Source organism: Pimephales promelas, chromosome 3, assembly GCF_988280905.1.
Source record: "Pimephales promelas chromosome 3, fPimPro1.hap1.1, whole genome shotgun sequence".
Taxonomy (NCBI): domain Eukaryota; kingdom Metazoa; phylum Chordata; class Actinopteri; order Cypriniformes; family Leuciscidae; genus Pimephales; species Pimephales promelas.
The window spans coordinates 32,906,814-33,050,992 of NC_142771.1; the positions used below are offsets into that span (position 1 = coordinate 32,906,814).

The 144,179-nt window shown below is 38.5% G+C and overlaps 5 protein-coding genes and 2 long non-coding RNA genes across 11 annotated transcripts; 4 read left to right on the forward strand and 3 right to left on the reverse strand.

Moving 5' to 3' along the window:
* Nucleotides 1-12,253: 12,253 nt before the first annotated feature.
* Nucleotides 12,254-20,824, forward strand: gper1 (G protein-coupled estrogen receptor 1). Its single transcript, XM_039686043.2, has 2 exons — nucleotides 12,254-12,426; nucleotides 17,802-20,824. Exon 2 carries the CDS (start codon nucleotides 18,186-18,188, stop codon nucleotides 19,245-19,247), a length of 1,062 nt encoding a protein of 353 aa, XP_039541977.1. The 5' UTR covers nucleotides 12,254-12,426; nucleotides 17,802-18,185; the 3' UTR covers nucleotides 19,248-20,824.
* Nucleotides 20,825-24,227: 3,403 nt separating this feature from the next.
* h3f3a (H3 histone, family 3A) lies at nucleotides 24,228-26,048 on the reverse strand. The gene is made up of 4 exons (XM_039687668.2): nucleotides 25,948-26,048; nucleotides 24,944-25,086; nucleotides 24,686-24,839; nucleotides 24,228-24,605 (listed from the first exon to the last, which is right to left on the reverse strand). The coding sequence occupies exons 2-4, from the start codon at nucleotides 25,069-25,071 to the stop codon at nucleotides 24,477-24,479; spliced, it is 411 nt and encodes a 136-aa protein (XP_039543602.1). The 5' UTR covers nucleotides 25,072-25,086; nucleotides 25,948-26,048; the 3' UTR covers nucleotides 24,228-24,476.
* Nucleotides 26,049-26,591: 543 nt separating this feature from the next.
* On the forward strand, nucleotides 26,592-57,068 carry unkl (unk like zinc finger). 3 transcript variants are annotated; one of them, XR_016155174.1, is made up of 18 exons: nucleotides 26,592-26,736; nucleotides 27,602-27,811; nucleotides 34,279-34,455; nucleotides 35,358-35,491; nucleotides 35,653-35,788; nucleotides 37,148-37,265; nucleotides 37,374-37,458; nucleotides 38,813-38,979; nucleotides 39,327-39,515; nucleotides 40,089-40,151; nucleotides 42,093-42,270; nucleotides 42,793-42,885; nucleotides 42,969-43,202; nucleotides 45,575-45,771; nucleotides 48,168-48,425; nucleotides 48,629-48,800; nucleotides 53,869-53,946; nucleotides 56,957-57,068. XR_016155174.1 is itself a non-coding variant. In XM_039687701.2 (16 exons), the coding sequence occupies exons 1-16, from the start codon at nucleotides 26,672-26,674 to the stop codon at nucleotides 48,782-48,784; spliced, it is 2,460 nt and encodes an 819-aa protein (XP_039543635.2). In that variant the 5' UTR covers nucleotides 26,592-26,671; the 3' UTR covers nucleotides 48,785-53,601. The 3 variants fall into 3 exon arrangements, 2 of the variants coding, with proteins under 2 accessions (XP_039543635.2, XP_039543636.2); XM_039687701.2 differs by lacking the exons at nucleotides 53,869-53,946; nucleotides 56,957-57,068 and having other exon boundaries at nucleotides 48,629-53,601; XM_039687702.2 differs by lacking the exons at nucleotides 39,327-39,515; nucleotides 53,869-53,946; nucleotides 56,957-57,068 and having other exon boundaries at nucleotides 48,629-53,601.
* Nucleotides 53,090-67,811, reverse strand: LOC120490257 (dynein axonemal assembly factor 8). Of its 3 annotated transcripts, none has more exons than XM_089128755.1 (29): nucleotides 67,728-67,811; nucleotides 67,428-67,544; nucleotides 66,849-67,037; nucleotides 66,690-66,771; nucleotides 66,484-66,619; nucleotides 65,726-65,923; nucleotides 65,364-65,618; nucleotides 65,179-65,290; nucleotides 64,913-65,104; nucleotides 64,678-64,830; nucleotides 64,372-64,554; nucleotides 63,533-63,646; nucleotides 63,292-63,436; nucleotides 62,958-63,216; nucleotides 61,888-61,973; nucleotides 61,638-61,792; nucleotides 61,391-61,517; nucleotides 61,169-61,294; nucleotides 60,916-61,083; nucleotides 58,898-59,191; nucleotides 58,748-58,804; nucleotides 58,622-58,660; nucleotides 58,366-58,535; nucleotides 57,766-57,958; nucleotides 57,593-57,687; nucleotides 57,422-57,524; nucleotides 56,971-57,259; nucleotides 56,800-56,869; nucleotides 53,090-53,967 (listed from the first exon to the last, which is right to left on the reverse strand). In XM_089128755.1, the coding sequence occupies exons 1-29, from the start codon at nucleotides 67,797-67,799 to the stop codon at nucleotides 53,905-53,907; spliced, it is 4,242 nt and encodes a 1,413-aa protein (XP_088984881.1). In that variant the 5' UTR covers nucleotides 67,800-67,811; the 3' UTR covers nucleotides 53,090-53,904. The 3 variants fall into 3 exon arrangements, with proteins under 3 accessions (XP_088984881.1, XP_039543634.2, XP_088984882.1); XM_039687700.2 differs by having other exon boundaries at nucleotides 61,888-61,976; XM_089128756.1 differs by lacking the exon at nucleotides 53,090-53,967 and adding an exon at nucleotides 55,534-56,669 and having other exon boundaries at nucleotides 61,888-61,976.
* On the forward strand, nucleotides 64,281-71,589 carry LOC148982048 (uncharacterized). The gene is made up of 2 exons (XR_016155175.1): nucleotides 64,281-64,844; nucleotides 65,005-71,589. It is a non-coding gene; the product is annotated as an uncharacterized LOC148982048 (long non-coding RNA).
* igfals (insulin-like growth factor binding protein, acid labile subunit) lies at nucleotides 69,999-72,936 on the reverse strand. The gene is made up of 2 exons (XM_039687703.2): nucleotides 72,852-72,936; nucleotides 69,999-72,639 (listed from the first exon to the last, which is right to left on the reverse strand). Exon 2 carries the CDS (start codon nucleotides 72,632-72,634, stop codon nucleotides 70,781-70,783), a length of 1,854 nt encoding a protein of 617 aa, XP_039543637.2. The 5' UTR covers nucleotides 72,635-72,639; nucleotides 72,852-72,936; the 3' UTR covers nucleotides 69,999-70,780.
* Nucleotides 72,937-73,044: 108 nt separating this feature from the next.
* LOC120475227 (uncharacterized) lies at nucleotides 73,045-81,870 on the forward strand. Its single transcript, XR_016155176.1, has 2 exons — nucleotides 73,045-74,091; nucleotides 74,207-81,870. It is a non-coding gene; the product is annotated as an uncharacterized LOC120475227 (long non-coding RNA).
* Nucleotides 81,871-144,179: the final 62,309 nt, after the last annotated feature.

The following is a 144,179-nucleotide window of genomic DNA, read 5'->3' on the forward strand; positions in this document are numbered from 1 at the left end:
GCCATTGGCTGTCATGAGGCCATTATAAGTGTGTCATGAATATTTTTTGTGACCTCAACTACAGTGATACTAATTGAATTTATCATTAAAAAGTTATAATGGCTTCATGAGAGCCAATGTCAAAACCAACCACCTGTCAGTTTAATGTAATGTAAACCAATAAAGCTAAGTTTGATAATTAATCTGCTATGTCATGTTTATGACAGGTTGTGTTGTCTTAGTATGTCAAGTTGGCATGACAAAGACACTGACAGGTTATGATTTACTGGTTTATGTCAAGGTGTCATACCAAAGACATCTCAAACAATGTCATATTTGCATTAAAAAAAAGTCATAACTGAGCGAATGACACTTAAAGGTGCATTGCGCAACTTTTCATGTTAAAAATAGCCGTTTTCTAACCCATACATGCTTAAACAATCGCCTGATGGGCTGAATGAGCCCTTCTTTGATCACTGCGATCGCCTCTATAACCCTGTACAGTGAAATATATAAGAGGGATTCGGGCTCGAATCTGAGACTGGGCGTGACGTCATGCGCGTTCACGCTCGCCTGGCTATGTCTGGCAGGTTCGTGTAGCTATTCGCCGCCGTTCTCCGTATCAGAGAAGACAACTCGAGCGACACAACTCTAGTCAGCTTTCCACAAAAGTAAACGATGGATTCAAAGGGGCTGTTTAGCCTACACCTGGTCACTTCATGTGTCTTCTGTGATCGGATAGCTATTCGATCGTGAAAAGACCAGGGTGTAAATACCCTCCGAAACGCATTCGAGACGGATTTGAATTCGATCGCTCAAACCACTTGAGGACGTGGTCTGTGCCGTATTCCAGACGAAACTGGACAAGTGTAAATGCATCTGGTTGTTGAAACCAAGCTATATGTCATGATATTTTAGTCATATATGACGACGCGCATCACCTGAGCAGCTGAGCTGAGCCCCTTCATCAAGCGCCGCAATCTATCGCAAATCAAAGTGAATTAGTGAAAGTAAGTCGCAGACGCTTAACACTACCATCTTCATTAAAAGTAAAGAAATGAAATGATCTTACCAGGCCTGTTGCCGATCTCTCTTATTGCTGTCTTTGCTGATTTTGAAATTAGCCGATGATTAATAAAATCCAGCTCATATCTGTTGCTTTCGGTGACGTGCACTTCATTAAATCTGTATATGGCGCGGAAAGAGACCGGCTTGTAGCTCATTACAAACCCCAACGCAAACTCCACGTGAGACTCCACGTCTGTCCAGTGCCATGCGTCGGAATAAGACGAGAGTCAACATCGGGAAGATTTCAACAAACGGAGAGATCTCCGGTCGGCTCTAGGGCTCAAACGAGTCATAGCCTATACAAAGTGATAACTGAACGTGTTTCCATAATAATTCAATCATAAGTGGATACAGTAAGCACAGGGAGATAGATGGAAACAAAAACCGAAGTTTTCTACTACCCCCGTTTCCCCCTCTCACACAAGTGTGTAATTTACTCGAATGCCTTTCCTTTCATATATTTTAAATGACTTGCAGATTTATTACTGTATTACCTCATTATGACTGTAACAAAAGATGTGTGCCGCACAGTGTGCGGCTGATGCTCCTTAGTTATGAACAGCTCGTGCAAACGTGCGTATGTGTGTGTGTGTTCCTCCATGAACGCGCACAGCTCTGGTTGCAGTTTCGCTTGTCGCCAGAGGGGGCGTAGTTCTGCAAAAACTCAGAGACTTGCGTTTAGCTCCTTTAATGACAGTTGTCATAAACATGAATAAAACATGAATAATGTCATGATTTTGAAGGTGTCATGCTAGTCTTATGCACACCCCTTCAGAAAGTACCTTTCATTTCCATGCTAATTGTTGTGCTGATAATATAAAGAATTTTCACCAGTTGTCTCAGAATTTTAGACATCATTTTGACACATTATCACACTATGGAACAAGTTAGATTGCATCACATTTTGTGGGACAGTGAGTCATTGATTTCAAGTAAAGCGGAAGGCTGATGGTATTGTGTTCCTCTCTGTATGCATAACGTTACACCTCTTGTGTTTGCTTTCTTTACTCTATTCACAGGAGTACCGGCGAATTATCAAACTACAGGGGATAGCAGTGAACACTGGAAACGCGAAATATATAAATAAATACATTTATCATCATCATCATCAAAAAAAAAAATAGCAGCTTTCACTTGAGCCAAGCGGAAGAGGTCACAAAAGGTTTTTACTTGTCATCCTCATCCCAGGGGTGTTGCGGTCGGGTGAGGCAGCGGGGTGTCGTGCGTTGTGTTTTGCTGCCTGTTATTGAGCAGACAGCTGGAGCATAATGCTGTGCTCACCCCTCGGCTCATTCCCACAGGTGCAGGAATCTGTCACAACAATCACAACACTGACTCGCTCAAGGCCACTGACCTCGAACATGTCTGCCTTTGAGAAAGTTGCAGCTCTCTTGTCTTGACCAGTGAAAATAGCATTTGACTAAACCATTCAGAGCATTTGACGGTATGATGTTACAGCTGCATTCCCAGAGCTCTTTTTTCTCTTTCACCGACATTAAAAAACCACACACATACACACACACACAAAAAAAACATTTAGAAAAGATAAAAACAAAGCTTTTGTGAGAAGAAAGAAGAAGAAATCCATAATTTATACTTTGACTCCACCCTGTGTTCAAAAAGAGTAGTGCAACAGGACCAACTCCGTTAAATGGACATTGAGAGAGATTACAGTGTCTTTTCGAAATTCATCCACGAATTTGGAAGGGTCACGATGGACATTAAATCGTTGTGCACTTCCCATGCTGACTCTCATTCCCTGATTAACTCTTACACAGCATACATTACCAGAGGAATTCACTGCAAAAGAAGGAAGGGGAAAGTATCGTTTCAGAATGCTATTAGCTACAATATAATGCGTGTTCTGGACCTTGTCAGTGTCATAGCTAAGGCTGTTTTACAGCCTATACTGGACAGAGCTTTTTATGCTCTTTGACGCATTGCTTTAATCTTTGTGTTAGCCACGTTTCCTGTGTTATGAATTCATTTCGTCCTGGGACTGGATCCCATCACACCTGAACTCAGTATCTATCATGTCAGTTTATGCTGCACTGGGCTGTCCATTGATTAAGCCTATAAATTGAAAATGTTATTTTATTGATTTCATGATTAGTCCATTTAATGAATCGCAGTTTTGTATCAATATTTGAAATAATGCTGTGAATGTGAGCAAATTCACTGAACCGAATGATTCAAAGATGCTAATTCATTCAGGAAGGAAACATCACAAGTTGATTGTTTACTCGGAAAACGCTGCAGTTAATTAGTTTTGACTTTGTTTGGTGCTATATTCACCGGATCAAAATTAGACAAATAGGCTAACTGTCAATGTGTGTAAATGTAGCCTAAGTTGACTTATTGAACTGCTATAGGCCATACAAGCAAAATCATCCAGGCAACAGTGCTGTTGGTATTCATAAAAATTGCACTCTCGCTCGAGTGATAGTATGCCATGAACTGCATTCATCATAAAGATATGTAGTCTGTTTGTCTGTCTACTCACCTGTCTGTATATTGCTCTTTCTGTCGGTTTCAGCCAAACCTCATTGGAAAAAACGTGTGGAAACATTCGGCAAAATGGTTGGATCTTCAGTTCAGAAATTAAATGTAAACCTATATTAAATGGGTCATTTATGTAGAAGAAATGTGAAATTAGTTTTGAATTAGGAGCTTTCTTGACTGAGAAAAGCTAGAAAATGTATTTTTGGCTTGTGGATGAAAGACAACAACTCCCAGAATGCACTTGCTTCGCTGCCCTAGTAGGCCACGCCTACCGGTAACGGAGCGCAGTAGTTAAACAACAAGTCCGTGATGAGTCTAACGAATATGTGCTTCGAGATCGCCCAAAATGTCCGGGATTCGGCTTTTGCGCTCTACAGTCGCTATTCATCATGTTTACTGTGGCAAGCAGGACGCGCGAGGTCGGTGGCGTGAGTACCGATGAAAGACACCTGTGAGATGTACCGGTCTTGTATCTTTCACGGAGGAGCGGTAATTTTCTTAGCAATGTTAAAACGCACATCAAGCGATCACTTGATAAGCATTCATGTCAAGTCAAGTCAAGTCACATTTATTTATATAGCGCTTTTCACAATACAGATTGTATCAAAGCAGCTTCACAGTGATAACATGAAAGTAGCACAACACAGATCAACAACATTGCTAAACACTAAATAACCCCAACTGAGCAAGCTCAAAGCAAGCCAAAAGCAAGGCGACAGTGGCAAGGAACCAAACTCCATCAGATTGGATGGAGAAAAAACCTTGGGAGAACCCAGGCTCAGTCGGGGGCCAGTTCTCCTCTGGCTTACATTCATATTGTTTAAATATAAATATTAAATATAAATATTGTTTATGAATCAAACGGCGCCATAACATATCGCAGGCGTTGAGTCGTCTCATCACAGGCGTTGAGTCGTCTCATCACAGGCGTTGGGGCATCCGAAATCCCCGTGAGAGGCTGGACACAAAACTGGACCTGACGAACGCCATTTTTAACAGCAGAAAGGCAGATGGGAAATAATTAGCATAGCTGATGTTCATAATGATTTCCGTTATAACTCACAAACTCTCCGTAACCCGAACTCTCCGCAACCCAACCATACGCGCCGACCCGTTTGTCTAAAAGGCTGTCGAGCCCCACTGGTGCGTTAAGCAGTTTCAGTGGCAAACGGTTCCGTATGGCATAACAGAGGACTATAAGGTAAGCATTATGTGAATGCTTGACTAAAGAGATGCGTCTTTAATCTAGTTTTAAACTGTGTCAGCGAGTCAGAGGCTCGGACCGTATCGGGAAGGCCATTCCAGAGTTTTGGAGCTAAATGCGAGAACGCCCTCCCTCCTTTAGTGGACTTCGATATCCTAGGAATGACCAGAAGTCTTGAATTTAGTGATCTTAAGGAACGCGGTGGATTGTAGGGCGAAAGAAGGTCCGTTAAGTACATAGGTGCTAAACCATTTAGGGCTTTATAGGTCAGTAGTAGTATTTTGTAGTTGATGCGGAACTTAATAGGTAACCAGTGTAGAGATGATAAAATCGGTGTTATATGATCATATTTTCTTGACCTAGTAAGAACTCTAGCAGCTGCATTTTGTACTAACTGTAGCTTGTTTATTGAGGATGCAGGACAACCAGCTAATAAAGCATTACAGTAATCTAGTCTCGAGGTCATGAATGCGTGAACTAATTTTTCAGCATCAGAAACAGATAGCATGTTACGTAGCTTAGCAATGTTTCTAAGGTGGAAAAAGGCTGTTCTTGTAACATATGAAATATGATTTTCGAATGACAAGTTGCGGTCTAGTATAACACCCAGGTCTTTTACTGTTGTGGATAAAGTAACAGGACATCCGTCTATATTAAAGTTGTATTGTGAGAGGTTTTGTGAGTAGTTTTTTGAACCAATAAGTAATACCTCCGTTTTATCTGAATTTAATAGCAGGAAATTACGCGTCATCCAGCATTTTATATCTTTGAGACACTCTGTCATTTTAGATGAGTTAGTGTTTTCATCTGGTCGTGATGAAATATATAATTGAGTGTCGTCAGCGTAACAGTGGAAATTAATTCCATGTTTTCTTATAATATTACCAAGTGGCAGCATATATATTGAGAATAGCAGAGGGCCTAAAACCGATCCTTGCGGTACTCCATAGTCTACTGACGTTATCTTTGATTTTTTCCCATTTAAACAGACAAAATGAGAACGGTCCGATAAGTACGATCTAAACCAGCTTAATGCCTGTCCCTGGACACCGGTGAAGTTTTGTAGTCGATCCAAGAGTATTATATGATCTATAGTGTCGAACGCAGCGCTAAGATCAAGTAGGACTAGTATTGAGATACAGCCTTGGTCAGAAGCTAAAAGTAAATCATTTGTAATTTTAACTAGCGCAGTTTCTGTACTATGATGCGGTCTGAATCCTGACTGGAATTTTTCATAGATATCATTTTCTTGCAAAAAAGAGCACAATTGAGCGGACACTACTTTTTCAAGTATTTTGGACATAAATGGAAGATTTGAAATGGGTCTGTAATTTGCCAAGTTATTTGGATCTAATTGCGGTTTCTTAATGAGCGGTTTTATTACAGCCAGCTTGTATATTTTTGGGACATGACCTAAAGATAAAGACGAGTTAATAATATTGAGGAGAGGCTCTTCCACTACAGGTAATAGTTCTTTCAGTAGTTTAGTGGGTATTGGATCTAATAAACAAGTTGTTGGTTTAGATGCAATGATAAGTTTATTTAGCTCCTCCTGTCCTATCGTTGTAAAGCGGTTTAGTTGTTCTAGAGGGTCCATAATTGAAGCTGAATCATAAGACACCATAGCGGATTGTACATTTATAATTTTGTTTCGGATGCTTTCTATTTTCGCATTGAAGTAATTCATAAAATCATTACTACTAAACTGTAACGGTATATTTTGCTCTGGTGATGTCTGTTTATTTGTTAATCTAGCCACGGTGTTAAATAAAAACCTTGGATTATTTTGGTTATTTTCGATTAGTTTGCGGAGATGCTCAGCCCTGGCTGTTTTTAGTGTCTTTTTATAACGTGACATACTGTCTTTCCACGCGATTCTAAAGACCTCTAAATTAGTTTGTTTCCATTTACGCTCTAAGTTGCGAGTTTCTCTCTTGATAGCATGCGTAGCACTGTTGTACCATGGTGCTTTAATTTTCTCTCGAACCTTTTTTAATCTAATTGGCGCAACAATATCTAATGTACTAGTAAGAATGGTGCTTAAACTGCTAGTCATTTCCTCTAATTCATCTGTTTGTTTGGGTTCACTTTGCAGCTTAGATAGATCAGGTAAGCTATTTGAAAATCCATCTATAGTGGTTGGAAGGATTGTTCTGCCTGGTCTATAACGTGGCGCAACATGACATATTTCAGCAGTACGTATGTAAACACTACGTTCAGATTCACCAATCAGAATGAATTCAGTTAGACTGAAACAAAAGCTCTGCATGTAAACAATGAAAAGCGACTGCAGAAAGCTAAAGCTGAATCCCGGACATCGACGACCAGACATGTCCGGGAAAAAGAGGATGCTAACCGCTACTACTCAGCTTTCTCCACAGAACAAGAGCCTGCTAGCTTCCAGAAAAAGATGGCTGACACTATACATTCTGTGACTGCAGATCCCACCCTCTATGGGCGGGTTGAAAACATGTCGGACAGCGCCTCCTACTGACTGTAGTCTTTAGCCTCTGGACAAAAAATCCTCCGGTGACGCAAAATTACGATTTTTTTTCCAGAAAAAAATTACATAAATCTCTCGTCTCAGGGGGATATAAGGGGGGAAAACATGGTAATTTGAAAATACTACAGGTTTTCTACAAATACAAAGCTTAATGCTAAATCCTGAATTATCCCTTTAAGCAAACATCGGACAAAAACACATTTTCTGAGGCAACCACGCCATTTTAGAGTGTTTCTAGAAGAGTTTGAGGTTTTCTAGTGCAATACATGCAGTATGTGAACCTTTGCTAGTTTACTACTTTAAAAAAAAAAGCATCACGCATCAAAATGTATTAGTTTACAAATCATGCACGGTGGTAAAAAAATGTTTGAAGGTCATAACATAATATTGGGAAACAGTTTGAAAATAAGTCTATTAATCGATAATCGCCGTCTAGAATTACAATTGGAGTGAACAACAGTAATAAACTTTGTTGGTGTTTACTGCCAGTTATGTTTGATTTCAGCTGGGAATGCCACACACACAGCAGAGCAGCTGTTATATTTTCCGGTCATGAATCTGTTATCCCTTACCTTTGCTGTGTTGCTATGGTGATTCTTATAAGACAGACCAGTTTAGTCCAAGAATTATGTTGCACTCTTCAGGATTATAAGCCACTAGCTCACTTTTGTGAGAATCCAAGATGTCCCATAGGGGTCCTTTCAGTTATAAAATGTTAACTTCGCATCCTTTAAGTCAATTTGTGAGCTCAAATGACATGATTTATTAGTGCTCTGTCTCCAAAAAGATAAGTGTATCATCAACTCATTTTATGGATCTTCAGAGCTCACAGTAGGACAGTATTTTCAGAAAGAGCACGATTCCTAGAATGTCACGCCATGCCATTAAGGCATAACCGTGTTAGGAAGATCGTGCCTCTCAGTTTAACACTTTTAACACATGCAGGTTGTAGAGCATCAGGCTTCCACCACATACCCACCACATGTAGCAGAGAGACACGGACAGGCATGAGAAAAGCAGTTTCATGCTGTCTGTAACTCATCAGTTGTTCCCGGCATCATAATTAATCTTTTCCCTTCAGATTGGTCTACGAGTCTCTGTTAAAATTGAATTGATAGAGAGTTTAATAGAGGGAGACAAACAACAGCCGCCATTTAAGAGCTGTGCCTCTGGGAAAATGATACTTGGGAATAGGTGACTGTAATTAAAAGCATAATATTTTCATTCTTCGGGATTGCCAGGTGGCACTTTTCACGGATAGGGTGCAAATTGGTGTCATGCTACCTTTAACATTATTTTAAAAAAGAGCAATAACACAAAACACAAATCTCATGTTCCATGAGGACTATCAGACAATTCAAACAATTCTTCAGTTGAAAAGAAATCAAGGTTTTTGATGAAAACATTCCAGGATTTTCTCCATATAATGGACTTCAATGGGAACCAAACGGTTTAAGGTCCAAAAGAGAGTTTCAGTGCAGCTTCAAAGGGTTTTAAACAACACCAGGCGATGAATAAGGGTCTTATGAAGCAAAACAATCGTCCATTTAAAAAATAAATAAAAAAGTTTAAGTTTTATAAGCTCAAATGCTCGCCTTGCTCTGTTCTGTGATGATCGTTCGTGACTCTCCTGTTCAAACTCGTTCATCAAAATGAACAAATCATTTTTCGAGTAATGACTCGAAGGGTCCTGGATAAGACCCTCATTCATCGTCTGGTGTCGTTTGAAAAAAAGCCCTTTGAAGCTGCACTGAAACTCTCTTTTGGACCTTGAACCGCTTGGTTCCCATTGAAGTCCATAAAATCCTGGAACGTTTTCATCAAAAACCTTAATTTCTTTTCAACTGAAGAAAGAAAGAGGTGGACATCTTGGATATGACATGGGGGTGAGTAATTTATCAGCAAAAGTTCTGTTAAAAGTGAATCCTTTAACTAAAAACTTGAAAATAGTTTTTGGTTATTGAAATTGAGACACAATAAGATAAAATATAATTATTAAATGAAGAAAACAAATCACTGTTTACCCCATTTTGCATTAGCTCACTGTAAAAACAACAACAACCTTAAGTTCAGTTGATGCCTTTTAAGTTAAAAAGTAATCATCTTGGCTGTATATCTCATTTCAACTTCAATTATATTGAACTGACTTAAAAAGGAATTGAATCTTGTATAATATGTTGTCATGACATACATATATATATATATATATATATATATATATATATATATATTAACCCATTAAAAAAGCTACTAACTAGCGAACAAACTAACTAGCTCCTTTCAGTGACAGGATAATTTAGGCTAAATGTTGGTTGGTTGATTGGTAATATTTTGATATTTGTCATTACAATGGCAGGCCATTTTAGCCTGGCTCCACCCTTCTACGTATACTTCTGCTCAATTTGAAAAAAATTGACTGGAGAAAACCAAAGAATACACCTCAAATCCAGACGTAGTACTGAATGAAATTGAAATGTAGAGTTTGCCCAGCACAATTACTACCATTTCTGAACACAGAGGAATGCCAAAATCCCTAAGCAGCAACAGCAGTTTATTTTTGTAGCAATGTGTTAAATATAAACTGAAAATACACAGTTGCTTGACTTGGAAGAGCAAGATATGTAAGAATGTGTGGTTCAAAGGGAAGACATAGAAAAGGTCAAATGAACAAGTCTCTGTGAATTTTCCGTTAACATGTAACACATTTCTTCAAAAATGTGCTGAATAAATAAAAATGTTTGGTACCACTTTGTGTGTCTTTATCTACTAACATTTATATATATATATATATATATACCAATATATACCATTTTGTAGACATGCAATATACTTCTGTTCCAGCAAACAGTTGTGACAATTAAACTTGCAGTTAAGAGATTGTTAAGACTGTTTAAAAAAATGTGCCAAAGCGATTGAGAAAAACCTTAATTATAATGTGCCAGTTCATTTGGCATTGTGCCAGTTGTCAGTGGAATTACACAAATGTTTGGCTGAGCTCCGCTGGAATGCAGCACTCAAATTGGATGGATGGTGGGGTTGGGTGAATGGGTGAGTGGTTGGATGGACGGATGGATGGATGGACGGATGGATGGATGGATGGATGGATGGATGGATGGATGGATATATGGATGGATGGATGGTGGAGTTAGGTGAATGTGTGGGTGGATGGATGGATGGTGGGGTTGGGTGAGTGGATGGATGGATGGATGGTGGGGTTGGGTTAATGGGTGAGTAGGTGGAGGATGGATGGATGGATGTTAGGGTTGGATGGATGGATGGTGGGGTTGGGTGAATGGGTGAGTGGATGGATGGATGGATGGATGGTGGGGTTGGGTGAATGGGTGAGTAGATGGATGGATGGTGGGGTTGGGTGAATGGGTGAGTGGATGGATGGATGGATGGTGGGGTTGGGTGAATGGGTGAGTGGATGGATGGATGGTGGGGTTGGGTGAATGGGTGAGTGGATGGATGGATGGATGGTGGGGTTGGGTGAATGGGTGAGTAGATGGATGGATGGTGGGGTTGGGTGAATGGGTGAGTGGATGGATGGATGGATGGATGGATGGTGGGGTTGGGTGAATGGGTGAGTAGATGGATGGATGGTGGGGTTGGGTGAATGGGTGAGTGGATGGATGGATGGATGGATGGATGGATGGTGGAGTTAGGTGAATGTGTGGGTGGATGGATGGATGGTGGGGTTGGGTGAATGGATGGATGGTGGGGTTGGGTGAATGGGTGAGTGGATGGATGGATGGATGTTAGGGTTGGTTGGATGGATGGATGGTGGGGTTAGGTGAATGTGTGGGTGGATGGGTGGAAGGTGGGGTTGGGTGAATGGGTGAGTGGATAAATAGATATTAGATAGATAGATAGATAGATAGATAGATAGATAGATAGATAGATAGATAGATAGATAGATAGATAGATAGATAGATAGATAGATAGATAGATAGATAGATAGATTGGGTTTTGTGTATTTATTATTATTCTAATTATTAATTACTCATTTTATTATATTATATTAAATTATGAATAAAACGGTATAAGCTGTCCTGATCTAAATCACTTTTATAAGTTTCTATTGTTCTGTATTTGTTGATTTTCTAGTCTAAAATGTTCTCTCTGTGATAGCAAAGAGGATGCATCACAGTCTGACAGGGATTCTCTACAAACCATTGACTTCAGGATGTTCAACACAAAACTCTTTGAAGACGCACATAAAAGAGCCCTCAAGCTTTCTGTAAACCCGCCCTGGCACAGAGGGACTGATAAGGTGAACAGAATCCATCCATGTTCAGAAAATCGAATTACAAGCACAATAGTTTGTGGCTCAGTAACCCCTTGGCCGACAAAAGCTTAGGAATAAAGGGTCATATTGGTTCTCTCCTCCCAACATTGTACTGCATCTCACTTATGATCTTATTATGCATATTTTGCATTCTCTGAATATTCTCAGAGATATTTTAACATACTATACACAGTAGTGAAACCATCTCTTCAAATTTAGCACTGCGCAATTCAGAATAGTCCAGTTACTAAGAGAAAGAGACTTTTACAGTGGGAGCGTTTGTTTAGCACGCCATTATTTGAACAAGTGTTTTATCGAAGTAAATGACATTTATTTGCGTCACACTCGGATAAGAGCGCTTTACATCATGTTAAATGCTCAAAACCTGACCAAGTGCATTAATGGTCCTCGATTATTCATCATCAGAGTCCTCAATGAAGTCATGCATCAGGGACGTCTCGTCCCAGGTCTGGAGCATTTAAAACAACCTGGCCTGGTTATTTCTCCATCGTTCTTTGAACTAGATGAGCGCTAGTGTCATGGATGTGACAGCAGCCATATGTGCTAGTAACTGTCGTTGGTGGGTTTCCTGCTATTGATGCTGTCCACGTGCATGTGGCCGTGCTGGGGGAAGTCAGAGCAGAGAGAGAGAGAGAGAGAGAGAGAGAGAGAGAGAGAGAGATAGGAGGTAGAGGGGTGGCTAGTGAACAAGTGGCCAGAAAAGAAGGACGCTGTTGTGATATTCTTCTCTGGACGTCTCACTGACAGAAGCGAGTTGTCTTATAACAGTAGGTGGCGCAGACGGTGGATCTTGACCTGGTAAAGGGATTACAAATCTGCAGAAACTCTACACTGACTGCATCGCAAGCCCTCGTGAATAAAGTAAGTGACTTTTTGACTATTATTTTCACTGCATGCACTCTTAGAAGAAAAGGTTCTATAGAGAACCATAAAAGGTTCTATCAGCGCTACGTATTTGGAACCCCTAAAAGGTTCTATACGGAACCCTTTTTAAGGGTTCAACAATAAGAACCCTTTAGGGTTCTTTGGAACCAGGAAAAGGTTCTATATGGAACATTTTGGGTTCATTTATTATCATTTGTTTTGTCCTTTCCGGATTAAATATTTCATATTATTGACAAACATAAAGACCCTAAAATATTTATGAATGTATGTGAATGATCACAAAATTCAAGATATGGGGGTTAGAAAATATATTTATATCATTTTACAATGTAAAAATGATTGTGATTTTACCAGTAAATGACTGTAAAAATGCGACAGTGAAAAACTGTTAATTGGTTAACAGAAAGTTTCCTTACTATATACGGTAAATAACTGTGATATATATAATGGTACATTTAATGTAATTTTACTGTAAAATACTGATAAATATATAGTTTTTGGAAGTAAAAAAGAAGTCATTGTATAATTTACGGTGAAAAAAATGTAAATTGATATTCCCACAATTGCCTGCGTGACACTTGACATTTAATGTATTTTAACTGTTTCTTTGTAATTTTCTTAGTTTTTTTCTAATCAGTTATGTACATTAGGGTTTTATGTTACATTTATTGTTTGTTAAATTGAAACTTATTGCATTTTTTAAATTTCAACATGTTACCATGATGGTGTTTAATGTTTGTGTGAATCACACTGTGCAGCTTCCTTAGTAGTATGAACTTTCTTGTGGAAGAGCTGATGATGATGAGCTTTGATTGATCATTTGACTCTCATTGCGGCTGTGATTGATGGCTGTCAGTGTATTGCAATTGAGCAAAACAGATATTATTACTTCAATAGGTCAGTAAATTAACATTATATTAGATAATGAAATAGAGTTTATTGCTGTAAAATTAAACACGGTTGAAAGTCTGTAAAACCTAAAATTTTGCTACCGTATTTTTAACAGGAAAACTCTGATAACCACAGCTGCCAGGGTTTTCCCGTAAATTTAACAGATTTTTTTTTTACAGTGTATAGTTGATTAATATCACACAAAGAGTGCCATTTCAGTTTTTCTCCTCCAAAAATCAGCATGCTTAAAATGTGATATTAATAATTTTTCAGAAAATGTTATTATGAAAGTCATTCAGAATTACCTGATAATTGAATGTTAAAGGGTTAGTTCACCCAAAAATGAAAATTCTGTCAGTATTTACTCACCCTCATGTTGTTCCAACCCCGTAAGACCTTCGTTCATCTTCGGAACACAAATTAAGATATTTAGGATATTAAAATCGCTCCTGCATACAGTCCATAGGCTTCTTGAGGGACTGGCTCTTGCTGTCCTCGAAAAGTAATTGAAGATATCGTTAAAATAGTCCAAGTGACTACAGGGGCTCAATCTTAAGTTTATCAAACGACGAGAACACTTTTGTGCGCAAAAAAACAACAAAAATAACGACTTTATTTCAACTATTCACTTCCTTCTCCATAAGCCTATAGTCTGTTAACGTAGTGTGATTGCGTAGAGCTACGTCACACGTAGGCTCACTATTGGTCGACGCTGGTCATGTGTGTGTGATGCGTGTGACGTACAATAACAGAAGCTTACGCTATTAAACTAGTTAGCTGACTCGCGCAGAGGGAGAAATAAACGAATAGTTGAAATTTAGTCGTTATTTTTGTTGTTTTTTTGCGCACAAAAGTGTTCTCGTCGTTTGATAAACTTAAGATTGAGCCCCTGTAGTCACTTGGACTATTTTAACGATGTCTTTTATGACTTTTCGGGGACGGCAAGAGCCAGTCCCTCAAGAAGCCTATGGACTGTATGCAGGAGCGATTTTAATATCTTAAATATCTTAATTCGTTTTCCGAAGATGAACGAAGGTCTTACGGGGTTGGAACAACATGAGGGTGAGTAAATACTGACAGAATTTTCATTTTTGGGTGAACTAACCCTTTAAGTATGTTTTGTTTACCATTGAAATGTTCTATGCAACAGGAGGAAAACATATTGTTGGTTTAACTTTAAAAAAATGAAGTAACATGGTTGCCTTAAAATGTTAAGTTCATTGAAATGGAAATACAAAGTTAATACAAAGAAGGAGACTGATTTAATCATCAGAAACTCAAAATATTATGTTATCTGAACCACATAAATTAAGTTGATTTGACTAAAGAATTACAAATTACAAATCATGAACATATATATATATATATATATATATATATATATTACAGTGCAGATTATTTATCTTCCCTAAAGACTGTGCTGGTGGACTGTCTACCCCTGTTTATAGTTGAACACACTCTAAAAATGTTGGGTTGTTTCAACCCAAGTTTGGGTCAAAAAACCCATTGGGTCTAAAATGTAATTTAAAAATTGTGTTTGTCCATATTCGACTCCATCATGGGTGGACCAACACTATCTCACGACCAATTCGTACGAATTCGACGCATGATTAAAAAGTGTCTAATTCGTACTAATTCGTACGACCTCACTCGTACTAATTGTATGATTTGTCTAAACCCACGTGATGGTTAAGTTTAGGGGCGGGGTAAGGGGTAGGTCATTCGTATGAATTCATACGAATTGGCCAATTCGTAAAATATGTACGATTTAGCAAAATCGTATTAATTCGTACGAGTGAGGTCGTATGAATTGTTACGAATTAGCCACTTTTTAATCATTCGTCGAATTCGTACGAATTGGTCGTGAGATCGGTACGACTTGGTCGTGAGATCGGGTTGGGGTGGACACAACCCAGCATCTCTTTAAGAGTGTAGCTTGGCTTTGTTTTTGCACCTGTTAGACCAGCAACAAACCAAAGCATCACGAACCAGCATAAACCAGCCTGGAACATCATGGAAATTCATGCTAGCGTATGGTCTTTTCAACAAGGGAAAACAAATCTGAAGTCTTCTATTGCAGCTTAATTTCACAGATGCACAGAGATTTCAAATAATTGATGAAGCAGCGCAGTCATTCTTCTCTCTGTCTCTCCAAACGAGCCCTTCAATTATCTGGGTGCTTGTGTGCTTGTCTTGTGTTACTCCATTTCTAATATCCTGATAAATTGTTCATGTCATCTTGCAGCTGTGAGTAAATATGGGAAAGGATTATATTGTCCTGGGTCTTTTGGAGAAGATGTAATTTTAGGCAATGACAAATGTTCCTTCATCTATTATGCAGTGAGGAACTCTGAATGGGTCTGCTGTTGAGAATTACAATTATAGGATCAGGCTCAGACTTTCACAGTTGTGTTTGTTATGGTAATTCTGAAATGAAAGCAAAAGTTTATAGCAGTAGTTTAATGACCTCTAATGTGCACTGTGATTATATATCCAAGATTAAGAAAACTTTAAAGTTACATATTTTTCTAAATACATTTATCTCTATTTTTATCGAGACAGATATTGCAAACTGTCCATCAAAGTAAAGGCTGCATTTGATTGCACTGCACATGGGATAGTCCAAATATCCAAACCTTTATGCTCTTAAAAGGAGTAGTTCACTTTAAAAAAAAAAAAAAAAAAAACTTTTGCTGATAATTTACTCACCCCCATGTCATCCAAGATGTCCATGTCTTTCTTTCTTCAGTCGAAAAGAAATTAAGGTTTTTGATGAAAACATTCCAGCATTTTTCTCCATATAATGCAGTTCAGTGGGAACCAAACAGTTCAAGGTCCAAAAGAAACTTTCAGTGCAAACTGCAAACTGTTCAAGGGGCTTTTAACAATTCCAGACGATGAATAAGGGTCTTATCAAGCGAAACGATCGCTCATTTAAAAAAAAAAATAACAAAGTTTAAGTTTTATAAGCTCAAATGGTCGCCTTGCTCTGTACTGAGCACGGTCGTGACTCCACTGTTCAAACTCGTTCATCAAAATAAACGAATCTTGTTCTGAGTCAATTCGTTCATTTCGCTCGTTGAATGAACCAAATGATACGAAAAAATATTTGTTCATTTTGATAAACGAGTGTCGAACAGGATTGTTATCCGAGTTTGCACTGAAACTGTCTTTTGGACCTTGAACCGTTTGGTTACCAGTGAAATCTCACGGGTAACCAAACGGTCAAAATTAAACTGCGCAACAGTTCTGTGTTGCACATAGGCTCACTATTGGCCAATACTGGTCATATGTGACGCACATCCTAGAAGCTTTGCGCAGTTTCACTACGTGAAATCTCGAGGCCCACAGAAAAGGAAATTAATAGTTGGATAAAGTCTTTATTTTTGTTTGTTTGTTTTTTTTTGCGCACAAAAAAGTATTCTTGTTGCTTGATTAAATTAAGATTGAGCCACTGTAGTCACTCGGACTATTTTAATAACTTTAATAACTTCTGGGGTGGCCAGTTTCCATCCCTTCAGAAGCCAATGGAGGAGTGATTCAAAAATATCTTAATTTGTGTTCTGAAGATGAACAAAAGTCTTACAGGGTTGGAACAACATGAGGGTTTAAATTTTGGGGTGAACTATCCCTTTAAGACACTTCCTGCATATGATTTGTTTACCCAATTTATTTGGATTAATACAGATACCTATATTGAAATATCTACATTTCTGTTTCAAAGATATGGTAGTTGTTGCATAATTTAAATAGCATGGAATATTAAATTTATCTTTACACATCATTATTCATGATATACATTGTCCTTTGGGGGGGGGGGGGTAAACCCATTAACTCCATGTCTCTCTAAAATGGCAATACATAGGTGTAGTCAAAATCAGTTATTATCATGATGTTATGTAGTCCAGTTGGCCTCCCGTGAAGAAAATCTACTCGGACCGTATCTATTCCTATGAAGCAGTTGTACAGCTCGTCTTTTAGCTGTTTAATAATTGTGAGTTTAGCACATGGGTCTGGCAGCTCAGAGTGCTTCAATGCATCTGTTTAAGACATCGCTTTGCATTTTAATAAACTTGTAGACACTCAATCCTTAAGGAGAATCGATTAAAAACTGTTATGAGAGCTGCCATCAAGTGCAAAAGCAGATATTTAACATGATATTTTCATTAAAGGGATGGAATGAGTTACCATCCGAAGCAGACTGACTTTAAATCAGATATTATGAAAAATATTGCTGTTTTAGACCCCAGATACATTCAGTGTATGCAAAAAAAATAAATAAAAAAACGATTAAAATTGTGTTCCTCAAGAAGGACAGTCATACAGGTTTGGAATGAGTAAATGATTTTTGTGGTGGACTATCCATGTAATTGTTTATGTCAATTAATTATGTCAATGAAAAAGATGCCACTTTAGTCTTCAGATATTATTTTCCTTCTCTCTCTCTCTCTCTCGATCAGGTGTCAAAGTGGTGGTACATTGGTGGACTAAAAAAATCATGCTTACGGACTGGAGGAGAGCAGACTGCACTGGATCAAACACGTGTAAAGAGCAAAGTGTGCTAAAGAAAAAAAAGAAGCACAATCCCTAAGGAGAAACTCTTGGTGTTGGTGCAATGGATCACACAAGTCCAGGCAGACTCCATAGCTGAGAGACTGCCCTGAAAATGGAGGTCTGCATCTCTTTCTGGATGGCATCTACCAAACTTTGAGGCGTGTTAAGCACCGCTCGTCATCAGAATGCAAATGAAGCATGAAGGATCCTCTCTGCAAAGTGAACTGGGCACTGACACAAATGAAGTATGTAGCACCATTCAAAGCATCTAAAACAGAGACTTGGCCAGTATGGAAGAGCAGACTACCACTGTGATAACGATTTACGTGAATGGCACTGAGCAGTTCAATGCTTCGTATCAATTCAACCTAACGGATGTGAACGAAAGCATAGACACCTATGAGTTTTACGTCATCGGCCTGTTCCTCTCCTGCCTGTACACCATATTCCTGTTCCCCATCGGCTTCATCGGGAACATCCTCATTTTGGTGGTCAACCTCAACCACAGGGACAAGATGACCATCCCTGATCTGTACTTCGTCAACCTGGCCGTGGCGGACCTCATTCTAGTGGCGGACTCGCTCATCGAGGTCTTCAATCTCAACGAGAAGTACTACGACTATGCCGTCCTCTGTACCTTCATGTCGCTTTTCCTCCAGGTGAACATGTACAGCAGCATCTTCTTCCTGACATGGATGAGTTTCGACCGCTACGTCGCTCTCGCCAGCTCCGTTAGCAGCAGTCCGCTGCGAACTATGCAGCACGCCAAGCTCAGCTGCAGCCTCATCTGGATGGCCTCCATCTTGGCGACTCTGCTTCCCTTCACCATCGTGCAGACGCAACACACCGGCGAGGTGCACTTCTGCTTCGCCAACGTCTTCGAGATCCAGTGGCTGGAGGTGACGATTGGATTCCTGGTGCCCTTCTCAATCATTGGCCTGTGCTACTCCCTAATCGTCCGCATCCTCATGCGCGCCCAGAAGCACAAGGGACTGTGGCCTCGCCGGCAGAAGGCCCTGCGCATGATCGTGGTGGTCGTGCTGGTGTTCTTCATTTGCTGGCTGCCCGAGAACGTCTTCATTAGCATCCAGCTGCTCCAGGGCACGGCCGACCCGTCGAAACGCAGCGACGCCACGCTGTGGCACGACTACCCGTTGACCGGGCACATCGTCAACCTGGCTGCGTTCTCCAACAGCTGCCTGAACCCCATCATATACAGCTTCCTCGGGGAGACTTTCAGGGACAAGCTACGGCTCTTCATCAAGCGGAAAGCCAGCTGGTCCGTGGTCTACCGCTTCTGTAATCACACTCTGGACTTGCGCATCCCTGTCAGGGGCGAGTCCGAAGTGTAGCGCGGGTCGAAGCTCCAGAAGTTGTCATCTGCCTTGTCTTGCTTTCCAGAACTTGATCAAGAAGTGACATGTGGGTTGGCGTAACGAACACTGCTTCATGTTTAAGTCAGCTGGGTGAAAGAAGGGTTATTACAAGGCACGGATGCAGAGCTTGGCCTTTACAGATCATGGCATGTCAAAAACAAAGACTTTTATTGGACTATAATCTCTGTGAGCCCATTCTAAAGTAACAAATAAAGTCATCGAAGTGCCTGCGACCCATTTCCTGTCGTGAGTCATTGTGAAATATATTCTCCTGTTCATATGTTGACGTGACTGAAACCGATGCAATCAACGACTTGGTCTGTTCTGCTTCAAGACTGAATAAATGCATATTTTGTAGGATTTCGTTTTTCACTGGGGGATTCTGAAAATGGGAGAATTTAGACAATTTCAAGTGTGAGCTTTACTTCCAGACACTTTTAGGGATTCCGTAAACGGTAGTGTTGTTTGACAAGGTGAAGTTCATGTGCAAGGTTTACCTGAAAAACATCATTAGGGAGACAATAAAGTAAATACGGCTCTATGCACACATATTTGGTGGATTACTGCTCATTTGGACAAGTGTTAGCGACACTAAAGCCAGGTGTCGGGTTTCCCTGAAGTTGGAGTCAGTGGGCAGGTGGTGTGCAGAGCGGGATATAAACACATTATCCAAGACTTCAGATGTGCGGCGTCCAACGCTGCTTTTTAATTTATTTAGAAACAGTAAGACCTGAAATAATTTGGTTTCACTGTTTGTCAAGAATGTGTTAAGTTGATTTGGGTACCACTTGAATATTTTTGTGTACAGAAATGATAACAAGAGTGTCAGTCTTGATAACAGGAAGCTGATGTTCTCCCCTAGAGAGAGCCCTCTCATGCCACGGGCTAAAACAATATATGACCAGAGTTAATCATAAACACAGTGGCAGTCTGAGGGCTCCTTCCCAAGTAAGATAGAACAAAGATAAACAAATAAAAGGAAAATGAGGATTTCAAAAATAATCCCAAGGTTGCTCTCTGGGGGATTTTTATCAGTCCAGTTGAGGAGTGCATCGCACAGAATGACGTTTAATCAATACAGCGGTCTGGGTGAAGCATGATGTAATGCATTCGAGCCTGAAAGAGCTGATTTTATGAACGGTTGACTAACCCCATTTTCAAATTGAAGTAATAAAATGATCTCATTTTGTAATGTTTAGGTTTTCACTTATTAGAAACCTGTCTGCTAAACTATAGAAAGGCGAAGCGATATTGATGCATACTTGATTTATTCTCTTCTCAGATGGGAAATACAGTACTGCAGTACAGCACAGTAAAATGGGGTGGTTTTACTTCACAGGTAAATCACTTAGGCTACTGTTTATTATCTATGGAAAATGTCACAGGGAATTGACTGGCCTGCACAAACAGCTAATCGAGACCAATATAGGGAACATTTTAGTGCCTGTCATTTTATGGAAGAGTAGACATCTTTTGTAATTAGACACATTTTGGCCAATAAAAGTGTGTGTTATGTCTCCTGTCTGGAGACAAGCTGCTGTGATTTTGTTTTTATTCTCATTTAATTATAATGAGAATCTCATGAGAATCATGAGACTAATGGGATTATTATATATTTTTTTTAAAACATCAAGTAACATGCCTGGACTTCTTATGGTAATGAATTTTTGTGATTTTTGGTCATGAAAATAATGTCAGTATCTTAAAAACAGAAAGAAAGTACAATTTCTGATCAATTGAGATCATTTTTAAAAAAATCACTTCTCACTTCTCAGGGTGTCCTGCCATCTTTGCTTTTGAGCCGCAGTTTTGGTCACAGACTATTTTTAGTCAATCATTTAAGCCATATAAAAAAAATCGATGAAAATTTTGCTTTAAAATATAGCAATGCATTGGCAATTTACTGAAAAAAAAATAAATAGAAATAAGCTGAAGTACTAAAATAACTTTGCGACTACATGTCAACTAACTCCTTGTGTCAGTAGAATAAGTTGACATGTACATGCAAAGTTACTTATCGTCAGAATATCTGTTGAGGTTCTCTGTAAAAATGAAAATGCTAAATCTAAGCAATAAAATTGTGGCAACAGATTACAAGCAATATTAATTAAATTTAACAAATTAGAATTGAGTACTAATTAATCAAATTAATTCCTTAAAAGTTAACCAGCCAAATATAATGTTAAAACATAATCAACACCATCAGAGAATCTTTTCTATTTGTTCATCTGACTGTTATAACTCAGGTATATCAGCCAAACAAAACAAAAGGGTCAAGAGCCCAACTACAACAAACATTGATCACCATAATGGTGACTTAAAATGATGGCTTTCTCCTTCAGTGATTCTGCTTGTTAACATCAGGTGTCTTCAATATTGGCAATTTAAAAGAAAGAGTTCTTCATTCATCTTTGACGTCTAGGCTATCTGTTATTCAGATATTTGGTGTAAATTCTAGTCATTTTAAATGGTTAAATTTTAAGGAGTTAATTTGATTAATTATTACTCAGTTCTAATTTGTTAAATTTAATTTATAATATTGCTTGCAATCTGTTGTCACGATTTTATTGATTAGATATAGCGTATTCATTTTTACAGTGCACAGAGCATACAGTCTTCTAATATTTTAATGAGAGTTAGTTAAAATGTAGTTGGAAAATTACTACAAGAATGTCTAAAGTGGACTATCAGAATAAAGTTTTATTAAAACTTAAACTAAAAGTATAATGAAAGCTTATATATATATATATATATATATATACAGTTCATTCAAAATAAAACATATTGGGAAATAATATAATAGTAAATCATTCTAAAATAACACTGCTCTGGATTTAATGACAACTCTGTTTGTGGATCATTTGGAGAAAGCTGCTTTTTGATAGTAAAATCTATTTGTTGAGACGGTTTAAATGCAATACAACTATTAGTCAAAATAATGAGTGCATGTTTCAGTATATGGAGTGTTAAAGAGATACAGCCTGGCAAAACCCATGAAATGTTTTTCCAGCTGTGACAGTCCAGCCTGGGAAAAATATGTAAGCATTGTTTGAATAACTACTCATGACATCATCATAGTATATAGTGTTATATGGTAAAATATCACAAACAAACAAAAACATTTACATTCAAACATGAACTATAGTGACTTGGGGAAACTTGTGTCTCAGGCAGACCTATAGGGCATGGGTAAGGTTGTGTGCCTCTAACAGAGATGTGAGAATCCATGATGAGAACAGCCTTAGGATGTGAGCATCCCAGAAAGATACAGAAAAGTGAAATAACGACAGACAGGCTCATTAGACAACAGCTCCGAAACCCGGATCCCCACAGTCCATCCCCTGGGAAAGAGCCAAAGCGAGACATGTAGTTAATTTCATATCTGTATAAATACAAATAAATAGACACGGGACGACTCTGAGAAAGACAAAGAGCAAGAGGTGACGGACAGAGACTGTGAGAAGAGTGTGTGTCTGCAGCTGGGACCGGAGTAGGGCTCAGGGTTGAAGGATCTGACGTCATCGCGTCCTATTTGTCTGAGATTTCTCTTTTGATGTGGTAAATGAATCTGTTTATCAAACTCATGCAGTCTTGGTTTTCAATGCTCATATGCTTACTGTCTGTATTCACACAAACATTTGAGAACAAAGAGTTCTTCATATTTGAATTGATCCAAAAAATTTTTGTCGCTTGGAGGAAGAGAATGATAAGCTGAAAGCTAATGAAACACAAGACGTACAACACCGAAGCGCGCCTTTTGTCAGGTAATTAAAGTAGTGAGAATTAATGCATATGCTTGGGGAATATGAGTTTGAATAAAAGATCTGATTCACAATTACATTTGCATATTATAATCTTCTCTAAGAAAAAAAAAAAAAAAAAAACAGGCAATTTAGGTAACATCAAGAGGGTCTATTAGAGGATTGCACAAGTGTCTCAGTTTAGAAGTTAGCTCTTGTAACGCCTCAAAAAAAAAAAAAAAAAAAAAAAAAACAACATAACATATGAGCTAAAGAAGAATATTAAGATACTTAAAAAAAAAAAAAAAAAAATAGAAGCGCAAAGTCACCACTAGCCACGAGAGGGCGCCAAAAAAACGAGCAAGTTCAGGAAGATAATCGAGTCTGAGAATTAGAAAAAAAGTTTGCAGGTGCAGAGTGATGGCATTTTTTTTTTTTTAATAAAAATAAAATACACAATGTAATGGCACCTCAGAGTTTTAGACGAGTTAAACAGGGTGAAATGTTTGATATTATCCAGTGAAAGCCTACTAAATGTGCAAATTTTCTGCTAAAAGAAAAGTTGCTGCCTTAAAGACAGTACAATCACAACGTACAATCAGACAGTTTAGACATTTAACCATAAAAAACAAAACCTAACATATCTCGATTCTTGTAGAATTTAAGTTGGAGAATGATCAAACTTATTTTGATGAGTTTGACAACATATAAACACAGTCATAATAGCTACAAACTTTTTTTTTTATCCAGCAGGGTCTGCAAGTTGACAAAGCCAAACATGCCAACCAGGTTATTTTTCAAGTGAAACAAGTGCATTAGACACTGCACACTCCTATGCGAACTATTTAATCATTATACTAGTTTATGCTATTGAGGTCATTGCAGGTTTAATTGTGACTTTAAATATAATTTTTCATTGCCATAAATATGGTGAATTCTATGCATAACATAAATAGCATGAACATCCCCAACCACCAAAATAGAAGAAAATAAGTATTTCTGCTTTGATGGAAAGGCTGTGCAAAAAAAAAAAACCCTGATATGATCCTGCCCTCTTGTGGTGGAAAGAATAGAGTCTACATGCCACAAATCAGGCAGCTTTCAACTAATAAAACATAACATTAGCACTGTCGTACAAGTCTGCAGTAGCAGTCAAAATATAATAAAGCCTCAATCAACCCATTAAAGTACATAAAAAGAAAACACAACAGCACAATTTTGAGGTAGAGTAATTTTATTTACAACCCAATGATCAATGAAAAAGATACGTGATAAATATATTACGCATGCAACTAAAGCCACTTCACAATGAGCTCTACAATGGTTAATCTAGACACTCACTTTAAAAACCTGAGTCTGTAAGGAATGCTTTACAAAATGACTCCAATGTACAAATCCATTGCTTTTACTTTGAGTGTTTCTCAATAAAAGTAAAAAATAAAATAAAACGATAATAAAATAAAAATTAGGCCCTCTCTCCTCTGATTCGCCTTGCAAGCTGGATATCCTTGGGCATGATTGTGACTCTCTTGGCATGAATGGCGCACAAGTTAGTGTCCTCAAACAGGCCGACAAGATAGGCCTCGCTTGCTTCCTGTAACATGACAAGCTAAAGTTAATACTGGATATAAAGTTTAAGTATAAAGTAAAATGAAAAAGTAATAAGTTGCGCACCTGAAGAGCACCAATGGCTGCACTCTGGAACCTCAGGTCAGTTTTGAAGTCCTGTGCAATCTCCCTGACCAGACGCTGAAATGGCAACTTGCGGATCAGCAACTCTGTTGACTTCTGATAACGACGAATCTCTCTCAGAGCAACAGTTCCAGGCCTAAAGCGAGGAAGAAAAACATTAGTTACCCGTTATAGTAAGTAACCTGCATTAAGGATGCGTGTTCAGTTAAAAAAAAAAAAAGCAGCCTCTCTCAGACCCACCTGTATCTGTGGGGCTTCTTGACGCCACCAGTGGAGGGCGCGCTCTTCCTCGCGGCTTTAGTTGCCAGCTGCTTTCTTGGCGCCTTTCCTCCAGTGGATTTACGCGCGGTCTGCTTGGTACGAGCCATTTTCTCTCACAATCTCTAGAATTAAAAACAAAGATTTTTTAAATCCTAAATTCCAGTTTTTTAAAAAAAATGGTAATGGTTACTTAAAATGGCGGCATTATCCGGGTCCTGTGGCTTGCGTTTACCACTTCCGCTCAAGAGCTGCAGCTAACCTGATCTAAAAATGTCTCGTTTTAAATATGTACAACGTTAAGTGCCTAAATATAATATGGGAACCTAAACAAACCAGCTAAAACCGGTGCGAAATTTGTAATGCGTGAACACAGCCAAGCGAGCATCGCAGATGCATTAGTCGACAGGAGATGCGGTTGTTGTTAAACAGTCGCCCGGTATATGAGCCTCCATCTGCAGCAGGCACCGGGTACAAAGCAGATTAAACATCAGCCCACCGCGAAACTCGCGTTCATCTAGGAATACACCAAATGCGTAATGTAGAAAGAGCGGGAAAATGTTCATAGGCACGGGGGAAAGTCAATTTAATGCAGCATTGAACAACCGGTTACTCGCGGTTACTCGACCTCTTCAGGAACATCTGAACAAACCATTGTCCAAAATGGCGGGCAAAAAGGTAGATCGACAAACCAGCACATAATTATTAGATATAACGTATACTTCCAAAGCCCGCCAAAACGACGAATTTATCATGTATAAAACGCCACATAATGTTTAAGTTAACTATGTTCAAGGACAAGAGTGTTTAAAATAAATCCAAACAAACAGATTAGCCAGAAAATTATCCATTAATAAGCACGATAAACTGAAAACCCGATCAACTCTGTACATTTCTTATCGATTTGTTATAAACTAGCAATAGTGGAATAATATGCTTACGATCTAATGTCGACATAGCTACCAAATAATTTAAAGTTTACTCACAAAAACCTAGTTGAACAACGATCTATCTCCCACGGTGTGTCTCGTATTTGAAAAAGAGAGGGTTGGACATCTATTTATATAGATCTGTGGCTTGCCGCGTAGACACGCCCATATATGACGTTTTATTTTCTCATTGGTTCAACCTAAAACAAACTCCCCCTTTCCTCGTTTCGCTTTATTTACCGTACATTGTTTACACTTTTAAATAATTTTGAATATATGTAATTATAAAAAAAAAAATCATTTTGAGTAAAAGAAATAAAAAAGAATTCCAATAGATAAAACAGGCTACTTATGACGTTTCCAAACCCACATTTAGGGGTTTACGTATTTTTCTAAACATAAACTTATTTTAATCGCAGCTCAAATTACAGCGAAATAGTCATAAATAATAAAAAAAAAACAGTTAATATCAAAAGCATCAACACTGCACGCCTAAGAAATATTAATAAATATAAACGCCTACTAGATAAATAATCAGCAATATGGTATTTTGTGTTTTTAATGTATTTCATTGTTTTGTTATATTTCTAAATAATTTTGACGCCACGTTGCAGTCTACATAAACACTTGTTTTGTATTATGGCACTGCTGCCATGCAGCATGGCCATTGTCTCCTATTTGTTTGTCCCGCCAGTTGCTCATATTGGCCTTGCAGCGGCGCGCGAGAGCATGAGTAGACGAGAGGCTCCCCGCGCACGCGCTATTATTGTTTTGACTGAAAATGCCGTCGGTTTCGAAAACGGCGGCGAGCGCTTCTCCTCAAACCGAGAAACCAACCCACTATACGTAAGTAAATAAACATTAAATGGGCTAAAAGACGTTTCTGTGGATGGTGGTGACTATTCGACAATCTACTGTCGGATTTGTTTTTGTAACGCGTGCTGTTTCCTCTCCCTCTGTGCGTTTTAAAATGGAGCTTTTCCTTTTGTAAATTCCTCCGAATGCACGCGCCTCTCAAATCTCAATATTGATCAAATCAACAATCTCATCTCCACCAAATATCGCAGTTATTTCCCTATTAACGCGCCGGTCGCGCTGTGTGTCATTTAAAACTTAAGAAAGTGCTCTACGCTTATTTGCTCAAAGCCTGCTTGTGTGAAAATGCTTGAAGACATGTAAACTGCACAACAGCTAAGCGAGCGAGCCGAGACGCTCGCTAGATGTAGCTAACAGGCTGGTTTGTTAGCTGCATCCGCCTCCTTCCTCGGGCCGTGTTTCTTACTCTACGCACTTTTCCCTCCGTACGCACCGTTGGTTTGAATGGAACGTACGTCGAAGATTCTACGTAACTCTGAACGCTAATCGCGGAGTATTTGGCGTAAGCGTCATGTTGTAGTGGAGAGCCTTGATAAATGGCTTTTTTTACGCTATAAAACACATTCCGTTCCCATTTAGCGGTTTATAAGTCACACAAACTGAATATGATATGTTTATAGTTTCTGAAAAGGTGGTTTATCATGTAATATATGTCTCAAAGGCTGGTTTTGTTGTGGAATGGTCGCGTATAAAAAACTGCGCAGTGTAACAACAACCACCACAGCTCCAAACTTTGAACGTAGTTTGACATGACTGCTTTGTTTACATCAGTTAGGCGTAGTGTGTGGTGCGGAGGTATGACGCTTTTGACCGTGCCTTTTCATTTTAATTCTAGATATTTGAAGGAGTTCAGGACCGAGCAGTGCCCACTGTTTTTGCAGCACAAATGCACACAGCATAGACCCTTTACCTGTTTCCACTGGCATTTTCTAAACCAGCGAAGACGGAGACCCATACGGAGAAGAGACGGGACTTTTAATTACAGCCCAGATGTGTATTGCACGAAGTATGATGAAACAACAGGAATATGCCCCGATGGAGACGAGTAAGTAATTTGTTTTTATTATTATTCACTGAAGTTGAGAAATCATTTTGCAGTCATATAGTAGTAAAATTGCGCGCCAATGCGCACGTTAAGTCGTGTTTATTTTGCATAATAGACAATGTGACGGTTTGTGCATTTTGTGTAACAGTTAGCACACGCCCTCTTCATGAAATATGTTGAGCAGATCGTTGTCGTCTTAATTCACTATATGGTTTACTTTATGTTAATGTTTTACTCCCCATCATGTTGCCTAATAACTTTGTCCTGTATAGTTGTCGTTCGCTCAACTCAAAACAACGTGTGTGTGTGTATTTATCTTGAGTTTCACTTCCACTTTTTACTGGTGACTCATCTCTCAGTTCCCAGTTTGCCCTGTGTGTAACTTGAAGTAACTGGAAGTGTTTCTAGCCATCCTTGTGTGTTGAGGGAGCCCAAAGACACGCCCCCTGTTCTCTGGTTTGTGATTGGCTATCTCGCTGCACGTACTCTTTTTTTGATTGGTTCATTGCTGTCACAGCGTTCAAGATTCCCTCTCTTTATAAAAACTCATGTGTTTACAAAGCACGTTGTATTAGTTGGGACTGGGAGGATATTTCAACTCCGACTTTAACGACTCTCATGTCTAAATTTACTCTAGTCAGTTATATATTTTGTTCTCCCTTCATTTGTTTGAAGTAAACACATGATCCCTTGTGGGGAATTATGTTCTATATTTATATATTAGCATTATTGTGGGTTGTTTTAATCTTTGGTTGTGGTTTGTGTTTGTTGGTTTCTTATTTACTCGTTGAAACTGTATTTAAACTTTGCTGAGGTAGTACTACTGGACAGTTCAAGGGCTCTGTGAATTATGAGATCATAACTACAGTATTCAACATTTGAAGTGTGGATCAAAAAATTTAACCAAAGTTGGCCTAAAACGAGACCGGCTGTTGTTAAAAATTCATGTATAACTTTGAAAGGTTTTGATCCACTTCAAATGTCCACGGGACACTACTATTAGCCAGGTGTCATGTGGATTGTTTTCAAGTTTTTTCATGATTAAGTTTGTATTGTAATGGTTTGGAAACTTTGTTCTGATTTTGTGAATGACATGATATAGTATTTCTGATATCACTTTGAGACATCCATGTCAACATTGTGATGGTATATAGATTATATCAGTAATTAAATCTAACGTTACTTTTTACTAATTATTTTACACCCTTAGTCATTCTATCATGAGATGTTTTTATTGGTGTTACACTATATGCAAGAACCATATGGGTTATCTGCCAATATTAGAGACTTAAAGGAGTAGTTCACTCCAGAATTACATTTTTCCTGATAATTTACTCACCCTCATATCATACAAGATATTCATGTCTTTCTTACTTAAGTCGAAAAGAAATTAAGGATTTTGAGTAGAACATTCCAGTGGATTTCAATGGAAACCAATGGTTTGAAGACCCAAATTGCAGTTTCAATGAAGCTTCAAAGGGCTCTACACAATCCCAGCCGGGGAATAGCGAAACGATTGGTCATTTTCAAACCATAAATGCTTGTCTTGCACTAGCTCTGTGATGCGCCATGCGTTACGTAACCATCTTGAAAGGTCACGGAAGGTGGCGGAAGTACAGTCCTAGTGTTTACGAAGGGAACTTGCAAAGACTAAGTCAAATGCCCTTTTCAAAAAAGGAGTTTTTCACCCTACCCTACCCTACCTTCCTCATACGCTAGATAAGACCCTTATTCCTCAGCTGGGATCGTGTAGAGCCATTTGAAGCTGCATGAAACGGCAATTTGGACCTTCAATCCCGTTGGGTTTTTGAAAGGGCAGTAAAAAAAAAAAACGAACAACACATGAAATTCGTTTTTTTTTTTTTTTTCATTTTTATTTATTTATTTATTTTTTTAAATCTGATTCAAACCATATTTTGAGAAGGTTTGAAATGTGATTCCAATCAGATTTTTACAGATGTGTCTCAGTCTGGACACTGGACACTCTCAAATCATATTTAAAATTGTTTTTTAATGCGACACACAATGATAACCGTGACCGAATGATAAGGGTCCCTCCCTATGCAGTGTTCTCTGCTCCCTACTCCTGAGCACGGGATTGAAGTGTACATTAATCTGACAATAATCTGAAATCTGTCATCAGATTGTGATATAACATGTATAAATAGTGTAATTTACTTTACTTTCACATTTAAAATGCATAGAAAATATATAAAAAACACAAGTAATAAATGTAATCAAAATTAATAATAACGTTTTAATTTAATTTAATGTAATGTCCAATTTTTTTCTGCATCCGTTTTGAAGACCTTGTTACATATGTGTGTGTGCCTACGTTGTCACCAAAGAAACCCACACAGACAGGTTGGTTATGTCGACACACAAATCTTATTTGATCACTTACAATTAATAGTGCGGACAGTCTGCCTGAAAAGATGGGATTTGCCCGCAGTTTGAACATAGCCGAAGCTTAAAGTCCCCGTGAAATCAAAATTGAACCTATTTACTTTGTTAGCGCATATTACTAGTCTTGTGGTAAACGATTAATCTGTGCAAGTGAATATATATAAAAAAAATGTTTTACCTTAGTAATCTTTAATCAAAATCTGAAAAGTTACTTCCGGTCTGGAACGGTTTCTTTTTCTGATGACGTAGGTTTCACAGTTTGGGTGGGGAAACGCGTAACCACTCCCCTCAAACCGTTAGTTTACTATGAGCGAGAGATGGAGAGGAGGAGCGCTAGAGTAAAACCCTGCCCTCTGTTCAATATTCCGTTTCACTTGGAAATACGTCACAGCACTGGAGAAAAATCGTTTGCAACTTCCGGTTCATGGGGACTTTAATAGAGGAGCCACAGCCACAGATATTTACAACCATTTAGGTGTTTATTTTAGTAATTTTTGTGTTTTTTTTATTTTTAGGACAATATTTTTTGTTTGTTTTGTCCATTTACTAGTTATCCACCATAACATGCAAATAATGATAGATAGACACCAGTGCTAGTGTGCAAGCATTTCATTTCATTTAATGTATTTTTTTCTTTATTTACACCTGAACTGAAGGTTATTGGATTATTATTATTGTTTGTCTTATGACACACTTTATGCTCTGACTGACTGGCTCAAATTAAGCTCTAATGTAAATGGTTAAATACTTACAAAAAATAAATGTTTTCCCTTGTCTCTGCCAAATTGAAATGGATGTCACATAGTTTGTGTATGCATAGATCACACACATTCATTCATCCAGTAGCAGCAGTCCTATGGTGACATCATTGCTGTTGCCATAGTTACTGTTGCTACCTGAACAAGATGCAGTTGCTATATTTGAGGAGATTATTGAGTATGTAACATTTTCAGGATAAAGCTGCTCTCCTTCAGGCTGCTGTTTGGATTACCACAGCCCCATTTTCTGTGTGCCTTAAATCCTGTCTTAAAAATTAATTGCAGATTTCTCATAAATATCTGCTTCTCCTAATCTGATCATTTGCTTTGTGTTGTCATGTATCAGTAGTATGCATTACTCCTTTTGTACAGTTTGTCAATTTGAATGCATTTTAAAACTAAACAGCACCTGTGAACAGCACCAAGAATATACATCAGTGTTTCCGCTACATTCATTCTCCCGTGGCGGGCCGCCACACTTAAAATCCTCCCGCCACGGCTGCAGCTTTTCAGTGACGTCTGATATTCTGCATATTGTGTTATTTTGTTAAGCCCCACTAAAGGCACAAAAAACTTTGTAAAGCACAATCAAGTTTTCACACTATCTTCCAAGACTTCTAAAGTCATTCAATAGCATAATGTGTGGCAAAATTAATATTTTAGTCTCTAAATTAAAGTTAACGGAAAGTCATCTCGCCTCAGTCAATCTCTATGCATTCAGCATTCGCGCGCGTCGCGTTCGGTTGCGACAGTAACACGACGACACTCTCTTCAAGATCAATGTTCCCGATATTATACTTTATTTTGTAGATAAAGCATAAAGGTCTGTGATTTGCATAAAATGACTATCTTGCTGGAGTGGAGTTTATTGCCCTTTAGAATACACTAAGCATTAGTGCTGCACGATTAATCATATTACAGTCGTAATAGCGATCTCAAACCTATGCAATTATAACGCAAAATGCCGCGATTTTATATGAGAAAATCTCTTCTTTTTTGTCATCCTTTGACTAGTGTTACAAGATCCCCCTCTTGTGCAAATGCCTTTTCGCATTTTGCACGACAAGAAGTGAAAAGCTGCCTGTGAGTGCCCTAGATTAGAATAGATGAGACTCGCATAATGCGCATGCACTGACCGCGTGCCAGAATAAACAGTTCTCGTTCGAGCTTGAACGAACAATAGCACACACAATTATGCCAAAATGTCGTTTTGTCTAGTATCTTCATAACATAAGAAAAGTCTGTGGATGAAAAGAGTTGTGCTATGAGGCGCGTGTGAGATGCGCGCCTCGGCAACGGGTTCTCTTAAAGGGCCAGCAGCGAATAAAGCGTTCTGTCAGTAAAGTTAAAAGAACATTAGGGAAATTAGAAAATTACTCACTGATCTTGACTAAAGAACTTTTGTAGCTTTAATAAGGATTATTCTATATATAATTTATGATTCATGCAGCGCAGACTGTTTGATAACTTTATTCAATTTCTGTACCTGTTAAGACAGGAAGGGCACAGGTAAATATGTTTTTTATTATGGGTTTATGTGGGGATTGTTTGAAGTTCACTTAATTTAAAAGCTGTTATATATATTTTTTTAAGCCTAATAATTTTTTTAAAAGTTGATAGCTTTCAATTGTAATGATGGAATCACTGTAATGTTGGTTTGGTTGATGGTTTATTGATCATTATAGGTGTTATCAATCATTTATTGTTGTTGTTGTTGTTTTTAGTTTGAGTTGAGAAATAAACATTAATCTGTGTGTGCATTTTACTTTAGAACCAAGCAAGTTGGACTCATGAAACCATTTTATTATATCGGAGTCGCAAATCGCAATTGCAATATTGGCTCAATAATGGCAATATGACATTTTTCCCAAATCGTGCAGCCCTACTAAGCATAGATTATAGATATCATCCCTTCGCTATGTTCTTTTCAATGTGAAGCGTTGCGTGCTGTGACTTGGTGTTGCTTCAAGTGCATCGTTCTGCACACGGGATGCGCATGATCGCTTATAATACTTTGGGGAGACAAGGGGGCGTGGCCTAAGGGAATATCACCCTTGGGCCACGCCCCATGGGCCTGCCCCCACAGCTTGAAAAAATCCTAGAGGAAACACTGTACATACATTTCATAATTGCATGTAATATAATGTAAATCCACTGTACTTCAACATATCTTGCAAAACAACTTCCAGCTGGGAAGTATTAGTATTTCACAAGTGTTTGACTGTTTTAAAGTTGTGAAAGAGGTTTGCTGTGACAATGGTGCTTGTTGCTCGTCTTGTCTCTTTATTTTGCATGGTACATATTACACACACACACACACACACACACACACACATATATATATATATATATATATATATATATATATATATATATATATATATTTAAGTGACAAAAATATATATATTTGTTGATGAATTAAAAAAGATAATTTGAACAGGCCTAGTTATAATTATTGATAATATAGTCGCAGTAATTATTTTAAAACAGTGTGCATATCTTCCCAAGTGGAAGCAAGCCGTAATTTAACTACACATTTTAACAGCGACATCAAATGTACTTCCTTTAGTCTAATCAAACTCATTTTGCCTCTGGAAATAGTAGATTTAGTACTATTTATAGTGTTTGCAATTGTAGCGCTGGGAATAAAAGGAGTTCTTGCACACATTTTTCCCACCCTGTCATAGCAATGAAAATGTTTTGTTGTCTGTTTGGTGACACTTTAGTTTCAGGTCCAGTACTCACTATAGTACTCACTATGAGTAGAACTACTCAAAAAAAAAAAAAAAAAAAAAAAAAAAACTTTTGTTGATAATCCACTCACCCCCATGTCATCCAAGATGTTCATGTCTTTCTTTCTTCAGTCGAAAAGAAATTAAGGTTTTTGATGAAAACATTCCAGGATTTTTCTCCATATAATGGACTTCAATGGGAACCAAACGGTTCAAGGTCCAAAAGACAGTTTCAGTGCAAACTGCAAGCTGTTCAAAGGGCTTTAAACGATTCCAGACGAAGAATAAGGGTCTTATCAAGCGAAACGATCACGCATTTAAAAAAAATATATAACAAAGTTTAAGGTTTATAAGCTCAAATGGTCACCTTGCTCTGTTCTGTGATGCACTTTCGTGACTCTCCTGTTCGAACTCGTTCATCAAAATGAACAAATCTTGATAAATAACCGCGATCCCTTATTCATTGTCTGGAATCGTTTGAAGCCGATTCTATTTTATTATCTTTTTAGATTACTTATTATTGTTTATTGTATAAGCATTTGTACTGATGAGCTGGTGTTTTTCTCCTCAGTTGCCCATACTTACACCGGACCACCGGTGACACGGAGCGCAAGTACCATTTACGCTACTATAAGACCGGCACCTGCATCCATGAGACAGATGCCCGTGGACATTGTGTGAAGAACGGCCTCCACTGCGCCTTCGCTCATGGACCACATGACCTGCGGCCACCCGTTTATGATATCAGGTATCATTTTTTCCCTTTGTGTCCTTAGCAAAGGTGCATAAAGGTGCATTTTCGTCTCTCTGAGACGCGAGTCATTTATGATGGAGCCACTGTGGTGTCAATTTAGTTCTCTGTTCTATATTTTATGCGATATTCCAGTTTTGTGCATAAGTTAAATTTGCAACTCTGTGCATGTGACCAATAGCGTGAATCTGATTGGTCTGTCAGTGTTATTCGTAGTGCGATGAGAAAGTGATCAGTCTAAATAGACTCATTAACAGCCGTTCATTCAAATTACAATGTTTATTGCACCAAATTTCCACACCGAACATTCGTCTTGGGCTGAACAGAGAACCTTTAGAGAATGAGGAATCATCACACTGAAGGGCAGGAGGAAGTTCCCTATCTTGTGGCACTCAAATTCCTGTTTTTCATCGGCGGGAGGATTCCCAACCCCCAACTAAAGTAAAAGCTGTGAATCCCCAAATAACAGCACAGTTTGCACTAGACATTGTTTTGTTATGACAATTGCTTTCAGTTGCTAAAAGCTGTCGGAGGCTGCACACATTTTCAGTTGATTAGCAGGTCATTTGCATATGTATTCAATGCATGAGCGAGCAGTCAGAGTGCTTATTAGTGTGCTTAATCTAATTTGCAAAAATGTACCTCATTCGTTGTTTTGCAAATTACATTAATTAGACTTGCATTGCCATGCAGTCTGCGCAGCATAGCCACAAATGGTTAGATACTGGCCTGGAAATGTGGCTTACCAGTGATTGAATAACAAGAAATATGCCATCTCAGCAGTTGCCTAGCAACGAGTTTGTGGAAATAACTGTGGCATCAAGACCAATCTTTGAGGGATTTTTTTTTTTGGTGTTGTGTCTGAATGGGTGGGCTGACTTTTATAATCATGTTCACAGAGAGATCCAGGCACAGGAAGCTCTGCAGAACGGCCAGTTGGGATCCGGGGAGGGAATTCCTGACCTGCAGCCGGGTGTGCTGGCCAGCCAGGCCATGATTGAGAAGACCTTAAATGAGGACCCACGCTGGCAAGGTGACGCAAAACGTGCCCACATTAATGCAAGCCCAGTATGAAAAATAAGTAAAAAACTCATCTCGGTGGGAATGGTTACAGATTTCAGTGGCAGTGGGTACAAAATGGCACTGTATTTAATCAGGTCACTCGTATTCAGTTTCTGTTCCCCTTTTTTGCAGACACCAATTTTGTTTTGGCCAACTATAAAACTGAGCAGTGCACCAAGCCTCCACGTCTATGCAGGCAAGGCTATGCCTGTCCACACTATCACAACAGCAGAGATAGAAGAAGAAACCCCAGAAAGTTCAAATACAGGTGAGCAAAATATTCTCAAACAAAACAGAAGTCGACACACTGTGGCACCTAAAACACATCAGAGAGTAGAAGTGACACTATTAAGGAATATTTGCTTTTGTAGCTTTATTTTTTCTGTTTAAGTAATATATATATATATATATATATAGATGGGGTGGTGATGCATTGCGCAGTGGATAAGACGCATGCATTTGGTGTGAGAGACCCCGGTTCGAATATGAATATATATATTGCTTGTGTCTCTGAGGCAAGAATAAGCTGAATTTAGGTTAATTTAGGCCCCGTCCACACTACTGAGTTTAAAACGGAGACCTTTTGCTACGTTTGCACCTCCCTATCCAGACTAAAATGGAAAAACGAAGACCTAAAACCCATCAAGTAGCTAACGTTACTCTCTTCTTCATCAAATCTGAGGAATAGTCAATCCGCTTCCGGTTTACACCGTCATGCGCATGCCCAGTGTTGGTGAATGGTCACGTGATCTGCGTTTCAGTCGTTTTAATGTGGACGGAGATCAATTCTAACACGCAGACAAAACACTGGTGTGGACGGAGATCGTATTCGTTTTAATTCTCCGTTTTTTAAAAGAAAACGCGGTAGTGTGGACGGGACCTTAGACACACTCCAGTTGACGGAAAGAAAGCGCATCATGTTTGTTTTCTTTATTTTACAAACGCACAATGTTTTGTTTTTATTGTGAGTTTACACAAATAAAAGTAGACCCCTTTAGACCCGTTTGGAACGATGTTTTACTTTTATCTGTATGACCAAAAATGAAACAGTTTCCGCTGTTGTCAGGAAAAATGCAAGTGATCGTGCCGGCGCCTCCATGAAAGCGTGCTAAGCGCGCTAATACTTTAGCTTCCACACTCCACACAAACACTTGGATATGCACCTAAACCTATTATTATCTATTTATAGGTTAACTTTAGAGCAAGCATCCATGTAAAGTTGCTACTTGCATGTTTCAAATGATAAGCCATATTTGAGGTCAATGGCGACGGTTTGGATTTCCTGCACAACATACTGTAATTACCACAAATTTCTTTCTAATTTTCAGCGACTAACCTATTTATACAATTTTGGCTGATTAAGCCTCCTCTAGTCCACTAATGTGGAGTCGAGTATTAGGGAGCAGCTCTACAGGACAAACTTCACTGTGACCAAACATTATGTTAGAGTAGTGATATGTATAGTTTGCCTGGTATATCAAGAGGAGAACTTTACTACGACTAGTCTATTTAAAAAGTTTTAATTTTGGTTACAGGAAGAAAACATTTTTTTGTCTATCACTATTTTTGATTAACATAACACTCAATCTTAGTTGAATTCAACATAAAACTGAATCCCTCGTTGCAGGTCGACGCCCTGCCCGAGTGTAAAGCACGGCGATGAATGGGGCGAACCCTCCAAGTGTGAGAGTGGGGACAGCTGTCAGTACTGCCACTCTCGCACCGAACAGCAGTTCCACCCCGAGGTGAGACCGACACACCTATACAACATTGAACTTGACTGATTGACTTGAGTTTATTTGATTTACATTATTTTATTTATCTCACCAACTTCTATGTTTCTCTGTTTCAAGATTTATAAATCTACGAAATGCAACGACATGAGGCAAACTGGATACTGTCCAAGGGGACCATTCTGTGCTTTCGCACATGTGGAAAGTAAGCATGATTATAAAAATGACTGTTTGCAATGTGTTGTAGTCATTAAAGAGTAACTAAACACTAAACCAACTTTTTTTAGTTAATGATCTGTAAGAATGGATCTTTATTAATACCAGTCATTGATTCGAGTAACTTTTTTGACATTTGTTTTATAAAGTGTTTTATTTCTACAATATATGGTGTAAAAGCGTCTTAGTGCTGCCCTCTTCAGGTTGAACGGTGGCTACTGCAGTTGAATTTTCCTATTGGATGTTCCGCACTTCGTGACGTACGCAGGTTTCAGCTCACCACGCGAGCTACGCCCTTGGCAGTATAAAAACCATCTTGTGTCGTCAAAACCACTGTAGGGAGTCAGGAATTGGAATCGAGAGTATTGAAAACGACCGGGATAGAGTGTTTTAGCATCTATTTCGTCCCCTCTATCTCCGCTGGGGTCTGCCCACTTTTTCAGCATTTTCAAATATTGCCAGTGGGTGGAGTCAGGCTCTGACCAGGGGTTTAGTTACCCTTTAAACACCTGAAAAGCAGTGATTTCATTTAGTTCAGTCATGGTTGCAACTGCAAGATTGCAGAAGTGAAATTAAATAGCTTAGTGACGTGTGATTTATCAAATCGCATAGACTGTGATTTAATTAAATAATTAGGTAAAAGTGTCCTTGTTACATGTACTTGCTCTGGTAATAACAGTAAATTATGCATAATGACATGCAGCTAACTGTAAACAATAAGCTAATCTCATCCCTTACCATATAGTAAATGCTTGTTGTTGGTTAATATTACTCAGTATAATTACACTATAACAAGGACACCTTAAAATAACGTGTGCTGCATGTTTCAGAGCCATGCCAACATGCCAACAGCTCACGATCCAGTGTTTTCTTTGTCTCGGAGCGCCTCGGTTTGCATCATGCATTTGGGAACGTGAAATGCGCCAACCAAACTTGTAATGATAAGCGCTGATGAACCAGCTGTTGGGGTTTGCACATACATATAACCTTGGTGGTTTAATCTTTGAAAATTAAGAAATTAAGCCATAATTATTATCATTGTCATTTTGCGGAATGTAAAATAAAGATGATTAATATTATTATATTTTTCTTAAACTCTTCTTTTATTCTAAAGGGAAATATTAAAATAGTAATATTTTGATTTTTTTTTATAGGAATATTGGTATGTAAACAAGTATGCAAACCAAAAACAACTTTTTTTTTTTTTTCAAATTCCATTTTAAATCACAATCGATGTTTTTATCAGAAAAATCATTTTATTTTATTTATTTTTTTATTGTGCTTCCCTAAGTTGATGACTCAAAGCAAAATTTGTGTGTGTGTGTGTGTGTGTGTGTCTGAAGGAATTCCTTCCACAGAGGAGACCATGAGCACGTTTCTCACGGCAATGCAGTCGGGTTCTCAGTCCAAGCTCGGCTCCCAGCAATATCCAGAGTGTCCAATCAGCGAGTGGAGCGCCAACATGAATTCCCTCACCAGCAGCGCGAGTAACAACGGACAGACCGGAAACGTATGTTTGCACACCTGTCTTGCATCTGTGGTAGAGAAAAGGTCCTTAACTTAGGAAGAAGTTGATTTTTTTTGTTGTTAGAGCTACTGTTTTTCTTTTTCATTTCCTCAGTGTTTCATTTTGTTTTCTTTGCATCCATTTCTACTTATTGCAGTCTGTGTTGGAAAGCGAGAATACCTCAAATTCAAATCAGAGCTTTCTATTTAAATGCATTACACCAAAAATTAGACCTGATTGAGCTACTCTTCTATTATTGTGAGCGAAATCCTCTCACATCTGCATCCACCTATTTGGCTGGCTCCAAAACCACATTTTTTTTTAAGCTCATTTGTGCTTTTCTCCTTTAGGTATCATGCTCTAATAGTCCGACTGTAACACCAAGCTCAGGGAGCCACAGTTCTTTGTCCCCAATTGGACCCATCGGCAGGCCAAAATGCTTTACTAATGGTAGCTTATGTTCAGAGTCCACCACATCCAGTGTTTCCTCTCCGACGTCTAACTATCCCAAAGCTCCGGGTTTTGAACGGGAGGATCAGGTACACATGACCGTTTTCTCTAGCCCTTTCTAAAGGGATCTCCTGCAAGATTGCAGGCATGACACACACTGCAAGCTTCACTTTGATTTATTTGCCCCTGGGTCATTTTCATTTCACCACTTTTCTCTTTTGTGTCTTTTAGTGATCTGTTGTCAATTGAAAGTCACTTGTCTTTAGTTGTCAATATTCATTTGCTGTTGTTGAAACTTTCACGTCAGTCTTTGAGATTGAGGGTGTGGTATCATTGTGTGCAAAGGTATTAACACTTTGACTTTGAAATGCCACATGAACTTATCATTCATGTTCTGATGTCTAAAATAATCATTTAAATGCTGTAATAATCTGAGAACGACACCCAGAGGCCACATAATCATGTTGTGGTGGTCATCATAAAAATATCAAAATGAAGCACGTTGTAAAGGTATACTGTAATGAACATCTTTAAACCACAGAAGGGCGTTTCACTTTTCTTTTTTTTTCTTTTTTTTTCTGAGCAGGTAGCAATTCCTTACATAATACCTGGTTGCCTTGACAACATCAGGTCACATGATAGGATGTATTATCTGATTTCAGGCAAAGAACCAGAAGAGCCAGTCTGGGGAACATAATCAAAAGTTAATGGACCAAGACAAACAGGTAAAGCAACGAAGTCCTCATATTCGCTCATTTTACAACCTTGCAAGGAAAGACATAAAGTGGTTAGAGCAGTGGATTAGGTTATCATCTATGTTTTCATCCTCATTTACAAGAAACCATATAGCATTACATATCATCTGACATAAAAAAAAAAAACATACAAATATAAAAGTTTTTTATGACAATGTTTAAAACATTATCACTAACTAAAACTTAAATCATTTTAGATAATTGAAATACATCTGAAATAAAATAAACTCTAAATATTAGATGAAAAGCTTAAAAAAAACGTTAACGAAAATTAGAAATGTTGTTGGCAATAAACTAGTGTGAGTTATAAAACTACTAAAACAGAAATATAAATAAAATAAATGGAAGCTAAATTGACTAATATTATATATAACTAAAGCTAGATAATACTAAACTTACACTTTTTGCAGTGTAATTATACTTTTAAATACTGAGGAAAATTAACTATTTGTACTTTCTACATAATTTGGGGTTGTTTTAGGGTTAGTTGCTAGTAATTATGCATCATTTACTATTATTACTATTGTAAGTACATGCAAGATGTGTAACCGGGACACTGTAAAAAAAAAAAGTTCTCAAATGTTAAACCTGAAAGTTAAAAATAAATAGACAAAAATAGGTAAAATGGTAAATAAAAACAAAACAAAACTCATTAAAGGTACAATATGTAAGATTTTTGTAATAAAATATCCAAAAAATCACTTGCACAGTGTGAAATATTTCCTGCAGTTGTGTATTTATAATATCCCAAAATTTCCAAAAGATTTTTAATTTCAGAGAAATTTCAATTTTAAATAATGGCTCGTCCCTTATCATTGTCGCCTGACGTGATATCCGGGTTATCCCTGGTTTCTGCTCGTGCTGCCATAGTAACCATGACGACAGACGTGGACAACTGCGTTACGTTTAGCGGCACACTCACGCTGATGTTGTTTCGTTCAAACATTATGTACAAGCAGACTTTGGGACAAAAGAAGAACTAAAACGAGGATCTCGTTTTACGAGATGCTGAGAGCTCCACGTCCGCAACTAACTTCGACTTGCTTCTCGAGTCACGACTTGACAGGGGTGCCGCTCTTGCATGTACTTTATTAGACAGGTGAGCAAATGTATATAAAACTAATCAATGTTATATAGCTCAACATGATGAAATGTCAGAATATGAATAGATCTAGCTTACTGCTAGTTAAGCCAATACACTAACACATAGAATAACAGTATAACTTTCAACACGCTCAAATGCAGTTTAGTGTGATAGTGTAGATACTGTCCTGAACAATAAAAAAAAAAAGCCTTATGTCAAGTAGTTTCGTTTGGATTTTTTTTTTTTTTTTTTTAAATTATTATTATACTTGAAAAGTTTTTCAAAACCTTATTAAACCAACGTGAATACAAAAAGTACATTTCCAAGAACTTGCCACTTGTGTTTTAAACTAGATTTTTCCTACTCTTCATCGTGGACCGTCTTATTTGAAATTGACCCATGTCGCCACAGATTTTTTTAATTTCTGTTATTTCTTTTAAAGGTACAGTGTCCATTAATAAATCAATGAGGAATTTATATAGCCGCTTTCATATACTACTGTACACACAATGTGCTGTACAATCATATCAGGGGATCTCTCCTCAACCTCTCTCCTAAACATTAATGAATATTCATAGATGTGAATGTTCCCAAATTAGCCAGATGTTATTAGACCTAAAAAGTAGAGAAAAGAAAAGAAAAACAACAATAAGAGTAATACAACCCGAAATTGTAAACAACTTTATAAAATACAATTAAACAACATAATATACAAAAAGACAAAGGAATTTTTTAAAGGGAAAGTGTTATGGTTGATTTATGAAGAAGCCATTTCTTAGAATTATACTATTGCTTTTTAAAAATGATTATATTGCTTCCTTTCACAGGCTCATGGTGGCGTTTTCTCGGTGGTGAACCCTCTAGCGTCCAGCATAACATCAAGCATCACATCCAGCTTGGCCTCCAGTATCGGATCTGACAGTTCGTCACCCACCACATTGTCAACCATGAATGCAAAAGCCACGCCTTTCTATCCAGGCAGCAATACTGTGGAGTCGGTAATAGGTAAGGTCCATTGCAGCACTCTTTCGTCTTAGAGCCGTCTAGCCAAGTGCTATATCCAAGAGAAAAAGTACACGAGACAGACTCAGCCCAGATAAGGCAGTGCAGATAAATGCAGAGTGTTTAGTGAAGTCGGAAGTGTATTTGTGGCAATGCATCAGCCATAATTCAGTGAGTCCACTAAAGATCACTAGTAGAAGCAGCAATGACTCAGCAGCACAGAGCTCAGTGGATGGTAAGTGCTTTTGCCTTTACGTCTGCCTTTTCTTTGAGCTAATTCAAAGTTGCCCGAACACAGCTTTTGATGTATGTTATTACTCACTGTGATTGGATATGAGCTGAAATGAATCGTATTGCGGGATGGATAACTAAATTATCATGCCTTTTTTCACTTTTTTTTTCTATTTTAGAAAACATATTAAAACGTCATTAATAGCCGCCCTCATGCAATATTGTCTCCAAGTAGCTGCTTCTTTATATCCACTTTGCAAAAATATTGAATCGCACCACTTTCCTTGCTCTTAGGATCTGCACTTGACCTAAATTTTAGTGACATCAATGTTGCCTCCCTCGACAAAGAGCTAGAGGACCAAGACAACAACGGCCTTGGTTTAACAAGTAAGACTTTATTGTTGTTGCTAGTTTCAGCTTGTTCTGGGTATATGATGCAGTTAATATTTAAACACTTGTTTTCACCATAGGTCAGAGGTTATTGGGAGGCTCTGCTCCTGTTAATATTCCTGGCTCTCTGGCTCGGTCTTCCTCTCTGCATTCCTCGTCGTCTCTGTCTGCCTCCCCGCTCAGCTCGCTGTCTCAATCCCTGTCCCAGTCTCTCCTCACTGGAATGGCGTCCCAGCAGAGCCAGCAACAGGCACCACCTGTAAAACCTGAACACGGCCTTCTAGGAACACCAACGTCTACACAGAACTCCTTAGGTAAGGACTGTACGGTTTGGAGATTGTCACATTCAGGATAAAAATGGACAGAAACTACTACAGAAGATTATTAGCTGAATAATGAATGAATCTGCCATAAAGAGATACAATTACTGCCATACAGTAATTCAATCGTAGGCTCCAAAATGTTATATCAGCTATGCATTCCATTTAATTTTGTGAGTTGGTAAGTTTCGTTGGGGCGTGAAGAAATATAGAGCTGAGTGTCATCAGCATAACAGTGAAATCGAATGATAGGGTAGCATGTACAGAGTTAACAGCAATGGTCCTAGTACTGAGCCTTGTGGTACTCCATACTTAACTTGTGATCGATAAGACATCTGTTTACTGCTGCAAACTGATAACGGGTCAGATAAGTATGATTTGAACCATGCTAGTGCAATTCCACTAATGCCAATATCATTTCCGAGTCTATTTAAAGAATGTTGTGGTCATTAGTATTAAATGCAACACTAAGATCGAGTAACACTAATAGAGAGATACAACCACGATCGGATGATAAGAGCAAATCATTTGTGACTCTAATGAGAGCAGTCTCAGTATGGTATGGTCTAAATCCTGACTGGAAATTCTGACAGATACCATTTCTTTCTAAAAATGAACATAGTTGTGAGGATACTCCCTTTTCTATTAATTTTGACAGAAAAGGCAGATTCAAGATCCTGTAATTGTCTAATTCTGTAGGATCAAGTTGTGTTTTTTTAATCATAGTTTAATCATAGCCAGCTTAAACGTTTTTCTTTGGTACATATCCTTATGACAGAGATGAATTAAGGATATTGAGAAGAGGATCTATGACCTCTGGAAGCATCTCATTCCATATCTTAGTCGGTATAGGGTCTAACATACATGTTGTCGATTTAGATGATTTAGCGAGTTTAGAAAATTATTCCTCTCCCTATAGTAATGAATCAATTTTTTCGCATCACTGTCTGATGCGATACTGTTGTAGATGCTTGCAGAGTTATAATTTTCTCCCTGATATAATCAATCTTGTAAGTAAAGAAATTCATAAAGTCATTACTGCTGTGCTGCTTTGAAATATCTGGGGTTGAGGCTTTATTTTTCGTTAAAGGGTTAGTTCACCCAAAAATGAAAATTAAGTGATTAATTACTCACCCCCATGCTGTACCAATCCCATAAGACCTTCGTTCGTCTTCAGAACACAAATGAAGATATTTTTGATTGAATTTGAGAGGTGGATCACTGCTACATAGGCTGCCTAATGTGTACACCAAAAGATAATCGGGCTGATTTAGGGCCGATTTTCCCCCCTTCCGACAATCCTAGCCATGTCTCGATTATCTTGATGGTTCTACATATTATCTTATCAGATTCCCCTTGGTGTGAGGTGTGTTAAGAGTGTCCGAAGCTGCTCTGAAGAACGTCTGAGCCGCTCCGATCGCAAATCGTAAATATCCAACATGTTGAATATTTATGATTAGAAATCCTGATGTGTGGGGGGAACCCCAAGGACAAATGCATGTGCGCTCGGGCGATTATCACATGAAACGAAACAATATCCCATCAGAAAGCGAGATGATGGAAGTCGGAAGCATAACAAACAGGGAGGCAGCACAACGTGAAACTGATGTGGACAGTGGTTATGGAGGATCAGCTTGTTGATTTGTGGCTCAGAAAATGTAATTAGCTCAGTTTAAAAACCATTCCATATTAGGATATGTGTACCAGTACATATGATGTGTGTGTGAGTGAGAGAGAGATTGTTTTATTATCGGTGTATTGAACATTTCTATAACTAAATAAATTCTATAGTTAGAATTCTTTTAGCAAAACTATGGTTAATTTGTCGTTATCATGGTTTAACTACAATATCCATGTTTTATTTTTTATTTGTAGTAAAACCATTTTAAATTTTCGTAAGGGGAGAGAGACAGGGCCAGCGTATGCATTACTACAACCTTTATCTGAGAAGTTTACATAATTCCCGCCATCTCCACGACTTCACCCAAACCCTTATTTTTTCTCGTGAATTTTCTGTGAAAATCATTCCTAACACTGTCATCCCAATTTTTTTCCTGCATAACCTTCGCCATGCTTATTCTGAAGTCTCGCGAGATTTCGAGAGATTTCTTGTGTTCACAGTCGAGACTCTGGTTGAAAATCTGTTAGTGTGTGGTGTGCTGTCTTTGTCACACCATGGCACGCCACACACTTATAGGAGCAAAACGCTTAAATCAAGGATTTTCTGTCTTCGTGTGTGTGGTCTATCACATTTTGAAAATCTTATAAGATGTAAAAAATCTTTTGGTGTGTACCCAGTAAAAGTCTATCATTTTCCTAAACTTTCTCATGAATATTTGAGCTGATGTAATAATGTGTTGGCCTAGGTCTGAATGGCGGAACAGGGAGTATATGGGACTTCATGAGTGGCAGCTTCTCTCCCAGCCCATCTCCAGTGTTCAGCAGCCTTACTTCCAGCACGGTCAGCTCCAGCAGCGCTGACATCGGCCGGCTCCTTCGAGAACTGGATGAAGCCAAGCGCAAGATAAAGCAATGGGAGGATGCCTGGCACCAAGTCAAACAGGTAAGATGTGCTTGCTTTTTTTGCGGGCCTTATGAGATGGGTGACGCTTAAAACAAACTTGTCTAGCAGCCATTTAGATTCTCCTGTAGGTTGTCTCTGAGATTCTTCATGTCTAGTTTTATTGTAGAAAATAAAGTCTGACACTGCTTTACTTTGCTTATTGATGCTCATTGTCGTCCAGTGTCACCTCAATCTATTGAGTGCTGCAGTGATGATGTGTTTTTGTAGGCCCTGGTTCCCTCAAGAAAAACAGGATTTTCCATTGGCTTGATTATTACAGAAAAAAAGTTTAACAAAAGTGTATGACTCTTATCTGCTTTGTTCATCACGATAATCTTCACAAATAGGCACCACTTTTATGAATTTTGAAGCCTAAATACAATAGGCGGAAGTTAAAAGCTGAAATGTAGACTATAAACAAAATACTCACATGGCTTCAACATCACCGCCATTAAAGGGTTAGTTCACTCGAAAATGAAAATGATCCCATAATTTACTCGCCCTCGAGCCATCCTAGGTGTATATGAGTTTCATCTTTAAGACAAACACAATCAGTGTTTGAATGGTAACTTGAGATTTTGAAGCCCAAAAAAAGCGCATCCATCCATCCATCTTCTTCCGCTCATCTGGGGCCGGGTCACGGGGGCAGCAGTCTAAGCAGAGATGCCCAGACTTCCCTCTCCCTAGACACTTCCTCCAGCTCTTCTGGGGGGACACTGAGGCGTTCCCAGGCCAGCTGGGAGACATAGTCTTTCCAGCATGTCCTAGGTCTTCCCTGGGGCCTCCGCCCAGTGGGACGTGTCCGGAACACCTCCCCAGGGAGGCGTCCAGGAGGCATCCAGAACAGATGCTGAGGAGATGAGGAGGAGCAGCGGCTCTACTCTGAGCTTCTTCCGAGTGGCCGAGCTTCTCACTCTATCTTTAACGGATCGCCCAGCCACCCTGTGGAGAAAGCTCATTTCGGCTGCCTGTATCCGGGATCTTGTCCTTTTGGTCATGACCCAAAGCTCATGACCATAAATGTGAGTAGGAACGTAGATTGACCGGTAAATCGAGAGCTTTGCCTTACGGCTCAGCTCCTTCTTCACCACAACAGACCGGTACATCGACCGCGTTACTGCAGATACTGCACCGATCCGTCTGTCAATCTCCCGTTCCATCCTTCCCTCACTCGTGAACAAAACCCCAAGATACTTAAACTCCTCCACTTGAGGAAGGATTTCTCCACCAACCTGAAGTGAGCAAGCCTCCCTTTTCCGACTGAGGACCATGGCCTCGGATTTGGAGGTGCTGATTTTCATCCCAGCCGCTTCACCCTTTGGCTGCAAACCGTCCCAGTGCATGCTGAAGGTCCTGGTGGAAAGGGGCCAACACGACAACTTCATCCGCAAAGAGCAGAGACGAAATCACGTGGTCCCCAAACCTGACACCCTCCGGCCCCTGGCTGCGCCTAGAAATTCTGTCCATAAAAAATATGAACAGAACCGGCGACAAAGGGCAGCCCTGCCGGAGTCCAACATGCACCGGGAAGAAGTCTGACCTACTACCGGCAATGCGAACCAAGCTCCTGCTTCGGTCATACAGGGACCGGACAGCCCTTAGCAAAGGACCCCATATTCCTGGAGCACCCTCCACAGGCCGCCTCGGGGGACACAGTCGAATGCCTTCTCCAAATCCACAAAACACATGTGGACTGGTTGGGCAAACTCCCATGAACACTCCAGCACCCTGTAGAGAGTATAGAGCTGGCCCAGTGTTCCACGGCCCGGACGAAAACCGCACTGTTCCTCCTGAATCCGAGGTTCCACCCATCCATCCCACCCAGCGCATCCATCCATCATAAAAGTAATCCATACGGCTCCAGGGTTTTAATTAATGCCTACTGAAGCGAAGCGATAGGTATTTGTAAGAAAAACGTCCATAATTAAAACTCTTATTTTGTTTGTCTGAAAGAAGAAAGTCATGTGCACCTTGGATGGCTTGAGGGTGAGTCAATTATGGGTGAACTATCCATTTAAGCTTCCAACAACTCTTTCAGTCTTTATTTAAGAACATTTTCCCTGAGTTAGAACAGTTGCAAGAGCTTGATTAGAAACACAGTTTCTAAAAGCAGACCAGTGGTTTGATGAGTTTACCTGCTCGGTGTGATAACGTTTAATGTCCCCGACAACCTTTAAAGCTTAAATTGCATTAGCAAACCTGAAAATATCTGGAGCTTGTGTTGACCACAAACCTTATTTCAGGCATTTAACCAAAAACCCATAAAAAAACCCTTGACTTTGGGGGCGAAGTGACCTCGTTTCCACGTTTTGACCTATAGATATATGTCATACCTGCAGCACTGCTTTAGCTTGGCATCATCACCAGAACGTCTCATTAAAACGCACCTCTCATAGGCCTGTGAAGCGTGGCAGAAAGACGCTCACAAAGCGAAAGAACAAGCTAAATCGGCGGAGGCAGAGCGCCAGCTTGCGGAGCAGAAGCGAGAGGACACCGAGCTCAAACTGAAGGAACTGCAAGGAGACTTTGACGTTTTGTGTCGCTCCCCCAGCACGCCTCTTCTGCGCAGCTACGGCGAGCTGGACCAGCTCCCTCTGCCAAAGCTGCGCTCCATCCAGAGCCAGCTGCGCTCTGACCTAGACCTCATAGACGGGGTAAGAAGGACCAGGTCCCAACACACATACGTCACCATGTCACATTTACACACACTCTAAGTAAGACCATTGCACTCTTCGCATCAAGTAGACGTAAGCGGGGGAAGAGTGGGGCAACATCCACATGAGTCAGTCATGCATGACGCACCGCATTGAATCTGTCAGAGTGTGACTGATGTTAACTCTTCTTTTTCTCAACACAGGTAATATATCAGCTTCAGTCAAAGAAATGTATAGTTTGCCAAAAGCATGATCGTTCCATTGTCCTGCAGCCTTGCCAACATTATGTACTTTGTCAGAAGTGTGCGTCTGGTAAAACGGAATGTCCTTGCTGTAAGACGAAAATATTGAAGTGGTGATGTACAGCTATCCAAGGTACTATTTAATGATTTAGCCCTTTGAAGAACTACTAATACATAATATTATTATGCTTACAGTTTCTAAATAGCATTCTCTTTTTTTGTGTTTCAGTATTTCATATAGTTATTCAATTGATTGTTTTATTGGAATCTAAGTGGTGTTTGACTGATACAAATCAAGTACTTGAATGCAATACCTGTTTTGTACAAGCTAGATTATCCATTTTCGGAAAGCATTAAACAATTTCCCCTTAATAACTGCTTTAGGTATTTATAGTCAGTTGGCCCTGATTTGACTGTTAGCAACAAAATCATCGGTCCGACGTCATTGTTGCTACTAGCTGTGTGAAGAGGATTTCTTTGAGGTTTCTTGTTAAAAGCACTTTGTTGTTCTTGAGGGTATTTTTTTTTAGGCATTTTGCTTTAAGCTGCTTGTAGGTTTAATTTTCTTAGATTTATATATTTTTTTCTCCCAAATATGCTAAAGTATGAAGCTTTTGTGTGTACTGTGAAACATTAATAGAATATTTCATTTTTTTTCTTACTGTTAAATCATGGTATAGTGTATATAACTTGTTAGTTTTCATATAAAATAGTACTAGTTAATATTACATTTATTGTTACTTAAATTTTTCAATCAAATAAGTGCAAACTTTGAATGCATTTTAGGCATAACCAGCAGCTGTAATATCAGTAAGGCACATACTGTATGCTAAGGCATTTAGTAAATCGTTTTCTCCGTCTTATAGTGACTATTTAGATATACACTAGTTGTTAGATGAGCACACGTGTTCTGAAGTCCTCATCGACACAGTAATTCATTTTTTTATTTTTATTTTTTTTTTGGACTTTAGCCTTTCAGATGTGTCAGAACATATATCTGATTCCTGGCCACTCCCTCTTAAGTGCCTTGCCTTAAAAACATTCAAAGCATCTGTGAAGAGTTTAGGATTGTAGTACAAATCTCATCCGCTTGCAAGTACACGAGTATGTATTTTTCCAGTAGTACCATCTTATCAGAGGATTCGCCGGCCTCATATTAACGTATTTCCGAGAGACTTCACCCTGGTCGGTGCCTGAGCTCTTGAGGTTCGGCTAAAGAATCGTTCCCTCTTCTTCATTAACGATGGTGCTTTTTGGGTGCAGCTTCATTATCGTTAGAAATGTTGAATCGTCCTTAATTTAAATGTGTAGGGATATTCAAATCAGGAAATGTGTGTTTCTTTGATTGCAAAAACTAAACTGGCTTAGTACATTTCTGTTTATTGAAATGTGTAGAACTGTAGTGCTCTGTAGTGTTTACAGACGGACATCATTGGTGTTTTTTCGTATCCAAATTCGACAGTGTAATGTGCTTTAGGTAATCTAATTGAAATGACCTGCTACTGTGTTATCTGAAACTTTTTTTTTTTTCTTATTTCTGGTTCCTTTCATTTTTACAGCAACAAGTTTGTGCGGTAAATTGTCAGGTACACAAAGGTGCAAGTTTCTTTTTGTCTTTTGAAATCGGGATAAACGGTTTACTTCAAAAGGGATGGTTATTGAGGATCTAATTGTCCAGACCCTCTTTGTTTTTAGTTTTTCTTCGTTCAGCTTCACGAGGCAAAGACGGTGTATATATGATTTCTCTGCTTTCTTTCTTGCATTGCATCTAAATCCACAAGGTCTGTATGTAGCTCATTTGGACTGATTTGTCACTGCATGTGTCGGTGTGTAACTTTTGTTAACCAGCTGAAGCTCTAGATCACACTGCCAAATGTTATTGAGCAGACCTATCCCGTCGTTTGGTCAGGCATCGCAGTCGATCGCTCAAAGTATTCCGAAATATTTTTGTGCAGTGCTTCAGATGCATTGACTGTGCGTATCTTTTCTAGATCGATTAGCAAAAACACGTTCTCGTTCGTACAATGGTTGACGTAGATAGGTTGAAATGGATCAAAGCAGCTCTGGGTGTGTCATGAGCTTTGCAGACGTGTCACTTTGTTGAGGGATTAGTTCCATTATTTGGGTATTGGACCATAAGATAGGGGTTTGTTGGACTATAAAATGTGGTTGATTTCTCAAAGTAAGAGTGCGGTCGAATCAAATGTGGACTTTACTCAAACGAACCAAAGTGGTATTGTAGTTTCTACTTGTTTCAAAGTTCAATTGAAGTGGTGTACAATTACTATGTCAGTTTTTCAATGTTTAATTTGACAGGACAACTATGCCAACTGTTTTTGCTGACAATATTAATGGACTAAATGCCCATTTTTGTAGTTTCTACCAAAGACCTTTACTATTCTTTTTTTTCTCACTGCAATTTTATAACTGCATTTTCATTTTAACATTTTGGGGAAATAGTTAGAAAAAATGACCGAACCTAGTACCTTATTTACATTTATATGTGCATTCAAAAAATCCTAATGAATCACAATTCTTTATTAACTAAAAAAAAAATAAATAAATAAAAGGAATGTTTTTTTTTTCTTCAATTTCTCAGTAGAAACAATGACATAGTATTGAATATTAAATTGGCTGTAATTTACAGTGAAGGAATGTCATAGTAATGAATGAATATTTGTGTTGATATTCTTAAGTGGCCATATTATGGATTAGTGCTTATTTGAAGTATATATATATTTCTTTTTATACAAATAATACTCGTAAAATTCTGAAATCAGTTTTGAAACATTAGTTGTTGTGTGCACTACTTGTATGCTGTCAGGAATTTAAAAGAGTATCTCGTAAGGTGCTTTCTTTGACTTTCTGTTTCCATTTGACTGGTGTTTGTTTTTTCTGTCTGTTCTTCAGAATTTGGATATGAAATAAGACAATTTTTTAACTTATTTTTTTTTTTTTTAACCTTGAAGTCTATTATTGTATTGTCAAATGTTGTCTAATTTGATTGTGATGTAAAATGGGTCCCTTGCTCAAGCTAGTTGAAATGGCTGAGACAGACATTGGGTTACATTTATGAAAACTGTTAAATATCTACATTTCCTAGCCTTAAACCTCACTTTTTGGCCTAGATACGTTTGCCTGTTATAGTATTGAGCAAGTGAAATAATATAATTGTCCTGCAATTCACAAACAGCCATTCTGCTTCATGATATTGTTAAATCTTGGAAGGATCAAGTCTCTTTGGAACAAATTTGTGCCTTTAATAAAACCACATTGAAAGTATTTTTCATTGAACAAATGGGTAAGCCCAGCTTACCGAATGAGCTGATTTTTAGTGCCTTGGGACATTTCTCAATGCACAGACTTTCTAAAGACCAGTGTATTAATATAATACACAATTACTCTGCCATGCCTTTGAACGTTTCACTTATTTGAAAGAGAAATATTTATTGATGTTGAAAGTCAGCATGTACTGCAGTCAAATGAACCGTTAAGGTGTTTTGCAATTGTATTCTCTACCAATGGCGTGTTAAAAGTAGCAGCTCATCTGAACAGTTTATGAAGCATGACAATTAATTTTGAGTCATTGTGAGTTTGGGCTTCCAAATAATTTTTCTGTGTATTTTTTGCTCTACAGTGCTTTTTTGTACACAGTCCATAATAATGACATATACATTTATATTTTAGAGCAAATGAATCTTAACCACAGCATGAAAAGTTTTGATTTCACACACATGAAACACCTCTGTCTGCATCAGCCATTTTAATACCAACTGTAATCTAAAATGACCGTTTAACATAAATGTACGACCAGGCATCTGTAATTTAAGAAGCACCAAGGACTCTTGTTTAGCAATGTGTAAATTAATGTATTGGACATTTACCATAATGCTCTGCAGTGGAAATAATAATTTCTTTATTTCTTTCTTTTTTGCATACTTGTGGATTTCTTTTGTCCATTTGTTTGTTTTTCTAATTGTGTTCTCTATCAGTAGTGTGATTTATTGAACCTAAGGTTTTATGCAATCTTGTATATACATATTACATATGAAACTGGTTAAATTTAGCAAACTAGCCAGCCAGGGGGAAAAACCTATTACAATAGTAAACTTTTATAAGAGGCTAAAATAACAATAATACAAAAAGTGACGCTTTTTTTTTTTGAAACCACTGTTCCCTATAATTAATGTTATGAATAATCGAACATTAAATCCCTGAATATTGAATGTACCATTCAAATTAGATATAAAATGGGTCACTGGAATAACTTGGAGAACAGTTCATCTATAATGATGTAGCACTAGTTTTGTGAATTGCGATACATTACAAATAAATTTATAAGTTAAACAATTGCAGTTTTCAAGTTTGTGTATTTATCTGTGTAACAATTTGATGGAATTATGAGATGTATTTTTCTCAGGGTTTTACAGGAGAACTGTAGAATAGAGAGAGATGTCCAATTTTCAAAGGAAACTGCAACTCACAGATTTATTAGCTCAAAAGTCAAAATGAGGACAACATTTATATTGCGAGGAAGAAACATATCCCTTATTTTGGTACATTATGCATCAATATATAGAACAGCTTATATTCTAATTAGTGTTGAAATACTATACAATTTTCTGTCAATATAATATGTTTGTGTATTTGTTGTCAACACAAGACCTTAAAACATTTCCTGGGAGTTATGCGTTTAAGTTATGGAGGCTTCTCTATGGAATAGTTGTATGTTTTGATGCCGTATAAGGCCAGAGAGGTTTCTCTTCACTAGAATTACTTAAGATGGTATTATTTATAATGCATAATTTTTCTCTTGTAGTGTATCATTTTAAAATTGTTAACACTTGTCTACACTACAGCAGTTATGCAATGGTTTACAGAATTCATGGAATTATTTTTGTCATCATGGGAATTAAATAATTTTTGATCTTTAACCTGGCTCGAGTTGTTTGTCTTATTCCCCTCACGTCCTTCTGAATCAGTTGCTGAGTAGACTGATGACTTCTTTATTTTGTTCTAGTGTGGTAAGGGTTACAACATGACTACTCTTGACTTAATATGCAATTTAGGAACACTAAGTGTTTTGTGCACAAGTAAGATTAAAACAATCTTTTCATTTCTTTCAACAATGTAAAAAAAAAAGTCAGTAAATCAAATGGATGTGGATTATAGAAAATAATTATGTAATTATTCACCACTAGGTACATATTATGGAATAAATCCTGGTTATTGTGGTGCTATGCGGTGAAGACAGACTCGAGACTGCGATCATCAAACAGGTAACGCAGCAATTTCACTGCCTGCACACAGAAAAGGTTCAGGGAAATCAAATGGGGAAACAGTTAAAAGTACTCTTAACAATATCAGTACTTTATTGGCATATATGATTCAATGCAGAAACTTTAACATCAGTGGAATCTTTCCATTACACAGTAGGTTCCTTATAGTGGAAAGTAGTTCTTTTAAAAAAAAGAGGCTTTCGCACCAGGTAGTTATTACGTCAGACTTCGTACTTCCGCTCTATTTATTTTCGCTTCTGTACTCAGTCTGAGACCGCGACATGTCTCTTCGTTTTCCTCCCACCTGAAAACAGCCAGCCCAATCAACGAAAAGAGGGCGGGCTGAGAGACGTGACGTAGACGCTAAGCGCCGAGTTCAAGAACGACCGTGGACGTGGAGACACGGGATGCAATCCGCTCTGTTGTGGAGAATATTCCCGGCATTTGCAAACTGAAGCCTGACCAAGAAGAGTGTTTGTTCAACATTTTGAATGGAGGTGATGTTGTGGCCGTACTCCCGACAGAGGGAGTATCTCGGCCTCTTTTATCTGTCGAGCTTGAACTAGCACCCTTTTGACAGGCCAGTGTCTCCTTTCTTTTCCAGTTCTTAAATATCGCCATGTCACGCTGTAATCTTGCAAATAAGTTGCAGCATTTCCGACAGACTCGAAATGAACAAAGAGCTGTGTTTAACAGAACTAATCCTAACTTTGACAGTTGGCTGCAAATATTTTCCTGTTTCTCTCTACTGTCAAATATTAGTTTAGAGGCCCCGATTGTGCCGTGGATGCGTAGATTTACTTCACATAATCTACAAAAGTTATTCACAGCCATGTGCACTCTGGTATTTCGCTCAATGGTTTCGTTTTCACATCATATAACTTGTGTGTTTACAGCTTTAGTTTGATGCGGCTGAGCTGGCGCATAACCAATGTTATGTGATTGGCTTACGGGTAACCAATGATTTTATACTTCAGACAAACGCCCCCTCGCGATAAAGAAAACACTTTTTAAAGATGCCACTCCAGACTCTATCAATGAAGCAAAGCAAAGTAGCAGAGTTTGGTATTACCAGATCCCCCGAGAACTAAAATTTCAAGAGCCATTTTCCTGGTTATGTTCGCACTACCAGTAGGAACTCTGAACCTGGCTGACTGCTGCGTAATCTAAGTGTGACATTCAACAACTCCATAGCGTAAAGGTTGAGAAGTGCCTGAACTTTGGCGTCGGCCCATCACTTTTTTTCGTTTGCCGAATATATATTTAATAACGGTGGGTGCCGGTGTTTTGTATGGCGTGCGTTCGGCCAATCAACGTACACTTTTGTCACTGGTAGTTCCAATTGTGCTTGGTTAGACCATACTCTAGCTAATTTAGTAGCCTTTAGTAAAAGGTGTTCCTATTACTGATACTGAAATCATTCCCAGTTCCTGCAGTGCGAAAAAAAAAACGGTACTTCTTCCACCAATAGTTACAGGAACTATGAAAACTTTCCTCTGGTGCGAAGGCCTCGTTGAAATTAATATATATATATATATATATATATATATATATATATATATATATACACACACACACACACTCACCTGAAGGATTATTAGGAACACCTATTCAATTTCTCATTAATGCAATCTTATCAACCAATTACATGGCAGTTCCTTCAATGCATTTAGGGGTGTGTTCCTGGTCAAGACAATCTCCTGAACTCTAAACTGAATGTCAGATTGGAAAAGAAAGGCGATTTAAGCTATTTTTGAGCATGGCATGGTTGTTGGTGCCAGACGGGCCAGTCTGAGTATTAAACAATCTGCTCAATTACTGTGATTTTCACACGCAACCATTTCTAGGGTTTACAAAGAATGGTGTGAAAAGGGAAGAACATCCAGTATGCGGCAGTCCTGTGGGCAAAAATGCCTTGTTGATGCTAGAGGTCAGAGGAGAATGGGCCGACTGATTCAAGCTGATAGAAGAGCAACTTTGACTGAAATAACCACTCGTTACAACCGAGGTATGCAGCAAAGCATTTGTGAAGCCACAACATACACAACCTTAAGGCGGATGGGCTACAACAGCAGAAGACCCCACCGGGACCACTCATCTCCACTACAAATAGGAAAAAGAGGCTACAATTTGCAAGAGCTCACCAAAATTGGACAGTTGAAGACTGGAAAAATGTTGCCTGGTCTGATGAGTCTCAATTTCTGTTGAGACATTCAGTTGGTAGATGGTACGCCAGAATTGTGGCGTAAACAGAATGAGAACATGGACCCATCATGCCTTGTTACCGCTGTGCAGGCTGATGGTGGTGGTGTAATGGTGTGGGGGATGTTTGTTTTTTTTTGGCACACTTTAGGCCCCTTAGTGCCAATTGGGCATCGTTTAAATGCCACGGCCTACCTGAGGATTGTTTCTGACCATGTACCCATCCTCTGATGGCTACTTCCAGCAGGATAAAGCACCATATGTCACAAAGCTTGAATCATTTCAAACTGGTTCTTGAACATGACAATGAGTTCATTGTACTAAAATGGCCCCCACAGTCACCAGATCTCAACCCAATAGAGCATATTTGGGATGTGGTGGAACGGGAGCTTCGTGCCCTGGATGTACATCCCACAAATCACCATCAATTGCAAGATGCTATCCTATCAATATGGACCAACATTTCTAAAGAATGCTTTCAGCACCTTGTTGAATCAATGCCACATAGAATTCAGGCAGTTCTGAAGGCAAAAGGAGGTCAAACACAGTATTAGTATGGTGTTCCTAATAATCCTTTAGGTGAGTGTATATAAATATATATTGGAACCTCTGTTTTTTAACAGTGTAAGATAAATGTTACTGTAGACTCACCGCACTTTCAGAGTTTGGGTAAAGAAGTTTCATGGTAACTCTCCTGAAGTCTGGTCTCGCCTGACAAACACTACAGCAGAAGGAAAATACATAATTGTGTTGAATTACATATGATTTGTATTACAGTCTGCTGAAACCTTTTACATTTTTCTTTCAGCTTTGCTTACATACCTCTCAAGAATAATATCAAAGCATGTGACAGCATTGTCTGCTTGCAAAGCAATGATAAGGCAGGGACCCTCAAGTAGAAGTGCTCCACCAGCAGAGGACCTCAGTAACTCAGACATGTGCTGCCTTTGTTTTTCATTTGGTGCGCAGAGCTTTCCAGCCACCAGGTGGCAGCCTGTCCTCAGCAGCCGATGCAGTAGCTCCGAGTACAGAGGAGGCTGACTCTGTTGCAGGAGGTTGGAAGGTATCAACAAGCAGGTGGTCTGACAAAGAGCACTGCAGACCAAAGGCCCTACTGGCACCAAAACACAAATAAACAACAACCATTCCCATCCTCATTACAAAGGTCAATCGGAGCTAGTGAAACATCTACAGGTTTTGGTTTATGTTTGTGTCATTGACTCTGTTTTCTGATGTGATGTTAGTGGAGTGAGAAAGAGGAAGAACGCCTTGCCTTGACCAAATCCTGATTCAAATGTGTTCTTGACAGCGGTTCTAAGGGTGGTAAACTGTTCACGGTCCAAACTAGCATCAGGATCTGAACGTAAGCAGGATATCTGAAATAAGACAGAAGAGATGTTTAACTATAGCACCAACATAATTCTGGGAAGGAAAAAAAAAGTACCTTCTCGTGTTGCATAACTGAAGTTTCAGTCCAGCACACGCCCTCTGGAAATACCAATTTTATGTCTTCTACAGCCTTCCGATAAGATGGAGATCCTGTACAAGAATGTACAAATAGTGTTAGTAAGCTCTGACCAGACTTTAATGTCTGATTATTTTTGTCCGAGTGCTGACCATAGATGCCATTATGCAGTCTGTCAGAGCCATACTGTGCTCTCCATAGAGTCTGATCTATAGTACGGGCTTCAATAGGGTCCTCAGGACCCATCAGCTCCAACAGCCTCATTACCGCATTCACTCCCAGTAAACCCAAAGCCAGCGAGGGGCCGGATCTCAAGTACTTCAACTCCAGCTCCTCGGTGGGATCCTGGACATCAAATAAACATGAACATTTGATTTTATGCTCTTAAAAAAAGTACATTTTATTTTGATGTTTGACTAATGCAAGTTGGCTAACCATAAATGCTTGTTGGTAAATTTGGCAGGACAATTTACGTAATTATAAAAATTATATTTATGAAGTCCTACTTAAGTGGGCCAAAAAAACTCTCGAAATTAAAGCTGTATTGTATTTACTTGCAATTATTATGCTATTAATTGTCTGAAAGCATTACGTTCAGTTTGCACTCAAGTATAATCTTAAAGTATATTATTACATATAATACTAATTTTAAAAGTATGCTAAAGTGTACTACTTTTTTTTTTACAATGGTCTAGAATAAATGTGATTATTTGCTCTTTTTAGGATATTTAGGAAGAAGAGAGCAGAGTGACCTGTTGCTTCGACGGATGTATCAGTGCATTTGCCATGTTTGAGTCCAGTAGAAGCACACGTAAGCCCACTAGAGTATATCCATTCTGTTTGATTATGGTGAGAATTTTACCAAAGCAGTGTCTCCAGACTCCAGGCTTGAACAGAGCTAGAGTCAAAAGTGGCTCTGGGCCTGTAGAGTACAGAGGGAGGGAGCTGAAAGAAAAAGCTGTGAAAGACAGCTTCTAAAAGGACATCTTCTAAGAAGACATCACTTACCCACTGTCATGTAACTGTAAAGCGACTGACTTCTGAGACCTGAGAGTTGTCGGAGATTGACAGTCAGTTCCCAGAGTACATTGGAGGGTAAAATAGATTTTGGCTCTGTTTTGTTTCTGTACATACCAGGAGTGTCAATGTGATGAAGTGGTAGAAATTTCAATGATGGACGACTGCTGTGATCTGAAGATGAAGAAGCTTAAGTTAAGCAAACTGCTTTTGGCATAAAAGTAAAAAGATCATCCCTACCAAACTATTATCTAGTCGAATCCTCACCAGGGACCAATTCTGCCTCAGAGAAGAAGAGGCAGGTCTGTCTGAAAGCTGTCTCGGGAGTAGGGGACATCAATACATGCAGGTTTCCTGGGTAATTTTGTGGTAAAAGTCTACGTAGGGTGATGAATGCCCTCACCCTCCTCAGAGCCAGGACCAGGGCAGGAGTGGATGTTAAGCTATGCACACTGCTCAGCCACTCTCTATCCCCGATCTCAAAAGGACTCAACTCTTGTGCCTGCCACTTAGACAGCTTGGACACCCACTTCAATGCCAGCAACTCGAATCCATCTAGCCCTGCTTGTACAAGAGAAAGTAGATTCAGTAGCCAGACACTGAAACGTACTTACTCTAAATTACTCAAACAAGTACAAAGGATAGTTTTGCGAAGGATAGTTTTAGGTCAGGGATGTCCAGTCCTGCTTCTAGAAGTCTAGTTTCCTGTGAAACTTGGCTCTAACACACCTGCCTGGATGTTTCTAGTGATACTGAAGATCTTGATTAGCTGCTCCAGGTGTTTTTAATTAGGATTGGAGCTAAACTCTTCAAGAAGGTGGCCCTCCACGAGCAGGATTGGAACATGTGTTTTAGGCCTTGTCCACACAGACACAGGTAATTTTGTAACCGTGACGTTTTTTACGAGGTTCGGCTGTATCAGATCACTGAAACCGAACATTTTTGAAAAGCCCTGCCGGAGTGAGGATGTTCAGAAACGCCGGTTACAGTGTTGTCATGTAGATAGTAAAAGGCAGGTTTTTCCTTGCGACGTCAGATTGTGCGCCGTTATCCGCCTACCGGAACCTGTAATGACTTTTTGTTATGGTACGTTCACACCGGACGCGAATAGCGTGTCAGGCGCGAATGATTTCAATGTTAAGTCAATGGAAAGACGCATTATGTACGTGAAAAATTCCTGCGGCGCGAATGAGGCGTGGAGCGCAGAAGACGCGAATACCGCAAGTTGAGCGTCTGGCGCGTTAAGCGCGAATGATTTAGTTCTCTATTTATCATCAAAACAAAAATAAATGACAGCTAGATTAGGTGGATGAGGGCGAGGGTGATCCTCGTTCCGATGCGGGACAACAGGTCATCAAACTGGGCGTGGGTCAGGCGGAAGTACCGCTGACAGCGACCGTCATCTAGCGCAGCTCCTGGAGCGAGCAAATGGTAAAACTAGCCAAACGGTTCGCCTCCGAAGGGTCCGGTGGACACAAATACGGCGACGATGATCCCCCACGCCACTGTTCTAGCTCTCCAGAGCAAAAACAGTGCGGTGAATCTCTCGATGAATGCTCGATCAACATACCCAGATAGCAAACTGACATTGAATCAACGTGGAAACGTCTCTCATGACATTGAAACAACGTTGATTTTGCTCATCGAATTAACGTTGAACCAACGTCAGACGCGGCATTCTTCAAAGCTAAATGAAAATCGAAAATTGGTTTGCATTCATAACGTTGAAACAACGCGTTGATTTCAAGTTGATTTTCCGTTAGTTTTGAAAGAATGACGCGTCTGACGTTGGTTCAACGTTAATTCGATGAGCAAAACAATGTCAGATCAACGTTGTTTCGATGTCATATTTCCACGTTGATTCAATGTCAGTTTGCTATCTGGGTAAACAAAGATGGCCGTCAACGGGTTTTGGTTTTGATTTTGATGCACGAGACGCTTCAAACTTTTGCTTCAAACTTTTTATTTTACCCGCGTCAGTTTCGCTTTTGACGCGCCAATTAACACAAAGTGGTCAAGCGTCAAACTAGACACGGTAGACGCGAATTTGACGTGCTATTCGCGTCCGGTGTGAACGTAGCATTAGGCTTCTGATTTGCCAACGTGGCTTTACAGTCAGGGTTATATCGCCGCTTTCTGGTGTGGCATGCTCTTGACAGTGCTTGATAATCATGTTTTTGTGTTTTCATTTGGACAGGATTTTTTTTTTAAACGCAAGAGGAAAAACTCTGGTTAGAAAAACACTCATGTCCGTGTGGACAAGGCCTTAGGTAGAGTTGATGTACCTGCTGCATCTCCCCTGAGAACTTTATGAAGAAAGCCCATTTCATTCTGCATGATGTTTTGACCAGTCAACGTGAGAATCACCACCTGCTCTACATCTGGCCAAGAGGGATACGTGTGTTTGGACAGGACCATGTGGCTATACTCTGGTACTGTCCACATGAGCCCACCTGTAGGATAACATATAAATGCCAAAATACTCTTGTGCGGTAATTGAGTAATTTATGAAAATGCATTGTAATGTACAGTATGTACCCAGAACATTGTGGTGGTTTTTAGAGTAGGGTACAGTGTGAAAGCAGATGTGTGGATCAACAACATCTGTGAATCTTGCACGGATTGATCCAATAAGGCCTTGGGCAGCAAGCTCATTCATACAACCTTCACCAGGCAAAGAAACAGGACATTTAATTTTTGGAGCATCAGCTTCACATACAGTAAATAGCTGGAACGACATGTGCTATCCAGATGCTCTACCTATCGGCAGTCTGGAACAGTGTCTAACTGCGCTTTCTCTCCTCATGAGCAGCACAAGACAATTAGAGGACAGCTCAACCTGTTCTCCATCCAGCAACACTGTGGGAGCATGACAGAACGCTGCAACCTAACGGAGACAGACAGCGTTTCCAGACAAATGCAATCAGCATCAATGTCATGGTAGTGTCCTACTCTCAGTTTCAATATATCTCTGTGCAAGTACAGGCTCACTGTTGGTTTTATTCACCTGCTTGGTGGTGAGACCCAAAGATTGAGCTTGTTTCCTGGATATCTGTGTCCTTTGAACTCCCAACAGACTGAAGCCAGTCTTTGCACAAGCAGATAGTATATAGCTGTAACAGCATGGTCCAACCACAGGAGACACAATAAGAAATATATCCGCTGTATGAGGTCAGAGGGAAAAGGGGTAGAAAGTTTGACTTATAAGATGTAAGACTGCTACAATGAGAAGAGTTTTTTTATATATATATAGTCACCTTCAACAGTGGCACATAAAGTTGCTGGAGAAGAGGTAAGAATGTTGGATCTTTCTCCTCTGTCACTCTTCTCTGAGTCCTGAATCCTGCTAAGAGGGATAATCAGAGTCAGCAAGTAGTTCAAAGGAATAGTTTGCCCAAAAATGAAAATTCTGTCATCATTTAATCATAGCGTTACAAGCTTGTATGATTTTTTTTTCTTCTACGAAACGCAAGATTTTGAAGAATCTTTTTCTGTTTTTGTCTATATTTAAGTCAATAGAACAGATACTCACGACATATGATGACATTTAAATGCAAGTCTTTATTCTCTCTCAATTTAAATCAAAATCAGCCAATGCATATAGACTACATCAAATATCAATCATCTCACAATCACCCAATCTCATATTTTAGGTTTGTTTTCGCCATATTCAATGTAATCTGTTGAGCAAAGTTTCGATTTGAGTGTGAATAAAGCTAATTTTGGTCTGTTCATCATACAAAGTGGTCATATTGCTTTGAAAGACTCAACATATCTGCTAAATCATATGGATTATTTTGATGTTAATTTCATATCCTCTAGAGTTTGATGGTTTTGGCTCCCATTGACTTTCATAATATGGACAAAAGCAGCTGACAGGTTCTTTGTGTTTGACATAAGGAGAATGATTAAATGATGAAAGAAAATGACAACTATATATTTGAATTAAAAGCGTTGGTGGGAGCGGAAAGGAAATTAAAGAACGCAGACGCAGCCGGATCATTTCCATAATGACCAATGCAATCTACCTGGAGCAGTGGAAATTAGCGTCTGGTTTAAGAGATGCTTTTTTGGGCCGGTAAATAATGGCACAAATACCAGTAAATTGACTAGCGCAACCTTAGTAAATCATCTTGCATGATTCATAAATGTTGTCTGAAACGCCAACAAATACATATGCAATAAGGTTAGTCACAAAAATAACTGTTCATGCCTTTTCAGTGCAAATTTTTCACTGCATGTCTTTAGTAAATCCTGCCAGTAGTTTTTTAACACCAAAAGAGTGTTCGAGCAGCTGTTCGCAAATCTAATATTGTAAGATACTAACATTGGGGTGTTTTTTGCTATTCTACCACCAAACCACAAGCAGAGCCCCAGATGCACAAGATTGGCAAGACGGGGTGAGTAGAGCAGGGACTGGTCTTGACTATGATGGTAAAGGGCGTTGATGGATGCTGGATGTGTCCGCCTTGCCAGCTGGGGGTCTGATGGCCCTGTGATCTCCTGCCACACTGAGTTAGCGAGAGGACCCCGGAAAGCCATGATAAGCACTGGCTGTCCCTCGCTATGCATAACTGAGTTGCTGACTAAAAGACAGGATATGCATTAACCCATGCAATTTGTGTACATTTTGCGTAATTATGGTGGGAGATGATTTGTACCTGCAAAGTTTTTCAGTAGCTCTTGGGGCGGGTAGAGGAAACGGATACCACATACATCTAGACTTGATCTGCACATAAGCTCAAGTGTGTGATGCATTGCCAGTGGGTTAAGCAACAGTGCTTTGCCTATCAGAACAAGTGCTGTCTAAAAGCAACAACAACAACAACAACAAAAATGTTTTAACCAAGATACTATAAATGTCCACTGAAAGATAAAATGGCATTTTCTAAAGACGCCCACCTCCGTATGACACTCTTGAGAATTTGTGGCTTCTGCCCTTTGACATTTTTGATCTTCGGTTTCCAGAGTTTGCCAGTAGAATCCTGGGATCACACTAAAGGCCCTTTCAACGGCCTGAAACAAAGCGCATTAAAGTTCACTTTTAAAAAATAAAACTTTTGCTGATAATTTACTCACTCCCATGTCATCCAAGATGTCCATCTCTTTCTTTCTTCAGTCGAAAAGAAATTAAGGTTTTTGACGAAAAAATTCCAGGATTTTCTCCATATAATGGACTTCAATGGAAACGATTCAAGGTCCAATCAAGAGTTTCAGTGCAGCTTCAAAGGGCTTTAAACGATGCCAGACGATGAATAAGGGTCTTGTCAAGCGAAACGATCGCTCATTTAAAAAATAAATAAACAAGTTTAAGTTTTATAAGCACAAATGCTCACCTTGCTCTGTTCTGTGATGAGCGTTCGTGACTCTCGTGTTGAAACTCGTTCATCAAAACGAACAAATCTTTTTCCGAGTCATGACTCGAAGGGTCCTAGATAAGACCCTTATTCATCGTCTGGTTTCGTTTAAAGCCCTTTGAAGCTGCACTGAAACTCTCATTTGGACCTTGAACCATTTGGTTCCCAATAAAGTCCATTATATGGAGAAAAATCCTGGAATGTTTTCATCAAAAACCTTAATTCCTTTACGACTGAAGAAAGAAAGACGTGGACATCTTGGATGACATGGGGTTGAGTAAATTATCAGCAAAAGTTTTTTTAAAAGTGAACTAATCCTTTAAGGATTTAGAAAATAATGTCTAAATAACAGAGAAGAAAATGGAAGCATAAATCATACACCACCTCTATATTTGGGTTGACAGAGATGAAGCAGTCCAGGTAAGATGAGGGCATGTGGACAGCCTGTTCCTCCAGCAAATGATTAAGCTGAGGTACCCAGAATGCAACAGTCTTCGATGACGTCTGAGCAAAAAACTTGCAAACTCGCCTGTAAAACATGCTCTCGTTCTTTTTGACCTCCTTTATCTAGGAGAAGAAAAAAAATCAGATTCCAATATAAACTTGAATGATAGATGTTTGGCCCACACAGAATCTGTTGTAGTGTTTGTACGTAAGTGGGAAATCTGTTATGTTACGTTTAGAACTCACCATGGATTTCCTACAGCCAGTTTGACCATCCTCAAGAGACGTGGCACAGATGTACAAAGCCAAGCCGTCTTCCTTATAAAACTGCTGCAGCCCAGCCACCCAGAAAGGGGCATCAAGCGTGTCACCCTTTCTGTTGCAGTTTTTGGGATCGGTCTATCACAGAACAGGTATCAGATGAAATGTAAAAACATTTTTCATTGCCAAATTGTTATTATTTTTGGTAAATAAGACATACCAAAGACAAGAACCATGCCATGAGTGCATTGTAAACATGTGATTTGATGAAGACTGAATCCACTCTCTGTGCTTTTCTCTGCATTCTTCCAGCCACCACCCCAAGACTGGACAAGGACACAGTCAACAGCAAACACTCCCTCATCTCTAGATCTGCAGGCAGGGTGTTCACAGTGGGAAGGTAGGATGCTTCCTAATGGAAGTGATTACAGCAGCGTTATTAATATCATCAATTATTATTTTATAGAAAAACCGTCAATAACTCACAGGGTCATAAAGAATATCAGTCCTCTCAGCGGCTCCCTCCGTGTTATTGGCAGAACGTTGAGGTCTGAATGTTTGCATGAACTTCAGATCCTTCTGCCATCTGACTTTATGGCTGTGGTCATACAGTTATTGCATTAGCTTATGCATATTCCCGTAAGTGAAGAAAATGTAAGAATGCTCCGTACCTTTGTTTGTTTTGAGCAGCTGGAACGTGAGAAGATTTAGAATTTCGTTTATGTTGGTCACATTTTTCAGTATTGACCTGCTGAATACCAGGTTCACTGCATCTAGTTTCAAAATCACAAAGCTGGTTTTCCTTTATGATTTTCCCTGAGGGGGGTTTCTGTCTAGCCTCAGCAAAATCTCTCCCAGATATCTCTACCACACTTTGTTTTGACTGTTTGGTGTTTTGGAGTAATACACTCATCCCAGCAAATTCTCTATAGAAATGAAAAATAAACATGCATTATGATACGATTTAGTGGGAGTATATTTGTCGTTCATCACCTGAAATATAATTAATTATAAGTTTTATGTGATCTCATACCTTTTCTGATCATTTGCTTTTGCCTTTGTGTTAGTTGTCCTCTTAATGGAGCTTATTTTCTTTTTCATGTTTAGAGGACTTACGACACTGTTAATAGCCGATTGCTCTTTTTGAAATGTGTTGTCGCGCAAATCAATATATATGGTGGGAGAGTCTAGATTGAGTTGTAATCCATCCTTCATCGGTCGCCTAGTACATCTGGGAAAAGTCACAGACACATTTAACCTGCATTACAGATATTCAAATGTTGAAACATGAATATACACTATTGTTCAAATGTTTCGTTTTTGGTGGGTTTAATATTTTTGAAAGACGCTCACCTGGGCTGCATTTATGTGATCAAAAATATTGTGAAATATCAATCTAAAATAATGTTTTCTATTTTGATGTTTTGAAATTTAATTTATTTCTGTGATGACAAAGCTGAATTTTCAGCATCATTACTCCAGTAAAGACTTCAGTGTCACATAAATCCTTAAGAAATCATTCTCATATGCTAATTTGATGCTCAAAATATTATTATTATATTATGATTATTATCAATGTTGAAAACAATTGTGCTGATTGACATTTTTGTGGAAACTATTACATTTTCTTGGGATTTTGTTCAAAGGTATAGCATTTGAAATCGTTTGTAACATTATAAATTTACTGTCACTTTAGCAACATCATTGCTGAATCAAATTTATATATTTTGTTAAATGAACAAACACAGCGCAAACTTTTGAACAATAGTGTAATGTCCTAATAGACTTTACCTGAGGGATGATTCTTGTATATTATGGGTTTTCGGAGATGAAACATGTGTCTTTATTTCCATCTCATTTACTTTCTTCTCACAAAAAGCAACCAGCTGTTTCATTAAATCATTTTCATGCGTTTCGCTGTCATAGCCTGCAACAAAAAATATGTTTTTCTCGTGTTCTTCTTCGTCTCAATGAATAAAAACAGTCTGCAATCCAACCTTTGTGTATATTGGGTTGAATTGGTTCGATAAGAGGTTTGTGTTGCTTTGGGTTTTGGTTGAGATCCCATGTATCAGGAGGCTGTTGAGGTAATAATGTATTACATACTTTGTATTTAGCTCTGGTCTAATAATCTGACTATATACAATTGAACTTACTGTCAATGATAAAACAGGGCAGAACGGAGTCTCTATCCATCCAGTCTTGTTTGCTTTCTGTTGCAAAGGGGCATTGTTTTCTGTTGTATGTGCCACTCTTTCATTCAGTGATCCTTCTGTTTTGTGACCCACAGGAAGTTGAGGATTAGAGTCACCTTTCTGGTCATCATCAGTCCCGGAAGTGAATGGCTGTGATACAGATTTGTTTAGATGCATGCTTTATGTAAGACAATATAAATAATTAGATGGTTCTCTCTCTCTCCCTTGGTTGAATTGGTTGAATCCAGAATAAGATTAGAATATGAATTTAATCTCTTAATGTTTGAGAAGAAATAGTTTGTAAAGAAAAGTTTAGTTTTTATAGAAGGTGAAAATCTCTTTTTAAATGGTAATGTTTTGATAACTTATGTTTTTTAGATTAAAAAGTTTTTTTTTTATGATGGAATACATTACTTTAAATAAGTCTCTCTCTCTCTCTCTCTCTCTCTCTCTCTCTCTCTCTCTCTCTCTCTCACACTCTCTCTCTCACACACACACACACACACACACACACACACACACACACACACACACACACACCTTGACTTCTGGCTCTTTAGGTGAAACACACTCCAGGTTCATGTTCATCCTGGTCTTTTTCATAAAGTGAATCCCTGGTGGTCTCTGAAGGACAGATATCTCTTCTTCATCGTCCGACTGCAGTGTGAATTGTTCAGTTAATTTCAGTTTACCTTGATTGTAAAGCTTGTGCTAGTCAGGATTACAATTCACCTGGACCTCATTGACTTGGTCAGAAATAATCATTAAAAATCAAACACGGCAACATAACGAAAGTCGCTTGTGAAAAAGTATCATAACACAGTAGCAGCTTGAACTTACTGATGATGACAGGTCAGAGTCAATGGATGGTATCTTGGATATAAGATCGTCTAGATGCGAATTGCTCTGCATTTCTTGTATTTGGCTGGGCAGGTGCGTATTTTTTTCTGTCAAAATATTAAACAGCAGCTGCTGTTGACTAAGTAAATGCGGTCTAACATCCAGACGCCAACGAACTAAACTGTAATTTGGATGTCATGGTGACCGCAGGAGCTGTAGACAGTCACTAAGCTACGAGTTGTCCAAATATGAAATACATCCCATTCCCATCCCAAAATGTGATTCGTCCGTTTCTGTTAGTGTCGTCCACAAGTTATCTTTCTGACGCAAGGTTGTTAACCTTGTTGTTATAGTAACGCAGCACGGCGGTAAAGTTGGCTTAATGTTAGACAATAACGTACTAACTATTATTTGCGCATTTGTAAGGTTGAATTTGCATATGGCGAAGCAAATACCAATCACTTGATGCTTTTAAAAAGCCTATAACTGAATGTTCCAATAGTATGCGGCAAGAGAAGCCAAGCATGAATCCAGGCGAATCCTTAATTTCGCGAATTGACAGAAACTTGATTATGAATGTTTTGTCTAATCTTTTAACCAGAACGTCCGTCGTTTCAGATTAATATTGCAGGAGGAGGACGTAACGTTAAAGGTAAGTAAAAACATTTTCTTTGTTTATACATTATAAACATTAAATAATACAGTAACAATAACATATAGCCTGCATTCATTTTAGGCATTGTATGTGTTTGTTATAACTGTATTGTGTTTGTTATGCACTAATGATATATGATCTATCATTCAAGTCATGCCTTTAGATTTCTTTAAATAAAAAATAATAATTTAAGCAATTTCAACTTTCATGAGTTTCTACTTGATTTTTTTAGTATATAGCTATACAGTCAATTGAGTACAAAGCAGCAACAAGTTTTACATTGAATAACGTGACATTTTTACAGGTTTTTTTTTTTGTTGTTTTTTTTTTTTAATAGGGTGTTGTTGTTTGCTGTTTAAAGACTTTGAACTTGAAACTGCTGCTTATTTTTCTTGTCAATTTGGCATGCAGTTTCATGCCCACCCCCTTGAACATCTCTGGCCTGGTCCTGTTTTGGCGCGAAACTTGCTAATCGAGCTTTTCTTTGTCCACTGTAGTCCTTGTAGTGAACATTAGGACACAATATTTAGTAAATGTCTCTGACATCATACATGTCATTACGCTAGATGTCAAGTCATGTAGAGTAAAAAGCACTTTCAGGGCTTTTCAGGGTTACCAAGTTGTTTCACCATGAAAACACTTCTCTTTGGTCATTAAAAATGACTGACATTAATTTAGTGATCAAATTTAGCACTCTTGAGGAAATATGATCATATTTATTTTGTAATTATTATTTACATCAGATTAATATTTGGAATGTTATGGGATTTCACACCAAAAAAAAAACACTGTTACTGTTTCTGTTACAAAACAGGGCATGATCTCATAGGCCTACCACTGTAGAGGACATCCAGAATTGTTTTTTCAGTCATTTTGGGAGAAAAACAAGTGAAAATAGGGAACTTACTATATGTCAACATTCCTATGAAATATTAGATATTATTATGAAAATGTTGCCAATTATTACTCCCATTATTACACTTATGTTTCATGACATGTTGTCCCGAGAACACATTAATATGCAAATTAGATACAGTGTATAGATACATTGTATTGAATGAGACTACCAATGTATGGAAATTTTCCCCATATATTGCTTAAATTAAAATTATATTATTAATGAATTCTGTAGCTATATCTGTCATTACAGTCATCTTTAAACAAAGTGTGGTTTAAAACAATCCTGAAACCTAAAAATTGATTTGTGAAAGGGGGAAAAAAACTATTAGTTCATGAACATATGAATAAATAAATAAAAAATAATAATCGGGGTCTTAGGAGGATATATATGTTTATGTCTCACATTTTAGGTTTATTACTATTATTAAAATTGAACAAATAGCCTGTGGTTTTTGTTTGTTTTTTGTTATGAAGGTCTAATATTTTCAGTTTCAAAACTATGAAAATAGCAGTGTAAGTGAGGAATTTGAGCTGAAATATGAGACAAAATATGTGAGATTGAGCTGAAAATGATGTGTGACAAAAACGAAAGAAATTTTACTTGTGAAAAGAACCGTCTTTTTGTATTGTGTTGTATTTCACGCTGTTATTGTGTTAAATTTTGTGTCAAACATCCACGTCGTTGTTAGTGGACAAATTCAATAAACCAGTCAGAATCTAGTGAAACTCTTTTATTAAAAGTCCCATAGTAAACACATGAATGTAAAAGTTATGATCTGAAAAAAACTGACCTGTCATGTAAATGGAAACCATATGTAGACTAATCAGAGTTTCCCATAACTTTATTAGCAAACTCTACAGGGGGTATTAATAAAGTTACATCTAATTTTTAAGTTATCATAATTATTGAATGTTGCTGAAGAAGACAAATGGGGAATTGCATGTTTAAACCTGAAGGCTGGCCTTTGGACTTAGAGCATGGATCAATATTGTGTAAATATCGCTATATTTGGGTTTGATTTATCAAAACAAGCTTTTGCGCAATGTCCTTTTCGTGTTTATGAGACCACAAACAAACACAATTTGTTTAATTTTGAAGGAAGAACTACACATTCTTAAAAAAAAAAAAAAGCATTTTAAGCCACAATACTTTTAGCCATAATACTGTAATGTTAGTTTTGATACTGGAGTGAAACCACTTAGTAGTTTTTCCATCCTTAAAGCGTTTCACACACCACACACACACACACACACACACACAAAGTAGCCTAGTTGTTATTAAAATGTCTTTTTTTAACTGCCCAAAGTTTTTTTTTTTTCTGTATTGATATATATCCAATAATATTGTTATGTTTGCATGACTTGGATTAAGGATCTTTGTAAGATCATTTCACAAAAGAAGATATTTCTTGAGATAAATAAAAGTCATAATTGGAAGCTCTGAATTATAATGTCTGAATAGAAAACCTAATCTGTGGTTTAGTAGAATGAATGATATTTAACAGTTCCGGAAATGCTCACTTCCGATGTTCCGCAGGTCAAGTCCAGAAGCGCTGGGTGGGCTGGCACATGTGATGTTATTGTATATTGTGACAAGTGTATGGGGCTCCTCACCTTCCCCAAGCATTTCAACCTGCAGTGGAACTACCTGTGGCTTCTGTAGAACGAAATCTCGAAAGGGTTTGGCACTACAGTCACATTTCCAGTTGTTACCTGAGAGCCAGAGCTGATCCAAACTATCAGGTATAGAAGCTGGAAGGTTGACCAGTACATTGTCTTTCAGGTTCAAGTAGCGCAAGCGTGGCAGCATGTATATAGTCGCATTACGTATAAGCTCCAACCTGTTTCCAGAGAGATCCAGCCAAGACAGGTGTTGCAGTGGCAGTAAGGCCTCAGCAGGAAGATTGCGCAGTAAGTTGCCTGACAGTAGCAGGTAATCAAGATTCTTCAGGCCATAAAATGTGTGGGAGGTGATGGATGTTATCTGGTTGAATCTTAGATCAAGCTGTTGCAGCCCTTGTAGTTCCGCAAAACTCTGCCGCTCCACTGTAGAGATGTTGTTGTTCTGTAGGAAAAGGCGACGAAGACCTGTAAGACCAACGAAACTTTGGGCTGAGATTTTTGCCAAACAGCTTCTATCAAGGTGAATACTGTGGAGCTTTGACAGACCCTTGAAAACTTGATCTGGTAGGCTGTGAAAACAACTGCCTGTAAGTTTTATCACAGCAAGGTGATTCAGACCCATAAATGTGCCCATGCGTGCCTCTTGCAGCCGGTTGTTCTCCATGTTCAGCACCTCTAGATGGCCCAGCCCTTCAAAAACTCTCACTCCCAAGGCTCGTATCTGGTTGTGACAAAGGCAGAGTTCCTCAAGATGCTGCAAATCACGGAAAGTCCCAGGTCTCAGACTACTGATCGAGTTATTTGACAGGCGAAGCACATGTATGCTCTTTAGACCGAGGAAAGTTTCATCGTGAAGCACAGATAGACGATTTCTGCTGAGGTCCAACCATCTCAAAGATTTCAGGCCCGCAAATGCCCTAGGTGCCACGGTCACGATCTGGTTTTGGGCCAGATAAAGCTTCTGCAGCTTCGCTAGTTTCTGAAACACATTTGCCTTGATAACTTTTAGATTGTTTCCAGTTAGGTCCAGTTCTTTGAGCTCTGTAAGACCCTGAAACAGTTGCGGTTGGAGATACGCCAGACGATTCCCAGTAAGAACTAACTCTCGTAATCCATGTAGGTCTTGAAACCCCGTCTCAGGCAGGACAGACAGTGAATTCCATCCTAGGTTCAACAGCCACATGTGGCTGAGTCCAGCGAACAACCTGTCATCTATTCGAGACAGCTGATTATTGTTGAGACTGAGGGATGCAAGGTTGGGTATGCCCTGGAAGACTGTGCCAGCTAATGAACGAATATTGTTCCTCTCAAGGTGCAGGTGAGCAAGGGAATTCAGACCTTTAAAGGCATGGGCGTCGAGGGATACCAACATGCTGCTCTGTAAGTTTAGGAACTCCAGATTGGACAGCTTTTCAAAAGCAGCTGCTGGTAAGTTAGCAAACAGGTTTCCATCCAGCCATAGCGAGCGTGTGGACAGAGGGATGTCGGAGGGAATCTGGGTAAGGTTGCGTGTGCTGCAGTAGACGTTAAGCTCTAAAGTGTAGTCATCTTGGAGACAGGTACATCCCTTTGAGCATGGCTCACTTTTTTGGCCAGTGGGTTCCTCTGAGGGCTTTGGATCTACCGAGGGCCCCGGATTCTCTGAGGGTCTTGATTCGTCTTTGTTGTGGTCTGCCAGCACCACTGATGTCCCCATTGTGTACAACAAGAGCAGTACAAAGGGGTTCATCCCAACTAAGAGACAATTATCGAAATTCCAACATCAATCATCAATTGCAAGGTAACAAAGCACATCTATATACTTTTTCAACATCTGCCAAATTTGGGAAATTAGTTACATTTACACCCACACATGATTATATTCTCAAGCATTCACTGAACATCATACATCAACATCAAGAAAAAAAATAATACGTTTAAAAAACAATAGATAGTTTTGGCTCTACCTTTTTTTATTGTGACAGCAGTCCAGCGGGTGATCACTAGAAGAGTGGCATGTGTGTGACAGATCTGAACCACCTCTGCCCCATATATCTCCTTGACAAACCCACACAGTGTTCTAGACAGAGTTAACCTCTTCATTTCTGCTGTTTTCATTTTCTGCGGTTGCTACTATTTTACAGTTTGAATTTTAAATTAAGCCTAGAAAAACTTGTCTTGACTTTTATAATAAATATTTACTGTCAGGGATGATTTCAATATATATTTATTTGTAAAAAAAAAAAAAAAAAAAATGTGTAAGTGGAGATGTTGAAACATTGCCATTATGTTAATGTAACTCCTTTTGACATATTTTGTATAAAATTAGGACTCTAATTTTAATTTTCAATGCGTTTCCACAGAATATTCGGTCTAATACTCCCACACATTTTAGATGAAAATCCTTTAACTTTCTCTGAATGGTGTTCCAAAGTTCATGTAAATCTACTGAGCCATCAGTGACATTTAACAGATGGTACTTGCTCCAGTTGTGGTTATCTGTTGGAAGACATCCAAATCTAAAAAGTGAATCCGGGTTAAACAAGCTTTAACAAGGCCTGACTGAAAATCATATTGTCTGTTTACCGATTTTAGACTGAAACATAAGTTGCAAAGAGAGCAATAACACCGAAAAGGAAAGAAGTTTTCTGTTAAATGTTAGTATTTCTTTGAAGAACATCATGTAAGTCAATACTCAGTGGCATTCAAAGAATGTTAGGAAGCGGTAACTATTGTAAAAAGCAAACAGAGATAGGACCCCCTGCTCTGGCAAACCCTGCAGTTATCTGCCCTCATACACAAATCAATTCAGGTATCTCATTCACATATTGTAATTTTTACATGGAGGTTCTTGTCTGTCATAGGGTTACTGAACTTGTTGACCCAGCTCAAATAGACTGACTGGTCATCTCAAGGGTTCACAAAAGATGAATAGATGTCCAATGAACTGTCTCTTTTTTTACCCCCAGGGCAATCGTTGGTGGAAATGTTCAACAGATTTTCTCTAGTCAAACATTCACAGAAGCAACACATGTGACCACATATATGTTAATGTTTAGGCTCGATGTTACAGTGTTGAGGGAAAACAGTAGCATTACAGCAGATGACTGAGTAGCTGGTGGACAAGGAGCAAGCGAAAAAAAAGTTTTGTAGTTTAAGACACAAAATCACCAGTAGAGGGAAGTACAGTCTTTTGCTAAGTCTTTTGTACGTTGAGCTTCTAAGAATTTTATATTTTCTGCTGTATTATCAATTATAGTCATCTAAATGACACACACAAAAATAACATTTTGTTTTTGATTGTTTACTTCCATGATGAAAGCCTCCTCATCAAGTTCACCTTGCCTCGGGTCTGTTTTCCACCACTTTCCACTGTCTGTTGTGATGTTCTTTGAGGACAGAGTAAGGTAGGCCTACCTGACAACAAAAAAAACAAAGAAAAGTTCCTTCTCGAAAACAGAAAGTGTTTGCATATTCATGAAGAATATGCAGGAAGGTAGTCCGTACTAAGTGTATCTGCCACTGGCTTTTAATGATTGCTTCTGCGCTGACAAACAGCTCTAATTGACTCATTCTCTTACAGTCAATGATATACAAAGGTTTGGAGCTTTGTCATTTGGCTGTGGCTCACAATGAGCACAAGCGGTGTCAGGATGAATGACAGTGCCAGCTGCTCAAACACACTCAGCTTGTTCCGAGCTGTGCTGTTGGCACGCTTCACAAACGGCCTCTCACGTCAACCGGCTGAGCAAACTAGTACTGGGCGTTATAGTGCCTCTTCAGCACTGCGGAGGTGAGGTGAGCAGGCCTAAAGGACATGGTGTCAGATTGAGTTAGAGGGGAAATGCGTGTGATGCCGAAGTTCAGTTCTTTCTGTCGTCTTCCCTCTATCTCCGTCAGGGAATCCACATACCGAGACGCTCCACTCAGGAAGATTCGTTGCGTTGCGTTGCTTTTCTCTTCTTATGAATACGCTCTATGCACGAACCCTGCTGACGTATGTCAGAAAGAACCTCAACCAACTTCTTAACTTCCACTAGCACGTTCTGCAGGCAAAGTATATGGCGGCAACACTTTAATAAAATTCATTTTCTCAGAAACGGAGACAACGATTTTAGAAACTGATTCGCTAGTCGGATTTCGCACGATATGAGAGAATACTCACCCTCAAAGTTGTTGATATAGCTCGAAATATATAATTTAAATAACTTCTCTTTTTTACTCTAATGTGTGACAGCTAACTGTCTCACAGTGTTGTTAACATCATTCACGTTAACCGCAGAAAGTTTTTGTAAACAGCGGGTGTAATTTGACGCTATCTCCACCTAACGCAAAACCGGCTTCTGGCCGTAGACTGACGCAGCACCGGATGTAACTGGGCATGCTGAGACAAATTCGGAAGCGATCGTGCATAGAGTCTATTGCACACGTGATACATAGCTAGAATTAAACCATTTGCCCAAATTGCTAGAACTGCCTTTTTTAAAATTGAGACAAATAACTGTTAGGTCTGGGAACTCATCATTGACACGGCTCAATCCGAGGGTTGGGATAAACGGTGGTCTTTAAAATTCTCTCTGCATGCAATTGGATAGCACTACAGCCAATCAGAGCAACGAAGGAGGTGACGGCTGAGTCCCATGTGTTTTCCCACCAGTGGAGCAAGTTGATATATTAAACTTTTAACGGATCCAGTCAGCAAAATGACAGCAAAATTTTTAAATGACTCAAGTGCCGTTATTTGTTCTGGTTTCAAAGAAAAGCTTAAGTTCAAATCATCCAGAGTCGCGGTCAAAGCCGAATCGAAAGACAGCTGATCGCCAGCAGCAGCCATTCTGTGTTTTCAAGTAGCAGTGAACTTTCGCAACTCTGTCGTCATTATGTTAAGCCCGCCCGCCGACTCTATACACGATGTGATTGGCCTGACCAGAGTTTGGTTTTTCCTGCTAAAACGTCTATGGAGAGTCGCTCGACCACACTGGCTGCAAAATAATTTTTGCTGCCGCTAGGGTGCGTCTAGATTTCTAGTGTGACGGGTCTCCGATTTTCTCCGCTGTTGTCGACCTGTGGGCGTGGCTGGGAGACGTGTCAAGAGAACATTGTACACCTGTGCAGGATTAGCGAGTGATCTACACCTGTATATAAGCTTAGGCTTTGAGAATGTTAGGGAGCTTTTTGAGATCTGCTGAGCCTGCCAAACGTGTGAGAGTGAAGCTCCTGTTCTTTTTTGTGTTGGGTTTGTTTTGTTTCCCTTTGCTATGATTTAATCTTAGTTCTGTCTGACGTTTTCAACATCGCTTGTCAGACAGAAATGGTATTAGTGTTTAAATTGTTTATCTATTCTGTTTATTCTTCTATTTATGTTAATAAATGCACTGAAAACCAAGCCAACTACCTTATGTCCTCCACTTATTTGTCACGGCTTTGAGCCGGGCGTAACAAATATGGGGGCTCGTCCAGCCAATTTGATAAAGTTTTGTTCGTAGTTTGTTAGAAATTTGATCAAGTGCGTTTGATTTGGCAAGAGAAGTTTATTCGTCTATTGGGTTTTTTGTTAATGTGGTAAACTGAGGTTTATTATTTGTTGGAATAAATTTATTTAGTTAGAATTTAATTATTTATTTATTTATTCGATCATTTTCGTTAAATAAAATTTGTGGAAGGTGTTAATGGTTGGTTTGGTTGTTCTGGCAGGTTACGGGAGTTTTATTTGGTAACTATTGGCTACTAAGTTTGAAGAAGGTGTTTTGGTTTAGGCTTTTTCCCTATGTAGGTTTAGAGGGATATCCTTGATAGGATAGTAGCCATTTGTGACTCATAATGTCCTCATACGTTGAGAAATTTGTTGACGCACCGTCTGAGAGCTTGTTAAATGACTTGACCAAGGATCAATTATTAGAACTTGCAGAATATTATGAAATCAATCTCACGAGTCAAGATAAACGTCTAAAAGATCAAATTAAAGCCTTGGTAAAGACAGAGTTAGTTGAACGCCGTATTTTAGAGTCTCAATCTTCAGAAGACACAAGTGCGTCATCAGCACAGTCTCATTTGACGTTTGAACAACCAAAGCAATTATTGTTAATTCAAGCAGAGATTAAAGAGAAACAATTAGAAGCACAAAATCACATTGAAATCTCTAAGGTCAAATTACAGCAACAACAATTGGAACTTGAACGGTATCGTTTGGATTTAATAAGGGATGGTAAACTTTCTCTTACGGGAGAAGCAGCAGGCGATTCAAGTTCATGCAAGTTTGATACGGTGAGAAACATGAGGTTGATTCCTAAATTTGATGAAAAAGAGGTTGAGCGTTTCTTTTTATTGTTTGAACGTGTGGCAGATGCACAACGTTGGCCAGATGAAGAGCGAACTCTTATGTTGCAGTCTGTATTTACGGGCAGAGCTCAAGAAGCGTATTCTTCCCTCAGTGTAGAGGATGCTTCTGATTATCAAGCTGTAAAAGCAGCAGTGTTGAGGGCTTATGAACTAGTACCAGAGGCCTATAGACAACGGTTTAGATCCTGGAAGAGAGGTGAAGAACAGACGTATGTTGAATTTGTACACGATATTTCGGTTTATTTTAATCGTTGGTGTGTAGCGTCTGATGTAAAAACACTTGACGATTTAAAAGAGTTAATGATACTTGAACAATTCAAGAGTTCCATTGCAGATCGCATTGGAACTTACATTAACGAGCGTAAACCTGATACTGCGTATGAGGCGGCCGTCATGGCTGATGAATATTTGTTGTCTCATAAAACTGTTTTTTGTTACAGATCGAGTGGAGAGAATTTCAGAAGAGAGCCATGGCGAAGTGCTAACAAACTTATTAGGTTGGGCAATGAGTTATCCAGCAGACAATTGTATAGCTCTGAAGAGAAAGACAGAGAGAATATGTGTAATTACTGTCATGAGTTTGGTCACTGGAAGAATGATTGTCCCTTGTTGAAAGCAAAAGCTGACAATGTGAAATCTAAATCTTGGTCTCCTGCAAAGTCTGTGGCTTTGGCTGTGTCTACTTCAACAGTGAATAATGTGCAGAAAACTTGCTCGCCGTGTGGTTCAACATTTACTCCTTTTGTTACAGAAGGGTCGGTTAGGTTGGTAAATTCCGCAAAAACCATACCAGTAAAGGTTCTACGTGATACAGGATCATCAGAAACCTTTGTGTTAGAGTCTGTTTTACCGTTTTCAGCTGATTCTTTACTGGAAGTAATGTGCTGATTAAGGGCATTGGCTTGAATGTTATGTCTGTTCCTCTGCATAAAGTTATTTTGCATTCTGTATTGGTCCAGGGAGAAGTGGAGGTGGCTGTTCGTTCCTGCTTGCCTGTGGAGGGAATACAGGTAATTCTGGGGAATGACTTGGCTGGTGATCGAGTGTGGCAGAATGACTCTCCACATCTAGTGGTTGCATCATGCCCGGTGGTCTTGAAGCCAGATGGCGGTGAGAGTTTGAACTGTGCAGGTTTGTTACCCACTTGTGTGATAACACGATCCATGAGTAAAACACAAGTTGAGGAAAAACATGAGTCTAAGAAGGTGAAGGAAATGTTAGAAGTCCCATCAATCCTATCAGTGTCGCGTGATGAATTGGTTGAAAAACAAAAGTCTGACTCAACTCTTGGTGAATTATTTGACCGGGTTGTATCATGTGACACAATCGAGAATCTTTCATCTGGGTATTACCTAGATGGGGGTTTGCTAGTTCGCAAATGGGTGCCACAGGCAGAGTTTGCATTGGGTGATCCCGTGGTGCAAGTGGTAATTCCTCAATCTCTCCGGCAACTAGCGTTACAGACAGCTCATGATAGCTCTGGCCATATGGGAGTGAAAAAGACATACAAATTACTGTTGAGACGGGTTTTTTTGGCCGAAATTGAAGCGGGATGTGTCTAAATATATAAAATCTTGTCACACATGTCAACTTATTGGAAAGCCAAATCAATCTTTAAAGCCTGCTCCTCTTTTTCCGATTCCAGCCATTAGTCAACCATTTGAACATCTCATTGTAGATTGTGTAGGGCCGTTGCCTAAATCAAAAGCAGGCAGTGAGTATTTACTTACAGTCATGTGCCAAGTGACTAGGTATCCTGCTGCAAATCCGTTACGTTCTGTGTCGGCAAAACTAGTTGTAAAGGCGCTGACTGGGTTCATTTCAGTATTTGGAATACCGTGAATAATACAGTCTGATCAGGGAAGTAATTTTACTTCTAAAGTGTTTGGTCAAGTGTTGAAACAACTTAAGATTCAGCATAGTCTCTCCAGTGCTTATCATCCTCAAAGTCAGGGAGCACTGGAGAGATTTCATCAAACGCTAAAGTCTCTTTTGAGATCGTATTGTGTTCAATTGGGTAAGGACTGGGAGAGTGGTCTGCCTTGGTTAATGATGGCTGCTCGGGAAGCTGCGCAAGAAAGTACTGGGTTCAGTCCGAATGAACTTGTTTTTGGACATGATGTGCGGAGTCCGTTGTCTGTGTTGTCTGCTGACTGGGAAAAGTCTGATCCGCCGAAAAATGTTTTGTCTTATGTTAGTGATTTTCGTAGACGAGTTTATGAGGCGTGTCATTTGGCGAAGTCATCTTTGAGAAAATCACAGGATCGAATGAAATCACTCTTTGATCGTCGAACAGAGTTGCATCCGTTTCAACCGGGTGACCAGGTACTGGCATTGTTGCCGGTCGTTGGGTCGCCATTTCAGGCAAAGTTTGTCGGACCATATACTGTTGCTCGTAAGATGTCTGATTTGAACTATTTGTTAAATACGCCAAATCGACGAAAAAAGACTAGAATATGTCACGTAAACCTGTTAAAACCTTATTATGCTTGTAAAGATTTCGAAGACCAAATGACAAAAGACCAAGTTAGTTTGCCTGATTCCTTTGTTAAACCTGTTATGCTTGCAGATTCTTCTGTTAATGACGACCGTGTAGAGTTGGTTTCAAATCCAGTGGCCGGGGAGGAAGGTGAAATCTATCCAGGAGATTGTGTTCTTCAAGGTCGTCTTAGGAATTCAGAAGCCTTGGGTTCTTTGGATGTTCAGCTTGGTCATCTAACGAATGGACAGCAGTCTGATTTGATGAATTTGATTAAGGAATATGTTACATTATTTTCTGATACTCCTTCTTGTACAGATCTAATAGAGCACGACATTGATGTGGGAGATGCAAATCCAATTCGTCAACGTTATTATCGAGTTTCGGCAAATAAGAGAAAACAATTGGATGATGAAATCGAGTATATGTTGAAAAATGGAATCGCAGAACCCTCCTTTTCCAGTTGGGCTTCCCCTTCTTTATTAGTGAGTAAACCTGATGGGTCATTTAGATTCTGTACGGATTACCGCAAGGTAAATGGCGTAACAAAACCTGATTCTTTTCCGCTACCTCGAATTGAGGATTGTGTAGATCAAGTAGGAAATGCTAGGTTTGTGAGCAAGTTTGACCTTTTAAAAGGTTATTGGCAGGTGCCTTTAACCGCAAGAGCTCAGGAGATTTCTGCTTTCATTACGCCATCAGGGTTATTTTCTTACAACTTGAGTTTCGGTTTGCGTAATGCTCCCGCAACGTTTCAACGTTTGATGAATCGTGTGATAACGGGTTTGAGTGGCTGTGCTGTATATTTAGATGATGTTGTTGTTTTCAGTCAAACTTGGGAGGAACACTTGGTTCGGATTAGAGCACTGTTTTGTATTAGCCACCTTGACTGTGAATTTGTCAAAATGCGAATTCGCAAAAGCCACCGTAACCTATTTGGGAAAGGTTGTTGGGCGAGGCCAAGTACGTCCTGTTCGCGCAAAGGTTGAGGCGATAGATAAGTATCCTACGCCAAATACGAAAAAAGCTCTAATGCGATTCCTGGGAATGTTGGGATTTTATCGTTGTTTTTGCCGAAAATTTTCGACTGCTGCCGTGCCCTTGACAAATTTGTTAAAGGGAGGAGTGGATTTTATCTGGACACCACTTTGTCAACAAGCGTTTGAGCGGGTAAAATGCTTCTTACAGAAGCTCCCGTATTGGCAGCTTCGAGTTTTGATCAAGCGTTTAAGTTACAAGTCGATGCCAGTAATGTGGGTGCTGGATCTGTCTTGTTACAAACATCTGAGGATGATATCGATCATCCGATTGGATTCTTCTCTAGAAAGTTTAATTTATATCAGCTTAATTATTCTGTGATAGAGAAGGAAGCGCTTTCTTTGATTTGGGCGTTACAACATTTTGAGGTGTATGTTGGCTCGTCAGAGGGACCTTTGGTGGTCTATACGGATCACAATCCTTTAGTTTTCTTACACTCCTTACAAAACCCCAACCAAAGGTTGATGAGATGGTGTCTGTTTCTTCATAGTTACCCCTTGGATATACGCAATATTAAAGGAACAGAGAATGTAACTGCTGATGCCTTGTCCCGTGTTTAATGGATTTGTAGTTTACATCCTCTCTGACTGTCTATCTTTTTCTTTCTTAATTTTGCTTCCTAGGCACCAGGTTGCTGAAAGTGGGAGAGTTTACGGGATTGGGGAGGATTGCAGGCCGAATCAACTATTGCTACTTGGACTAGTTGAATTGTGGGAGTTGTTGTTTTTTTTTTTTTTATTAAGACCTTATGCTCTCTTCTTTTTAGGGGGTGTGTGTGACGGGTCTCCGATTGTCTCCGCTGTTGTCGACCTGTGGGCGTGGCTGGGAGACGTGTCAAGGGAACATTGTACACCTGTGCAGGATTAGCGAGTGATCTACACCTGTATATAAGCTTAGGCTTTGAGAATGTTAGGGAGCTTTTTGAGATCTGCTGAGCCTGCCAAACGTGTGAGAGTGAAGCTCCCGTTCTTTTTTGTGTTGGGTTTGTTTTGTTTTCCTTTGCTATGATTTAATCTTAGTTCTGTCTGACGTTTTCAACATCGCTTGTCAGACAGAAATGGTATTATTGTTTAAATTGTTTATCTATTCTGTTTATTCTTCTATTTATGTTAATAAATGCACTGAAAACCAAGCCAACTACCTTATGTCCTCCACTTATTTGTCACGGCTTTGAGCCGGGCGTGACACTAGGCTAAAGGATACTAGCTTTGAGCAAGAGAAAAATCCTCTGCCCAGATGGTGAAATGATACTTTAGTAAATGTACAAGGCTGCAATGGGATTACATCTCGCAAGACTTTGCTAAGCATTTCATGAAAAAGTGCAGAGCAAGATTTAGACAATTTAAAAGACATTGACAGTCCTCTTGGTGATGCATCTTAGAGTTGTGAGGCAAAATGAGGTAAAGAGCTCTTAATCTTTAGAGTACATGTGCTCTAATACTTTAAATTGAACATTATGTACATAGAAGTTAATTTAAAGTCCCCATAATCTTTTATTAACACTTTATTTCGATAGTCCACTTTAGACATACTAACTATCAGTAACTTTATGTTTACATAGTTTTACAGTAACTATGTCAACTAACTTGAATTAGTAGACTGTCTGCTTAATATCTGCTAAAACTTTATGCTCAACAGACATTTTGACAACAACCCTGCAACTACATGTCAACTTATTCTACTATCCTGAACCCTACCAGTCTACTAACAGTCTAATGAGAGTTAATTGACATGTAGTTTCAAAGTTACTTACAGTTAGTTGAGTGTCTAAAGTGGACTCAACAAGCCAAGTCTCTCTAAACAAACTTTAATACGAGTTAAATAAAATAAAATAATTTATTGTAAACGTTGACAGATGAACCTGTCTTTCATTGTATGCTTAAACGTTACATGCTGACGAAAGTTTCTCAGCCAACGCATTCTCGTCCCAAGGCATCATATACTGACGCTTTTGCCAATGCGTATACATCTAACGCACATGACACCCTTTAGCGTCAATATAACACGCACAAAAGGCGCTTTTCCACTGCATAGTACGGTACGGTTCGGCCCAGTACGCTTCGACTCGGCGCGGAACAGTTCGGCTCGCTTTGCGTTTCCACTGCAGTAGGGATGCGCGGTATACCGGTATTGCAAAAATACCGGTATATAATAAATTTCAAACGGTACAATATCATCATTTTGTTAAATTCGGTATTTGATGAGCTGCTGTTCCGAAGTTCTCCACTAGGCGGCAGTGCGCTACCGAAACTGACGCGAGTCACGCGAAACCGGCAAACGAAGGAACACGGTGGAAATGAAGCTCATTCTGGTTTTTACACGCCCGAAATTATTAAATAGAGAGAGCAGTATGAGTGAAATAAGGCATTACTTTGCCTAGTAAAGTAATGAGAATAGTGTAGATACAGACCTCAATGCACCACTCTGCAAACTTTGCTTTCAATAATGTGTTGCCATGGAAGGCAACACATCAAATCTGCCAAAGCGCTCGTCAGTTGCTCATCCTGACTTGTTCAAGAGATCAACTGGTGAGTTCATCATTCAACTGATTTAATTTAGACTTTTATTGAACACTGAACAGCGCACATACCTAAGAGCTTATCAATTAAATATGATATGGTAAACACGAAAGCTCAAATCTTCTTGCATGACACGCTAGAACCAATTCAGTTTACGTCATGATCTCATTTTACGTCTCATGATCTTATTTTTGCAATTTATTTCAAACAAATATATTCATTTAATTTAAATTAATAAAGCATAAAAGTGATAAATGAATGGCATTACTGGGGCTGTGGTGATAGAGACAGAGACAGAGAGAGAGAGAGAGAGAGAGAGAGAGATGGTAGTAATATAAATATTAATAATATTAGCCTACAATTAAGCTACATTTGTCAACATTCATTAAGGATCCTGGCCTAACAATATAGCATTGAATAATCTAGATCAGTCAGTAATAAAATGACCTAAAATGTAATATCCTAATATATGTTTAGCATCATAACATTACTTTTTGCAATGCATTATATGCATAATATTAACCCAAAACACAAACAGTAACCAAAAAAAAGATGAATAAATGCAATAAATGTTGATAATTCTCTGTTGATGCATGACAGCTAATGGTTTACGTCATTTCATTATTCTATTATGTTAATCTATTATATTAACCTATTTTAATTGTTTAATATCAGTGGTTTTTTTCCCCAAATCAAAATTTTACCTACACATAATTTGTTTATTTTTTTAAATTTTGATGTTTTTTTTTTATATACTTTTCTTTGCACATATGGTAGTTGAGAGTTTCAAGCAGTGTTTAATACAATTGTTTCAATTCACTTAAATGTAGACTCTTTTTTTCCGACTGTGGTATCGATTTAGTATCGATACCGAGGTATTAGGTTCTGGTATCGTACCGAAGCCAAAATTGTAGTATCGAGCCATCCCTACACTGCAGTAGTACCCCTTCGAAGTGTGTGGGACTGATCGTTATTTGCGCGCGCCTCTACTGCCATTGCATCATCTTAAAAGCGCCACATTTTCAAACCCACAACACAGGAACAATGCAGACTATCGAGGGGATGGTGTTCCTGATTCTCGGTATGTGGTTGTTTTTAACTGCTAGATGGAGAAATGTGTTTAAAATGAGGCTGATGGCAGCAAAACAAAAATACTGCTAAAAAAGTGTCTCGTGTCGCAAATCCAATGACGCTAGTAGTGACGCTGGTAGTGACGATTCTGTCTGACCAATCAGTGATCTGCAGTGTTTCACGTCACATTTTAGTACCGGTACGGTACGCTTGGAACCTCAACAGACCAGGTACCATTTAAAGCGACCTGAAGCGAACCGTACTGTACAGTACCATGCAGTGGAAAAGCACCACAAGTGAGCGGTACCGAACCGAACCGTACCGTACTATACAGTGGAAAAGCGCCAAAAGTATGGCTAGGTTTAGGTCTGGGGTAGGGTTAGACCTCTAGGAGACGCCTTCTGCCCCATATATATATATAAATATATATATATATATGCGTCTCATATTGATGCTAAAGGGTGCCATGTGCGTTGGATGTGTACGCATTGGCAAAAGCGTCAGTATATGACGCCTAACAGCAGGTTTGTTACACACCTACTCTATGATACGTGATACTCGATGAATAGTGTTTAGATAGACAGATTGTATAATTTAATGCCATCTCAGCATAAGGTTATTTTCAATAGTGTTTAGAAATAGCCATTTGTATCTGTTCTGACCTGTGACCACCTTCACAAGGGGACAGTAATTACTTCAATCAGTGCTATTTACATAAATAGTAGTTTCTCTGCAAGTCTGGTGGCCTTTGGTGAGTATTACAGTCTCACTGTAACAGGTAAGGATGGTAAGCTGCAGCCACATGATTTCAACATTATTTTCAGACCTTTAACAGCCTCATGAGCCATGAGTAGTGCCTTTACTCTTGGTGCCTTAAACGTTATGTCTCTGCATATCCAACAACAATGGTGGTTATTCTGCATCATTGTAAGTAAGCCTTATATAATTTCTCTTCTGTTTGTTTTCCCTTTTGATTAATTACATGGCTGGTGAACCAATGGACCTGTTTCTGGTTTAAATGTGTTAAATTTCAGGCAGCTCTTTCTTTGTGCTGTGAAGCCCCACATGATCTAGGAATAGCCTAACGTTCATAAAAACTATGCCTATTTGAAAGCAGTGTGATTTATTCTGCAGTGAGAATAATAGTGATTTTGCTCTTACACCCCAGCATATGTATGCCTAATAATCAAGGGGTTTAGACTGAATTATGCACGGGGTGATGATTTTTAATATCACATCTTATTTTTAGGCACAAGCAATGGGAAGTGTCTTTAGAAAATTAGTCAAAATGACTCTTCGTGACTTTTCTTAGTTTTCATGGTTTAGGTTTTTCCATCCAACACTGATGGCTAATGTCTGATGTACAGCATGTCAAGCTTGACTCTGATTGATATTTATTTAACTGCCTGCTGATGTCCATGTTAAACACGAGAGATTGGAGCTGAATCATTTTAATAAGCCTGCACTGATTCATTAGTGTGCAGGGAACAAAACAGATGTAAGTCTCATGACTGGGTCTTTCCAAACTTTCAAGTCAGGAGGCCAAAACCCTGTTTGCAAACTAAAAATATTTGTAAGGAATTTTAATTAAGTTGGTCCGGACTGTTGTTCAGTAGCCTAAGTCAAACCACTGCATATTGGATTCAAGTTTTACATGCAATGTAGAATCATGCATCAGGGATCTCTGCTGAAACAAACATTGTGAGATAATGATATGTGTCACACAGTCAGCCACACCATCACAGCCCCAATCATCACTCATTCACCAGGACCCTAAGATCGGGCTGGCGAGTCAGTACTCTGGTGATTGAGAACTAGTAGGCCGTTCACAATCACCAGAGCACTGACTAGCCTGCCCGATCTCACGGCAATGCATACGAATTTTACAAGGTGGCCAATTCCTACGAATTTGTAGGAGTTTTGCTATATCTTACATATTTTACAAGTTGCAAAATTCGTACGAATGACCTACCCCTGACCCTGCCCTTCACTCCCTGGGGACCAAGGTGTATTTGGGGTCCTTGAGATGTTCTGACATGTGCTTTTTAAGTTGCTTATAAACATATTAATGGCACTGGTGAAATTAAACTATATTTAGCACAAACAGGGCTACCATAATATGTGAGCAACATGTATGTACATGTTTGTATTTTTGAGAGAATATTGTTTATGCATGGTTATTGAAAAAGTGAAAGTTTCTGAAATAAGGCCACAAAACACATACGAAATATGCGTCCACAAGACTTTTGATTAATGGATGTTGTGGCCTAGAGTTTTTTCTTTACAATGATCTGAAAATCATCCCCCTAATCGTTCACATAAAACTGTGAATTGGGTTATATTGTGAAAGACATTTTTGTTTACCTAACCGTCACTGGGGTTTAGACAAATTGTACGAATTGGTTGTGAGATCATCAACACACCCTTTATATGGCCTGTTCACCGTTCACTCCTTGTCTGGTCTCCTTGCAGTATACACTGCTTTATGTCCGACTCTACTCACCTGAGTTCGTCTCGTCCTGTTTCCAGTCTTCTGTCCATCATCCTGATCCAGATCCGGACTTCATGTTCACTCATCTCCTGCATGTACAGAGAATCCACTTCAGTCATTCCCAGCTAAGTCACAATCATCCTTCTACAAGTCACCATCCTCTCACCATCATCTGGTTCTCATTGTTCCACCACCACTCTGCTTTTAATAAACACTGTGTGCATCTAAACCTGTCTGTCTCCTCCTGTGTTTGTGACAATATGGGGATTTGCTGCCTGGCACCTGCCCTCACCGGATGGGATTACGGGAATGGGTTTCCAGCTGAAAGGGAACGCGATTTCTACCTAATGCAATCATTAGATTGTTATTCTGCCTCAGAAGCCTGTCTAAAATCAATTTCGGAAGGTTTGGACTCAATGAAGTTGTCCACAAACTGGACAATTATTGAGATGCCCACTCAACCATGGCACCCCTGAGGGTGACTTATTTTCATAAATTGCTTTGGATATATAAGTACATTAAATGGTATGTAATGGAAAGTTCTACAGCTCTAAAATAAATAAAATATTATTCCATGTATACGGCGATATCTCAATAAACAGTACACTGAGGGAATGAAAAACAAAGCTAGACAACTCAGCCCTTGGCAATCCTGCTTTATCCTCAAGCAAACTGTGGTTTGCTATTGGTTGCACCACCAAAAGTTGAATCAGCTTAAGCAGATCTGAGAAAGCAATCCCCTCTGTAAAATGTTTTGATAAACTCTGAGACTTGGGGGTAGTCCAGAGGTCCTTTCAATTCCAATGTTTACGGAGCAGCAGCAGTGTCCCCCTCTGGTTTCCTCCTTTTGCTTTTCATCTTTGGACAATTTTTTACATTTTTTTTTTAAAGTTTATGTGCATCTTAAAAATCTCATTTTCATTGCATGCTCAGTTCTCAGGGCAATTCTTTCCACAAATGGAAAGAGAAATACAATTCTGAGGAAAACAGACCGTTTCCTGAGGTAAAACTTTACTTGGGGTGTTCATGGAGCTGCCTGCTTCATTCCACAGGGAGGTTTAGAAAGATGATCTGTTGATGATCAGCTCAGTCCTTCTGACAGTCCTACAGCCCAAGTCCTATTAATACACCTCATCATCTTCTTCCCTCTGGATACTTCTTAGATGATTCTGTTCAGATACTTTCGGAAGGTGCTGTCTATAGAGATCTGCTAACTTTTCAAAGATCTTTCATTTAGATGAAAATAGAAACAGTGCTAAAGTAACGCTTTATTCAAAGGAAAACTGCTTCAGATCAGTTATATTGCTCTCAAATATGGAAATTTTAGAGTGGTTCATTATCACTATTATCGCCTTAGAACAATTTGGCCTCGTGTTTCCAATTATAGGAGTTGACTTTTATCAGCACTCCATATTTCCATCTTTCATGTGAATTTATTTTTGAATGTGTTTTGCTGACTGAAGAAAAGTGCTGACCATTTAACTCCAGTTCAAGCAGCTGTCTCGTAAATAACACTGTTTGGCGGTTGTTTCTTAAAGGAAAAAAAAGGTCCATGTACTTTGCATCATGATTTCGAGATCATAGTTGTCAAAGAAGAAAACAAGCATGTGATGTTGCTTTTGCTTTTAATTTTTCTCAATCATTTTTTTGTCAACATAACATTAATTATGTCAATCATTAATTACTTCACGTCCAAACAAATGTTTTTTTTTTATTATTATGCAACAATAATCTTCACACAGCTGTTTTCCACACTGACAGTTTGTAGTGTCAAGCATATGACACACACACACACAATACTTTTTACTGAAAGTCAACGGCTATTGAAAAAATAGCACATAGGGTGCTTTTCATTATTCAAATGAATGCTTCCTCATTTCCTCGCTCCTCCATCCTTCAGCCTGTGACCCAAAAACCGATCAAAGTTATCCATCATCAAGAACTTAAAGGAGTAGTTCACTTTTAAAAAAACGTTTGCTGATAATTTACTCACCCCCATGTCATCCAAGATGTCCGCGTCTTTCTTTCTTCAGTCGAAAAGAAATTAAGGTTTTTGATGAAAACATTCCAGGATTTTCTCCATATAATGGACTTCAATGGGAACCAAACGGTTCAAGGTCCAAATGAGAGTTTCAGTGCAGCTTCAAAGGGCTTTAAACGACACCAGACGATGAATAAGGGTCTTATCTAGGACCCTTCGAGTCATGACTCGAAAAAAGATTTGTTCATTTTGATGAACGAGTTTGAACAGGAGAGTCACGAACGCGCATCACAGAACAGAGCAAGGCGAGCATTTGAGCTTATAAAACGTAACCTAACTTTTTTATTTATTTTTGAAATGACCGATCGTTTCGCTATTTCGCTATATAAGAACAGTGTGCGACCAAATACACAAAATGGCCACTGCCATTACAGGAAGTGAAACCTTTACTAAGGACAACAGAGCTCTTAAAGGGGTCATGAACTGGCTTTTTAAATTTTATTATATTGTTGTCTGAGGTCAACTTATGACATTTGCTTGGTTTTTGCATTCAAAAACATCAAAAAATGAATAACTAATAAGCTATTTTCTACCCTAGCTTTGAGGTTGGGCGTTTCGCACTGAAGACTTGGAAGTAAACGCCCACTGCTGTGAGTGCATAACAGTTTTGCATATTATAATGAGTTTTTCAACTTACCTCGTCGGTGTACGTGGGGAAAACTGTTTTGAAAACGTCCAATGTTGTAAAATGGCAACGTACCGGAATGATTCGCCCAGACATGTTCAACCGCCTACTCTGTATGTTTGGATTGATTAATCCATGATCTACTTATCAGTGGATGTTTATAGAATTTAAAATGCTTTGCATTTTCCTTTGTTCTTTGCTCTGACAAAAGTATAGTTACATTTAAATGTATTTATCATGAATATTAGAAATATTGTTATACACAGTTTCACTCCTGATTCATGGGTGCATCTTGCCAGCATTTCCCAGTCACTTTTATTCAAAACAATGTAAATTGCACGGAAATTGCACATGTTTTAGTTTTTGCATTCTATGGGAATCAAACCTATTAGCTGATTCCTGACTGATCAGGATCTGTATTTCCTGGATGTTTGACTGTTGTTGTGTTTCAGAATACTTAGCTAAATAATTTAACTTTGATTTATTTTGGAAAACAGCTGCATGAAAATTGTTTTTAAAAACTGTTCTTTTCTATTTACAGCATAGAGGTTTGGAATGGCATGAGGGTGAAAAAAATAATGACAGAATATTCATTTTCAAATGAACTATTCCTATAAAAATAGCTTCAGAAGAGCTCAGGCTATTTAAGTATCCTTAAACCAAAACAAAAGAGGTGATATTTGAAGGAATCAGTCAAGTTATATTTAGCAATAATATCATTATCAGCATCTCAAATTTGTCAATACAGCTCTTTTCATCCTGTGCGAAACTGTTTTCATGTTTCTTTGGTTTCTGTATGCTTTGGTCACAGAGAGAATGATGGGAATGAATGTATGCGTGGCTGTGTGGTTTTTAAAGAGAAGGAGCGAAGCAGGTGGAAGCCTGGAGCTGAACAGCAAAATGGGCCATGAAGTCTTGTGGGAACTCACATAACATCCTCCCTTTGATCGCTTTCCTTATTAGCATCATTTCACACCACAAGCCCAACAATGAATACTCCTGCAGTGCCAGATTTACCAGTGGGCTTCATTAAAATGTGGTTATTGAGACACTCATATTTGATTAAAAGACACATACGCAAACATGTTCAAATGACACAAAACATAGGCTGAAATCCAAATGTAGCTTTTTATGTTTTTTTTTTTTTTTTTTCTGAAATCCCTACCCACAGCCCTTCAACTGGCAGTGCCATTTGTAGAGGTGTTTCACGTATGGGAGAATGATTCGCTGTAAGATTTTCCTTTGCCAAATAATAATGTTAATAATACAATTAAAAAAAACGCAAAAATGACCACTTATGTCATTCCAAATGTTGTTTTGATACAATAAAATGGAATGAGTTTACTAGTTTGTTTTAGTTTACATAATTATTTGTGTCCACCCCCATTTTCCTTAATCAGAGACCAGACTGAACTACTCTAGCAGGAAGTGTCGATGTCGGGTAAAGCTAACACAGTCTCATCCCAAAAAGTCATATAACTGACGTCTTGGGGCGTATTTTGACCATACGTCAACATCTGCCTTTTTAGGGCCCCCTTAAACGTCGGTAGATGGCGATCCCGGGTCGTCATACAACTGACGCTTTACCTTTAACGTCAGTTAGGTGACGGGTTAGGTTTAGGGTTAGGTTTAGGTCTGGGGTCCCATAACCTCATCTACCGACGTTTAAGGGGGCCCTAAAAAGGCAAATATTGACGTATGGTCAAAAGACGTCCCAAAACGTCAGTTATATGACGTCTTGGGATGAGACCGGGTTGGTAAAGCAGAGGAATTCAGTCAGGAATGAGTGCAGGTAAGAAGTTGTCACAGATGGCTCCACCAGTGCAATAGAGGCAGTTGAGATTGTTAGGTGTGATCGAATTAATGTGGGTGTAATGGGGCGGAAGAAATCCTTGCAGCTGCCCCCTCGGCCCCCTGGAGACAGTCCCACTGCCACCATGAGGCCATCAGACCTGATGATGCATGCTTGTTGTTGCCAGACACTCACACTTTAGACTGAATCTCTGGGCACACACTGCTTTGCAAGGATGGACTTTCACCTGAATAATGCTAGTGCTATAATTACTATCATAAAATGCCTGAAAATTATTTGCTTATTTGCTTGTTTATCAATTCCAACTTCATTTCAAACCTGCCTTTGGCTTAGCCAGATGCATTTGCCAATGCATATACATCTAACGCACATGGCAACCATTTCAACCCTCAAACCTACCCCTGTTCAATGTACTTACCTTATATTAGCCAGTACTTTCTAGGTAAGTACATTGTAAGTACTGTACTGTAAAAGGAAGTGTTGCCGAAATGTTTGTTTGGTAACGCTTTAGATTACAGCCCAGATAGTACTGTGTAATTAAGAGGAATTTACAGTGTAACTTTCTGTAATTATAGTGTGCCTATAAAGTACTTACATGTACGTATAAGGGAACAATATGTACAGTTTGGGGAATAAAGGGGTAACAACCAGGATAATTAAAAAAAAAATTATACTATAAGGGGTACTTTTTCTACTATTTATGATATAACAATCTTACATTTGGCAGCAATCTAGCGAGAACATTCACTGTGTACCTTTTTGTAGCAATTGTGTATCAATACATACTGTAGGCTTTTTAAAAATGACAGGGTACATCTATGCATTTCTAAAAAAACATTTTTTAAAACACTTGATGTGCAGATGTTTATGTTTGGGCTAACATGTTTCAAGGCAAGAAAAGCTAAGTAAATGTACTGTAAAATAAATCTAATTTCTATAACAGGGTAATTGGTGCTTGTATAATAAATAAAGGTTTCTGAGTCAGTGGTATAGTATGCATTTTTATTGTACTTGAACAAGAGGGTAACAAACACCGCTTTAATTTACAGCCCGAAATGCCACACTTACCCTGTAACATGAAACAAGAGTATCTTTCCCCATTATTTAAGCAAAAGTTGCAATAGTTTTCATTTTCAGTGCACTTTTGTTAAAAAATATTACTTTATAAATGCATAGACCCTGTATTTTTATTTTTATTTTTTCAAAAAGACTGTACAGTACTGGTTCACCATTATTTCAAAAAGGTATGTTCTTGCTAAATTGCTCCCAAATGTAAGATTGTAAATAAAAGATCCTTAATTGTAGAATAAATACCCCTTAGTTCTATAATACTTACATTTTTTATTCTCCTGGTTGTTACCCCTTTATTCCATAAACATAAAATATTGTTCCCTTATATTGTAAGTACGTTATAGGTACATTACTGAAGTTTACGCTGTAAAATTGCTTTAATCATGCATTACTTTCCGGGCTGCAATCTAAAGCATTAATTTTAGTTTTTGTTAAGAATAACAACAACACTGCATGATAGTGTCAGGTGTGGTGGTGTAAGGAGCATGGACTCAGGTGCAGGGTTGATGGGCTTTTAATGATAATCAAATAAAACAAAGCAGTCAACAAAAACTACCCCGAGGGGGAAAACAAGACGGACTTGAACGACTTGACTGAAGCACACGGCAGGGAAACACACAGTGTAGGGACTACATACAAGGGAAAGCAAACAAAGCAGGTAACGAGGCAGGACAGGTGGAGCAAATAAATCAATCATTTGCGGTTTATTGCGACTGTATAGAAAAGATAAATAGTTGCGCACAAACTTACACTTTCAGCTGGCAAGAAACATATTGCTAGCTTTTCACTTAAACTAGACAAGATCAGACTCAACATTATTGACACTTAAGATACATTTTGAAAAAGCACTTTTTTTCTTTCTTGGAGAGTAGCAGTGATCTTGAAAATATTGCAGCATAACTGAAAAAAAAACTGATCAGATAAACATGTCACAACATATGAAACCATTATCTACTTGCATATAAGCAGGGAGGAGAAATCATAGCACTTTTTGAACTCCTGCTATAAAAACAAATTATCTGCCATTAGAAGCTGCGAGAAACCCAGCAGTTTTTTTGAGAGCTGTTGATGTGATTGCTGAGTATCTCTTAGGCCTTTAAAAAAAACATTGTTTGGTATTTAAAAAAGTTACTGTAGAATTACCGGAGAAATAAGTTGATTCCCCCTCTCTCCATCCTCCATTCGGAATGGATTGAAGAAGTGCTGCGCTAATCATGCTGATGTTATTACCTTGCCAGGGATTTGGCCAAGGCGCACAGATAAACAAGATGTCGGTAATCAGCATGTTTTGGAGTGATAATGATTCTGTTGACCCATCAGAGACCCAATTAAGAGTGAGCACACAGGACTCCCCTCAGCACCATCTTGTTTCGTTTGCTCCATCAGTGCCTGCTGTTTGGTATTCCGGCTTTCAATTAGGAGCTCCACTTTGAGACCAGCAGGGTCTCGCTCAGGCCCGTCCGTGTCAAGACTCAATAATCCAGCTGTGCTCAGTCAGCCCTGCCTTCTCTTATTTAATTCCAGGCCTTTCTCACACTCGTTTAGTTGATCATAACAAGAGCAAATCCCATATCGGCTTATGTCCAACAAGCTTTTTTTTCTGCCTTGATCCTCACGTCTTACTACGAGTGTACGGAAGACTCTTGGGCCAGAGAGTGTACACAAGCACACTCTTTTGCTTACCATCTGTGCCAAACTATGTTCATGTTAACATTTGCAAAACTGTTTTTTGAGACTTTGGGATTTATAGTACCCACCATGCTCCTGTGTAGAGTCATCCATAACTGAGGTTTTCAATAAACAACGAACGATTTCGGGGGAATTCTGTGAAACTGAATCAGGCACTTTTAACCGTTTACTGCCTCAAGCTGAGATTTGTGAAAGACATGAGAAGCGATATTGGTGGTAGACTTAACAGAATTTCTTCACGTTGGGGGTGCGTTTCACCATCTTGGCATGGGATAAGACGTGTGAAGTTGACAATAATAAGAGGTTTCTCTCTTCTTGGGCTAATTTTAGATAATTCCACCCAAAGTGTATTTGCCATCTCTTTGTGTGTGTGTGTGTGTGTGTGTGCAGGGCCGTCGCAAGCAGGCCAAAAGATGTTAGTGACTAGGTGGGCGATTTTAATTGTGTGTTTTTTTACAGGACTAGCTGTACCGAAGTATAACGTTCCATAATTAATTCTTTGAAGTCCACGCCAAGAAAAAGTGATGGAATTTTTTTTTTTGTTTGCATTTATTATCTTCTTATGTTTCTAGTAACCACACTCGATGTATTTTTTTTTCAATACATCCCATAATTTTTAAACTATCGGTCTCTACCAAATGATTGAGATGTCACTCAATGGTAATAGTACCTGAATTCATACACATACGTTGCCATACTTCTTCATTGCCCATCATAATTCATGATCAAAACCTTTATAGTCTTGACAAAACACAATGGGTCTCATTCATGAAACATTCGGAAATACACGAGTAAATATGAGAGTGATTTGCGCGTAAAGAGAACTTCCAGAAAACTCTTCTCCTGATTCACAAATACTTCGTAAACGTCAGATGTGATATTGAAATGTGTGTGTGTGTGTGTGTGTCAATGAATTCCAACCAGTCGTAAATGGGATGCGCGTGCACGTTCATTCTCAATTATACCGTAAATCAGGCCCATTATATCCGACAGATATCTATATGCATAGGAAGCTTTGCAGCATATTACAGATGCAGTTAATGGAGTTTCATCTGTTAAAAAAAAATGGTTTAACATTAAGCTTGACAGCAAAAACGTATTAGTTCACTTCAGAAAAATCGTATTCAAACTGGAGCCATCAAGGACCGCCATCGATCACCAGATCTGCTATTACTGGCTCTCATAATAAAAATAAAAAGAAAAACCGTATGTAAGTACTATATAATTTTTTTTTTCTTCAAAATGCTGTTATATGTACCCGATTAAGGTGAATTAAAATGCAGCCTTTTTAATGAGCAACACGTTCGGATGTTAAGCGCGCCATTTACGCGTGGCTGGGAGCAGGTGTAGATTTCTTGCGTTCCAACTAACATTTGGAAAATACGAACATTTTAATGAATCCGAAAATTTACTCCAGAACCATTTTACACACGATTTATTTACACACAAATCCGTTCTGCTCGTGTTTCATGAATGAGACCCATTGTCAGAAAGGTTCTATATTTTGTAACTGAAGTCATTTTTGGACAGAAATTTCTTTATTTGTTACAGCATGTGTATACAGCACAATTAGCAAATGTATACAATTAAATTCAATGGAATTTATGTAATTTTTGGAATTACGCCTAAACAAAATCTCGTGAGAACTTCAGTTTTTGTGATATCTACTTTAAATTTGGAACACAACTTGGTTAGATATGTGGCTTTGATTTTATAGTAATTTTATAGGAAAAAAATATCTTGTAAAATATATATTTTATATAAAAGAAAAATATTTAGTGTATTTGATTTAATGTAAATTTAAAACTTCCATAACTTCTTCATACTTTTTTTAAGTGCTTTTACTTCAACAATAATCAGCAGTGAAAAAGGGGGGTGACAATAACCGTTAAAGAGCATATTGCAGGTAAAAAAAAAATTGAAATTTATAGATAACCTTGTATGAAAATACCATATGAAAAGTTAATGCAGGATTTAAAATGTTTTAAAACAACATAACGGCACTAATTTAGAAGATAAAGTGAGCGTTTCTTGGACTGCTAGTAAAAACGGCTTTTTTTCAACATCGCGTCATTTGACGTCATATCAGGGAGCCGCAGCCTCGGCTCAGTGCAGAGTAGGCTGGTGTTCAGTGAGAGCGCTCGTCAGTCAGTGTGCTTTCGTTAGTTTTTGGATTTTAATTTATCATCGTCATGGTAAATTACTGTGTTTGTGGAGATTGCAAAAAATCCAGCCTGTCATGACTTCAAGATCGAGTCCACAAGTTTCCATTACAATAAAAGTGACGGTGCTATTAGCCTATCTTTCGTTCCTGGTGCGGTTTGAACAGGTGAACAGACGGGATTTCTCTTCTGCATCGGCTCGGAAAACGCGGTCGTGTGTAGCGTTCACTTCAGATCAAATGATTAGCATCCCGGCAATATGATGGAGTTCAACATCATGGTATGCCGAAGCAAGAATATTGATCGTCGTATACTACCAATGGCATCAAATAGTGTTATATAGGTAACTTAGTCATGTCATGCCCTAAATAGAACTTATAATTGAAAAACAAAATTGGTTGTTTAAATACTCAAATCTTTAATGTTCTGTTTATGTTATAACCCAGGTGAAAAATATGTATTAAAATGCTTTTATTGTATTATATTGTATTATAAATTATGTATTAAATGCCTATGCTTTTAGTATAGAAATATACTCAAGTAAAGTTTTTATACATTTAAAAGTATATAAATCTACCCTAAACATACTAATGTCTGCTGGCCTGTTATAGGATCATAATAATCTGTACAATATTGTGAGCACAGTGTATATCGTTAGCGAACGTGTATACTATAAGCACGTCTCTCACCTAAAAGGCACCTGTCCTGTTCTCCACTGCTTCTCCTCACACCACAGCTCAATTTTTCTCTGACCATTCTGTCTGACATTATCCTGGCCTGTCCCTGATCTCTTTAGCAAATCAAATCGTTTGGTTGAGCATGTTTTTGAAAAATTATTAAAAATATACTTAAGTTTTTTCATAGCACCAAGTAACATCATTTTGTAAAGTTAAGGCTCTTACAGTGTATTATATATATACACTCACCGGCCACTTTATTGGGTACCCCATGCTAGTAACGGGTTGGACCCCCTTTTGCCTTCAGAACTGCCTCAATTCTTCGTGGCATAGATTCAACAAGGTGCTGGAAGCATTCCTCAGGGAGTTTGGTCCATATTGACATGATGGCATCACACAGTTGCCGCAGATTTGTCGGCTGCACATCCATAATGCGAATCTCCCGTTCCACCACATCCCAAAGATGCTCTATTGGATTGAGATCTGGTGACTGTGGAGGCCATTTGAGTACAGCGAACTCATTGTCATGTTCAAGAAACCAGTCTGAGATGATTCCAGCTTTATGACATGGCGCATTATCCTGCTGAAAGTAGCCATCAGAAGTTGGGTACATTGTGGTCATAAAGGGATGGACATGGTCAGCAACAATACTCAGGTAGGCTGTGGCGTTGCAACGATGCTCAATTGGTACCAAGGGGCCCAAAGAGTGCCAAGAAAATATTCCCCACACCATGACACCACCACCACCAGCCTGAACCGTTGATACAAGGCAGGATGGATCCATGCTTTCATGTTGTAGACGCCAAATTCTGACCCTACCATCCGAATGTCGCAGCAGAAATCGAGACTCATCAGACCAGGCAACGTTTTTCCAATCTTCTATTGTCCAATTTCGATGAGCTTGTGCAAATTGTAGCCTCAGTTTCCTGTTCTTAGCTGAAAGGAGTGGCACCCGGTGTAGTCTTCTGCTGCTGTAGCCCATCTGCCTCAAAGTTCGACGTACTGTGCGTTCAGAGATGCTCTTCTGCCCACCTTGGTTGTAACGGGTGGTTATTTGAGTCACTGTTGCCCTTCTATCATCTTGAACCAGTCTGGCCATTCTCCTCTGACCTCTGGCATCAACAAGGCATTTCCGCCCACAGAACTGCCGCTCACTGGATGTTTTTTCTTTTTCGGACCATTCTCTGTAAACCTAGAGATGGTTGTGCGTGAAAATCCCAGTAGATTAGCAGTTTCTGAAATACTCAGACCAGCCCTTCTGGCACCAACAATCATGCCACGTTCAAAGTCACTCAAATCACCTTTCTTCCCCATACTGATGCTCGGTTTGAACTGCAGGAGATTGTCTTGACCATGAGTTGCCGCCATGTGATTGGCTGCTTAGAAATTAAGTGTTAACGAGCAGTTGGACAGGTGTACCTAATAAAGTGGCCGGTGAGTGTATATATATATATAAAATATGCTTAGCAAAATTTCACCAAAAACAGTTCACATGACTGGGGTGATTTATTTGTTTCTGACATCCATGTTAGAAGAAGTGTTACAATTGCTGTTGATTGACACTGTGAAATCTAGTGGAATTTTTTGGCATCAACCAGATGATAGAGATGGCTCAATCAGTTAAGTGAAGTAAATTATAGTGATAGTAATATAGTGACTCAAAATGTGCTCAACCGTTTGGTTGAGAAGTCAGTTAAAGGGTTAAATTACAATTTTGAAATTGCAACAAAACTTTTTTGGGGGGTAAATCTGAACCAAAAATGTTTGGATGCAAGAGGTTTGGCCAAGACGTTGTGATTTACTTTGTTTTGTCATTCATCTGTCTGAAACGATTTGAGCACCTTTGCTTCCTTTTTTTCCTTACATCCTCAAAGACTACACCTGCTGAGAACAGAACGCTCTCATGTTATACTATGAATATTCAAATTGGGCACTCACCAGTGGGTGTTGGAATGTGATGTGAACAGGTAGCATTTGACTGCTTATGATTATTCATAAGCATATTGCAGAACCGGTCATTGGGATACTGCGACTCCAATTCCAGGTCAAAGGTCAACATCAAGCTCTATAATGCACTGGATTACTTGCAATTCCCCCCTCTCGCTAATGTGTACATATCAGATCCTTGCGCAGCAGAAACGCATGTGATAGTCTCCGTTTTCTTTGGCAATGCTACAAAAACGATCCGTTCTCTTTGATCTCAGAAGCCAGCTGTTCAAAACGTCTCAAGGTTAGTTTTGTTCTTTCCCCCCGCGGCTCTATTTTCAGAAATAAATGAGGTTATTCGGTCCTTAATATTTTATTTGCGAGCCGCTTTTTCTCAGTTCGAAATATTTCTCTCGTACCTACCGGTATATTATTCACTGAAGCTGAATGCTGTTTGAATGACAAATTAAATCGATTGTTTAAGCCACGACAGGCAGTGTTCTGACAGAAACCTCATTTAGGTTGCTGCTCTTTTGACAAGATTTTGACATACACTTGTTCTACCAGGGTAATCATGACTCACAGCACATTATCTGAGTTTAGAGACCAGCATGTGATTACTATGCGTCAGCCGGCAGAAAGTATTGAATTTTTAACACAAAACATGAAACCAATTCTGGTCAAACAGACTTTTGTTTAAACTGTCTGCCACGGAGGCTTTGTTCACAAGGAAGGGCACATTATGGTCCCTTTGGGACATGCTGGCTGTATTTTGCCTATTGGCAGAACAGCTCCATTGCTTCAGTGTACGTGTCAACCATTGTGAGCTCTTCAATACATTGAGTGTGCACTGAACATGGCAGAGATTTCATATGTCATCCACCGAGCAGATGTCTACCGCAGATGTCCACAATGCATCCAAATACAGCAACCGAAGTCAAAGGATTTCAAGCTGCACAGAATCAGGCATAATCACCATGTTAGGCACCGTGATCCTCTCACTAAACCGAATTATACACGTATTTTACAGTGAGCGTGAATCACCGCAAAGCCTGCCCGAGGTGACGCTATCGCAAATCTATAAAAATCAGCCTCGAGTCAACTGTGACATCTGTGTACAGCTACTAGAGATAAAGTGTATAATTATTGTGACTCATGGTTTGATTTAATTTAGGTTCTTTGTTAAAAAGGCTGATTAAAAGAACAGGTGGGGAATTGACTTAACAGAGTTGTAATTAACAGTACGACGAGTAAATATTTGCAGGGAGTAAATGTTTTCTGCTGTTGTTTTTTTCGCAGTTGGAACTGCCATTAGAACAGATTAGAAAACAGATCTGCGAGAGGGAGAACTGCAGATGTGTGCTGTGGCATTATGGGATTCGGGGGCTCACCATAACTGCCCTGTTCATCCAATGGGGGATGTCCTTGGTTCCCATTGGCTTTCATTCTGCTAAATAGCTGCTTTTATTTGCTGAGGCTGAAAGAGAATCATAATGTGTTTGGAACTATATGAGGTTTAATAAATGATTACTGAATCTTTAGCATACTTTAGCATACTTTTAAATAGAATAAATATTATGCAAGTAATATTCTTTAAAATAACCCAAGTGTAATGTTAATTAAATTAAAATGTCTTACAACTAAAATGCATTAAATTTGCATTTTTATTGTCACCAGAAGGGTAACAGGAGAAAAACTTAGTTATTGAATTTTTTACTAATATATCACCTGAGTGAAAAAAAATCCACCTCAACAGAATTATCCAGCGGCGATAAAGGAAAAGCGAGACAGGCTTCTCGGGAGCTGTGAGTCATTAATCAATCTACATTTTGAGATTGGAAACTGTCACATTCCTGCAGGAAGCTGGAGCACAGACATCTGTGGAGCAACAGTGTCTATGAATAGCAGCAGTGTCCACGACTGCGGTTAATCAGGAGAAAATACAGCCTGCCATTCATGAGGCCACTGCCTGCCTGGGGTCAGACATTTATACTTTAAACTTGCAACCTTGAATCATCCAGAAGCCCAGTCCACCTTTTGTGTAATAGATCTTAGTTTATAGAATCTTCATCATGTTTTATTTATTTATTTATTTATGATTTCTTAAAAATAGAACAGAATACACACAGAAAAGTATTGACAATAATAATCATCATAATAATATACATAAATACAATAACAATGAACATGATTGTAATTACTTATATACTCATAATGCATGTATGATTTAAACTTGTAATTGTGGATTATTTTTATTTATTATCATTATTAGTATTATGCATAAATACAATAATAAATAAATAATGCAAGGGATAAAACAAAAAGGACAAAATATACACTGCTCGGCCAAATAAAATTTAAAAAAAATCGCTGTTTGCATTTAAATAAGCAAATTCCATTCTTACACAATTTGAACCTGATGATTCTTGACTTTGTCATTCTGGAATATGGTCATTATGTGTCTTCCTACATGGTTGCTTAAGAAATTAAAAGCTACGCACTCTACACATCAAATCACACTTCGCAAAGACCCGCCCCCCTTAGTTACTGTTGCTATGTCCGACAAGCTTCCGGTTCCAGACATGATGGTCCCAGAGGAACTGAGGCTACAAACATCACCTTCGAATCAATAATTTTCCAATCATAGACTCCAAACAGCGACTTTTTTTTTTTTTTTTTTTTTGCCCGGGCAGTGTGAATCCCACTTTTCAGTTTAATGAAAAAAAATTAGAAGAATTTCTGTAACGGTGTGGCTGTGCCAATGCCAAAACATACACTCAAGAGATCACAGAAGGAAAGAAGGAAATGTTAAAAAAACATTAACCACATGAGCGGCAGCATGTACTTTGAGGATGGAGGGGGACAGCCTTTGCTCCAACATGGAAGCATGGAAGATCAGCCCTATTGAACATGATCGGGGGTCCTCTTGGCGAGATGAACACCACTCAACGAACAGGTTCCACTTCTCGGCGTATGCACATCTCGTAAATGGCGCCCATGCTGAAGTGATTGTGTTAAGTACCTCTGGGGTAAGTCACCTGGAACCTCTGCTTCCTGTCCAGGGACCAGACATGGAGTTTCCAGAGGCCCAGACTTGGGTGCCATAGGGTGCCCTGTCTCTGAGTCAGAAGGTCCTTCCTCAGAGGAATGGGCCAAGGAGGGACTGTCACGAGGAGCACAAATTATGGGAACCAGGTCAGGGTGGGCCAATAGGTGGCGCCACCAGAAGGACCTGCTTCTCATCCCCCTGACTTTGCACAGGGTCTGTGCAAGTAGGCTCACTGGGGGAAAATGTGTATTTGCAGAGGCCCTGGGGCCAGCTATGTGGTCTACCTGAGCCTCCCCAAACTCGCTCCAGATTAGCTGAACCGCCTGGGGGTGGAGTCGCCATTCTCCTGGCAGCACAGCTATGGATAGCTCGTCGGCCACACGGTTGAGCACACCAGGGACATACATGGCCTGAAGCGACCTCAGATGCTTTTGACTCCAGAGGAGGAGATTGCAGGTGAGTTGCGACATGCGATGGGAGCGTAGACCACTTTGTCTGTTAATGTATGCAGAGCGAGACGTACTGCTAGCAACTGGAGGCAGTTGATGTGCCAATGCAGTTGGGGGCCCATCCACACCCGACACTGACACTGTTGTACATGGTACCCCAACCGGTGGCAGAGGCATCTGTGAATACAACAGCACGCCTGGACACCTGTTCCAAGGGCACTCCTGCCCACAGGAATGAGGGGTCTGACGATGGGCCAGCGCAGTCTCATCCCAAGATGTCATATAACTGACGTCTTGGGACGTCTTGTGACCATACGTCAACATCCGCCTTTTTAGGGTACCCTTAAACGTCGGTTAGATGACATTATCGGATCCTAACCCTACCCCAGACCTAAACCTACCCCGTCACCTATGTGATGCCACATCCCGGGACTCGGCCGTGAAGCCAGTGCTGAAGCCAGTGCCATGTGCCCCAGGAGCCTCTGAAAAAAATTCAGTTGAACCCCCGTCCTGCCTTTGAACATGTTCAAGCAGTTCAGCACCGACTGAGCGTGTTCCTCTGTGAGGCGCACTGTCTTTGCGACTGAATCCAACTCTATACACAGAAAAGAGATCCTCTGAACGGGGAAGAGTTTGCTCTTTTCCCAGTTGACCTGAAGACCCAACTGGCTGAGGTGCACGAGGTCCCTGTGTTCGAATAACTGATCTCGGGAGTGTGCAAGTATTAGTCAGTCATCAAGATTGTTGAGGATGTAAACGCCTTGTTCTCTCATGGGAACAAGGGCCCCCTCCATGACTTTATTGAAGACATGGTCCTGCCCCGAAGGGCTGATATGCTAGATCCTCGAATGCAAAGCTCGGTCTGTGTTGAGGAAGAATCAAGACATGAAAGTACGTATCCTTCAGGTCGATCACTGCAAACCAATCTCAGGGACGGATGCATTCAAAAATGTGCATGTCTCTGCGTGAGCATTTTGAATGGTAGCTTGTGGAGACTCCGATTCAAAACTAGCAGGTCCAAGATCGGTCGTAACCCACTGCCTATCTTGGAAGAAGTCTTTGAAGTAGGGACTGTAGTATCCTGTCCTCATATCGGCTGGAGGGACCAGCTCTATATTATCCTTCGCCAGTAAGATTGTGATCTCCGCTCGCAAGACATAAACATTGGCTACTCTCACTGTAGTGGAGTGGATGGGCCGAAACTTGAGGGGACGCGGAGCGAACTGAATCGCATAGCCATCAAGGGTGATGAGGGAGGAGGAGCCACCGGTACGGTTTCTGGCAGTGAAAGGTGCCGTCCATGTCTCAGTGAGCTCCTCAGGCACCTCCGGGAAGAAAGGAGCCGGGATGGGTTGCAGAGAACCAGCGCTCGCCACCCCAAGAAACCAATCATCCAACCAATCATCCATGGTGTAGGGTTCCCCACAAGCCCCATTCCACGAGCCCGATCCATCCCTCGATCCCAGGTAACGACCGAATCGAGAAAACACACGGGTAGAGTGGCATCTTTAAAAAAGATGCACTCCACCCATGTAAGGTCTTTTAGGGACTGCTCTTCTTGGTGCTGAAGCACGCAGGGGAACGGTCGCAGTGGAAACAAACAGGGAAGAGCAGCCTGTCGTGCTATCTCTCTCTCCATAGCGGTCTTAAAAGCTGTGAAAACGGCTTTTCAGCACTCTCGGCGCACCGTACCAGCTGTGAAAATAGCCTTTTTATTTTGCTCAATTGAAGAAGAAAACAAAACGTTTATTTATATATATATATATATATATGAGAGAGAGAGAGAGAGATAGAGAGAGAAAGACAGAATTGACTACGCTGCCTAGCTGTAACGCCCCCACCATACACGAGAGGTCCCATAATAAAAGACATGACAGAGCAGAACGGTAACAATTTCTTAGCTTCAGCCACTCATTATGCACACACACAGATGTCACAGTGGAGGCGATCATGTTGTTTGCACTACCTTAACTGGTTTGCATTTTATAACCACAAATGATGTGATACTGTCATACTCTGGGTTTGTTTTCATAATAGCATCATAGTCATTCAGAGGAACAGACCAACCTGCTTTTTTGGGCTGTATGAACCCATTGCAGCCTGTGTTGTGAGGTGTATGTGCCAACAGGGCGGCAGGTGTCATTATTTAGTGCTGGAGCCAAAACCCCGCCTGCTTTCTTCAGTACCCATCTGTTAGGGGACGAGCAGAGAGAAACAGGGCTAAAAACACAGATGACTAAACAGGTCACAATCTGAGCAGGAAATCTCAGAACATCTCCTTTAACCTTCAACGCCCTTTTCCATAATGTTTTAGGGTCTAGGATGTTTTGTGCTCACTGTCCAATTTCAATATCCAATTCTGAGAAATCTCTGATTTGATAGACGTTTAATGGAGGCTTTTATTGAATGTGTTTCTGTTTGTTTTTCCACTGAATGTTTTCAGACCTTTTACAAATACCAATATTCTTCCTCTTAGCAGTGTTAGTTTGTTTTGATATATCCATTACTCAAATGTGTCCACTTTTGGTTCCAACCAAATGTTTTCTATAAATTGGTATGTGTTGTTTTATTTTAAATCTCACACCAATGCAGCTGGGCTTAAATGGATTTCTCTGACAGAGGGCACGTTTCCAAGACACTTCACATTTAATGCTGAGTTCACATTGACAGGTCCAAACATAACTCTAACGTGATTGTCACTGGTGTGAACGAGTAGTGGTTTGCCTCTGATTTTCATCACAGGATTTTCAAAATCGAGCCTAAATTGTGCAGTGTGAACTAAGAGCCATTTTCATAATCAGTAAAAAAGATAAATATTTGGCTACATCATAACTTGTTATAACAGAATATGTCTTGAATTAAGATTACTTTTCTAACCACGACTGAGGCTAAAAATCAAAAAATGCAATTATTTGCATGATTGGTTACCCTTCCTAAATCAACTGGCACAAAAAGCATGTTCAGTTTTATCTGAAATAAATGAATGTGAATGTGGCAACATTTTATTACATTGGTTGTTATATGTATTGTGGCAGTTCGGAAAATATATCTTCTGTGAGTGAAATCTGTATGCATTTTGGCTCTTCATTTCATTGATGTTTTTGAAAACGATATCATTATAGTCTTTGTGTAAACCACAAAAATGTAACTTTGTGAAAACGGTGACGTCATGCACATGCGCATGCGAATTAGTGTTCAGTCGGCATGTAGTGTGTTGGCATGTAGCGCCAACTACTGGCCTGGCAGCATAATACAACATGTTTATTCATTTTTGCGGACGGATGTGAACAGAGATCGTTTCGACAATGTGATCTGTGTGAAAAATGTAAAAGAAAAACTTTTTCGTTTTTAGTACATTGTTGTTAAGTAAACGTACCTTGAATTGCAAGCATAAGTTAGATACATTTTTGGAGTTTTGCAAAAATGTAGGCAAAGGTATAAGCCTATGGTACAAATGTAAAAATGGGGTATGGAAAAAAAATAATTTACATGATCTTACACAATTTTCTTAAATTTAAGGATGTTAAAAGATTTGTTTATTTATTTGCCAAATTACTTCTTAAAAACTATTTATTGTAGCATAAATCCTCATATCTGCCATGATTTAAACCATTCAAACAATTTATGAGTTTAACGATTTACTGGAGGCAAGAAGTAGAGAACCCAAATGCAATTTTAATTATCAACTCAAAACAAAGATTAACAAATGACAAGACGCATGTCAGGATCACATGACATTCAGGGAATCATATGACAGACAAGAACAAGGAACAAGACACAAAACCCACAACGTGACAATGAAAATCGTTTTGCATTAGTTTAATCTATGACTCCCCTAAAGCTATAAAGAAATGCCTTACAATCAGGTTAGATGAGATTTCCTATCAGATCTCAAACTGCGAATATATTAACAAAATGCCCCATTTTCACAGTACGGTAATGTTCCCTGATAACTGCGGTGTTACACTTGAATATCACCTTCCGGTGGGCTTTATGAAAAAGAAGCCAATCCGAGTCAAGATATCAGCAGCAAATACAGTCGCATGTAGCAGCTGCCAGATAATGGGACAGCAAGCTAGAATGTGCCACTGCTCCGACCAGCTCATCCGTCCCACTACAGGGAGATTACAAATATATCAGTCTGACATTTGAGTATCATTAGGTAGCTAGAACAGTGAGAGCAGGGCTTGAAATTTAGTTGTTCTGAGATTTTTTAATGACCACGGGGGTGATTTGACATTGCCGATGGCCTAGAGGCTGAATCATTCAACATTACAAGAATAAATAGCTGTGCAAATGCAGGAAGTCTTTTTGTTTGTGGGGAAAGTAATGCTAATTTAATGAGCAGCCAGAGCTAGTACTTCAAATTTGTGACCCATTTGAGTAGCAAGCACCATTTACAGGTCCTAGATAGCAGAGGATGGCAAAGGCTATTGGCTAGAGGGATGAATGCCACACTCTGACCTTTCAAACACCTCTTTTAGCTGCAGCTAAAACTGTCTCAAAAGATCTACCATTTAAATACCTACCAAACTCAGTCTTGCATAGATCAGTGATTGAGAGGATCTAACATTGCTGCATGGTGTATAAATCTAACAGCTGAACAGAAGAAAAACAACGTTCACATGTAATTAACCAGGCAAATAAGATCGCCGAGCAGAAACAGCATAAACTCCAGGACTTATGTTCTTATTTTATGAAAAAAATGTAAAGATCATACTCATCCCTTCACCCTACTCTTGAAATCCTCCCAGTTTGGTGAAGACTAGAAGATGGTATCACAGGGTATGCTTTAATTCCTAATTGAGAAACCGTTCACAAGTTCAAAGCCAAGTGTCTTGCTTTACAGTTTGAGTTAATTAATAAGTAGATATAGCCGCAGCAGTGATTTGATGATGTTTTGATGAATATTTTCATTTTATTGTGGGAGGATTGGAAATGTGTCAAGGAAATATGTAGTTAATGTAATTCTGTTGATTTTTGTCTTTGTGTCAACAAGCACTTATTTGAACTTTTGATGGATGTCAGTGTCAAAAGACAAATGGTTTCTCAGAATGGAGAAAGCTAAACTAAACTAATAGTTTTAGACCTGTTTCATAAAAGCTTTAAAAGAAGTAGTTCACTTTAAAAAAAAAAAAATACTTTTGCTGATAATTTTCTCACCACCACGTCATCCAAGATGTCCATGTCTTTCTTTCTGTAGTCGAAAAGAAATTAAGGTTTTTGATGAAAACTTTCCAGGATTTTTCTCCATATAAAGGACTTCATTGGAAACCAAACGGTTCAAGGTTCAAACGAGAGATTCAGTGCAGCTTCAAAGGACTTTTAACGACACCAGACGATGAATAAGAGTCTTATCATGACTCGAAAAAAGATTTGTTCATTTTGATGAACGAGTTCAAACAGGAGAGTCACGAACGCTCATCACAGAACAGAGCAAGGCGAGCATTTGTGCTTATAAAACTTAAACTTTTTTATTCATTTTTTAAATGACCGATCGCTTCGCTTGATAAGACCATTATTCATCGTCTGGTGTCATTTAAAACCCTTTGAAGCTGCACTGAAGCTCATTTAGACCTTGAACCGTTTGGTTGTCCATTATATGGAGAAAATCCTGGAACGTTTTCATCAAAAACCTTAATTTCTTTTTAACTGAAGAAAGAATGACAGGGACATCTTGGATCAGAGGTGAGTAAATTATCAGCAAAAGTTTTTTAAAAAGTGAACTACTCCTTTAAAATGACGAATTAGTCCTTGAACATAAAAAGAGCTCTCTCGATCTCCTTTGTATCCCCTACATGTATTGAACTACATCATGAACATCCCGAGCGAGATTGATCACAGGTCACACCTATTTCACGTTTTCACTTTGGGGATTTTTCATAGTTCCCTACTCATTATCAATGAATGGGACTTGAATCTGCTTTCAGATGGTTATACCACTCTCCAGGGACCCCTCGTCCACCCCCTCTACCCTTTTCATCTGTGGCTTTGATCAGAAACCAGTCAGGCTCTTGCCTCTTCCCTGAAACTTGTTTGTTTCTGACTTTCAAAAACGGAAAAATTATGAGACATTTTAGTTTTTCTTGCTCCTTTGGCTATATGCGAAATAAATGCAATGCAAGATGTCCTCCCTTTCACTTAAAAGTGCATTCTTAAAAGCAACCGCATGCCCTTTGGCTTCAGGCTGCATACTCAGGATTGAACTTTTTCATTCTCAAAGTTTCTAGGCTGCTTAAAGTCACTCCAAATGAGCATTCCTTGGACTTTTTAGAGCACTGTACAGTGGCCCCTGGCCTGTAAATATTGAAAAGCAATATTTATTGTGAAGGATCATTTTATTATGGTTGTTGTAGCTCTGCGCTGGTATGTATTTTCAAGGAATTCGTAGTTTGGCATAATCTCTTATTATTATTTAAATTCATTTTTTAAGTGGTTTTGTAAAAATTGTGTGTTTGCACATAACACACAAAAAAAATAGGAAAAGATAGGGACTGATGAGATGTGGGGGAAGGTTATCTTATATTATCTTATTATATCATCTTTTATTTTATACAGGATTGACAATGGCAATTGTTACATACGAGGAAGGATGGAAATAAAAATCGACCAGCACAATATTGGCAGTATGGTGGTAGTGGGGAGTGGGGTGGTGATGGTAATGACAATGGTAATAATTAATAAATGATTACTTTGTTTACGCATACACACACATACAAATATCCACACTCACACCCGCTCACATACACACTTAGATCAAACAATTACATCACTCTTATGTCACTTCTGGAATTATGGATTTACAAGATTGCTCACTACTGCACTATGTTGGTTTGTATGTATGTCTGACTGTTAATATATATATATATATATATATATATATATATATATACTGTATAAAAATAGTGTTAAAGTTTTAAAAATGTGCCTGCATGCTGAAGTCATGTGGTGTGACCAACTTGCAACTGAAAGAACATGATTTTCTTTCAACACATGAGATATTTTTATGTCAAAGCAAGATTAGGTCAAGTTGTGAAAAGTCACGTAGTGTGAGAAAAAAAAAAAAATTAAATGTAATAAATGAATAAATTCTAATAAACTAATTTTGTAATAAATAGATCATGATGCATATATACCATTCCAAATTTTAGGGGTCAGTGGCCAAAAGTGAAGACTTTTCTATAACACTTTACTTTAAATTATTCAATAACGCGATTAGAACAAAGCATTTAAGACTAAATCAGCTGCATCCGTATGCTCCTTGAAAACTTTTCCAGGATTATTATGACAGTATTATTCCTCACAGCGCAGCAACACGAGGTAAAGGTTAGATTTTAGATAAACTGGATGTTTTATCCAGCTGATGTGGGCATTTTCATGGCTTGCCTCAACATTGGCGTTTGAATAGTGTGCGCTCTCAGTGGGCGGGGTCACATTAACATGTCATACGCTGTAATTAAGTGAAAGGAAAAAGACTGACATCTCTCTCTTTTCATCCAGATTGCATCAACTGAGAATAGTTGCTTTTTTATACAATTGACTTCATTTAAAAGAAGAGAATTTCAGCTTCATAAAGAGAAATCTTTTGTGTCTCTGTGACAAGTATTTACTGAGTTACAGTTCATTTTTTCGGACGCGTTTCAGAAAGATTTTTGCGGAGACAGAGTGAGCTGAAAGCACACCCGGTTTATTTTATTAATTTTACGAAAACACAAGGTTTTAATCTTAATAAGAGTGTACACACAAAAAAAGAAGACCCTCTATAGTTTATCATCATGTATTGATTTTATTAATATGACCATTAATGATGGAGTAGTTTAAGTTTATGTTGCAGTTGTGTGAAAAAAAAAAAAAGAAAAAAAAAAGATTGTTGTTATGTGTAGAGTTGGCTCACGTGATTTAAGTTTCGCACTTCAGAACTCCTGTTAAGGGAACATAGTGAGCATCAATTCTCCCTGGTTTTCTTGGTGATTTGTGGGACTTTTTAGGGAGCGAACGTTTCAGTGCCTTGAAAGGATTTTGTGATTTACACAGACCTTAAAATGACCAACTCCCTGATCAGTGCCCTGGCCCCTGACTATTGAACTACAGGGAGTGATTGAGAAGCACCCCTTGTGTTTGACATTAGAGCAGTCCACCACTCAGCTGTTGGTCATTCAACTGAACTCTTGATTGTATTTATAAATCTTTGAAATTAAAAGGAAATATTTCACTTTGGTAGATTGGATGCTCTGGTTTTAATGGTGAACTGTGGGACTTTTTAGGGAGCGAACTTTTCAGTCCCTTGAAAGGATTTTGTGATGATTATGTTTGGTAGATTAGCAGCTCAAGATGAAATCTATTTTTGCTAGATTTAAGGTTACAAACAGTGCAACCTTGTATTTTCATCAGGGATGAAAGGGGCCATATGGAACCGTTTTTTGAAGCCTAAAACTTTTCTGGAAGTGTTTGGCAAATAAATTGCCCCCCAATGACAGTTTGAACTATCAGTGCAATCTGTCTACTTGTAAACATAGATGAATCTTCTTGGACAGGACAACAAACTCTCTTGGAGCGTCACAATTTATTTTCACAGTTCCATGCATTGACGACAGTGCATATTTGACACCTATATTTTTACAGCTGCTGTCAGCAGCTTCCTTGCTCTACATTTATGCCACACTTTTAATAACTGTCTATGCACTGTGCACTCTATTTCCTATTGTTTCTTTGACAGAATTGCATCTAGTTTTATTAACAAGCATCCGTTACACAGAGTTGAAATTTGGGTCTCTTCTGTCTCTTTCAGACCGCCAATGAAAAATAATATAAATAGCAATGTGGCAGACGTTTAATTTTTTGGAAGGGATTTTTTCTCAGAGTCTCATTGAGTTACAAAGAGCATCAGCTGGAGAATAGAATAGAATAGAATAGAATAGAATAGAATAAACATACAGTACAGTATCTGTGCTGTATGTATGATATAAAACAGTAAAGTAAAATCTCCATAGATTTTTTTTTAAAAACATTGAAACAACTTTAGACATTTTAGTTACTTCATCTAAATAGGTCATTGTTATTATGATGGCAGCTTGACAACTTGACATTTTTAGGTTAATTTGGACATTTACTATAATTAAGTACTAGTGCAATGCCTGTGCAAAATCAGTTTTTGTTTGTTTTTAGTAGTTGTCGGTTTGGTATGTTTGAGTTGCCGAATAGCCTGGGCTACTATAACACATGAGCCTAAACTCTGAGAAAACGATAACGTTAAGCACATCAGAATAAAAAAATAATATTCAGAATAAAACAATGTAGCTGACTTGATTCAGTTAAATCACTTCTTTTTCAAAAATGAATCACTACTTTTTCGAAAAGAATTGATACTTTTTTCAAAAAGAATAATGTAACAAAATAATAATGTAAAATGTATAATATTAATAATAATGTAACAAATGTATAATAACACTGTAATGTATAATTATATTTTAATAAATGTATGATAACACAATAATGTATAATTACATTTTAATAAATGTATAATGACACTGTAATAATGTATAATTACATTGTAATAAATGTATATTAACACTGTAATATATAATTAAATATATGTATAATTTTGACTAAATAGAGAGATTTTAGATTAACAGACAGAAAGATAGACAGACAGACAGACAGACATTCCTGTAATTTATAGTTGGATTGATTACATGATCTTACAAGAACTTTAAAGGGGTGGTTGATTGCGATTTCACTTTTTTTATTTTAAATAGTGTGTAATGTTGCTGTTGGTGCATGAATGGCATCTACAAAGTTGCAACGCTGAAAGTTCAATGTAAGCAGAGATATCGTCTTTTAAAAATCAGGAAGTATATTGCCTACAAAAATGACTCGATTGGGACTACAGCTGGGTTTTAGACGTCACTAACCCACACATTTACATCAACCCTCCCTCCAGGAAATGCAAAAAAGGGCATGGCCATATTTTTGCGGCTCTTCGAAAGTGTGTTATGTTCACCCAGCTGTCAGGTCTTCTGTGAACGAGCTTCCCACGGACGCTGTACTTTGTCAACAATGTATACAATTTATGTTTGATTATGTTCCTGAAAATGACGATCGTAATCAAGCTCTCTGTGCTGCGCATTTTACGGAAGACAGCTTCCACAATCTCCATGAATTCAACACCGGATTCAACAAGAAACTGTTACTAAAACATGAAGCAGTTCCAACTTTAAAACCAGAGGCAGCAGTTGTTGGGCCACAACCTGTAAGTAGGCTAAGACTTCATCATTTTAAATGTATTTGCATGTATAATTCCAGACGTAGCCTTGTGTTTTATTTTTTTTCAAATGCCAGTGCTGACTTTATAGCCACTATAGGCTACTAGTTATGCTATTTTGTGTCTACGACAAACGCGTACAAACATTATGGACCTGAATTTTGTATAAGTACAAATCTTGTAAATGTATTTTTCACTACATGTTATGCAGCACGTTTGAGATTCTGCAGGAACCAATGAGGTTCATTCTCGTGTTACGCAGCACGTTTGAGCTTCCGCAAGAACCAATGAGATGCATTCTCGTGTTAAGCAGTACATTTGAGCTTCTTTTTATTTTTTATTTTTTATTTATTGATTATTGTTTGTTACATTGACCAAAAAAAAAAATTGTGAAAAAAGTAATAATGCCTCATAAATAATGTACATTATTTTTCCCCAATTTGATTTATCTGTTAGATAACTCAAGATTCATATGATGTACACAGCTGTAATGATTTAGCATAATATGGATCACTCCTCATTGTGATTTATTACATTACTTACATTTGTCATTTTCCATCAGCATCTGATAGGGTCTCAGCTGTGCCTTGGGGCTGATGGGACAGCATTGATTCTCACCCGCTGTAACCTCATTGGCATGCCAAAGGTGTGACAATTAGCCACTGAGGACCTCTGCCAGGATTGTTTGAAAAGTGTGGCCGCTGATCTCATATGTGGTTTAAATATTTATCATGTGCTCAAGCATTTCATCAGCCTGGAGATGAAGAGCCACCTGGGGAGCAGGTACTGTCCCTTAAATGCTGGAAAAGACAGAAACGAAGCTAAAAGAACCAAAAATCCGTTGTATCTGTCTGGCCTGGCTGCTGCAGAGGCTGTAAATACACATTATGGGGGCAAAAAGCATCTTTCTCCTCTGACGGCAATTCAGAAATAGTTTCTCCAGGGACATTATCCGTGAGTCTAACATTTATAATATTATAATTATCTCATCTTGTATCTAAAGACAGCATGATCCATTCAAACTGGTGGTGTCCATTTCATGTCCGAATGTTAGGAGATTTGCTCAGAAAAGGCGAAAACAAAATATACAATGACTTAAATTGTTTAATTTAGAGCTAATGGTGACAATTTAGGTCATATGCTATAAAACACAAAGCTTTAGTCTGTATAAGGTCTCTGGCATCTGGCCAAGGGTTTATTGAGACATCTGTATTAATAAAAAGAATATCTGAAATAATTGACTAAACTATTTTTTTTTTTCATACATTGAAGCTCTTTTATAGTTGAAATGTGATTTATTTATTTATTTTTTACAAAAGTGTATTATTATTTGCACACATCATACTCTCTCACGATTCCATTTCAGTACAAGTTGTCACCTAATCGTGCCTTTTAAAGAACCATATCAAGACATCGTTGACATTTCAACAAAACCTCACATCATTCTTAACAAACAGAATTTTTTTTCACATTTGTTTAAATGCCACTGCTGAAAGGAGAATCATACGTAACAATGGAAATAATGGCAAGATATACAGAAACCATTTTGAAGTACTTAAAGTTGCAGTCTGTAAGAATGAAATCGATACTGAAGTCTAAATAAATTCAAAATATTGAAGATCGTTGTTTGTTTCCCCTGTCGCTGCCCCTCCTCCTCAGATTTAACGCTCATGTGGATTGCCAGTTTGAGAACACTCAACAGGAACGAGTTCAAGAATGCATTGACGTCACTTTCCCGCCAGAACAACCCCCCTCAGCCTGACTGAGTGGCAAAAGATCTGCTGCGTGACTGGATTTAATAGGGGAAACTGCAAAAATGCGACTAAAACGAACAATTTTGTCAATTTAAACTAAATGTTGGACTCAATATAGTGTTCCTTACTACTTACTAGAGATCCAGTGATCCACCAAAGTGTTTTTAGCCAGCTGAAAACGCCTAGCTGTGGGCGCTTGAGAGCATTTTGGCAGCACAGTGTTTTTTCTGTGGAGACATTTCGTTGCTATGATACAGAATATCCGCCGCACAGTTTACTTGTAACTGATTTCGCAGATAATAAAAAGACAAATATTTTTCATCTATTTTGTTCAGTTAGCTCTGCCAGTTGATACCGTTGTACAGAAAGAATATTGTGACAGTTGGTCAGTGTGGTTTAGTCCCGCCCCTCCTCCACTGTGATTGGACGGCTGGGTAAAAAGTGACAGTGATGAGCGCTGCGTTTTATCCAAAGTTGAACATTTTTCAACTCTCGGCGACCAGTAAAAAAACGCTGCGTGCTCAGCGCTTCAGCGCGAAAAAAACGTTCTAAAAACACGACGCTTCTGTTGAAAAAAATAGACATACGCCAGGCGCGTGGAAAAACTTGATGAGTTGATTTATCCGTGTTTTAATATGTTCTTTTTCATAGAAATTTTTAAAGGATAGCAAGGCTTTTTAGGTTGGGTAGAATCTGCAATCTCTGACCCAGTTTGTTTGCTGGCTGCAATGGCTGCAATACGCTGCGTTTCCTGCCAACTGGAAACCCGGGGTGTCAAAATAATATTGGGTGAACTTGCAGTGGGCGAGATCACACAGACCAAAACAAAAACAGACATTCCAACACAGAACGCACATTTCACAGTAAAATAACTGTCTGTACAAGTGTTTTTCAGTGAAACGAGTATATGTCAGTCCCTCCAGAAAAACGCGATTATGCGATCGCTGAATTCAATGCAAAATCAGGCAAAGTCCGCATATTTATGCTGGGGCCGCATTTTTACAAATACGCCTCACTTTCGCCGCATAAATTGCCGATTTCCGTGCAAAATATGCGGGGTTTGCATAATTTCACAATCCTCGCATTTTCGTTGCAAAAAAAGTCACATGTATCTTAGCAGAATGTTGAAAAATGTTGCGTTTGCTTCACATAAGAGCAGCCGTTTCCCCCTGTTTCCATGGGAACGTTATGAAGTGACGCAATTACGCGACGCCAGACAGACTCACGGAGGCGATTGACATCTCACAAATCGAACTCGTATATCTGTCTGTCGAACGTTCTACTGTCACATTGTTACTTAATAAACAACATAAGATAAAAGTAGTAGCATCAAACTGAAATTACCCGCACACATGGGGCGTTCGACAGTTCAACAGGGACCGCACAGCTCTTAAAGGGGCCACACCTTATTTACACTCTTACAGTCTGAAATAAAACAAGATGAGAAATTAAATATTCCCAGCACTTTCTATGATGTAGTATGCTTGTTTATCAAAGGAAGTAATAAGAAATGACTCTTATATTAACAGGATGTTGGGGGAATCACTTTTTTTCTCTTTTTCATCAAACCGCAATTTTTGCAAGTTCCCTCAATTTTTGTAAATTCCAGCAATTTCATCGCATAAAATTGCATAAATATCCCACATATTCCATCGCATTTTTAAAGAAAACTGGCCGCATAATCAATCAATTTTTGCCCGCAACAATCACAAAAAAAAAACTCCGTGTTTTTCTGGAAGGACTGAATACTATTATGGTAAATGTTAAATATAAATCGCAAATTTTTTCACAAATTTTTGGAAATTACCACCACGAAATCAGTCATTTTGATCGCAAAAATCACACAAAAAAATCGTGAAATCCAGGAGGGACTGATATGTGAACTCAGCATGTTTCCTAAATATCTGCAGGTATTTTTATGCAGTACTGGAGTGAAAAAGTTACATACAGCACCTTTAAATGTACATTTTTAATAATAAAAGGTGATGTCAGCAAAGAATTCTGATAATCAGTTTCATCTGGTCTTGTTTTGTTGACCTTTATTTCTTGTTCGATTAAGCCTATGCTCAATGTCTGGAATCACAGCATGACATGAATCCCCGGGTCTAATTGTATCAAGTTCAATACCTGCCACAGACCCCATGTGGTCTGGACAGCGTTACTTCACATTACGCTGACGATAGTTTTAGGTCACTTACTGTATATTCATGCTCTCTTTACACTAAATATGTAGTGAAATGAACAGGTCTTCGTTTGAGAAGGTGCCAGCTCACATACTGTTTTTGGTCTGATATATTAGGGAAGTATTTATAATTTGGAGGCAGCAATGGCCTTTAATGAGTGAGTCATTGAATCATGTACTCATCTGAATCACACACTGATTCAGAATTCATTAAGTTACAGTATGGGTTCAGATATCTTTCTCTTATTCGCAATTGTGATGTACAGAACAACAGTGATTAACTGCTTTGGTGACTCTGTTACAAAAGCACACTTGCTTTGGTGTCCTGTTTGTCATTATTTAAAAAAAAAAAGAATATATACAAATACTGTAATATTTAAGCAAATTGTTTCCCAGAAAATCCTGAGTGCAAACAAACAAAACACTCAACACAGAGCAGCCACACTACTTATTACATTTGTAGGAGTAGATAGGCCTACACAGTTGTGTGCAGGAGAAAGTGCATTTTGGAGATTTCAGTCACTCTGCTGAGGAACTTTCCCTAAATAAATTAATTCCGATAATTGCCATAATTCATTTTTCCTGACCTAAAAACAAAGTTGAAAACACCCCTCCTGCCCCAAAACGCCCCAAACCACATCCACCTACACACAATGTAGGGATGAAAGGAATAAATCAGAAGGTTTAAGTGCATTTTAGCTGAGAATAAACAGATAAAACGGCAGGGGAAAAGGGAATGATGAAAGTAGTTGCTCTATTACCAAGGAAGCCCTGGGCTAATGCAGGAGGCCGGGCTAACACAGTGGAACAGAGGGAAAGGATAAATGTGGGGAGAACTCTAGGTTAATAACAATGTAAAATGGTGCCTCGGGATGAGTCAGGTGCTTTGTTATCATTCTTTTATTTATATATTTTCTCTTTGGTCCTGAATCCATACTTTTGTCAATGTCTAACATTTTATCAGTCACTAATTTTTGTATGAAATTGTCTAAGTGTTTTTCCTCAGTGCATGTCAAGCACACACAAAAGGTAGCATTTTCGGGCATCATGTAGGCTATTGTCCTAGTTTTGAGGGTTGCAACAATTTAATCCAAGATGATGGTTAATAAAAAAGCTGATTAATTCAACATTTAATAATTCTAATTAAGACTTTTATCCATATTTCTTTTATGATTACAAAAGTTTTATTGTTTATTTTTTTAGTTTAGCTAAAAAATTAGATCACAAGAGTCACAAAAGTCTTACCCTCATGGAATATAAGTAAAAGGGGTCGTGACATGTTCCTTGAGGTTCACTTATAATGTGAATAAATGTTTTTTGCACAAAATAAATAAACGCGGGAAACACGTTATTTTCAACCCCTATTCTGACGGTCTGTCTGAAATGATCCGTTTTAAAGGGGCGGGTCCTCTAATGGTGCGTTCCCACATGATGCGAATAGAGCGTCTTGCGCGAGTGATTTCAATGTTAAGTCAATGCAAAGACACATTACGTGCGTAAAAAATCCTGCGTGGCAAATGAGGCGTAGAGCATGGCCTAGTAGACATGAATAGGCCTCATTCGCGCGTCGAGCTCGAGCGTCTGGTACATTTTGTGTGCTCGCACATTTGACGCGAATTCGCGTCTGCTGCCCGAGTTGAACATTTTTAACTTCGGCGGCAATTTGCGCCGCGTTAACCAACCAGGAGCCTGCTTGCTGCTGTCACGTGGTGAAGTGACGTGATAAACAGAGACAGGCCCTCTTTTCAGTAGGGTTGGGTATCGAGAATCGAGTATCGATTGGAACCGAGACTAACTTTTCGTTTTTCCCGGAATCGTTCAAAAGTAAAAATTTCGATTTCTAGTTTCGATATTCACAGTCCGCCGAGCGGAAAAAGAAACCGCTGAACAACACCAACGAAGAAGCGTCTACCGGAAGTGTTGGCATAACCGCGCGAGTCGAACATGAGTAGCTTACGTCGACGATCCAAAGTGTGGCTTCACTTTTCTAAAAATAACGAAATCTCGGCAAAATGCAAAATTTGTGACAAAAGGAGTATTTCCTTCAGAAAGGCCGTTGGTTAGCAAGGTTAGCTAAACTTTTTTGACCCTGCCTCTTAAAAGAATCGGAATCGAGAATCGTTAGGAACCGGAATCGAAACAAGGAATCGGAATCGGAATCAGAATCGTTCAAATTCAAACGATACCCAACCCTACTTTTCAGTTCATTATATTATTTTATATGTTTGGCCTCAATAACTTATTTTGTAATATGACAACGGTTGGTGTGGCTCCACCCCCGCCCATCACCATACCAGTTGTCCTGACAGAACTATATTTGTGTACAATAATCAACTACAACAGGTTATAATTAGAAACATATATAGATCAGCTTTCAGAATAACGTTTAGCAGAATTAATTTTAAAACAACTGATCTGTTCGTCCACTGAACTAACAGTTCAATCTCTATCAACTCTAAAGAAAGATTCAAAATGTTTAAGTGTCTTTGATCTTTTCATCTGGTATGAAAAAGTTTTGTCCTCTCATGCAAGTGCAGAAGCTGTAGTCTGTCCAGTGTGTTCGCTAGTTCTTTGGTGTCGGTTTGGTGTGTCCCTACCTTTAGAAGATTGCCTTGGTGCGTTTGGTATATATTGCATAATATACACAGATTGTACATCACACACAGATTGCACAAGAACATACTTTTATATTTCCGTTCCTGTCTGGGTGAGAAATTGGCAAATGGTAATCACACTAATTTTGCACAGGCATCACAGTGGCTCAGTGGTTAGCGCTGTTGCCTCAAAGCAGCAAGAAGGAGTCCATGAGTTTGCATGTTCTCCCCTTGTCAGCGTGGGATTCCTCCACGTACTCCAGTTTCCCCTACAGTCCAAAGACATGCAGGTTAGGTGAATTGGAGAGTCAAAATTGCCTGTGTATGATTGTGTGTGATGGACAGGCCATCTGTCCAGTATGCTTTCCCCTGCCTCTGGTCTAAATAAAGAGCCAAAAGGTTGTATAAGGATCAGTGAAGATGTCCCACGACGTCAGTTATATGACTTCTTGGGATGAGACTGTGTTAGAATGAAAATGAATCAACCTATAAATGGTTTGTATTTTAGTCTTTTTGGCCATAAGGTGAATTAGCTGATCACAACGCTTTACGCATGCATGATCCGCTGTCAAGATTTTGGATATAGCAGATCTGACAGATCACAAGCTGTTACAGGAGTGGTATCATCTGTTTACAGCTAAATCACTGAAGCAAATAATTCAGTGTTTGTAAACACAGGAAACATCTATTGTATTTACAAAGTACTGTATATCGATGTATCATAAATAATAACATAGCGCTACATAAATGTATGGTACAGGTTTAAAAAAAAAAAAGTATATTTTGTTAGTGTAAGACTTACCAAACTGTGTTTTCTTATTGTAGGATCAGTATTAAGTCATAATTTATTTTACGTAGAACAATCATACATATTAAAGGGTTAGTTCACCCAAAAATGAAAATTAAGTCATTAATTACTCACCCCCATGCTGTACCAACCCCGTAAGACCTTCGTTCATCTTCGGAGCACAAATTAAGATATTTTTGATTAAATTTTAGAGCTGGATCACTCCTCCATAGACTGCCTAAGGGACAGGCTCTTGACGGCCCATAAAGTCATTAAAGAAAATGTTTAAATATTCCATGTGCCTACAGCGGCTCAATTATAAGTTTATCAAGCGACGAGACTACTTTTTGTGCGAAAAAAACATAAAGAACGACTTTATTCGACTATTCCATTACTTCCTTATGGGCGCATGCGCGAGAACTGAGACGAGGACGTTCTCATTCGTCTACTTCTTGTTACCGGCTGCTCACCGCTTAGGAGTTTTACCGCCACCTACCGTATAAAATGATGATCCATATATAAGGCGCTCCGGATTATAAGGCACACTGTCGTTTTTTGAGAAGATTAAAGGCTTTTAAGTGCACCTTATAGTGCGGAAAATACGGTAATTGAAAAGCGTATATACAGCGCGCATCTTCCTCTGCTTGCAAACAGAAAGTTTTGCGCTTCCAGCTATATCAGCACATCATCTTATACGGTAGGGGGCGGTAAAACTCCTAAGCGGTGAGCAGCCGGTAACAAGAAGTAGACGAAGAAGAACGTCGTCATCTGAGTTCTCGCTCATGCGCCCATAAGGAAGTAATAGAATAGTCGAATAAAGTCGTTATTTATGTTTTTTTCGCACAAAATTATTCTCGTCGCTTGATAAACTTATAATTGAGCCGCTGTAGGCACATGGAATATTTTAACATTTTCTTTAATGACTTTATGGGCCGTCAAGAGCCAGTCCCTTAGGCAGTCTATGGAGGAGTGATCCAGCTCTCAGATTCAATCAAAAATATCTTCATTTGTGTTCCGAAGATGAACGAAGGTCTTACGGGGTTGGTACAGCATGGGGGTGAGTAATTAATGACTTAATTTTCATTTTTGGGTGAACTAACCCTTTAATTCATCAATGTACATACATACAGAAAGAAAAGTCGATCATAGAATCATAAGTGTATAGCGCAGGAATTGGATCGGTATCCTGTTCTAGGGGAGGTTAATACGTTTGGCGGTAGCAGAAGCTGAGCTGTGAAATAGACTTGTTAGTAGCAATGAGGAGGGCAATGGGTCTCACACTGAGTTTAAAGGAATCCCGACTGCAACAGGAATGTCTGCTGGCACCAGGTAAATTACTTTTATTCACGCATGGTTCTACAGGAAATGGTGGGGAATTTAAATGCTGTGCTACAGATTCACATGTTTAAAATACAGATGAGACCACTGCTGTTATATAGTTATTTTGTCTTCCTATTACATATGTGTTGGTGTAAGTAACAGTTTCAGAGAGCATGAAACTGTAGTTTGTTTAATATATATATATATACAGTGGTGGAATGTAACGAAGTACAAATACTTCGTTACTTTACTTAAGTACATTTTTCACGTATCTTTACTTTACTTAAGTACAATAAATAGTGCCTACTTTTTACTTTTACTTCGTTACATTTTGCAGCAATTATTATACTTTCTACTCCACTACATTTCTACAACTTCTGTTACATTTTCGTTACATTTTCTGATCAGTTTTTCCCCTGCTAAAACGTAATCTGACCGTCCGTTCGTTGCACGTTTGTCTCACCAGTGACGTTTGGTTGCCATAGATACAGTATATCAACCCGGTCACACTAAATGCGTCTAACACGCAGTGTGTTTATCATGCAACTCATACGCGAAAATTTGTTTTTACGTGCATAAGAAACACACCGTGTGTAATATATGTTTGGTTTGGTTAGGATTATGGCAAGCCAAGATGTTCAGAATTACACCATAAATGAATCGCGTTTACTGCCAAACATAGTTATTAACATATAGTAAGGATAAGCATGATATTGCCTAATTGCAAGCTTGTTTCAGAAATGGTGACATTTTTTTTTTCCATCATTATTGAACATCATTATAGGAGTAGGCTATTAGGTTGAATGAGTTAGAATGGGCTATATGCACGCATAAATTCCGCATTTGACGCAAGGATGCTCGTCCATTTCCGGTTGTGTAGATTAAAGCGGAGGAAAACCGAGGAAAACGGGATTATGGCAGAGTCTTCAAAATTTACTGTCCTCCAGTCTTTGAAATGAAACGTACATACGTTTAGATGTAATTTTATATATAGTTATATTTATTTAATATAATTTTAAAAAGAAGCATAAACACAACGAGGGGTGTCTGTTTTATCTGTTTTTGTGACTAACGTTTCTTTAGTATAACCATGGAGTATAAAATTCAATATAAATTCTCGGTATTGCATTGGACTCTACGATCGGCGGAAGAGAGCATGCGACTTTTAATAATGATGAAAAAATGTGGTTTTACAGATACTAGACATGTGACTTTCAAAATGAAAGATTGGTATCAAAGAGCACCTCAGTATACGGTGCCCACTCTACCTCGGGGTCCTCAGGGGGGCCATTCTGCCATCCTCGCCAGGCCGCAGTGGTCTCCAGTGAGCATACAAAAACAGTGTCAACACGACGCTGCGTCAAACTCGCACCCTATGAGCGGTGTTCCTGCCAGTATGCTTAAGGTCACTGAAATGGCTGTTAAAGTTACACCAGAGGCCAGTCTCAAGAGACTGGTACACTTAGTAGATTATCTGACAAAGTGGAATATTTCTCAGTAGGTCCTGCAGATCGTTGAGAAAGGCTACAGAATCCAGTTCGGATCTAATTCGCAATGCTCACGCTAGTGCATCCTGAGCAGGCTCTGGTAATGGAGCAAGAGGTGAAAGTTCTGTTTGCAAACGAAGCTATAGAGCAGGTGTACTCACCCGACAGAGAATCCGGTTTTTACAGCCGATACTTCATTGTTCCAAAAAGGATGGGGGGTTGCGTCCTATAATAGATCTTTGTCAGTTGAATCGTACAGTCAAGAAACTCAAGTTCAAGATCCTGATACTCAAACAGATTGTGTCTCAAAATACGTCAGAGGACTGGTTTGTCATGATAGATCTAAAAGGCACATACTTCCATGTCTCTATCCTCCCTCAGCACAGGAAGTACCTGTGGTTTTCTTTCGGTGGCAAATTCTTTCGGTGCTAGTATTGGGCCAGGGCGGCACTGGCCATTTTTCTGCTCTCTAAAGTTAATTATTATTGAAGTAATTTTTTCCTATGAAAAACTATAGGCCCACTCACATTTTCATTAGCCCACCCAAAATACCATTTCTGCCTACGCCACTGTTATATAGATATATTTCTCATGTCTGCCAGGCCCTTTCGGTTTCTCCCACCTGCCTTAAATTCTCACCTGGGATGGATGGCATTTCTTTACCATAAGCAGGGTTACGTCCCTAAAGTGCCGACCAATTTGCCAAGGCCTGTCGTGTTGCAAGCTTTCTGTCCTCCTCCTTTTACGACTCAGGACCAGGAAAAGCTTAATCTTCTATGTCCAGTGTGCACAATCACGCAGGGGTGTTCCCAGAGCATCTTCGACGCAGCGTCTCGTTCCCTTTTCAAGGAACTAGGGTTAATTTCGCAACCTGAGACTTTTCAATGGACTGTCTGTTGCCTTGAGATTGAATTTACAATTTAATTTGGTCCCTGTTGCTCCTCTAAACACATGGAAAAAATGTTCCTCTATATAAAACCCAGTACTAAACATATCTTTTTATTCTAGAGCAAATTTTTCTCCAAAGTGAGATATAATTTGTCATTTACAGAAGGATTCAGTTCTCCCTTATCACTTTGAGTCAATATTTTGCTCAAAATCTTTTAGCATCAATTTCAGCTGTGAATCTTGAGTGTGCTACATTTGCACATTTAGATTGTACCCTTTTTTTCAATCAAATATGTTCCAAAATTGTTGGAGGAAAAAATTGCTTGTCACATCATGGATTTTTAAGTTTAAAATTATCACTTTTTTTTTTTTTTTTTTTGCTGTGAGGTTCACCCATTTCCCTGCTGTAACGTTGATTGTTTTTTTTTTTTTTTTTTTTTTGATCTTAGGTTCTTTTCATGTATATTGGTCTACCAGGCCCCATTTCTGTTGCCCTCATGCAAGCTTGCAAGTCCATTTTGCAGAAACGATTATTTGATGGTGTCAGTGAATTTTTTTTGTTTGTTTTGTTTTTTTGAGTACTTTATCTTTGCCAAATAATGTGCTTTGCTTCCAAGCCAACTACAATTTTCATCCAAAAAATGTTGAGTTTGGCTTTCTGCAAACTCCAGACGTGAATTAAAGTAGGCCTTTCACAAAAAGGCTATTCCAAAAATATTTTAACTTCTGGATTATTGGTCTTTCTCTGACTTTTCCAGTTGCTCAGTTGGTATGGATGTTCAAATATTTGTATTGACTTAGTTTTGCCATTACTGACGTTTCAGTGGACATAAATGGTGCTTTTGTAATTTTGAGCTGGAAAGTAAAAATCAGTACACACTTTAGCCAATGAAAAAATAGGAGATGAGTTCTTATCAATTAAATATTTTCATAATTATAGAGTAAAAAATAGATTATAGAGTATATTATCTATAAGGTATTTATTTGACAAAATTATTTGGCAAAAAGAAGGAAACTACAGCTGCTGGTTTTATTTTACTTTGCAAAAAATGCATTAAAAACAAAAGGCTCACAGGAAAGAATATTGACAACATAATCAGTTATTACTATTTCATTGGCTCTCTCTTGTTGTTGCATGTTTTCATGACTTTGTGTGACAGCCTGGCCAAAAATTATGTCAGAACAATTTGTCATATTTCATTGTGTTATCCCAAATAACACTCCAATCCACTCACCTAAAGGACTATTAGAAATATCATACTAATACAGTGTTTAACCCCCTTTCGCCTTCAGAACTGCTTGAATTCTACGTGGCATTAATTCAACAAGGTGCTGAAAGCATTCTTTAGAAATATTGGCCCATATTAATAGGATAACATCTTGCAGTAGATGGAGATTTGTGGGATGCACATCCAGGGCACGAAGCTCCCGTTCCACCACATCCCAAAGATGCTCTATTGGGTTGAGATCTGGTGACTGTGGGGGCCATTGTAGTACTGTGAACTCATTGTCCTGTTCAAGAATCCAATTTGAAATTATTCAAGCTTTGTGACATGGTGCATTATCCTGCTGGAAGTAGCCATCAGAGGACTGGTACATGGTGGCCATAAAGGGACGGACATGGTTAGAAACAAGGCACGAGGCACTATTGGCTCTAAGGGGCCTAAAGTGTGCCAAGAAAACATCCCCCACACCATTACACCACCACCACCAGCCTGCACAGTGGTAACAAGGCATGATGGATCCATGTTCTCATTCTGTTTTCGCCAAATTCTGACTCTACCATCTGAATGTCTCAACAGAAATCGAGACTCATCAGACCAGGTAACATTTTTCCAGTCTTCAACTGTCCAATTTTGGTGAGCTCTTGCAAATTGTCGCCTCTTTTTCCTATTTGTAGTGGAGATGAGTGGGACCTGGTGGGGTCTTCTGCTGTTGTTGTCTATCCGCCTCAAGGTTGTGTGTGTTGTGGCTTCATAAATGCTTTGCTGCATACCTCGGTTGTAACGAGTGGTTATTTCAGTCAAAGTTGCTCTTCTATCAGCTTGAATCAGTCGGCCCATTCTCCTCTGACCTCTAGCATCAACAAGGCATATTCGCCAACAGGACTGCCACATACTGGATGTTTTTCCCTTTTCACACCATTCTTTGTAAACCCTAGAAATGGTTGTGTGTGAAAATCCCAGTTACTGAGCAGATTGTGAAATACTCAGACCGGCCCGTCTGACACCAACAACCACGACATGATCAAAATTGCTTAAATGACCTTTCTTTCCCATTCTGACATTCAGTTTGGATTCAGGAGATTGTCTTGACCAGGTCCACACCCATAAATGCATTGAAGCAACTGCCATGTGATTGATTGATTGATTGATTGATTGATTGATTAGACAATTGCATTAATGAGAAATTGAACAGGTGTTCCTAATAAGCCTTTAGGTGTGTGTACAATATGCTTATAAAATCTTTTTTTTTTTTTTTTACAAAATTTGTAATAATATTTTAATAAAGGGTGAAATTTTGGCGACATTTTCCTAGGCCAGAAATCCCATTTGGCCAATTTTATAGAAGGTAATGTTGGGTGCTTTTTTATTGTTGTTGTTGTTGTTGTTCATTTACATTTTAGACATTTAAATAGAATAACATTATTTAAAATTCTTTCATTTGACTTGCAACAGCATAACAAACTAATAATCCTTATTATTTGAATGTGTTCTTGATTAACAGTATGCCCCGATCAGTTAAATTACCATTATTATAGTTTTACAAGTGTTTTCTGACATCATTATGGCTACTGCCAAACCTCTGTTATGTTCCCTGAATCCAAAACCCATTACGTTTGTTTTCTTCCCCTGGTTAATGTTCCTAAACGATGTTTATCTTGTACCACTAAAACCCACAGCTGTTCATCTTATTTTCTCTTGTCCTACAAGCTGCTGACAGCAAGAGAACGAGTGTTGAGAAACTGCATAATCCCATGGTAACATGTGGGTGAGGATTTGTTTAGTGTAAGACAGAAAAGAGGGTTTAATACACATTATTAATAAAGCTTAACTCCACTCTTGGGAAATACAGCAGGCACGAGTGAATATTAAACGGACAGAAGAGAATCCAATTGCAGAGGAGCAGTAAACATAACACATTCAAATATAGACTAATTATAAATGCAACACTTTTGTTTTTGCCCCCATTTTTCGTGAGCTGAACTCAAAGATCCAAGAGTTTTTCAATTTACACAAAAGGCGTTTTACTCTTAAACATTGTTCACATCTGTCTAAATCTGTGTTAGTGAGCACTTCTCCTTTGCCGAGATAATCCATCCACCTCACAGGTGTGGCATATGAAGATGGCCACAATAAAAGGCCACTTTAAGATGTGCAGTATTATAACACAGCACAATGCCACAGATGTTGCAAATTTTGAGGGAGCGAGCAATTGGCATGCTGACTGCAGGAATGTCCACCAGAGCTGTTGCCCATGAATTGAATCTTCATTTCTCTACCATAAGCCATCTCCAAAGGCGATTCAGAGAATTTGGCAGTACATCCAACTGGCCTCACAACCGCAGACCACGTGTAACCACACCAGCCCAGGACCTCCACATCCAGCATCTTGTTGCAACAAACGGTTCGCATAACCAAAGAATTTCCCAGGGAAGCGCAGTCTTGGGTGTACTCCCAAGGATGCTCTGGATCAGCTTATACAACAGCGTGTTCCGGGTCCTGCAAATATCCAGCAACTTCACACAGCAATTGAAGAGGAGTGGACCAACATTAAACAGGTGACAATCAACAACCTGATCAACTCTATGAGAAAGAGATGTGTTGCACTACGTGAGGCAAATGATGGTCACACCAGATACTGATTGGTTTTCGGACCCATCCCATCCCATATAGTGGTATTTTCAACCCGGTCTCATCCCAAGAAGTCATATAACTGACGTTTTGGGACGTCTTTTGACCATACGTCAATATTCGCCTTTTTAGGTCCCCCTTAAACGTCGGTAGATGAGGTTATGGGATCCTAACTCTACCCCATACCTAAACCTAACCCTAAACCTAACCCGTCACCTAACTGACGTTAAAGGTAAAGCGTCAGTTGTATGACGGCCCGGGAATGCCATCTACCGACGTTTAAGGGGGCCCTAAAAAGGCGGATATTGACGTATGGTCAAAAGACGTCCCGAGACGTCAGTTATATGACTTTTTGGGATGAGACTGTGTTAGTATTTTATATTGGCCAGCCTAAGGCACACCTGTGCATTAATCGGCATCTTGAAATGCCACACGTCTCGGCAGAGGAGAAGTGCTCACTAACACAGATTTAGACAGATTTGTGAAACACATATGAGAGAATAGGCCTTTTGTGTACATAGAAATCTCTTAGATCTTTGAGTTCAGCACATGAAAAATGGGGGCAAAAACAAAAGCGTTGCGTTTATAAGTGTGTAACAAAAGTGTTATGTTTTTGTGTGTTCATCTCCTTCTCAGAGTTGATCAGGTGGTTGTTCTGTGTCATGAGATTCCCTCGCTTATTCTCCTTTATATTTATGGGGTCATCATTCGTTATGTAGGAATGGTCCGGTTTTGTTGGGACCCACACAATTTTTCATGGAAACTGAGGCCCAGTGGAACAGTGTGATATGATATGAAAAGACATTGAAAGTAGAGTTTTGTTGGGCTCTCAGGGCACAAAAGGGCCTTTTAAAACTGGTATCTGGACCTTTTCAAATATTCATCACCTTGACTTTAATTATTCAGCTCTATTCTCACAGGAATAGAACATGTTACTCTTAAGAAATTAATCTCACTTGTTCATTTTTCGTAATAAAGTGCACCGAGAGCATTAAATAGTACACTTACCTTAACTCTACAGCAAGTGTTTTCTATGTTTCTAAGTATTGCTTGTGTGTGTCTCACCTCTTTTTATATAGTGACCTGGAGTTTAATCTCCAAATACTTCTAAACAAGTTGTAAAATAGGCACTGTTTATATATGAGGCATTATTTGAGTTCTAAATGACTACATTCTCATATAAAATAACTTTTAAAACTACATTCCATGACACAACAACAGTAGTATATTTGTAAAAATAAATATGGTGGATTTGTTCAACCACAATGCCGCAAGCGGAGTGACACAAATGGTGAAACAGTTATATATATATATATATATATATATATACATGAGTCTAACTTATTACAGACGACGCGTGTGCTATGTTTATGTTTTATGCCCATTGAAACAGCGGCTAATTAATAATGTATTTACAACTATGTGTGAGGCTCAGTGGTTTTCAACACTGATACTAAGAAATGTTTCTTTTGCACAAAATCAGAATATTAAATAAAGTATATAAAAATGTGGAAGTATAATCTGTAGTTTTTACGAAAGCCCTGGAACTGTTAAAGGTCTTGTTGTTCATTGTTTATTACATACTACCGACATTGTAACAATACAATGTGGGTTGAAAGTTGTTGAAGTTACACAAAACATACATTTACGTTTGTAATTATGTCCATATTTTAGCTACTTTATGCATCCATATGTATGCCTTCTGAAATAAATGTAAGTTAAATGTGTGCATTTCATTAAGCATGTGAATTTCTTTGGCTTTGGACTTGAGAAACCCGGACAAAACTGTTTCAGTGCTCTCCAGAGTGGTATGAATAATGGCCTTGTTCATGTATCAGAGGGAATGCGAGTCCCTTTGTGCTGAAGCAACTGTGATTCTGCACAGAGAGAGATCTCTTATTAAAACTAAGCATGCTATTTATTTTTGACAAGAGAAAATGTCAACCTTGCTCTTTGCGAATAAAAGCAAGTCTTGTGCCCTCTCAAGCATTCAGTGTGTTACAAAGAAATCACTGTGGGTGCAGTAGAGGTTGCTGTCTTGAGAACCTTTGTCTTTGATTGTTATCTTCTGAGACACACACGCACCCACAAACCATCTCATACTCAGCAGAAAGGGATGTATGAATTATTAAGTAGTCTTACAGTGCTATAGCTGCAGGAGGACTCATCACTGAACAGAGGCATTTTTATTAGAGAGGATCTTACTGTACCTCAGCCGCTCTGTGGCTCTGATTCTTTTGTAAGAGGCCTGTCATGACTTCTTTCTACCCATTGGAGCGGTAATGAGGGTACTTTGGAGTCACAGAAGGGATTCCCACTGCAAATGGCTCATTATGTCAGTATGCTGCCTGGCTGTCCTGGCTGATGAATCAGGAACAAGCAGTTTTAATAAGCACCTTTCTAGGCCCTATATTTAACCCACTTCAAAATTTGGGAAAACAACTCTGGATTTGCTCTGGAAACAACAGCCGCAAGTAATCTGAGATTATTTCACTCTAGATCGTCCTTATTCTAGTCTTAAAAAAACATTAGTTCATCCAAAAAAGAAAATGTTCAAATGTTACACAATAGAACAGATTATAATGGTTTATCATTTTGTAGTGCATTTTTCAAACAGAACAGAATTAATGTGTTATTAATAACATAAATCTAATTTGGTGAATTTCCATTAATTAATTTTTATTTTTTTAAAGACTTACAATATTGCCAAGTGGCAAATGTGAGTAAAATCAGTAAAAAAATGGTGTCAATAGCAAGTTGGCTGGTAACAATTTTATGAATTCTAACATTGCATTTTTCAATTGTGAAAACATGAACAAATGTGAACGGGGCGGTGCTGCATCATAAAGAAAGTTGAAGCCTTGCCAATTTAAGTATTCAAGAATAAGAAGATGCAAAAGGGAACTCAATTCGCCAGAAATCTGCATCTCTGACAGAGTGTGAATACTGAACTGTGTTCTTGAGTTTGCAAAATTATGTCTTGGCAGATCTCCTTGTAAACGTATAGTCTTATGTAATCTTATGTCTTAAGTCACGTAAACAGTTGAGAAATAAAACGGATGTGTAATAGTATATTGGATCCATGCATTAGCTCTTAAATACCCAATTGTCTCCTTCTGCCCCGATGCGTAACTTGGATGTGATTTTTGATGCCCAGTTAACTTTTAATTCACATTTTAAAAACATAACGAAGGTTGCTTTTTTCCATCTGAGGAACATTGCAATTATTAGACCATTTCTCTCTAGGCCTGATGCAGAGGGGCTTATCCATGCCTTCATCACATCAAGGTTTAAATGTTTACAGTGTTATTATACATTTTTTTACAATGTAAGTAATTATACATTTATTACAGTGTTCTTATAGATTTGTTACATTATTTTTATTATACATTTGTTGATTCTTTTTGGAAAAAGTAGCAATTCTTTTTTTTTAAATAGTGATTCATTTTTGAAAAAGTAGCGATTCACTTTTGAAAAAGTAGCGATTCATTTTTGAAAAAGTAGTGATTTCCTTTAAAAAAAGTAGCGATTCACTTTTGAAAAAGTAGCGATTCTTTTTGAAAAAGTAGCAATTCATTTTTGAAAAAGTAGTGATTCCCTTTAAAAAAAGTAGCGATTCACTTTTAAAAAAGTAGCGATTCTTTTTGAAAAAGTAGCAAATATTTTTTTTGAAAAAGTAGCAATTCAATTTCCTCGATTCATTTTTGATTTAACTGAATCTCCAAGTCAGCTACACTGTTTAATTCTGAATGTTATTCTGATGTGCTTAACGTTATCGTTATCGTCAAAGTTTAGGCTCCTGTGTAATAGGCGAATGAGCAACTCAAACATACCAAACCAACAACTAAAAACACACAAAAACTAATTTTGCACTCATTGCTCTTGACTGAATAACTTTTGTAACTTTAATAAGGATAAATCTATGTTTCATGGCTGGTAAAAAAAAAAAATAATTGGTATATGTATTGGTATACCACATTGCATTGCCGCTTGCTTAAAGTTACATTTTGGTTCCACTTTATTTTGATAGTCCACTTTAGACATTCTACTAACAATAAGTTACTTTTCAACTACATGTAAACTAACTGTATTAGTATGCCAGTAGACTGTTAGGTTATGGTTAGGTGTTAGGGTTCGGGTTAGTAAAATAAGTTGACTTGTAGTTGTCAAGTTACTTATTATAGTCAGTAGGGGGGTCTTTTGGGGGACCATCAAAATAAAGTGTTACCAGATATTAAGCATACAGTCTACTAATTCTCTAATGACATTTAGTTACTATATGACATAGTTAGTAGAATGTGACAGTGGATTATATATATATATATTTTTTTTTTGCTGGACATGCCCAAACCAACAATGACTGTTGTCACTGATGACACTGGAAATCGTTAACTCAATAATTAAATTGCAGTATGTGTGAACCCCCTTAAGACTGAAATCCTAGAACACAATAACAAACAATCACTTAGCATGGCTTCTAAAGAAATTTTAGAGCCCTAAGAGGGTACAGGGACTCATTTTTTATTAAATAAAGAAAAGAAATCAAATGAAAAAGGTCAACCTCAGATTGGGCGCACAGCATGGTTTAAATTGACCTGAATCCCTCATCATGTAGGTTTGTATTGATTTCATGTCTTGAATCAAAAGTATTAAATATCATGTGTTCTCTGCCTGAATAGTTGAATCTCTAATGGAAGCAGTCTGAACCCCACTGAGGCCACAGCGAAAATGAAGCCCATGACATGCTGTCTTTGTGAAAGTCCTTGGAAGGAGGCATCTTTTAAAGAGCATGCTTTTGTTGTCCAGCTCTATACAGGCAAACAAACTTCGATCCCACGTTGTCGTATTATGGATAATTACGACACCAGAGAGACAATTCAAGACTGATCACAATCTATTGTAAATACAAATGTAAATGCATTCTATAAACTAACAGTAATTAGGTCAAATCATCCAATTACTCATTCTCCATAGAATCATGCAAGTTTCATATACCTCAAAATGTCCTCCTCATTATAAATAAAGCATTTGTTTAATCAATCTCCACAAACAGCTTGTTTTGATATTGCGGGATCTGAGATGTCACACGGGCAAATATATTTGCACATGAATGCCTCCACATTTGTCTACACTGGATGTGTGCATCACTTCAAAAGCAAAGAGAACCCATTATAATGACTGAAGCCGTCTACAGTCAGTGAGTGAGTAAAGCATACAGATGCATGTTCAGTTTCTGACATACTCTACGCACCAACAACAGGACAAATAGAAGAGTGAAAGAGCGTTCACTTTGACACATTCAGTTTAAACAGCTCATTTGTGTCTCTGTACAGATTTCAGAAGGATCCTAGCGTCGGAAACAAGTGGATGCTTCATGGTGACTTCCATTGGTAATGGGTAATTAATGATTTTAAGGTGGGTAATTAATGACAGAATTTTTGGGTGAACTATTCCTTTAAGGTTTATGGAAAGACTGCTGTTATTTCTCAAGGGAAATCCGTCTATAGTTAAGCACGATTCAGGTTGAAAGCGAGCTGGAGGCAGATTCCTTGCAGCACACTTGGATGTCCCGTTACATTTTGCAAGCATTATGAGCAAAACCCAATATTTTTGTCCTTTCATTATGTAGCTAGTTGAATAACTAACAATAAGAGCATGAAAACACATCAAATCTGTTTCATTAGTTGGGCAGTGTTGGGTAAGTTACTCTAAAAAAGTAATTAATTACTAGTTACTATACCTCTTCAACAGTGTAATTAGATTACTGTATTACTCTCTCTAAAAAGTATTTAATTACTTTTAATTACTAATTACTTTCAAAATCCCATATCAATCTCAACCAGCTGAATAATACAAGGATAGACAAGAATCTGTTTTAATTCTTTCACATAAATACTATAAAATTGCATGAATTATCCTTAAACAAGCCATGGTGGAGAAGGTTACATTATAAAAACAAACATTTTAACATCAGACAATACATTTTGATGTTAAACCCACTATTGTTTTATGTCTGATCTCATGACATTTCACACTTTTTTCATACATATTTTACAATAATTCATACGAATTTGTACAAGTGCTGTCGTACAATTTAGACACCTCATGAAATGAATATGAATCGCTGTGAGATCGGATTGATCTATACACAGTATTTACATCAGAAGTAACTGTAATTAAATTACAGATAAATGAAGAGTAATCCCTTACGTTACATTTTCAAGGGAAAAGTAATTAAATTACAGTAACTAATTGCTTAGTAATTAGTTACACCCAACACTGGTTACAGGTAAGGATGGCAATATAAACACTTTGTTATACTGGTTGAATCTTTCTTCACATCCTGATAGCAATCAATGATAGAAGTGGTCTAAATATTAAAACATGTACATATGTCTTCTGTGAGGAACAAATGTCCAATTTGGGCATTTGGGCCCACATTTTACAGTTTCTCCTGAACCAAAACAAAGAGCTTATGTTGCAACAACAAAGAGCCACAGCAAACCGGGGTGTTCTGCCTGAACCTGTTCCAGCCTGGTCTCATTGTTAATACGTAGGTATTTTACGTTTTTGCAAAGATAGAAAACATACTTTTTAGTACGTTTGGATAGGTGCTGAAACGTATAATATAGACGTATCTGCAACATTTAAACGTAACATTATTACGTTTTTACTGCTACAAACTGTGACGAAGCAGGGAAGAGCCAATGAACGTTTGATATCACTGCCGTAAAACATGACGTATCGCTTCTCAAGGGCGCAATGCGGCAATTTTTGAATTTGAATTCATCAGCGCGGGGTTTGACATGTACGGTCGCTGCTGAGAATGGAGAGATCACGACTGGATAAGAGGCTGAATTAGGAGTTGTTTCTTACAAACAACTATGGATTCTAAAGATTTGGATTACATCAAACTAATCAAATTGATGTCTTTTGTGATTTTTTTGTGTGTTTTATAGGAGAAAACGCTTTATGTGTCTCAAGGTAAATAAACTATTACAAAATGGTTGAACGAGTAGCTAACGTTAAAGACTGTATTTTTAAGGTTTTATAGTGTATTGTTTAACAACATGCAGGCGAAACGAGCAAAATGTTCATATTTATGAGTATTATATAAATAAATGCGACTGAAAACTTCATTAATAAGACAGTGGAATGCAATAGAGTCAAAACATAATGCTACGATATTAATATGCATAAATTGTGATACGTACAATGTGTACGTCGGTGGATTTGTTCATACGTAAATAAATTACGTTTTTGTGCTGTCAATACGTACATATTTTACGTTTTAGTACTGTAAATACGTCAGTATTATACGTTTCTGCGCATATAAAACGTTATTATATATACGTATGATAGAACGACACTTTACGTATAAATACATACGTATTCTCATGAGATAACGTTGCCTGTTCACGTCCACAGACTAGAATTTATGTGTTTCTACGTCAACACTATCAATGCCGAAATGAATCTGCAGCAGTCAGATGGGACAGGTAAGAGCTATGTAAGTTGTTTAAGTGCATTATTGTAATGTTATGCTTTGAGATATGAGGTCATTTAACACTGTATCTCGTGACGTTTTGCAGACTCTGCTGTGTCATGTGTTTTGAAAGGGGCATGGTTTTGCTCTAAAGGGAGGGTGGGATCTCATGCTTTCAAAGCTAGCTTGCTATTTCTAGCCTCCCCAAAGCTAAATTTGCTAAATTTGGTTTTATTTGCAACCAGTTTAAGGTGCGACACGGCAGACAAACACATAGATTTTTCATGCCGTGATCAGATATTGGCTTAATTTACTGCTTCAATATGTGCTCTTTCAAGCTGCAATAAAGCAAACGTTGAAAAATATACTTTATGATGTTTATTTTATTACATGTTGCTTACTTGCAGCAGTAAGTTTTTCCCAAATTTACCAAGAAGTTCTAGCATTCCAGCACGTCATGCCGCGTTCCGTCTGTTTACTAAAGTCTGTCATGACCGGGACTGTCGTAAAGCTCTTAGTCTCCTGCACAACGTTATGTAACTCAAATATGGGCATTTCCAGCCCGTTCTCATCCTTTAGCGTCACATAGAACGCTATATGACAAAACGGCGCTATACTACGCACATGGCATCCTTTATCGTTAATATTCACGTGAACCCAAGGCGTCATAAATCCTTTAGCGTAATATGAGACTACCCTACCCTACCCCACACCTAAACCTACCCATCACAGCGCGTGTTATATTAACGATGACGGGTGCCATGTGCGTAGTATAGCGCCGTTTTGTCATATAGCGTTCTATATGACGCTAAAGGATGAGAATGCGTTGGCATTTCCTTTCTATCAGTAACCATTAGTGAATATCCAAAGGGTGACTTAACCCTTTCTGATGGCTAGTATTAGTATGGTGTTCCTAATAATCCTTTAGTTGAGTGTATTATTGAAGATGTTTTTTATTTCATTATTTCTTATTGTATATTTAATATTTAGAGCAATTGAACCATTAGAATATAGTCTACATGTCCAAGACTTCATGGTATGTACAAGAACATCCTGCACATTTAGCCTGTGTGAATCATCACATTGTCACAGTCCTCCGTCTGCACCAGTCTGTCTTGTCTTCAGCACTACACTTCCCATGATCCTCTCGTCTGCACACCTGAACTCACTCCCTCATCAGCCTCCCGTTCAGCGTCCTGTGTCATCTGTTTCACCTGTTTGCACCTCGTTATGTTTGATTCTTCCATGTATTTAGTTCCCTCTGTCCCATTCAGTCTTTGTCGGTCGATGTCAATGGATGTTTGTTGTAAGCCCGTGTGGCGCCCGTGTTCCTGTCTGCCTGCCTGTTTTTGTATATAATAAACCCTGTTCTCACCGATACTCCGGTCTCCTCGTCCTTCAGCCAGGGCCACACCGTGACACACATCACTTCAGTGAGAAAAATAATATAATTTATTTCTCCATTTTCTTATTTTATTAGCCATTTACTGTAAGTGCAGGAGATCCAAATACTGTAGATAACTTCCTAAAATGAATACGTCAAGCAACCACCACCGTTAATATTGAACAAATTAGATGCTCTTAGACCATTAACTCAGTTGAGTCAAACGACTATTTAAATGCCTACAACTGATAATCATCCTGTGGGACACTGGCCTGAACGACGTGGGTGCATGTGGTGACACCTAGGTGATCTCTGTGCCTCAAGCAAAATAGATAACCGAAAAACCCAACAAAATGGCAAGATACTAATGAATTGAGACTTTCATACTGGAATTGATTATGCAAATCAATGTAATTGCTATGTTAACCTTCAGATGAAGTTGCCCAGTCTGCTTTTATCCATCTCCACACGTTGCTCTTATTAATAGTTTTCGTTAGCGTTAGTGGGTCAGACAGGGGTGAGGGCCTAGAAGTATAATATAGGCCAGCGTTGTCTGTGACTTTGATGCTGTGCATGTCCCAGTTCTGAGCAACAGTTGGGGAATGGTGAAGACCATTTATAGAGCAGTCTGCTGGTGCTGAGGCTCAAGGTGATGGACAATCTGACCACTGGGACATAGTGGCTTCAGATTATACTATAATTATGACTATGATGTTCATTAGCACAGGTTGTACTTATTCAGTGTACTTAAAACCAGATGAATCTGTTTCACATGCTGTTGCTCTTCAGTGAATGTGGATATGTGGGGAGTGAGGCAACGGGATCTGTGGCAAAATACAGAAACAAAAAAACTAAATCTGTAACATATTGACATATAAAACATTTTTGACTACGAAACATTAAAATGTTTTGCTACAACTACAATTAAAATTATTCTTTAAAAAAACAATAAACACATTTAATAGCAAAGCAGTATTATGTGCCTCCCTTGAGCTCAATATATGATTAGGTTTAATTATTAAATGCACAGTAAAGTCCAAATATATAACATAGTGGTTTTTGTATATTTTAATCCCAAAATATTACATTTTTGTTTCATTTTTTTTTAATTCATTTTATTTTTTGACCTTAGACTTTATAGATATATAAAAAGATGTTATAGATATAATTAAAAAATATATATATATATATATATATATATATATATCTTTTTATATATATATATATATGATTACTTCTATTATCTGAAATATGGTTAAAGTGTGGTGTTGAATATGCTGACAAGCATTTATGGTCAACATTCAAGGCATTCAAGTTTCGGTAGAAATTACATTCTGAGTAAAAGATGGAGATACACTGATATTTATACTCTGATGTCATTTGTATTGAAACTTGAATGACTTGAATATGTGTTTATTGTGAGATGAGAGAAAAAAAGCACCGCTTAAATTTAGTTTCAGTGTCATCTAATTTGCTGACAAGTTGTACACAAAAGGCTTTATTTCGTTGTCTTTCCATAAAAAAGAACAAAATGTGTGACAGTGTAAGTTTAATCAGTTGACAAACTTTATTAGATTGATGTTAATTTAAAACACACAGTTACTATTTTGTTTTTAAGAATCTATTGTTAGTTCTGTTTTGTGATCTTGTTTCCCCCTGTCTTTTGTGATTTTGTTTCAGTCCTGTTAGTTTTCCTTGTCTGTCTAATTAGTTATTCCCATCATCACCTGTGTTCAGTTAATTATTCCAATTAGCCTCAGTTCTTTTAAGACCTTTGTTTTCCCTCAGTGTTTGTTGGTCGTTTCCCTTGTATGTCTGTGTGTCCTGAATTTGTTCCTGTCAGTTAAGTTTGTAAATGAATTATACTGCAGTTCCCGTGTCCTCGTCTTCAGCTACCAACACAAACCTGACAATTGTTATATTTCACAAAATTTCATAATTATTTGAATCTGTTCATCATTTCCAACAAACCCATTTTGCTGTCATAGTCTTTTTGGCTTAAGCGAGTTTTTATGAAATTCTTTTTTTCCACATTTATAATTCTTTTGAAGGTTGTACGCAATACCACACATGGAAAGGAGGTGTATGCTGAATGATTAAGTGCTGTTCAGATACAAGTATCAAGTGTCTTGCCTCACCAAAGAAAATCCTCAATGAACCACAAAAAAACAATTCAGTGTGACCCTTAAAATGTTCCCTCCCCTTTTAAAGGTGTTTAGTAAATTCTTCAGTAGATGCCATTTTATTGTTGTTTTAAATAATAGTTGTTTTTTGTCTTGTTATTGTTTTAACTCTCTGAGCAGCCTGATGAATGCAATATTCAACCAACCCAGTCATACTTATTTGAGGAAATCAATTTACTGCACTTGTGTGCTAAACAGATTTCAGGTTTGAAAAAAAAAAAACACAAAGGATGAAAATCCCTTAAGACACAGCAGACTTGTTTTTATTGCAGATTATATTTATACAGAATTTTGGACTCATTTTCCCTGTGGCCGGATATAAAATTGAAAGATGACATGCTGATCCATGCTTTCATTCTTGGCAACTTAGGGACTTTTCGAGAGGCTACTGAACAAGTTGGATAAAATCATTATACACGTGTGACAGTGAGTTCTAGGAAGTAATGCAATTGCTTAACCAGCTGACAGGCAAATAAATACAGCAAACTCAGCTAACAAGCTCATTTAGGCCAAGCATATATGAATATAGTGCCATTCAGACAGTGTCTTGAGGATATGCTCTACCTACACAGTCTTGAAATCATAATAAGAGAGATGCTTCTTTAGTGATATAACAAAACAAAATTAGCCATTGTTCGGAATAACTATATTTTTAACTTTATTTTAAAGTAATCATGCTAACTTCCGTCAATTATCGGAACTTTACAAAAATTACCAAACCCATACTGTTCATGTGGATTTGTGAAAACGACTAAAAATGCTGTTTTATTCTGTCAGGGCAGTTGGCAATGTCACTTTGTAAAGAAACGTAACGCACCCATAGACTGAACACGTAATGCACGTGCATGACAACACCATTTTCTCAAATTCACATTTTTGTTGTTTACATGGAGATAATATAACTTGCACTTTTACATTTTCAAACGTTTGCCTTTTTAGGCCCCCAAACTGCCTTTGTTGTGTAAATGAACGGCCAAAATGCATAAAAACCTTCAAGGTTTTAGTTTTTAAAATAGTTTAAAAGGCCCCTAAATCACCATAGTTGCAATAGTTTTGACCCTTTCGACTTTCCATACCATTGTGCATGAATGGTGCACCATGTTTTTAGGTTTGGTCACATGTTAGTATGTTACTTAAGTCGTCATCTTTATTCATATGACACTTTATTCAATATATATTGTATAAATCAATTATTACTTGAGTTAAATTCAGCTGTAAGCATCTCTAGAAAGACAGTGTCGTTATTCATCTCAAGTCAGTTTAATGTTGTGTTTAGTTCTCAATAATATAGCGCAAATGTTGCAAATTATTTTCATCAACTATGAAACAAAGTCAATTCAGCTATAAAGCAACTCTGCAAAGCAATGTTTCTGAGAGGAAAACATTTTGCTGGATTTGTCAAACTCTGCAAGACTCATGACATTGCCTTCTTAAAACAGCTTCGCAAGGACCGCAAACTACTGTTTTAAAGTTTGCCATCAAGTTTCTCAAGCATAGCTGCATATTCTGCTTGTTTTTCCAAGGTCAGGTCTTTAAAATAGTGTGTTTGTTTTGTCTGGATGGTGAATCCTGACCACAGTCAACACATTTCTAAAGTGTTGTCTACATAACTGAACACTGCACCATAATTTGAATGAGCTTTCAGTGTGTTGCAGTATAAACTTCAGTATGTGACTTAACATCAATAGTCAAAAGTCTGGAATCAAGGTTATGTGAAGCATTGCAGCATTGTTTTATTAATGAGAAAATGACCAGGGATTGAATGTTAGTAGCAAAGAGGATTAAAAGATTCTTGGCTTTAGTGAAAACATTTTGTGCTTGGAGAAAGATAAATGTTTCTCCATGAATGAAACAAACTCAAAACAGCTTTCTACTGAATGAGCATGTTTGGGTTAAGATTGTAGGCTCTGTTTTGATTATATCTACACTCTTTATTCCCAGCTGGTCATGTTGTCTTCAGTTGGCTTTGTATTTCACCAGCTGGAATTGCATTGTTTTTCCATCTGCCTTTTGATTATCTTTTCAAAATCTGTTGCAGTCTACAGGACACGCATCCAAAATCTTTTCGACACCATTGACGCTGAAACACTGCATTAATGTGTTTGGAAGTGTTGCAAACTCACAGAAGGCATGTTTTTACTTCATTTTGAAGCAACTTATATCTGACTACTCATTGTTTAGTTTCAATGCATTCTCAATAGAACATGCTTCGGTTATGGATGGGTTTAGGTCTGGACTAGTGGAAGTAGCCATCAGAGGACTGGTACATGGTGGTCATAAAGGGATGGACATGGTCAGAAACAATGCTCAGGTAGGCCGTGGCATTTAAACGATGCCCAATTGTCACTAAGGGGCCTAAAGTGTGCCAAGAAAACATCCCCAACACCATTACACCACCACCACCAGCCTGCACAGTGGTAACAAGGCATGATGGATCCATGTTCTCATTCTGTTTACGCCAAATTCTGACTCTACCATCTGAATGTCTCAACAGAAATCGAGACTCATCAGACCAGGCAACATTTTCCCAGTCTTCAACTGTCCAATTTTGGTGATCTCTTGAAAATTGTAGCCTCTTTTTCCTATTTGTAGTGGAGATGAGTGGTACCCGGTGGGGTCTTCTGCTGTTGTAGCCCATCCGCCTCAAGGTTGTGCGTGTTGTGGCTTCACAAATGCTTTGCTGCATACCTCGGTTGTAACGAGTGGTTATTTCAGTCAATGTTGCTCTTCTATCAGCTTGAATCAATCGGCCCATTCCCCTCTGACTTCTAGCATCAACAAGGCATTTTTGCCCACAGGACTGCCACATACTAGATGTTTTTTTGGTTACACATTATTTCGATAGTTAGTTGTAAAATGTCTAAAGTCGACTAACTAGTAACATTACTAACATTATGAATGTGCTAAAATCATTGTTTTGTGAATCTAAATATCACCGTGTTCTTTCGCCTCTTTTATTGTTTTTAAAACTAAACAATGTGAAAATCCATCCATTCATCCAATTTGCTCACATAGGTCTTCATTCTTACCATGCCTGTCGATCGGCCTCGAATATGTTTCTGCTCAGCGTGTGTTTCTCCTTGATGAGTTTTTGCTTCAGCATGCAAGAGCACCCTCCTATTTTAGACTCCCAACACGCCTCTCTCAGCCTCAGAAGAGGAAGAAGACCCGCTCAATGGAGCCAATGGAACTTGGCAGACATCGGTAATTGGAAACTTAATCACGTAAGGAAAAGTCTGATGGCGGGAAATGAGACCCTGCAGGAAGAGGATGGGAATATGGGGCCACAATCAACAGATGCCTTGAGTGGTGCTCTGCACATGGTCCCTGTTTCATTTCTATTAATATTCAGAGAAATGTTGCCATAACCGCAGCAAAGCTCAAAGTAAAACAGCAGGCTATGACCCACATTGAAACATTTTTATCTATTTTTGCAAATGAGTCTATAATGTGGGTTTATACGACCTGTTTTGCATGACACCGGCAGTAATAGACAAACAGTAGAAGTTCATTGAAAACCTTCTCTGAATAACATCTTTTCTTTGACATTCAGGTGCTTTGAAGTAGGTAACCTGCTTTCTCATGGTCCTGGAAAACCAGACCTCAGGAGGGAATCAGAAAATCTGTTTCTTTTCAGAGAAGAAACATGCTGAAAGTTTTAGGTCAAAGCTTGTTCTCTTTCAAGGGCACTTGCAGAAGAGTAGTGCCAAAATGATTTGATTCAGGTTAACAGCATTTACATCACCCAGTATAAATGTTCATGGCCTCATCTATTCAGTCAGTCAGCATGTTCCTGCAGTGTGAAGGATATACACATCTTGTCATGAGCAGGGTGACCCAAAAACACAGGCACATTGCCAAGATACTTCAAGGTAAGAGAGAGCAGTTGGTTTTCGTGATTTGGTTCATTCTCATTTCAATTAGTAAAAAAACAAAAAAAAAAAAAAAAAAAAACCCCCAAAAAAAAACACACTTTGAAACGAGGTTAAATAAGTTAACATTGGTTAATGCAATAGCTAACATGAAGTGACAATGACCTTTTATAAAATAGATGTTAATTTTGACAAATTAACATTTCAGGTAAATTTAACATCAATGTACTGTATAATGAATAACTAACAGCATTAAGGGATTATTGACATAACACTACTACTTTCTGTACAGCTACTTTGAAACGATTAATATTATGAAAAGCAATATAAACAAATTGAAACCATTATTAACAATTAATATGAACTTAGATTATAAATGCTGATAATGTTAGTTCATGATGCCTAATGCAATAACTAATAAACACTGAAATGAAAACTGAACCTCATTGTAACATGTTGATTCATTTAGGACTTAGACGGGGTTCTCAACTCTGGCCCTCGAAGTCCACTTGCTTGCAGAGTTTAGCTCCAAACTTGATCCAACTCTCCTGCCTATAACTTTCTTAGGGCTACATCCGAAAGCATAGGCAGCTGACTTGCTCTCTTATAATTTGTTACATAAATTAGTCCAAAATTCTGAACCACCACAAAAAAATTGATTAATAAATAAATATTATTTTTAAATTAACAAAATATGAATATATATATATCAACTTTGACAAAACAATTAAATTTGTATTGTTATAATTGTGATGTCATAATATTTAGATATGAATCCAACTGGAAAAACTTGTGAAAAGATATATTTCAGCTGGGCAAATACCATATAGTGGATTTTCTTTTACTTTCAAAACTATGTTTTCAAAAATATGGGCAAAAAAATTACACTAAACCATGTAAAATTATTAATGTTATCCCCATACATGAAATTTAGAAGTTTGGGTTTTTTATAAAGTGAATTTTATATTAAAAGCAGTTTTTGAATTAAAACCTATAATTTTGTTACAGAATTACATTTTGTTGCCTGGGATCTCTGGAGACCCAAAAACCACAAGTGTACACCCCAAATGAAAACCCACAAGGGTGTTCTTGTGGTGAAATGAAAATCCATGAAAATTCTCAAACAGTTTCTGATTCCTGTCTTCCATTATAGCTCGCACAACTACTAATGTTTAATAGTTCACTAGTAGTCCAGAAAAGTAACAGAGTAGTTGGCGAGTCCTTGTTTACATTATGTAAATGCAGCTTCAGCAGTCTTTGCTGTTTCTGCCAAGTCAAGCAAAACTTTGACGGAAAGTGTGTGAGAACTGAGAATTTCTGTGCAGGTGAGAAATGAAAGTGTGCATGTCCGTTGCCAGATTCATGCTGCTTGCATTGTCTTAAATGGTCCAAAAATGCAAATGTCCAATTCACAGTTTCTGTAAGGATTTTTTTTCCCTACAGTTGCATACAAGCATGACCAATGTCTTGTGATCCATTACAAGTCAACACAGACACAGCACACTGAACTTGTTGACTAGTCAGTGCAGTTTGCAGTTTTTCATCACTGCAGAGATGTTGTGAGTCTTTGTATCTGTACTATTTTTGGTTGTGACTCTTTTATGGAAAACTCTTTGGGAAACTCAGGGTTTGGAGGAAGAGAACGGGATTTCTATAATGGCAGCAGAATGGCAGAACGATTACGACTTTATCTGGGGACTGGAATTCCCACCCTGGGCAGGCTAGCGATAGTGAAATGTGAACTTTTCAATCTAGTGAAGGGCAATTTAAAAAAGTCACTAGGGATCCAAAAGAATATGCTGTC

Coding starts and splice junctions, on each gene's coding strand:
- gper1 (XM_039686043.2), top strand. CDS start 18,186: ATGGAAGAGCAGACTACCACTGTGATAACGATTTACGTGAATGGCACT.
- h3f3a (XM_039687668.2), bottom strand. CDS start 25,071: ATGGCTCGTACCAAGCAGACCGCGCGTAAATCCACTGGAGGAAAGGCG. Junction 24,840..24,943: donor AAGAAGCCCCACAGATACAG/GTGGGTCTGAGA, acceptor TCCTCGCTTTAG/GCCTGGAACTGTTGCTCTGA. Junction 24,606..24,685: donor CAGCCATTGGTGCTCTTCAG/GTGCGCAACTTA, acceptor GTCATGTTACAG/GAAGCAAGCGAGGCCTATCT.
- unkl (XM_039687701.2), top strand. CDS start 26,672: ATGCCGTCGGTTTCGAAAACGGCGGCGAGCGCTTCTCCTCAAACCGAG. Junction 27,812..34,278: donor ATATGCCCCGATGGAGACGA/GTAAGTAATTTG, acceptor TTTTCTCCTCAG/TTGCCCATACTTACACCGGA. Junction 38,980..39,326: donor ACAACGGACAGACCGGAAAC/GTATGTTTGCAC, acceptor TTTCTCCTTTAG/GTATCATGCTCTAATAGTCC.
- LOC120490257 (XM_039687700.2), bottom strand. CDS start 67,799: ATGCAGAGCAATTCGCATCTAGACGATCTTATATCCAAGATACCATCC. Junction 61,518..61,637: donor TGGGTCTCACCACCAAGCAG/GTGAATAAAACC, acceptor TGTCTCCGTTAG/GTTGCAGCGTTCTGTCATGC. Junction 53,968..56,799: donor ACCCAAACTCTGAAAGTGCG/GTGAGTCTACAG, acceptor TTCTGTGTGCAG/GCAGTGAAATTGCTGCGTTA.
- igfals (XM_039687703.2), bottom strand. CDS start 72,634: ATGAACCCCTTTGTACTGCTCTTGTTGTACACAATGGGGACATCAGTG.